This window comes from Ranitomeya imitator, chromosome 1 (assembly GCF_032444005.1).
Source record: "Ranitomeya imitator isolate aRanImi1 chromosome 1, aRanImi1.pri, whole genome shotgun sequence".
Taxonomy (NCBI): domain Eukaryota; kingdom Metazoa; phylum Chordata; class Amphibia; order Anura; family Dendrobatidae; genus Ranitomeya; species Ranitomeya imitator.
This window is the reverse complement of record NC_091282.1, coordinates 767,732,655-767,876,833: the sequence shown is the minus strand read 5'-3', so window position 1 is coordinate 767,876,833 and position 144,179 is coordinate 767,732,655. Positions and strand designations below refer to the sequence as shown.

Here is a 144,179-nt window from a genome sequence, read left to right as displayed (position 1 = left end):
ATTTGAGCAGTTGTAAAACCGCTGCCGAATCCGCACAAAGAAGTGACATGCTGCGGAATGTAAACCGCTGCGTTTCCGTGCAGTTTTTCCGCAGCATGTGTACAGCGATTTTTGTTTCCCATAGGTTTACATTGAACTGTAAACTCATGGGAAACTGCTGCGGATCCGCAGTGTGTGCACATACCTTTAGAATTAGGCTATGTGCACACGGTGCGGACTTGGCTGCGGATCCGCAGCGGATTGGCCGCTGCGGATTCGCAGCAGAGTTCCATCAGGTTTACAGTACCATGTAAACCTATGGAAAACCAAATTCGCTGTGCCCATGGTGCGGAAAATACCGCGCGGAAACGCTGCGTTGTATTTTCCGCAGCATGTCAATTCTTTGTGCGGATTCCGCAGCGTTTTACACCTGTTCCTCAATAGGAATCCGCAGGTGAAATCCGCAAAAAAAACACTGGAAATCCCCGGTAAATCCGCAGGTAAAACCCAGTGCCTTTTACCCGCGGATTTTTCAAAAATGATGCTGAAAAATCTCACACGAATCCGCAACGTGGGCACATAGCCTTAGGGTTAGGGTTGGAATTAGGGTTGTGGTTAGGGTTGTGATTAGGGTTATGGCTACAGTTGGGATTAGAGTTAGGGGTGTGTTAGGGTTAGTGTTGGAGGTAGAATTGAGGGGTTACCACTGTTTAGGCACATCAGGGGTCTCCAAACGCAACATGGCGCCACCATTGATTCCAGCCAATCTCGTATTCAAAAAGTCAAATGGTGCTCCCTCAATTCCGAGCCCCGACGTGTGCCCAAACAGTGGTTTACCCCAACATATAGGGTACCAGCATACTCAGGATAAACTGCGCAACAATTACTGGGGTCCAATTTCTCCTGTTACCCTTGTGAAAATAAAAAAATGCTTGCTAAAACATCATTTTTGAGGAAAGAAAAATTATTTTTTATTTTCACGGCTCTGCGTTGTAAACGTCTGTGAAGCACTTGGGGGTTCAAAGTGCTCACCACATATCTAGATAAGTTCCTTGGGGGGTCTAGTTTCTAAAATGGGGTCACTTGTGGGGGGGTTTCTACTGTTTAGGCACACCAGGGACTCTGCAAACGCAACGTGACGCCCGCAGACCATTCCATCAAAGTCTGCATTTCAAAAGTCACTACTTCAAAACTGAGCCACAACGTGTGCCCAAACAGTGGTTTACCTCCACACATGGGGTATCAGCATACTCAGGAGAAACTGGACAACAACTTTTGGGGTCCAACTTCTCCTGTAACCCTTGGGAAAAAAAAAATTCTGGGCTAAATAATTATTTTTGAGGAAAGAAAACGTATTTATTATTTTCACGGCTCTGCATTATAAACTTCTGTGAAGCACTTGGGGGTTCAAAGTGCTCACCAAACATCTAGATAAGTTCCTTTCGGGGTCTAGTTTCCAAAATGGGGTAACTTGTGGGGGTTTTCTACTGTTTAGCCACATCAGGGGCTCTGCAAACGCAACGTGACGCCCACAGAGCATTCCATCAAAGTCTGCATTTCAAAACGTCACTACTTCACTTCCGAGCCCTGGCATGTGCCCAAACAGTGGTTTACCCCCACATATAGGGTATCAGCATACTCAGGAGAAACTGGACAACAACTTTTGGGGTCAAATTTCTCCTGTTACCCTTGGGAAAATAAAAAATTGCAGGCTAAAAGATCATATTTGAGAAAATATTTTTTATTTTTTATTTTCATGGCTCTGCGTTATAAACTTCTGTGAAGCACTTGGGGGTTCAAAGTCCTCACCACACATCTAGATTAGTTCCTTTGGGGGTCTAGTTTCCAAAATGGGGTCATTTCTGGGGGATCTCCAATGTTTAGGCACACAGGGGCTCTCCAAACGTGACGTGCTAATTTTCCATTTAAAAAGCCAAATGGCGTGCCTTCCCTTCTGAGCCCTGCCGTGCGCCCAAACAGTGGTTTACCCCCACATATGGGGTATCAGCGTACTCAGGACAAACTGGACAACAACATTTGGGGTCCAATTTCTCCTATTACCCTTGGCAAAATAGGAAATTCCAGGCTAAAAAATAATTTTTGAGGAAAGAAAAATTATTTTTGATTTTCATGGCTCTGCGTTATAAACTTCTGTGAAGCACCTGGGGGTTTAAAGTGCTCAATATGCATCTAGATAAGTTCCTTTGGGGGTCTAGTTTCCAAAATGGGGGAGCTCCAATGTTTAGGCGCACAGGGGCTCTCCAAAAGCGACATGGTGTCCGCTAACAATTGGAGCTAATTTTCCATTCAAAAAGTCAAATGGCGCGCCTTCCCTTCCGAGCCCTGCCGTGTGCCCAAACAGTGGTTTACCCCCACATATGAGGTATCAGCGTACTCGGGAGAAATTGCCCAACAAATTTTATGATCCATTTTATCCTATTGCCCATGTGAAAATGAAAAAATTGAGGCGAAAAATTTTTTTTTGTGAAAAAAAAGTACTTTTTCATTTTTACAGATCAATTCGTGAAGCACCTGAGGGTTTAAAGTGCTCACTAGGCATCTAGATAAGTTCCTTGGGGCGCCTAGTTTCCAAAATGGGGTCACTTGTGGGGGAGCTTCAATTTTTAGGCACACGGGGGCTCTCCAAATGTGACATGGTGTCCGCTAAAGAGTGGAGCCAATTTTTCATTCAAAAAGTCAAATGGCGCTCCTTCCCTTCCAAGCCCTGCTGTGTGCACAAACAGTGGTTTACCCCCACATATGAGGTATCAGCGTACTCAGGACAAATTGGACAACAACTTTCGTGGTTCAGTTTCTCCTTTTACCATTGGGAAAATAAAAAAATTGTTGCTAAAATATAATTTTTGTGACTAAAAAGTTAAATATTAATTTTTTCCTTCCATGTTGCTTCTGCTGCTGTGAAGCACCTGAAGGGTTAATAAACTTCTTGAATGTGGTTTTGAGTACCTTGAGGGGTGCAGTTTTTAGAATGGTGTCACTTTTGGGTATTTTCAGCCATATAGACCCCTCAAACTGACTTCAAATGTGAGGTGGTCCCTAAAAAAAATGGTTTTGTAAATTTCGTTGTAAAAATGAGAAATCGCTGGTCAAATTTTAACCCTTATAACTTCCTAGCAAAAAAAAATTTTGTTTCCTAAATTGTGCTGCTGTAAAGTATACATGTGGGAAATGTTATTTAGAATAAAAATTCAAAATGTGAAAATTGCGAAATTTTCAAAATTTTCGCCAAATTTCCGTTTTTATCACAAATAAACGCAGAATTTATTGACCTAAATTTACCACTAACATGAAGCCCAATATGTCACGAAAAAAATCTCAGAACCGCTAGGATCCGTTGAAGCGTTCCTGAGTTATTACCTCATAAAGGGACACTGGTCAGAATTGCAAAAAACGGCAAGGTCTTTAAGGTCAAAATAGGCTGGGTCATGAAGGGGTTAATACGAGCAAACAAATCAAACAGCAACGGCAAAGGATACTGAAATTTGACTGTAATTTTATTAAGAAGGTGGTAATCAATACAAGGTCTCAAAGAACCATCCTTCTTGGCCACAAAAAAGAACCCTGCTCCTAACGGTGATGACGACGGGCGAATATGGCCTTTCTCCAAGGATTCCTTTATATAACTCCGCATAGCGGCGTGTTCTGGCACAGATAAATTGAACAATCGACCCTTAGGAAACTTACTACCAGGAATCAAATTAATTGCACAATCGCAATCCCTATGAGGAGGTAGGGCACTGGCTTTGGGCTCATCAAATACATCCCGATAATCCGACAAAAACTCTGGAACTTCAGAAGGAGTGGAAGACGAAATAGACAAAAATGGAACATCACCATGTACCCCCTGGCAACCCCAGCTGGACACAGACATAGATTTCCAGTCCAATACTGGATTATGAACCTGTAGCCATGGCAACCCCAAAATGACCACATCATGCAGATTATGCAACACCAGAAAGCGGATATCCTCCTGATGTGCAGGAGCCATGCACATGCTCAATTGGGTCCAATACTGAGGCTTATTCTTGGCCAAAGGCGTAGCATCAATTCCTCTCAATGGAATAGGATACTGCAAGGGCTCCAAGAAAAAACCACAGCGCCTAGCATACTCCAAGTCCATCAAATTCAGGGCAGCGCCTGAATCCACAAATGCCATAACAGAATAGGATGACAAAGAGCAAATCAGAGTAACAGACAATAGAAATTTGGACTGTACCGTACCAATGGTGGCAGACCTAGTGAACCGCTTAGTGCGCTTAGGACAATCGGAGATAGCATGAGTGGAATCACCACAGTAAAAACATAGCCCATTCCGACGTCTGTGTTCTTGCCGTTCAGCTCTGGTCAAAGTCCTATCACATTGCATAGGCTCAGGCCCATGCTCAGATAGTACCGCCAAATGGTGCACAGCTTTACGCTCACGCAAGCGTCGATCGATCTGAATGGCCAAGGACATAGACTCATTCAGACCAGCAGGCATGGGAAACCCCACCATGACATCCTTAAGGGCTTCAGAGACCCTTTCTGAAGATTGCTGCCAGGGCACATTCATTCCACTGAGTGAGCACAGACCACTTTCTAAACTTCTGACAATATATCTCCGCTTCATCCTGACCCTGACACAGAGCCAGCAAGATTTTCTCTGCCTGATCCACTGAATTAGGTTCGTCATAAAGCAATCCAAGCGCCAGGAAAAACGCATCAACATCACGCAATGCCGGATCTCCTGGCGCAAGGGAAAATGCCCAGTCTTGAGGGTCACAACGTAACAAAGAAATAATGATCTTTACTTGTTGAACAGGGTCACCTGAGGAGCGAGGTTTCAAGGCAAGAAACAATTTACAATTATTTTTGAAATTCAAGAACTTAGATCTATCACCAAAAAACAAATCAGGAATTGGAATCCTAGGCTCTGACATCGGACTCTGAACCACAAAATCTTGAATGTTTTGTATCCTTGTAGTGAGATTATCCATCCAAGAGGACAGACCTTGAATGTCGATGTTTACACCAGTGTCCTGAACCACCCAGAGGTAAAGGGGAAAATAGAGACAAAACACACTGCAAAGAAAAAAAAAATGGTCTTAGAACTTCTCTTATCCCTCTATTGAGATGCATTAGTACTTTGGGCCACCTGTACTGTTATGACCTGGTGGTCAGGACAATAATGGACCTGGTGGTTAAGAGCACACGGAATGACCTGATAGTTACTGATAATAAGGACGAGCTCTGGGACGTGGGAACTCTGCTGACCGCAATCCCTAAACCTATCAAACACACTAGAAATAGCCGTGGATTGCGCCTAACGCTCCCTATGCAACTCGGCACAGCCTAAGAAACTAGCTAGCCCTGAAGATAGAAAAATAAAGCCTACCTTGCCTCAGAGAAATTCCCCAAAGGAAAAGGCAGCCCCCCACATATAATGACTGTGAATAAAGATGAAAATACAAACACAGAGATGAAATAGATTTAGCAAAGTGAGGCCCGACTTACTGAACAGACCGAGGATAGGAAAGGTTACTTTGCGGTCAGCACAAAAACCTACAAAAAGACCATGCAGAGGGCGCAAAAAGACCCTCCGCACCGACTCACGGTGCGGAGGCGCTCCCTCTGCGTCCCAGAGCTTCCAGCAAGCAAGACAACAAATTAAATAGCAAGCTGGACAGAAAAATAGCAAACCAAAGAAATACAAGCTGGAACTTAGCTTCTGATGGGAAGGCAGGTCACAAGAACGATCCAGGAGTGAACAGACCAATACTGGAACATTGACAGGTGGCATGGAGCAAAGATCTAAGTGGAGTTAAATAGAGCAGCAGCTAACGAATTAACCTCGTCACCTGTGAAACTCAGAAACACCCACCAGAGGAAGTCCATGGACAGAACCAGCCGAAGAACCATTCATGACCACAGGAGGGAGCCCGACAACAGAATTCACAACACCGCCCCCAGCAGGTGTCCCAGCCCCCACACAGAGGTCCAATGATGATCAGGCCCCCCCCGGAGACCTACGTGCCCGCTGCAGTCCAAATGCCACCATCAGAACCCGCGTGTGCACAGTTGAGCCGGCGTTGGTGACCCGGACGTACTCTCTGGCTCTGCCACCCGACGTGACCCGCAACCTCAATGACGCAGAACACATCAGAGAGCTGCCCGGGAGCGAGCCCTATGCACGTCCAAGACCTCAGGACAGACACCACCGGACCCGGAAGGAGCCTCGCGACACACCCGCCGGAGCAGCAAGGAACCGGGGAGATACTTACCTAGGTGACAGCTTCTTCCTGAAGACGGACATCCTCCAGACTCCACTCCCTGCTGTTCGATCACCGTCGTGAAGTCTAATGAGGACCACATTGGCACTTCCAGGAGCTCCGTAACGGTCGAGGTAGGAGACTCCCCCGCTACCTGAGCCAACCGGCCAGGCCTGGGACCCGATTGTCTCCTGCAGGTAACTGTAGGACGAGTCCCATCAAGAACAGGAAACAAACTGATGCGTGGGAAAGGTGCTGCCCTTTTGGATCTGTAGGTTTCTTGTTCCTGAAGGGCGGATCCCCTTTCTCGTGCTGCTGTCATGGGAGTCTGAATAAACAAAGACTAGGTCATACAGTCCGAGGTCAGGCAGGCAGCACAGGTTCAGAATACGTAGAGGAGGTCAGGTAGGACGGGTATACTAGTCGAGTCAACAATGGGAGAAACAAAATACACAAAGCACTAACTGGACAATAGCAGAACACACTGACTAGGAACCAACATTTGAGGCCAAGAGCAGTGGGAGGAGCTGCCTAATTAAGAGCCTGCTTGCAAGGGATAGCCAGAGGAACCTAGTCTCTGCAGGACACAGCAGGGTTAAACTCCTGCGGAGACTGGCCATGCCCCCTGTTATAGAAAACATTAAAATCCACAACACAGCTCCAGTGAGCGGGCATGTCTCCCACTCTCCCCCCCCCCCCGCACTCCTGTTTCGCACAAAATTTCAAAGAGACAGAGCTGGCAATCTAAGAGTCTATTTGAAATAGAGTTGCAAAGTTGTCATATGGGAAGTGAGGAAATTATGTATATCTATCTGAGAAGGTACAAAGCTCATTAAAAATTATTTTGAAGCCTAGACTCCCTGCCGTGCGCAGGTGACTGAAAGAGAATATCTATTGTCGGAAATCGCCATAGAGTCTAAAGGCACCTTCACACTAAACAACTTCACAACGATATCGCTAGCGATCCATGACGTTGCAGCGTCCTGGCTAGCAATATCGTTGTGTTTGACACGCAGCAGCAATCAGGATCCTGCTGTGATGTCGTTGGTCGCTGCAGAAAGTCCAGAACTTTATTTCGTCGCTGGATTCCCTGCAGACATCGCTGAATCGGCGTGTGTGATGCCGATTCAGCGATGTCTTCACTGGTAACCAGGGTAAACATCGGGTTACTAAGCACAGGGCCACGCTTAGTAACCCGATGTTTACCCTGGTTACCATTGTAAAAGTAAAAAAAAAAACACTACATACTTACCTTCCGCTGTCTGTCCCCGGCGCTGTGCTTCTCTGCACTCCTCCTGCATCCTGTGTCAGCGTCGGCCAGCCAGAAAGCACAGCGGTGACGTCACCGCTCTGCTTTCCGGCCGCTGTGCTCACAGTCAGTGCTGGAAAGCAGAGCGCCGGGGACAGACAGCAGAAGGTAAGTATGTAGTGTTTGTTTTTTTTACTTTTACGATGGTAACCATGGTAAACATCGGGTTACTAAGCGCGGCCCTGCGCTTAGTAACCCGATGTTTACCCTGGTTACCGGCATCGTTGGTCGCTGGAGAGCTGTCTGTGTGACAGGTCTCCAGCGACCAAACAGCGACGCTGCAGCGATCGACATCGTTGTCGGTATCGCTGCAGCGTCGCTTAGTGTGAAGGTACCTTTAGATTTGAAAAGGAACGGAAGTGAATATCTGAGGCTAGATTCACATTTGCATTTGAGTCCGCAGCCTTTCGTACGCAACCGCATGGCAAAATGCATAACGCTGAGTTTTTATCCGCATCAACTTACACATGACGGATAAAAAAAACGCAACGTTTGCACGCATTCACGTTTTTTATGCGCATGCGTTTGATAGGAAAAATTTTTTCAAGGACAATTTGCTTGACACAATAGGCATGTTTCATGGGATTTTTGTATTTAGACCCTTGTACAAATGCAAGTGAATGCATGTCCTTGCGTTCCCATAGACTGTAATGCGTTAATTTGAAGCACTTTGAAGCAAGTGTCCGCATGCGTATGGCGGCGGAAATTTGCCGCCACAAAAATTCTAACATTCGTAAGCAAACACAGGCGAACGCATGCACCTGCATCTACAATGTTAAAGATATGAAATGAAGACGCATGCTGTGGACACAACCGCAAATGTGAAACCAGCCTAACCCCTTAAGGTAATTATTCTTACCTCAGAGAAACTGGATGTCTGCAATTAGTCGGTTTCGGTAGCAATGGGAAGTCATGAATATTGGGGTTTGTATAGATCAGATATTTGAGATATAGATTTTCAGAGTTGCAGCGAGGTCACGGATGTGACGCATTCACTCACTTTGCCGTGGGTTCATTAGAATCACTCCAATTAAATAATTGCCCGATAGATGGTGTGAACCGGGATCAAGTTTGGTCTCTGGGTAATGGTAAAATCATGATAAACAATAAAATGGTGATATAGCCCGCATGTGTTCCTCTGGGGTGGAAATATTCTGGAAAATGGAAATCTCAATTTTCTGCTAGGAGTCATCAAGGGGAAAAACACATGAAGGACTCCCAGACCATGAGAAATAAGATTATTTGGTCTGATGTGATGAAGATAGACTTCTTTGGTGATAATTCTAAGCGGTATGTGTGGAGAAAACCAGGCACTGCTCATCACCTGCCCAATAGAATCCCAACAGTGAAACATGGTGGTGGCAGCATCATGCTATGGGGGTGTTTTTCAGCTGCAGGGACAGGATGACTGGTTGCCATTGAAGAAAACATGAATGCGGCCAAGTACAGAGATATCCTGGATGAAAACCTCTTCTAGAGTTCTCTGGACCTCAGACTTGGCCGAAGGTTCACCTTCCAACAAGATAATGAACCTAAGTTCACAGCTAAAATAATAAAGGAGTGGCTTCAGAACAACTCTATGATCAGTCTTGACTGGCCAAGCTAGACTCCTGACCTACACCCAATTGAGCATCTCTGGAGAGACCTGAAAATGGCTGTCCACCAACATTCATCATCCAACGGAACTGGAGAGGATCTGCAAGGAAGAATAGCAGAGGATCCCAAATCCAGGTGTGAAAAATTTGTTGCATCATTCCCAAGACGACTCATGGCTGTACTAGCTCAAAAGGGTGCTTCTACTCAATACTGAGCAAAGGCTCTGAATACTTAGGACCATCTGATATTTCAATTTTTCATTTTTAATAAATTTGTAAAAATTACTACATTTGTTTTTTTTTTCAATCGAGAAGGGGTGCAGAGTGTACATTAATGAGAAAAAAAATATTTTTTTTGAATTTACCAAATGGCTGCAATGAAACAAAGAGTGAAAAATTTAAAGGGGTATGAATGCTTTCCGTACCCTCTGTACGATCTGCCTGTAACAAACGATTGGTGGTGGCAGCAAGTAGTTTTTGGGTTATCGTGGAGTTAGCAGTCACCGTAATGTGGTATATATACATTCCATGTGTTGGAATCGGATGTGTATATACCATACACTCACTGTTGGGCGAACTAACGACTGGCCTATTAGTGGTAACAGCCACAGCCTCATCTGTGAATCGTCGCCCAATCATGTAATTATCGTCATAATATGGGGCAGCAGGGCGCAGTTTGTGACAAAAAGGTAACAGCGGGGTGGTTCAATGTGAGTCCTCTGGCTGTGATCCTTGAAACCCCCCTAAACCTGGAAACAGATTTAGATGCAGCAGTGCTGCAACAGGCAAAACTCTGTCTTTTTTACAATCTAACTATAGGGACAGTAATGGATAGACGCCTTTTAGGCGCCTCTCCATTACTAACCTGTTGGCTTGACGTCATTTGCCATAAAACAGCTGACGTCAACCCCACAAAAATTTCCCCACTTGTCACCGTCACAGGGCAAATAGGAAGAGCCAAGGAACAGGGCAACAGAATTGGGGGTGGCTGAGAGCTACTAGTTTTATACTGAGGGAGGGCAATATCCATGACCCCTTACCAGAGAATACCAGCCCTCAGCTGTCTGCTTTAGCTTGATTGGTTGTCAAAAATGAAGGAGACCCGAAGCCATTTTTTTTTTTAATTATTTCAATAATTTATAACAAACAGTGTGGGGACCCTTCTGTTCTTGATAACCAGCCATGATAAAGCTGGCAGCTGAGGGTTGTAGCCCGCAGCTGTCAGTTTTGCCTGTGCTGGTTAACAAAAATAGAAGAGACCCCATGTCATTTTTATTGATTTTTTGCACAGGCGCCAGCTGATGAATATTCTCATCAGCTGCGCCTGCTTTCGCTGTTATTAGCGACAACAGGTATAGGCTGATGTGAGTAGCACTCTTTTTTACCACCAGTCACCGCTGCTAGCTCACGACGTCATCTGATAGCGTGGGAACCGCAGCTCTCTAACCCGTGGTAATAATCTTACTGTTGATCAAAGCCTGTGTTTTCTGTGCTGTCATGCAGATCACAACGTGGCAAACAATGGGTGTTCAGGCCTGCCACTCATCTGAACTGGGTCTGGGTACTGTTTGGATAGCAAAACCAAACATTTTTTTTTTAGATGTTCGACCAAACCCGAACATCTACGGGTTCGTCCATATCTATTCTTCAGTACGGAGCTTGACTATCTCAAGCTATAGCCTTTGAATGGAGCAATGCCATTACCATGTAGCTGCTGCTCTTTGCTAGCTGAACACTTGGTTTTGTTGTGATCTGAGGCTGCTCCATCGCTTACTATTACCAATGCCATGGATGGAGTTCGACTTCATTAAGTTTTTTGAAGGATTTAATGTGGTGGAACCAAAATATTTCCATATTGTGTTAAATAAATAAATCTTTATATAGCGCTAACATATTCCGCAGCGCTTTACAGTTTGCACACATTATCATCGCTGTCTCCGATGGGGCTCACAGTCTAGAATCCCTATCTGTATGTCTTTGAATTGTGGGAGGAAACCGGAGTACCCGGAGGAAACCCACGCAAACACGGAGAGAACATACAAACTCTTTGCAGATGTTGTCCTGGGTAGGATTAGAACCCATGACTCCAGCGCTGCAAGGCTACTGTGCTAACAACTGAGCCACCGTGCATTGTGTTAGTGAGAACACGTGTGGAAGCAGGCAGATATCCTTCAAGCCTCCTGTGAAGATTTTTTTTATATAAATATGTGCATGTAGTGCAGTTTATTAATATACTCACCTACCACAGTCGTATCCGTAATTCAGCACCACTCCGCTCCTCTTCTTGGTGAAGCTCTTCAGACTCTCCGATCACATTGCACTCTGCAGGAGCCAGAAGTCTCTTTTAGACCACGTTCACACGATCAGAATTTGGTCACTATTTTACATCAGCATTTGTGAGTCAAAACCAGGAGTGGGTGATAAATGCTGAAGTGGTGACGTGTTTCTATGATACTTTCCTCTGACTGTTCCTCTCTTGATTTTGTCTTACACATACTGATGTAAGTCTATGAAGCATCATTCTCATGCTTCATAAACATTGTAAAAGCCACTTCCGGATCACACAGAGTGTAGTGTGATTGGAGAGTATACAGAGCATCACTGAGAAGAGGAGCGGAGCGGCGCCGGATCCTGGAGGTGAGCATATTAACACATTGCCCTACATACACATATGCACAGATTTAGTTTTGAAAAAAAAACTGCATGGGAGGCTTCTTTAAAGGGACACTGTCACCTGAATTCGGAGGGAACAATCTTCAGCCATGGAGGCGGGGTTTTGGGGTTTTTGATTCACCCTTTCCTTACCCGCTGGCTGCATGCTGGCTGCAATATTGGATTGAAGTTCCTTCTCTGTCCTCCATAGTACAGGCCTGCGCAAGGCAAGATTTCCTTGTGCAGGCATGTACTATGGAGGACAGAGAATGAACTTCAATCCAATATTGCAGCCAGCATGCAGCCAGCGGGTAAGGAAAGGGTGAATCAAAAACCCCAAAACCCCGCCTCCATGGCTGAAGATTGTTCCCTCCGAATTCAGGTGACAGTGTCCCTTTAATGAAGGGTAGCAGTGCAGTCAGTCTAGAAATACCACCAGCAATGTTTTGGGCAGGATAAAAATTTTAAAGGATGTGGAAATTTTTTTCTTTTTAACCCCTTTACCCCCAAAGCCTTCCTGACCAGGCCAAATGTTATAATTCTGTCCAGTGCCACTTTGTGGCAATACAGGTATTTCTCACTAAATTAGAATATTAAAAAGTTAATTTATTTCAGTTCTTCAATACAAAAAGTGAAACTCATTATATTGAGTCATTAGAAACAGTGATCTATTTCAAGTGTTTATTTGTTTATGTTGATGATTATGGCTTTCAGCCAATGAAAACCTAAAAGTCATTATCTCAGTAAATTAGAATAATTAAATTGATTTTTGGGAGGAAGAATGAACAAAAAACAGCAATTCAGGATTTTTTTTTTAATGTGTGTGGTAAAATTGATAAGGCAGCTTTACAGCGATACCACATTTATGTTTTTATGCTTTGGTGCTTTTACACAATATATTTTTTTTAATAGAAAAAAATGTTTTTTTGCATTGCTTTACTCAGAGCTATAATTTTTCTGCTGACGGAGCTGTATGACGGCTTGTTTATCGCAGGACAAGATGACGTTTTCAGTGGTATCTTTTTTTATTTGTTTTTTAATCGCGTTTTATTCCACTTTTTGTTTGATAAAGCAATTTTTCTGCCTTTTTTTTTTACGGTGTTCACTGAAGAGGATAATAACTAGTGTGAGGGGGGCTCGTTCCCTCCCTCTGCCTTTTGCATGCTGCAATCGATATCAATCACAGCATTTGGGGGGATAATCGGCTGGGAGCGGTGACCACTCTGCTCCTGGCCGTGAGTCGGATGTGAAATCAGCCGATTAACTGGCGGCAATCGCACGCACACAGCTCCTGTGTGAGCAAAATCGCCATGACATATCCATACGTTCAAGGTCGGTACTTACCAACTTGGACATATGAATACGTCAAAAGTCGTGATGGGTTTAAGTGAAAAATAAAATTTTCGTGATTAGGCATTATGAAAAAAATTTCTCCGATTTGTCTTTAATTTTTTTGGATAAAATTTATGAAAATAAGCCAAAATGAATACATGCCCTAATAGGTGTCCACATCCTTTAAACCCTTCACTACTAGACGTGTCTCGAGGCTTTATCCTCTACAATGGTGCTGGTACAACAGAGACCGTAGATGGTGCACAATAGTCACACAGCATTAGAGAAACAGGACGAAAATAATCCCTGCCCCTTGTTCTACATCTTGTACGTAACTGCTGGTCTCAGCTGTCTGACATCGGCAGTCCGAGTATACACTGTGTGGTCCACCAAGGCTCTATGAGGCTGTTCAGTTTGGGTCAGAAGAAGCTCAACTGGTCTAGATGCATTCACAACACCTCATATACATCTCCAAAAACTGCAGCCCCCACTTGACTACAATGGCGGCAAAATGTTGAGCTGACACATATGTTGGTTTTTACATATTTTATTGATTCACTGTTTTTTGCTGTTTTAGTCGCCGTTTCTATGGTTACTGACAGACAATTATAAACTTTCCGTACATTGTTACATTTCATTGACAAATCCATGAAGTTTCTGCGACGCCTCAATATTCCCAGCGCTGCCCCTTATCCCCCGCACTCCTACCCCTTAACCCCGCACTCCTGTTTTTGGACACAGCTTGTCACTACTTTCAGCATTGTTTTCAGCAGTTTTCCCCCACTGACAGCAATTGGTAATGAAATACAGTAAGTACAGCAGTATATGAAAACCATTTATTTTTGTGATTTTTCCAGGTTTACCATCTTGTCTTGGTCACCTGAGATAGAAGTTGGGATTAGTACAGTATAATTAAATTAGAGATAGGTACAAAGTAAACATTAGCCAACCAAGGTGTGAGATTGAGCAACACCTTTGGCTGACCAAGGTGTGAGATTGCACAATGCCTGAGCATCTCAATGGCTGACCAAAGTCTGAAAGATAAACAGTGTCCTACACACTCAATCCTCTCCAGGGTCTTAAGTAAATTATTCCAGACGAATTCACCTCCCTCAGCTGTTACATTTGTATGTGTATTTTTTTCAGGAACATATGTCTTGCTTTGGTGTCCTGTGTTCATGCTTCTGTGGTGGAAGCAAAGCTAAACTTTGAGATCGTGAAAAACGAACCAAAAAACACAAACGCACCAAGAAAAAAGAGTTTTTGACGCTGCTTTTCTGCCAAGAGTGCAGGTTTTGCTAAAGAAAAAAAATGCAACAAAAACGCCTAGTGTGAACTTAGCCTAAAACTTACAAAATGCTGATAATTGCACTTCAGTAACCATAGAAACTTATTAAGAGATCTAACAACCATGAAGAAGCAAACTTTCTGAAAACCAATATTTGTATTATTTTTCTTTATTTTTGGAACACAATTGATTCCCGGCTGCTGTACATAAGGGGTTAGATACGAATTACAATAAACAAACTAACAGTGACAGGCTAGTACAGAAAGGAGAGCCTGACCAAAAGCTGGGTTACAGAGCCGCCATCAGGGCATTACTGCCCTTACTGGTGTATGGGACCCGTTGAGCAGAGGGACCGAGCCCCTTCTCTTCTGCTCACCGAGCCCCAGCAGGATTCTTCCTATTCAGTGACTGAACTAAAGTCAACGTCTATGTTGCCGCGTGGGAAGGCTTCCCTCACTGCAACAGTTAACAGCAGGGGTGTCAAACTGCATTCCTCGAGGGCTGCAAACAGGTCATGTTTTCAGGATTTCCTTGTACTGCACAGGTGATAATTTAATCACCTACACAAATAATGAGTTGGTGATTAAATTATCACCTGAGCAGTACAAGGAAATCCTGAAAACATGACCTGTTTGCAGCACTCGAGGAATGCAGTTTGACACCCCTGGTTAACAGCCACCAGCCAATCACAGGCTGGCAGTTGACGTCAGCACGCACGTTGCCGGCATATATCGTCACTGCCATACACCGGGACATCCACGTATCAGATGAATCAGGATGAGGACAGCGCTGGAACTAGGCCAGGTAAGGAAACTTTTTTTTTTCTATAAAGCCGCACCATGGGACAGTACCGAGACACTGGGGCAGTACGGAGAGACACAGGGGCAGGGTGGAGAGATATGGGGCCAGGAATGAGACGCGTCGGGTCCAGAATGGAGTAAATATGGGAGCAGGATGTGGTACATAATTATTGTAGGGGAATGATTAAGGGATATTATTACTGCTGTGATATTTTATTTTTGAGGATACTGTTTTCAGGGTGGGGGGGGGGGGGTGGGAGGTCCTGCTACTGTGCAGGGTGACACTGTCGCTTTTTTCTTCATCTGGTGTAGTGTAGAAGTTGGGGAAAAATTGGGGAATGTGCTCTAGATAACTGCCATTTTCTACAGAGACGAGTCGTGACTGGAAAAAGTGATGGCAGTGTGCGTTAGATGAAAATAAAGGACTTCAACTAGAGACGTCACCGGTGAGTCAGTGTGTTACCTGTAGACTGACACTATATACAGTATACTGTGTACAGAGCTCCTATTTATAATATCACTGGTGATCCCTGTATTACATGTACACTGAAACTATATACAGAGATCCTGTGTATAATGTCACTAGCGATCCCTGTATTATCTGTACACTGACACTATATACAGAGCTCCTGTGTATAATTTCACTGGTGATCACTGTATTATCTGTACACTGACACTATTCATTGTATACTATGTACAGAGCTCCTGTGTATAGTGACACTTATAGTAATATTAGTATTGTGTTTTTTTTTATTAATGATCGGTATTGCAGTATTCGGTCACTATGTGGTGGTGTGCAGCGATATTTGTCCCTTGTATGTGGTATTATTGGTCACTATATGGTAGTAATATGTGGTCTGGTCATGGTGTGGCGGTATTTGTCCCTTGTAATTGGTATTATTCGGTAACTATGTGGTGGCGATATGTAGTCTGGTCATGGTGTGATCTTATTTGTCCGTAGAATGTTGTATTATTCTGTCACTGTGATGGTAATATGTCGTCTGGTCACAGTATGATGGTATTTGTCCCTTGTATGTGGTATTATTCGGTCAGTATGGGGTGGTAATATGTGGATCGGCCATGATGTGACGGTATTTGTCTCTTGTATATGGTATTATTTAGTCATTATGTGGTGGTAATACAGTGGGGGAAATATGTATTTGATCCCTTGCTGATTTAGTAAGTTTCCCCACCTACAAAGACATGAACAGTCTATAATTTTAGCATTGAGAGATAGAATATGAAAAAAATCCATAAAAATCACATTATATAAATTATATACATTTATTTGCATTTTACAGTGATAAATAAGTATTTGATCCCTCTGGCAAATATGACTTAATACTTGGTGTCAAAACCCTTGTTGGCAAGCATAGCAATCAGATATTTTTTATAGTTGATGATGAGGTTTGTGCACATGTCAGGAGGAATTTTGGAACACTCCTCTTTGCAGATAATCTCTAAATCATTATGATTTTCAGGCTGTCGCTTGGCAACTCAGAGCTTCAACTCCCTCCATAAGTTTTCTATGGGATTAAGGTTTGGAGACTGGATAGGCCACTCCATGACCTTAAGGTGCTTCTTTTTGAGCCACTCCCTTGTTGCCTTGGCTGTATGTTTTGGGTCATTGTCTTGCTAGAAGATCTAGCAACGACCCATTTTTAATGTCCTGGCGGAGGGAAAGAGGTTGTCACTCAGAATTTTACTTTACATGGCTCCATCCATTCTCCCATTGATGCGGTGAAGTAGTCCTGTGCCCTTAGCAGAGAAACACCCCCAAAACAATGTTTCCACCTCCATGCTTGACAGTGGGGACGGTGTTCTTTGGGTCATAGGAAGCATTTCTCTTCCTCGAAACATGGCGAGTTGAGTTAATGCCAAAGACGTCAATTTTTGTCTCACCGGACCACTGCACCTTCTTCCAATCATTCACAGAATCATCCAGGTGTTCATTGGCAGACTTCAAACAGGCCTGTACATGTGCCTTCTTGAGCAGGGGGACCGTGCAGGCACTGCAGGAGTTTAACCCCTGAGTGACAGAGTCAATTTGCAGCTTAATGACCAGGACAATTTTTATAATTCTGACCATTGTCACTTTATGAGGTTCTAACTCTGGATCCCGTTGATTCTGAGATTATTTTTTCGTGACATATTGTACTTCATGTTAGTGGTAACATTTCTTCTATATTGTGTTTATGAAAAAAAATGGAAATATGGTGAAAAATGTTTACATTTTGCAATTTTCAAACTTTTAATATTTATGCCCTTGAATCAGAGAGATATGTCACACAAAATGGTTAATAAATAACATTGTCTACTTTCCATCAGCACAATTTTGGAAACATTTTTTTTGTTAGAAAGTTATGAGGGTTAAAAGTGGACCAGAGATTTGTCATTTTTACAACAAAATTTACAAAACCATTATTTTTAGGGACCATAGCACATTTAAAGTTACTTTGAGGGGTGTACAAGACAGAAAATACCCCAAAGTGACACCATTCTAAAAACTACAGCCCTCAAGGTGCTCAAAACCACATTCAAGAAGTTTATTAACCCTTTACGTGCTTCACAGAAACTGAAGCAATGTGGAAGGAAAAAATTAACATTTAACTTTTTTTATGAACATTTTAATTCAGAACCAATTTTTTTAGTTTCACAAGTGTAAAAAGAGAAAATGAACCAAAAAATGTGATGTGCAATGTCTCCTGAATACGCCGATACCCCATATGTGGGGGTAAACCACTGTTTGGGGGCACGGCAGAGCTTGAAAGAGAAGAGGTGCCGTTTGACTTTTTCAATGCAGAATTAGCTGGAATTGAGATCAGACGCCATGTCGCTTTTGGGAATCCCCTGATGTGCCTAAACAGTGGAAGCCCCCACAAGTGACACCATTTTGGAAAGAAAACCCCTTAAGGAACTTATCTAGATGTGTGGTGAGTACTTTGAACCCCCAAGTGCTTCACAGAAGTTTATAACGTTGAGCCGTGAAAATAAAACATCGTATTTTTTTTCCACAAAAATGATTTTTTGCCCCCAATTTTCATTTTCACAAGGGTAACAGGAGAAATTAGACCACCAAAGATGTTGTGCAATTTGTCCTGAGTACGCCGATACCCCATATGTGACGTAAACCACTATTTGGGCACACGGCAGGACTCGGAAGGGAAGGAGCGCCGTTTGATATTTTCAATGCAGAATTGGCTGGAATTGAGATTGGACGGCCATGTCGCTTTTGGGGAGCCTCAGATGTGCCTAAATAGTGGAAACCCCCCACAAGTGACCCCATTTTCGAAACTAGACCCCTTAAGGAACTTATCTAGATGTGTGGTGACCACTTTGAACCCCCAAGTGCTTCACAGAAGTTTATAACGTAAAGCCGTGAAAATAAAAAATCGTATTTTTTCCACAAAAATTATTTTTCGCCCACAATTTTTTATTTTCACAAGGGTAGCAGGAGAAATTGGACCCCAATAGTTGTTGTCTAGTTTGTCCTGAGTACACTGATACCCCATATGTGAAGGGGGGACCACTGTTTGGGCACACGTCGGGGCTTGGAAGGGAAGTAGTGACGTTTTTAAATGCAGACTTTGATGGAATGGTCTGCGGGCGTTATGCTACATTTGCAGAGCCCCTGATGTACCTAAACAGTAGAAACCCCCCACAAGTGACCCCATTTTGGAAACTAGACCTCCCAAAGAGCTTATCTAGATGTGTGGTGAGCACTTTGAATGCCCAAGTGCTTCACAGAAGTTTATAATGCAGAGCCGTGAAAATAAAAAATCATTTTTTTTTCCACAAAAATGATCTTTTCTAACATCCTTGTTAATGGTTTGCTGTCGGATTATTTTGCCCTGGGTAGTGGAACTAGACAGGGCTGCCCACTATCCCCAATGCTCTTTGCTCTTGCAATCAAGCCAATTGCGCTTGTAATTAGGCAGGACCCTATAGTGGAGGGAATCAATATCAACTCTAGAGTGGATAAAGTGGGATTATATGCTGATGATCTAGTACTCTTTCTAGATAAAGTAAAGCAGCAATCTCTTCCAAGGGCAACTGATTATTTTGGGGAACTATCTCGTTTTAGGATTAACTGAAGTCTGTGATTATGTCATTAATAGATAACATAACTGTACCTGTGCTATGTGGTTTACAGGTAGTACACACATTTAAATATTTAGGCATCGTTATTACTCAAAACCCGATTGGAGACCTTAATAATAATATATACCCTCTGGTGAGGAATAAGTTTGGGATATGGTCTAGACTTTCCTTATCTGCTGCGGGAAGAATTGGATTAATTAAAATGATAATTCTTCCTAAATGCTTATATATGCTGGAACATACATCATTAAGGGTTCCTAAAAGTTCCTTCAGGAAAATGCATGGCATGATGGCAGTGTTTATATGGGGTCAGTCAAGACCTCAATTAAAGGGACTCTGTCACCTGAATTTGGAGGGAACAATCTTCAGCCATAGGTGCGGGGTTTTCGATTCACCCTTTCCTTACCCGCTGGCTGCATGCTGGCTGCAATATTGGATTGAAGTTCATTCTCTGTCCTCCATAGTACACGCCTGCGCAAGGCAAGATTGCCTTGTCCAGGCATGTACTATGGAGGACAGAGAATGAACTTCAATCCAATATTGCAGCCAGCATGCAGCCAGCGGGTAAGGAAAGGGTGAATCAAACACCCGAAAACCCCGCCCCTATGGCTGAAGATTGTTCCCTCCAAATTCAGGTGACAGAGTCCCTTTAAGTATTGGATCGCTGCAGAGGCCCAAGAACCAAGGTGGATATGCGGTCCCTGACATATTTGTATTATCTGGCTGGTCAGCTGCGCTACTTAAAATATTGGGTAACTCAGGGTAAACTTATTAATGCAGAAGCCCATCTCGTGCATTTTTTGGGTGGGCATACACCATGGGCAATACTGGAGGGTTCATACAGACCACCCCAAGGTTTGTTATTTGCGCATAGTTTAGTAATACAGGTTTGGCAAGAAAGTAAAAGCCTTTTGAAATTTACTGATCAAATTGGGGAAGTTCAGATATGGGATAATCCAGAGTTCCCACACCTACAGGATTTACAGGATCTAGTTTTCTGGAAACAAAAAGGAATAACAACACTTGCTCAGTTTTTTGAAAATGAAATTGTATTATCGTTCAAACAAATCCATGTCAGGTTCGGAATTCCTGACAGATTTTATAGATATTTGCAATTAAGACACGCCATAACATATCAGTTCCCGTATCCTAGAATGAGAATATCTAAATATCCGCTGATAGGAATACTATCGACCCAAGGACCCACAGGAGTAATATCCTCCCTTTATACCTTTTTGTTAAATTCTAAAATCGCATCCACTCAGCTCGCTGTGGAGAGTAAATGGAGGGAGCTGATCCCATCTATTACTGATCATCAGTGGAGTGATATCCTAGAAGCACATACGATGGTGTCGCCTGCTGCAAATAATAAATTAATTCAGTTGTATATTCTTCACCAATCCTATCTGACCCCAAGTGATTGTCACAGATGTGGGGAATCCGGGACTGATTTCTGGCACCTTATTTGGAACTGTAGGATTATACAGAGATATTGGAGTGAGGTCATAGATACATTGGAGCGGATAATGGGGATACCGATCGAATGTGGACCGGAATTGTGCATTCTGGGGGTCATGGATGAGGAGATGTGGGTCCATCATGACAGAATATTTCTTAGGGAAGCTCTAGTTATGGCTAGGAAAGCAATAGTATTAAGGTGGATGGGGGGAAATCTCCCTCAATTAACAAGTGGAAGAAACTTGTGAATGACGTAATTCCTTATGAAAACATATTATACAGGAACAGAGGATGTGCCCAGAAAATTCAAAAGATTTGGGAAAGTTGGTGTGACTCGCCACTCACCTAGCTCCTGGTGCTATGGTCTCTTCAATCTTGCGATATAGTCCCTGATGTGTTTATCTATTCTGGATTATGAATGTGATGATCTATGTAGGATTAATAACGTGTCTATTATAACCTGATCTGATAGGAGCTTTAAAACATTCACAAAAACTCAGTTGATTAGGAAGTGCAATGCATGGTAGAATGCATTATACTGAAGGTTATGTTTTGTTTGTTTGTATATTTTATTATTGAAGGTACTTTGTCATATCTATGTCCATATTAATGTTGATATATGAATTATTTTGACGTTATGCTATGATATCATATGTTTGTTATCTTATTTTGTGGAATCCTTCAATAAAAATAATGATCTTTTCACCCCCAAATTTTTACTTTCACAAGGGTAACAGGAGAAATTGGACCATGAAAGTTTTTGTGCAATTTGTCCTGAGTACGCTGATACCTGATATGTGGGGGAACCATTGTTTGGGTGCACGGCAGAGCTCGGGAGGGAAGGAGCGCCCTTTTGGAATGGAGACTTTGATAGAATGGTCTGCCGGCGTCATGTTGCGTTTGCAGAGCCCCTGATGTGCCTGCAGTAGAAACCCCCCACAAGTGACCCCATTTTGGAAACTAGAACCCCCAAAGAACTTATCTAGATGCGTGGTGAGCACTTTGAACACCCAAGTGCTTCACAGAAGTTTATAATGCAGAGCCGTGAAAATAAAAAATTATTTTTTTCCCCACAAAAATGATTTTTTAGCCCCCATTTTTTTTTATTTTTTCAAGGGTAACAGGAGACACTGGATCCCAAAAGTTGTCCAATTTGTCCAAAGTACCCTGATGCCCCATATGTAAGGGTAAACCACTGGGTGCACGGCAGAGCTCAGAAGGGAGGGAGCACCATTTGACTTTTTGAACGCAAAATTGGCTGGAATCAATGGGGGCGCCATGTCGCGTTTGGAGACCCCCTGATGTACCTAAACAGTGGAAACCCCCAATTCTAACTCCAACCCTAACCCCGCCACACCCCTAACTCTAATCAAAACCCTAACCCACCCCTAACCCTAATCCCAACAATAACCCTTATCACAATCCTAACCCCAACACACCCCTAACCCTAATCACAACCCTAACCACAACCCTAACCCCAACACACCCCTAACCCTAATCACAACCCTAACACCAACACACCCCTAACCCCTACAATAACCCTAATCACAACCCTAACCCCAACACACCCCCAACCCTAATCACAACCCTATCCATAACCCTAACCACAACCCTAACCCCAACACACCCCTAACCCTAATCACAACCCTAACCCCAACACACCCCTAACCCCAACACACCCCTAACGCTAATCACAACCCTAACCACAACCCTAACCCCAACACACCCCTAACCCTAACCATAACCCTAACCCCAACAGACCCCTAACCCTAATTACAACCCTAACCATAACCCTAATCACAACCCTAACCCCAACACACCCCTAACCCTAATCACAACCCTAACCATAACCACAACCCTAACCCCAACAGACCCCTAACCCTAATTACAACCCTAACCATAACCCTAATCACAACCCTAACCCCAACACACCCCTAACCCTAATCCCAACCCTAACTATAACCCTAAGGCTAGGTTCACATTGCGTTAGTGCAATCCGTTTAGTGGATACGCTAACGGATTGCGCTAATGCAATGTCCAAAAAGGAATTGCGTTTGGCAATCCCGCTAGCGCAGATGCACGATCTACGCTAGCGAAGAACGGACCCTGAATGCTGCAAGCAGCGTTCGAGGTCCGTCCGAAACTAACGGCACATCGCTGACGCATGCCGAAAAAGGCATATGTTTAGCGATGCGTTACGATCCGTTAGCACATTGCGGTCAATGGGTGCGCTAACAGATCCGTTAAATTGCGCTAATTGTGACAATTGCGCCATGTAACGGTGTCCGTTAGCGGACACCCACTAACGCAATGTGAACCTAGCCTAACCCCAACACACCCCTAACCCTTATCCCAACCCACAACTATAACCCCAACACACCTCTAACCCTAATCCCAACCCTAACCCCAACACACCCCTAACCCCAACCCTAACCATAACCCTAATCCCAAACCTAACTCCAACCATAACCCTAACTTTAGCCCAACTCTAACCCTAATTGGAAAATGGAAATAAATACATTTTCTTTATTTTATTATTTTTCATAACTAAGGGGGTGATAAAGGGTGGGGGGGTTATTTACTATTTTTTCTAATTTGATCACTGTGATAGGGTCTATCACAGTGACCAAAATTAACCAATAGGAAAATTCTTCCTATTGTTGCCGGGTGCCAGCTGATCTCGACGGGCGCACTGCGCCCGCCAATTTCTTCCCGGAAGAGGATGGCGGCGCCCATTGATTGAAGCAGGAGGGCCGAGGAGAAAAGGGAGACACTGGTAAGTATCGGAGGGCGATCGGGGACCCTATTTCTCTGTCCTCTGATGTGCAATCACATCGGAGGACAGAGAAATTAAATGGCACAATGGCCTTTTTTTTTTTTTTTCGATCGCCAGTATACGGTTTACCGACCTGGACCATGTTCTTTGGGGTCTTGGCTACCCCCCGGCAGCCAAGACCCAGAGATCTGCTGGGTGCCGGCCGGCAGATCTCGGCGGGCGCACTGCGCATGCGCCCGCCATTTTCTAACCAGAAGATGGTGGTGCCCATGGGGGGGGGGGGAAGCACGAGGAGCACCGGGAGGTACCGGGTGGGATCGGGGACCCCATTTCTCTGTTCTCTGATGTGCAATCACATCGAAGGACAGAGATTGAATGGCACGGCGGACTTTTTTTTTTTGTGGTCGCCAGTATTAACCGGTTCATACTGGCGATCGCAACCCGGGGGTCGGTAAAAACCGACCCGAATCATGTTTTCTGGGGTCTCTGCTACCCCCGGCAGCAGAGACGCCGGAGAAAATCTGACTCTGGGGGGCGCTATATACTTTTTCCTCAGCGCCGTTAACGGCGCTGTGGATTAAGTACCCTTAACTACTGCCATTAAAAGGCGTATTGGCGGTCGTTAAGGGGTTAAACCTTTATGGCGTGATGTGTTACCAATGGCTTTCTTTGGTGACTGTGGTCCCAGCTGCCTTGAGATCATTAACAAGTTCCCCCCCCCCGTGTAATTTTAGGCTGATCTCTCACCTTCCTCATGATCACGGATACCCCACGAGGTGAGATTTTGCATGGTGCCCCAGATCGATGTTGATTGACAGTGATTTTGTATTTCTTCCATTTTCTTACTATTGCACCAACAGTTGTCTCCTTCTCACCCAGTGTCTTACTTATTGTTTTGTAGCCCATTTAAGCTTTGTGCAGGTTTATGATCTTGTCCCTGACATCCTTAGAAAGCTCTTTGGTCTTGCCCATGTTGTAGAAGTTAGAGTCTGACTGATTAATTGAGTCTCTGGACAGGAGTCTTTTATAAAGGGGACTATAAGACAGCTGTCTTGAATGCAGGTAACGAGTTGATTAGAAGCGTCTAACTGGTCTGTAGGAGCCAGAACTCTTAATGGTTGGTAGGGGATCAAATACTTATTTCTCACTGCAAAATGCAAATAAATTTATATAATTTATACAATGTGATTTTCTGAATTTTATTTCTGATATTCCATCGCTCAGTGTTAAAATTAACCTACCCTTAAAATTAGAGACTGTTCAGGTCTTTGTCAGTGGGAAAACTTACAAAATCAGCAAGGGATCAAATACTTATTTCTCCCACTGTATGTGGTCTGGTGGTATTTGTCCTTTGTATGTGGTATTATTCGATCGGGTGTTAGATGGGAACTAACAATGTGTGATTGGCGAGGGCGTGGTGCAAAAGTGGAGTTTTTCTATGAGATGGCAGTGGGACTGTGGATAGTTTGAGAGTTGGAGGGGGAGCTGGGATAGAGCCTGGGTGGAGTCTCAAGGGGGGCCCAAAAATGTTGACAGTATGGGGCCATGAAAGTCCTGCTGGTAGCCCTGTTACAGCCTATAGCATAATGGGGAAGTAGACCATAGATTAGAAGGTTACGGTAGCTCCAGTGGTGGTGAGGTGGCAGTGGGGTCATTTGCAGGCTGTACATTTTTTGAAGAGATGGTTTTCAAGTTCCTTCTGAAAGGTTTCCAAGTGTAGGGGTCAATCTGACATGTTGTGGCACAGAATTCCATATGATGGGGAACATTCGAGAAATTTTGGGGTCGATTTCGTGAGGAACGTAGGAGTGTGAAAGAGAGAAGGAGGTCTTGGGGGGACCTGACATTACATGTTTGAAGAGATCAGGAGATTAGTTTGGAGATGTACGGAGGAGACAGGTTATGGATGGCTTTGTTGGTGTTAGTAGGTTGAACTGGGTTTATTGGGTAATTAGTGAGTCAATGAAAGGGATTTGTAAAAAGGAGAAGCAGAAGAGAGGTGGGTTAATTGGATGTTAGTGCTTGATCACATGTTGTTTTTATCCCATTAAAACAAAAAAACAAACAAACCAGGCAGCATTTTACTATATCAGCACAGTGAATGACGTTTCTGCTGTCTCATGCACATGCTGATTATTTTTTCCTTGCAGACTAGCAGTGGTTTAAAAACTGCTACATGTCGTTCAGTGTTGTTGCAGCGTTTTCACCTATTCAAATGAATGGGAAAAACGCATCAGACGCATGTTGTACACAGTGTTTGTCCAGCCAACACTCAGATTTCCTGTCAACGCAAACTTTCCTCCTGCGAACAATGACAATGTGCATATGCCTTTAGCCTGAAAATTTTTGGCCATCACTGTAGATATGAACAGCCATAGATGAGTAAAAATCTGCAGACCCCGGGTCATCAATAGCCACATTGTGCGGCCTCCTTAAATATCTGTACCTCTTCTACCTCCAGATGCCAGGCGATTACCTCGGTGATAAAAATTGCTTTATTTTCTATTATTAGTTACATAAATCGGACTCCGAGGCTCGTGGAATGGTCATCTACTGGCAAACTCCATGATCTGTTCCTGGAAATGACAGTGAAAAGGATTCATTAGACGTGGACCACGAAGGACAAAAACGCTTTACATGTCTGATCATACAAATGTCAACGCTCTGCACTGATGGGAACTAGTGATGAGCGAGTATACTCATTGCTAGGGTGGTCTCTGAGTATTTGTGAGTGCTCGGAGATTTCGTTTTCCTTGCCCCAGCTGCATGATTTGTGGCTACTAGACAGCTTGATTACATGTGGGGATTCCCCAGCAACCAGGCAACCCCCACATGTACTCAGGCTGGCTAATAGCTGTAAATCATCCAGCTTCGTCAACAAAAATTTAATCTCTAAGCAGTCACAAATATTTTGAGATCATTAATGGGAACGCTTTGTGGCGCGCTGGACATGTTCACAACCACAGTCTGACAATAGGATCCACTCATCTACATGACGCTGCGTTGGTGGCGACAGTCACATTAGGAGTCATTTTTGCGGCCAAACACGGCAATAAGTGCAGCACAGGAGACCACAAGCCTTTAGTGTCAGCAGTCACATTAGGTGTTGCTTGTACAGCCAAACACGGCACTAAGTGCCACACAGGAGACCACAAACCTTTAGTGGCTGCAGTGCATTTGTAGCTTGAAGGCCAACGGTTCGGAGAAGGACGACCGGTGGTTGCTTTGTGTTGTACAACCTCTTCAGCAAGTCAATGGTGGCCATCAGCGGCAGGTTCTGTCTCTGACGCTCCGTCTCATACTTCAGAAGGTGCCTTATGGATCCTGGGAAATAAAAAAAAGCTGAAATGAGGACCCCAATGTCCTGGATGAAAACCTTCTAGTAACATAACACTGAGGGAAAGTAACAGGATCACGACAGCGTGCTACACTAATAACACTTAGAGGGGTTGTTCATTAATAGGAAGTGCGCCAACGTCCACTGTAAAGGAAAAAACCGGCAGAGTCATATCTGGATGCAGCAACAAACATTTCACATCAGCAAAATGTTGCAATTGAAGTAATGGCACAGCCAGCAGGGGAGACTGACGTTTTTTTTTATGGACACTTGAACTTGAAAAAAGAAGGAGTTAGATCCTGTAGATCCGTTGACAATTCATTTGCTTTCGCCATGACTTGCAATCCAGAAACATCAGTGGCTGGATGAAAGATGCAAGAGTCTGTCTGGATCCCAGAAACTCACTCAGCTTTTATGCACCCACACTGATTACAAGCAAACAGGTTACAGGTGACGATGTTTTCCTTAGTAGCTATTCAAACCCATTTGTGTCAACTTCTCTGCATGTTATCAGGCCAAAATCATCAGTGTATGTGAACTTTTGATCAGGGTCATTTGGATGTTCTGGGTTGTCATTATGATTTAAATAGAGAAAACACAGTGGTTTGACAATAAATGGCATCACCCAACCACTAACCATAAGTGGAGAAAAAGATTTGGTGTTATCATTCATATTCTCTGAAAAAAGGCCAAGAAAGCAAAAATTCTGCCGGGGTATGTAAACTTTTGAGCAAAGCTGTATTTAGTGTCAGAAAACCCCTTTAATAAAATGAATAAAAAAATGATCAGGCGTTTTTTCAGTATGTTTACAAATTATTATTTTTTTTAATCCTAGAATGCGTGACCAACACTAGTGACCATAGAAATCTACACTATTACGTACCTGGGGCCTTTGAGGCCTGTTTTCAAATAACATGGAATAACTAAAAAAAAATATTTTTTCAAAGTTATTTGAAAGTAAGCATGCATACCCACTAGCTCTGGGGTCCGCCTGGACGGGATTTCGTAATGGATCTGACCTCCTGGTGACCCCGACTAAGGCTGGTAGAACGCGTACCTGGGGCCTCGCAGGCCTGTCAGGTTACTTTTTTATTATTTTCTGTAAAACTACTTTAGTTACAATTTTGAAACTCTAGGTATTCCTCAGCTATATAGTTGTTAGTAATTTCCAGTTGTTCGTATATTTTTATGTTATAGGCATTTCGTATAGCAACGCTTTTTTTGTGACTACCCCATATTCACGTACCTGGGGCCTTTTAGGCCTGTGTGCAAATAACATGGAATAACTCAAATAAAAATACTTTTCAAAGTTTATTTTAAATTTGCAAAGTAAGGATGCATTCCCACTAGCGCTGGGGTCCACCAGGAGGGGATCCGTAATGGATCTGACCTCCTGGTGACCTCAGCTAAGGCTGGTGGAATCCCGGCATTCCATCAGCCTTAGCTGGAGTTACCAGGAGGTCAGATCCATTATGGATCCCATTCTGGTGAACCCCAGCGCTACTTGGAACATAGCCTAAGATGTGTATAATTCCCAAAAAAAATTATGTACATAAAACAACAAAAATTTAACTAAACGGGCACGCCCAATATATTCACTCAGTACAATTTTTTATGATGGATACATTTTTTCTTATAAAAAGTTTTTACATAAAGTCTGTAGCAAACTTGGTGCAGGAATATTTATTTTCCACTTTACATATTCCCCCGACAATTCTTGCATATTATTTTTTCTTCAGAATGTTCCCTGCATACATTTTGTCCGCAAGTAGAACAGAAACGCTCCGATTTTCTTTCTTTCTTTGCTGGACAAATATAAAAGTGCTTTCTTTTTTTTTCTCTTTGCTCTGGCTGTTCCTGAAAGCATATTCCACATCGGATCATTGCCTCTGTAATTTGCCTTGATAAGCATTTTGTGCTGCTTCTCTCTAGCATAGTAGGCATCAAAAGTTCATAACAAAGTTCTGTCAAAAATAGACGTCTCTTGTCATTCCTGTTGGCATGGAATTCTGGATTAGTTTGACAATAATATAGCTATTGAGGGATGACACATCAAGGATATTGGAAAAAAGGGCAACAGGCCAACGTTTAGTCTGCCTTTTACACGAATATTCAGTAATCATTTCGTCCATCTTGTCGACACCTCCTTTTGTCTTATTATAATGAAGTATAATTTCAGGTTTTTGTTTCCTGTCATTGGTGTCAATACTTTCATCGTGATGCATTGTGCTCAGTAATATCACAGATTTTTCTTTCTTGGCTTTATAGGACACCATTGTTGCCTCATTGCAGAAACCGAATACACTCTCGTAGATTGGTCGCTGTGCATTGTGCTTCATTATTGGTGGAATTTCGCGGCGGTTTGGTCTCATTGTACCAACAAGTGTTAGTTGTTTCTGAAGCAAAAAATTGGCCAGTTCTAAATTAGTAAAATAATTATCCATAGTGATATTTTTTCCAGAATGGAAAATTGGTAAAGCTAGTGTTTTCACTATGTTGGAACATAGATCTTTCTGGACTGGAGCGTCAGCTTCTTTTCCACAGTAAATCATGCCATTCATCCCATAATAAGTTGCTGAATCGCACATCCAGAAAATTTTTATGCCGTATTTAGCTGGCTTACTGGGCATATATTGGATAAATTTGCAACGTCCCCTAAAGGCAAGAAGTTGTTCGTCCACTGTCACATATTCGCTAGAATTGTAAAGTTTGTAACAGTTCTTGATAAAAAGATTCCATATATAGCTAATAGGCGCTAATTTATCGGTTGCCAACCTCACAGGCCGAGTTCTCTTTTCACCGAAACGAATGCATCTCCGAATAGCCTCAAATCTATCTACGGACATAGTGGCTTTGTAATGTGGATCTGCAAATGGGTTCAGAAATAACTCTCTGATTGGCACATCATATGATTTAGTCGACCCTGCCAGAAGAGTAAGGCCAATATAGGCATATTTTTCCAAGTTTTTTTTTTTTCCGAAGCAATACGTTTACCTTCCACATTCGTACACAATACTACCTCATCTGCAATATCATCTGAAACAAATTTACTGAAAACATCTTTTTTGGACATGAATTGGGAAATTCCGACAGCTCCTTGAGGAACTCTAATAATGTTATGTGATGGGGTGCGTGCATGAGCCACAGCAGTACTGTTCCAAAAAACATTTGTTTTAGATGTTCTACTTGCACATTCTGCTGGATCCATTACTACTTCATCATCTGAGGAATCGCTGGACGATGAAGTTGATACATTAGCTGGTGGAATATACTCTTCATCTGACAAAGAAATGTCATTGTCTTCATCACTATTGAAAATAATCGCCTCAATTTCTTGGACAGTCAATCCCCTTGATGTAGACTGTGCCATTGTAATCTTAGATGTGAGTAAACTAAAATGAAAAGTAAAAAATAAAGATTACAATCAGGCTTGTGCACTATACACTGTGTGTGCTAAGACTTTGTTAGTGTTTGTGTGCTTAGGGTAAAGTACAGCCCCCCTACTCTTACCTTCAACAGATCACTTTCTTGTAAGTGCAGTAGAAGCCTCTGGTTTTGGAGCTCAGAAAGGTTCTTTGTTACAGACCAAAGAAAGCTGACTTCTTCCTCCAAAGTCTCTCCAGCAACTAGGATTTAGGACTAAAGGACCTGTACTGACATCATAATCACGTTACTTTGTGAGGGGAAACTCCCTTCCAGGATCACATTACCATGTCAGGCAGAATCCACACTCTTCCCAGCAACAGCCATCGACCAATAGTCATAAAGACTGAGTCATAACTCATAAGTTCTTCCCCAACAACAGTACAGACAAAAAGACTGAGGAGTACATGTAAACCATAGCAGGCCTCAAAGGCCCCAGGTACGTGAATCTGGGGTAGTCACAAAAAAAGCGTTGCTATACGAGATGCCTAGAACATAAAAATATATGAACAACTGGATATTACTAACAACTATATACCTGAGGATTACCTTGAGTTTCAAAATTCTAACTAATGTAGTTTTACAGATAATAGAAAACAAGTAACCTAGCAGGCCTGCGAGGCCCCAGGTACGCATTCTAGAGTTAAAAGATATGATTGAAATATTAATGTACAATAGATATTGTCGAGTCTGTGAAGAGCAGAACAAAAATGATTACCTCAATGAACAAAAAAAAAAAAAAAAAAGAATTTGTGATAAACATTGACCTGTCCATTCAAGGACATTTTAGCTATAGTATGAAATCCTGTTTTTCTTGTCTGTGGAATTGCCTTTGTACTGTTTGTTGTGAAACTGCCGCCCACGAAACTGTTTTCTTTTCTTTCTTTCCTGTTTTGTCTCTTTGTTTAAACATGCAAAACTTGTATAACCACTAACAACTATATAAAGAAGGGATAGCACTTTGAAGGCAGGCGTGCTTCAGAGACTTCCCAGTGATACACTATACAAGACGTGTCTTGTGTATTATTTCTGGTGAATCCCCACTTCCAAAGGCTGCTCCGACTGAGTGTGATCCCGACATTTCCTGGCGCCTGAACAGGGACCCGAGGTCTGTGTATTCCTTCAAGAACACCGGCAGAATACGAACGAAAAGAGAATCTGGGATAATGGACGGCAGATGAACAAAAACCTGGCCAGGTAAGAGACACTGTTAGATCTCTTATATCTGCCCTGCACTGTCCGTAAGATTTTCTGTGTCGTGTTCTTTAGCGGGTAGTTCTAGTAGAGGAGGATACCTATAGCTCGGGTTCTTGAACTATTTAGGAATTGATCACCTCACGGAGTACGGCATTGAATGAGAGTGAATGTGAATAGAAGGTGTGTGGAAGTTGGGAATAGCCCTATAAGCCGCCCAGGGGGTTGAAACAGAAGAAGTGACTGTCCCACTGGGCAACGTGGTTGCGTCCTTTCGGGGAGACCTCCGCGCCTATGTTCAATCTCTGATCCTGTCTTTGACAAAAACCTGGTGACGGATAAGTGTATGATAGTATGAGCCCAGGACAGATAAATTAGCCTGGGACAAGAATACGTTGTATGTGATAGTATAAGCCCAGGACAGATAAATTAGCCTGGGACAAGATACGTTGTATGTTCTTTTTCTTTTTCTGTCTGGTTGCATTTGTGTTGTTTGCTATAGGTGTAGGAATCAGGATTTTCTTACATCAACACAGTTTAAACATCCTAGCTCCTTAGGAAGAAGGTAACGAGGTATTCTCATACCCAAACGCCACCTAGGGCAAGAAAAAAGACATCCTAGCTCCTTAGGAAGAAGGTAACGAGGTATTCTCATACCCAAACGCCACCTAGGGCAAGAAAGCTCAGGATAAGAAAATGGGGAATAAGCAAACAAAGTCGGAACCAGAAGAATTAGATATCTATACTATCATAAAGGAGAGAAGTGGTGAAGATGCCACTAAGGGGCTGAAAAAGATTTTTAGTAAGTTTGGAGTTACTAGGGCAGAAGCTTTTAGTAGAAAACTATGGGAAGGAATTCAGGAAAGGAAAAAAGGCATAATCAGAGACAAGAAATGGATAGATCAGATCCAAGCATTGATTGATGTCTCTAGGGTAGCAGAAAATGAGGGATGGACATATAATCAACAGAGTAAAAAGTGGTGTATTAGACCCACAGGCTGTGGAGAAAAACAAAATGTGGAATCTAAAAATACCCCACCCCCATACCTTAACCCACATGCCCCATCTTTTCTCCAAACACCACCTCAAAGTTTAGCCGGACCAGGAGGATGGGTATGTCCGCACTGTGGACAACAAAATCCAGACTGGAGAAATGATTGCCTAGCCTGTGGTACACCTAGACATGGCGCTGTACTTGCCCCTGTTAGGGTAGTACCAAGACCCTTTAGGGAACCTGGTGCTGACGGAGTAATGGGAACTAGATATCACCAAACTCGACAATATTTCCCTTGGTCCCCCGCTGAAGGCATGTCTCTCTTGCATAACGCACCAGATCCCACCCAGTGTCCAGTTAGATTTGCACAATATATACAGCAAATTATGCAGACTCACGCTGGAGTTTGGGCAGATGGAGAAGAATTATGTAGAATGAAAATGACTCCTGGACTCTTCCAGGAGCTATTAGCAAATCTACAGGTACATAGGCCCCAAGCAGGAGATGGTGCCTTACAAACGATAGAATCAGGTACACAATTTGTAGATCACTTAATGGTTTTCATGAGGGAGAGACAGAGGCAGAGAGGAACAACGGGAGTGGTGGCTCAGAAATCTGGACAATCAGTAGACGAATATTATCTAAGTGTAGAAAATAATTTCAGAGATGAAGGCATGGATCTAACCGCTCCAGGAATGATGAGGTTAGTTACAAAAACCTTTATAGATGGATTGTCTCCAAAAGTGAAGGAAAAGCTTAAGGCCGCAACCCCTGATTGGAGAACCGTGGAAGACCCACACCTGGCTAGACAGAAAGCTGTAGGGATAGAAATGGACTTAAGAGAAAATTCTAAGCCAGTAAGAATTGCACAGGCTAATACTGGCTCTGCTAATCAAAAGTTTACTAGTCATTACTGTAAGAAGCCAGGACATTTCCAAAGGGAATGTAGGAAGAGAAAAACAGATATAGATTCAGGAACCTTTGTACCCAAAAATAGGATAAATAACCTAGTGCCTGATCAAACAGACAGCTCAGAATGACTGAAAGTTATGCAGGTCTCTCTTCCTTCTAGAAGACCAATAATACAAGTTGAAGTTGAGGGTAAAAATGTACCTTTTCTGATAGATACGGTAGCAACATCCTCCATTTTAAATCAGGACTTTTTACCATATCCTGACAATATATCCTCAAAGGTTACATATGCAGAAGGGTATGATGGTAAAATTCAGGCGTTGCCCTTTACAAAACCTTTAAATGTGAGCTTTGGCCCTAAAACTTTTGTATCCAAATTTTTATTTGCTAAAGGTGCACCTACCTGCTTGTTGGGTACTGATGTCTTAAGTAAAATGCATGCAAACATCCATTTTAGAGAAGATGGCACAGTTATGCTGACCATCCCTGAAGATGCAGAAACTCTGGAACCATATGTTAGAATACAGGCAATGGAGGATTTTCCCGAAATTTACACTCAACAAGCAAAAATTGACTTGTCTCGGGTTCCTGACAGCCTATGGGCAAAAGGAGACACTGATGTAGGATTTTTATCAGTAGCTCCTATACTGTTAGAAACTGCCCCGGGAACCATATTACCTCAGCTTAGGCAATACCCCATCAGCGCCCAGCAAGAACAGGCGATTTCTCAACAAATTCAGGATTATGTGTTACAAGGTGTTTTGGTAGAAATCAGGTCACCCGCCAATACACCCTTATATCCTGTTAAAAAGAAAGTGTCCTCCAAAGAAACTATGGTGAAATATCGCATGGTGCACGACTTACGGGAAATCAATAAGGTTTTGGCACCGGTCACCCCTGTGGTACCGAATCCTCATACCTTACTGTCTCAAATTCCCAGCACTGCTGCATATTTTACGGTAATTGACTTATCAAACGCATTTTTTTCTGTGCCACTACATAAGAACTGTTGGCATTTGTTTGCCTTTACATTCAAGGGTAAACAATTAGCATGGACAAGATTGCCACAAGGTATGGTACACTCACCAACTTTGTACTCTGAAGCAATGCAGACCGTGCTAAAAAATTTCATCCCAGAACCAGGAGTAGTCATTCTACAGTATGTAGATGACTTACTTATTTGTTGCCCTGATGAGCAGACGGCAGTTACCTCAACTGTTAATTTCTTAATTTTCCTAGCGCAAGAAGGCTGTAAAGTAAATAGACAGAAACTCCAGGCTTGTCAACAAACAGTCGTGTTTTTAGGTCACTGCATATCACAGGGCATCAGACACCTCACACCTCAACGTACGGAAGCCATACGTAACATGCTTGAACCCAGGAATCACAAACAGCTGCGTGCTTTCCTAGGTATTGTTTCACACTGTAGACAGTGGATCATACATGCAAGTCAACTCATGCAGCCTTTATATGACTGTATTGCCAACACACCATATTCACTCAGTGAAGAGGCTAAACAGTCATTTTCCTCTTTGAAAACAGCACTGGTATCAGCTCCGGCTTTGGGACTCCCAGACTACACTAAACCTTTTCAATTGATGGCAGCTGAGATATCCTCACATGCTACAGGGGTGCTCACACAAAAACATGGAAACAAACAGAGACCTGTGGCATACATATCAGCTCATCTGGACCCTGTAGCTAGAGCCGCACCTTCTTGTGTAAGAGTAGTAGCCGCAATTTCACTGTTATTAGATAAAGCTTCTGAGATTGTTCTTGATCACCCACTTCTAGTTCAGACCACTCATGATGTACATGGCATTCTTAACCAGGTCCAACCTAAACATATTTCAATGGCCAGACACCTCCGTCTCCAATGTTCCCTACTACTGCCGCCCAACATTTCCTTTGCCAGGATTCAGACTCTTAATCTCGCGTCTTTGCTCCCTTTAGAGTCTGAGGGGGGTACCATACCTGAGGAAACTGCACTCTCCAACTCCTTTGAAACTGCACTCTCCAACTCCTTTGACCCATCAAAGTCAATGCATGATTGTGTACAATTAATGGAACAAGAGACTCAGGGCTTATGTAATGTACGTGACAAGCCACTCTGTAATGCTACATTTGAACTTTTCATAGATGGCAGTAGATATGCAGATATGAATGGACAATTTCATACAGGTTATGCGGTAGTAACTCAGCATGAAGTGCTGAAAGCAGAACCTCTCCCTGCTAATCAGTCTGCACAAGAAGCAGAACTTACGGCATTAGTTGAAGCTCTAAAAATAGCCAAAGATCAGACAGCAAACATATACACTGATTCTAGATATGCACATGGCATTATTTTCGATTTTGGCGTAATATGGAGAGCCAGAGGTTATATGACTGCTTCAGGCCAACCTGTTAAACATGCCTCCCTCATTAGACAGATTCTGGAGGCAGCACAAGAAACTAAAGAAATAGCGGTGATAAAGGTAGCTGCACATGTGAGACTCGACACCGAGGAAGCCAGGGGTAACGATAAAGCCGATAAGGCAGCAAAACAGGCAGCACGTAAACCCTTACATCATGCCCACACACTAGATAGCTCTGAAGATGATGAGGAAAGATTGAAGGAAGCTCAGAAACAGGTAGACGACGAAGAACGAGGGCAGTGGCAGAAAAAAGGGGCAGAAGATCAGCAAGGATTATGGAAAAAAGGAACTTTGTTGTGTTTACCCAGAGCCTGGTACCCCGCAGTGGCAAGTGACCTCCACCTACCCACGCATGTGTCGGCAAATGGTATGACGCTCAAGGTAAAAGAAAGGTGGTTGGCTCCAGGCTTTGGTAATTTTGCTCGGAACATGTGTGCTGCATGCGCTATATGCCTGGCACACAATCCAGGTCAGGCCATTAAAACCCCAACCAAGCATCATGTAAGACCACTGTATCCCTTTCAAAGACTCCAGATCGACTACATCCAACTTCCTAGGTACAATGGATACGAATATGTGCTTGTGTGTGTGGACATGTTCTCAGGGTGGCCAGAGGCTTATCCAGTTCGTAAAGCCTCAGCAAAAACTACTGCCATTAAAATAGCACATGAACTGATACCCCGTTACGGCATGCCTGAGGTGATCGAGTCAGATAGGGGTACCCATTTTACTGGGGAAATATTCCAGAATGTTATGAAAATGTTGGGAGTAGAAAAACAGTTTCACACTCCATATCATCCACAGAGTTCAGGTAAAGTGGAAAGATTAAATGGGACAATAAAATTAAAAATCCAGAAGGCCATGGCAGAAACAGGAAAGCCTTGGACCGAGTGTCTACCACTTGCCCTGTATTCCATCCGAAACACCCCAAGGGGGAAGGCTAAGCTGTCACCACATGAGATTCTTTTTGGTAGAGCAGCAAATTTGGGTTGTTATTTTCCACAACAACTGATGTTGAATACTGAGACTTTAACTGCTTATGTACAAGAATTACAAAAACGTTTAACTAAAGTGCATTCGCAAGTTTTTGCTTCCCTTCCAGATCCAGAAAATCTCGAAGGAGGCCACAAGTTGGAACCTGGTGATCAAGTCTACGTGAAAAGACACACCAGAAAGACTCTGGAACCGAGATTTGACGGACCTTTCCAAGTCCTGTTAACAACTCCAACAGCAGTCAAGCTTGAAGGAAAGGCATCATGGATACATGCAAGCCATTGCAAAAAAGACGTACAACGACTCAGGGATCAGTATGACAAAGACAATGACCAAAATAAGGATAGCTGGTGGTCAGATACCTTTTCTTTTCTTAACCCGGCCAATTGGTTCAGAGGGATCGGTGGGTGGGTTACCGGGATTATGCAAAGCCTAATACATACAGTTATGGTTATTGTAATTATATATGTATTATTCAAGGTTGTACTCAAGGGTATCTCGGTATGCACAAATAAATTTTGTGTAATGGATGCGAGAATATAAAGTTTTTTTTTGTAATATCACAAAAAGAATGACTAAAATGATCGACAAGGTTTTGAATGGAATATGTCAAAGGGGGGATTGTGAAGAGCAGAACAAAAATGATTACCTCAATGAACAAAAAAAAAAAAAAAATTTGTGATAAACATTGACCTGTCCATTCAAGGACATTTTAGCTATAGTATGAAATCCTGTTTTTCTTGTCTGTGGAATTGCCTTTGTACTGTTTGTTGTGAAACTGCCGCCCACGAAACTGTTTTCTTTTCTTTCTTTCCTGTTTTGTCTCTTTGTTTAAACATGCAAAACTTGTATAACCACTAACAACTATATAAAGAAGGGATAGCACTTTGAAGGCAGGCGTGCTTCAGAGACTTCCCAGTGATACACTATACAAGACGTGTCTTGTGTATTATTTCTGGTGAATCCCCACTTCCAAAGGCTGCTCCGACTGAGTGTGATCCCGACAAGTCCATTGAAGTCTGATCAAAATATAACATTTAACCGATAAGAAAAACACCATAAAGAAAAACAAAACAGCATAACTATCACTTTGTCATTCACCTTTCCCAAAAATGCAAGAAATATTGGTAAAAACATTGTATATACTGCAAAATGGTAGCAATAAAATCTGCAGCTCACCACGTAAATAACAGTCCCGTGTAAGGCCCATGGAGGAATTGCCTCCCCCAACCCATCCCTGCAAAATATCCAACAGCCAACAAAAGCAAATTCCTGAAACTGGTGGTGGCCCGCTGCAGTAGAACCAAGTGCTCCCTCCATGCTCCAGCAGCTATCTGGCCTTGTGAAAATTTACACAATCCATCTTCAACATAGAAATCAGAGCTCCTCTTCACAGCACTGGCAGCCACAGAAGCCATCCTACAAGCCACAAAGCCCACTGGAAGCGGATTGCACCTATGAACAGAACTGCCCAATAACTACAAGATCTGCCCTAAGACATAGCTTGTGAGATGAGTACTGGAAGTGATAAGATGGCCCCACAAAGCCCTGATCTCATAGAATCCTAGAATGTTGGAAGGGACCCCCAGGTTCATCGATCCAGCTCCACCCAAAGATCCTCAGACTCATTGTGACCCTTCACTCTTCACCAGCTTCAATTCCTGGTTTGGAGGACATGTGGGGCCATTATACTATATATAAGGCAATGCAGGGCCCATTATACTGTTTGCAAGGCAACAGCAGCCCAATTTCCTGTATGTAGGATTAGGTGGGGTCATTATACTATATAGAAGGCAATGCATGGTTCATTATACTCAATGAAGGACTATATGGGACCATTATATTGTATGGAAGGCAGTGCAGGGCCCATTATTCTGTATGTGGGACTATGTATAATAGCCTCACATACTCCTACAGTATAATGGGTCCACAGAGTCACCCATACTGTATAATGTGCCCACATAAAAAAGAAATACTCTACTTTCCCCGGGCCCCCACTGCTCCGGTCTCAGCATCAAGCGCTCTGAACCTCTGCACTGTTTGTCACTGCGGGGGCAGAATGATGGCGAAGGGAGCGCCAGCTGACGGCTCCCATTTACATCATTACTTTCAACTGTATAGGTATTCGGGATGACATGTGTGCTCGAGAAGCTCTGAGGATCCACCAATCGTAAGCAACTATGGCTCCGGGGCCAGAAGGGTGCGGATGAGACCTGACATATTCAGGAGAAAGACATGCACAAAAATGAGGGACTTGTATAATACTGCAGAACATGAAGACAATATTGCACTCGTTTTGGCCACTTCCAAAACCATCATGAGAAGCCAGCACTTTAAGAAGAATAGAACAAAACCCATCACTCTATACTTTTATATATTTGTACCACACTTTCTCCAAGTAGAGCAGCCAAAAAAAGAGCGGCTCAAACAAAGCAATAGAACAGGCCCAAATGTGGCGCAAAAATTTCCTGAAAACACTTCATGGCCACTTCTCTAAATTAGGACCCCAGTTACATGTTAGTTTGTCACTCAGCCACCCAAAAATCAAGCGCGTCTTTGATGACTACTTTGAAAACCTTTCTAAGGCAGAACCACCAAACTTGATGGATCCCGGGCTAAACTCATTTCAGCTCCCAGGTAAATGGGAAGAGTGGGAGATCCTGAGCTTTGGTATCAAAGAGGAGGGGGGAGAGGGAGGGTGGGGGGTCTGTAGGGCAAGTTTTATACCGCAGTTCATCGTGCGGCGGTAACCTCTATGACATCACAGATTGTCACTGAAGCTGCGCTAGCATTACCTCCTGGCTTTCAGCCTGGACTGTCGCATCAGATGTCACACAGATGGATTACGGCGTGGGACAGTATGAATTATCTTCACATTCGGCAAGTGAGGGATACGGTGGTTTCTTATTTTTGTTTTTTACAGAGGACATGGGCATCAGAGAATAATGTTCAAGTCGGCCAGGTGAGGGATATGATTGTTTATTACTTTTGCTTTTTTTTTTTTTTAAAAGGGGATATGGGCTTCGATGGATTAGGCATAAGGTGAGTATTATGGTTGTTACCGGTAATTATTTTCAGTCTTTTACAGGGGACAAGAGCTTCAATGTATTATTAAAGGGGAGTATAACTTTGGTTTTTATTTTTAAATAAATGTGTAAAACAGGGAGTTTTCTTTTACTTCAAATAAAGGATTTTATTCTTGCTGTGTGTTTATTTCAAAACTTACTATGGGGTTAGTAGTGGGGGCATCTTCTAGATTCCTCTCCATTACTAATACAAAGGTGACATCAACCCCACATACATTACCCCACTTGCCACCAACACAGGGCATGTTGGAAGAGCGAGGCTAAGTGCCATATTTGACGCATTTAATGGATGCGCCATTTCTGGGGCTGCTGATATGGGTAGCCTGGGAGGTGGGTGGAGCAATATCTCTGGCCTCTTCCCAGATTGTTAATATCAGTCCACAGCTGTCTGACTAGCTTTTTGTTGGTTTGAATTAATAAGGGGACCCTGCTTCATTTTTTTTCTGGGGTCCCCCATAAATTCACCAGCAAAGGCTAAGCAAACAGTTGTGACCTGTTATTAATAGCCTGGGAAACTTTTGGGATATTGTCCCTTTTCCTAGATTATTAACATCAGTCCTCAGCCATGGGGTTTTCCTCTGCTGGTTATGAAAATAACGTGGGAGACCACACCATTTTTTTTAAATGTCTTTTATATATACGTTTTGTATTTTATACAGAGTGTATACAGCAGGTGCTGATTACAACTCCCATCATTGTCACGTGGTCACGATGATGTCAGGGAGACCAGACGACAATGATGAGACCTGCCTTCAGCAGCCGGCGCCTGGGATCAGATCGAACTGTACCGCTTCTTCCCAGACGTCAATTTGTGTCACATGGATGTCACACACAGACATGAAACGGATACACGGATGTCACATACATACATACTGATGGGAAACAGAGTACTGTTTACCTGTACGTGAATCACCAGGATGTGTGAAGGAGGCCTTAGACAAAGCTTAGGAATGCATGAAAGTACAGAAATACTGACTGGACCTGTAAGCTGTAAGTAAAGGGTTAATATTCGGCGTGCAGCTAGTGGTGGCGCACTTGTACGCTTTTGCTATAAGGGTGCTGGATGAATCGTACATCTTGACATTTCACTACTGAGAGTTACTTTTAATAACTCACCGAGGTCCACACCATCAAATGCCGCTCTGCTCAGATGATGAACCAGACTGGCCACATCTCCAAAACCCATATTAACCCCCTGACCGGCAAGAGGGTGCACTCTGTGGGCTGCGTCTCTACAGAAACAGAAATCAGCACTTAGGTCAAAATGATGGCACGGCGATACCCAATGCCTTAATTTTAGCTCACCCAATTAGTGCCACGCGCTGGCGAATGTATTCTGTAGCATGGCAAAGACCTAGAGGGAAAGCTGCCCTGCTCTTGTCCCTGAGGTGGGAAACGCTGGGAGGAAGCTGCCGGCTAGAAGAACCAGATGGCCTTAGAAAGGACACAGCGGAGCGCAGCAGAGATCCAGCAGAAGAGATGAAGTCTGAATGGTGCTCACTGCTCCACTAAGAAAAGACAGAGGAGATAAAGCCGGCGTCATCGGTGCTAGACGCCAAATACAGGGGGGAAAGCCACGTACAAAAGCCGAATTCACTGCATCGACAAAACGTCCATCATCCATGCTGAGAAGCTCCGAGGCATGCTCTGGAGAGGTGGACCACACCAACGAACTCCACGTGTCTGACAGCTGCAAGAGGAACACAGAGCAGTGAGATGACAGGAGACCACCCAGATCGCCAGCCGTCCCACAACAAACATGTCATGTATTCAAAGGAAAGGTAATAGACAATTAATGCAAGAGACCCCAGCGACCATGAGAGCAAGAGCCTCCTGTGTGCAGAGGTAACGAACATTGGACCATTCACTATCTATAGGACTGGTGGTCTCACAGTCCCTAGTGCTCCATTCACCGTCTATAGGACTGGTTGTCACACAGTCCCTAGTGCTTCATTCACTGTCTATATGACTACTGGTCTCTCAGTTCCTAGTGCTCCATTCACCGTCTATAGGACTACTGGTCTCACAGTCCCTGTTCATGTAAAAAAGAAAAAAGAATAAAAATAAAAAATATGGGATATACTTACCCTCCGACGGCCCCGGGCTTCAGCGGTGCAAGCGGCGACCTCCATTCCTAAGGATGCATTGAGCAAAGGACCTTCGATGACGTCACGGTCACGTGACCGCATCGAAGGTCCTTCGCTCAATGCATCCTTAGGAACGGAGGCCACCGCCTGCACCGCTGAGGGCCGTGGGCCGTCGGAGAGTAAGTATATCTCATATTTTTTATTTTTATTCTTTTTTTTACATGAATATGGATCCCAGGTCCTGAAGGAGAGTCTCCTCTCCTCCAGACCCTGGAAACCATCTGGACCGCACACGCTGTATAAGACGACTGGGCGTATAAAATGACCCCTGTCTTATATGGCGAGTATATCCCAAACTCCAGATTTTATATGGAAAAAGGAGATTTTTGTATACTCACCGTAAAATCTTTTTCTCCGAGCCAATCATTGGGGGACACAGGGCCATGGATCTTATGCTGCTTGCCACTAGGAGGACACTAAGTAAAACACAAAGAGTTAACTACTCCTCTGCAGTATACACCCCTTGACTGGCCAGTAATGACCCAGTTCGGTAGTAAAGCAGTAGGAGTATAAGAAAAACCAAGACAAGTAAACTATGTCAAAACTGAGGAACAAACCACAACAACAACCAGCCAATAGGCCAACAGGGTGGGTGCTGTGTCCCCAAATGATTGGCTCAGAGAAAAAGATTTTACGGTGAGTACGCAAAAATCTCCTTTTCCCCTACGCCTCATTGGGGGACACAGGTCCTAAAGCAGCCCCTGGGTGGGGAGCAATTGCACTGATAAAACCCCATGTACCACTGGCTTACTGAGGTACCGCTGTCTGCAGAATGCGCCTGCCAAGGGCAGCGTCTGCCGAAGCCTGGGTATGAACGTGATAGTGCTTCATGAAGGTATGCAGACTGGACCAGGTCGCAGCTTTACAAAGCTGTTGTGCTGAAGCCTGGTGCCGTATGGCTAAAGAAGCACCGACCGACCGAGTCGAATGCGCCTTAATCCCTGCTGGGACAGGGGGTGTTCCTGACGCGGTATGATTCCTGAATAGTGGAGCGAATCCAGTTGGCTAGAGTGGCCTTTGAGGCGGGTACACCTTTCCTATGTCCTTCCGGAAGCACGAACAGGACATCCGACTTACGGAAGGGAGCCGTGCGAGATATGTACCGCCGAAGAGCTCTAACCACATCCAGAGTATGGAGAGCTTTCTCGATACAATGGGTTGGTGCCGGACAGAATGACGGCAAGCCAATGTCCTCATTTAGATTAAAGGAAGAGACGACTTTAGGTAGGAAAGAGGGAGATGTTCTCAAAACTACCTTGTCGTGGTGAAAAATCAGAAAAGGGGGACGGCAAGAGAGGGCCGCCAACTCAGAAACTCTCCTGATTGACGTAATCGCCACGAGAAAGACCACCTTCCATGAAAGGAGGGTGAGAGAGATGTCCTGCAATGGTTCGAAAGGGGCCTCCTGAAGAACTCCGAGAACCAAGTTAAGATCCCATGAAGCCAAAGGCATTCTATAGGGAGAGACCACCCGGGAGACTCCTTGGATGAACGTCTTAACCGGCAGTCTGGAAGCGATCTTTCGTTGGAATAGAACAGACAATGCAGACACTTGTCCCTTGAGCGAGCCTAGGGCAAGGCCTGACTCTAAACCTGATTGGAGAAACTCCAGAATGGACGGAATGGAAAACACCAGAGGAGAACGTCCATGGGCATTGCACCATGAAAAGAAGATGCGCCAGGTGCGATGATAAATGCGCATGGATACTGGTTTCCTAGCACGAACCATGGTAGAAGAAAACCCTGGAGAGAATTCGGCTCGAGCGAAAATCCAGGATTCAATGGCCACGTCATCAAAGACAGGGACCCGGAGTTCTGGTGGCAAATCGGGCCCTGTGAGAGAAGATCCATGCGATTTGGAAGCCACCAGGGGACGTCGGCGACCATTTGGACGAGTTCCGCGTACCATGCTCGGCGCGGCCAGTCTGGCGCGACGAGGATCACCGGTCTCCCCTCTGACCTGATCTTCTTGATGACTCTCGGGAGCAGAGGAAGAGGCAGAAATATGTATGGCAGCTGGAACCGATGGCATGGCGCAAGGATCGCGGGATCGAGCAATGAACTGGGGAACCATGTTGTTTAGCCTCGAGACCATGAGATTCACATCCGGCGTCCCCCAACGAAGACAAATCTGCTGGAAGACTTCCAGATGGAGGGACCACTCGCCCGAGGCAAGAGCTGGCGACTGAGGAAGTCCGCTTCCCAATTCTACACACCTGGTATGTGGATCGCCGAGATGAGCGAGTGATTGGTCTTGGCCCAGCGAAGGATGTGGGAGACTTCGAGCATGGCAGCCCTGCTGCGGGTTCCCCATTGCCGGTTCATATACGCCACGGCTGTAGCATTGTCGGATTGGATTCTGATGGGATGGTCTGCGAGAAGGTGGTGAAACTGCGTAAGGCAAGTGTGATCGCTCGAATCTCCAAGATATTGATTGGAAGACGCGATTCTCTTGTGGACCAACGACCCTGTGCCGTGTGGTGATTGAAAACTGCACCCCAGCCCCAAAGGCTGGCATCGGTGGTCACCACTAACCAGCGCACCGGGAGAAAGGACGTCCCTTGGTTCAGGGAGGACTGTAGTGTCCACCACCTGAGGGTCTGCCTGACCTGTGGGGACAGGCGAAAACGACGGTCGAGGGAGAACGAACTCCTGTCCCAGGCTAACAGCAGCGCCTGTTGCAGGGGACGGAGATGGAACTGCGCAAATGGAACAGCTTCCATCACCACAACCATTTTCCCGAGGATGCGCATCGTAAAGCGAATTGAATGAGGGACTGGGCGGGAGAGCTTGCGCGCTCCCTGTTGTAAGGACAAGACCTTCTCTGGAGGGAGAATGACTAACAAGCGGGAAGAGTCCAAAATCATGCCCAGGAAGCAGATTTGCTGAGCCGGCACTGGAGATGATTTCTCGAAATTGATTTTCCAACCCAGGCGAGAAAGAGAATCCACGGTGATACTTACAGACTCCTCGCAAGCAGAATGGGACGGACCCTTGATTAATAGGTCGTCCAGATACGGAAGAACTACCACTTCCCGAGCGTGAAGAATGGCCATGATGGCCGCCATGACCTTCGTGAAGACTCTTGGGGCAGTCGCGAGTCCGAAGGGCAAGGCCACAAACTGGAAGTGTTCTTCCTGGACTGCGAAGCGCAGGAACTGCTGATAAGAGGGAAAAATTGGAATATGTAGATAAGCATCCTTAAGGTCTATGGATGCAAGGAACTCTCCCTTTTCCAGGGACGCGACAACGGAACGGAGCGAGTTCATCCTAAAGTGTCGGACCTGTACGAACTTGTTTAGCAGTTTGAGGTCCAGTATGGGCCGTAGTGTCCCGTCCTTCTTTGGGACCACGAATAGGTTGGAGTAAAACCCTTTGAACCTTTGGTCTCGAGGGACCGGAACGATGACACCGTCCCTTTGAAGCGCCTGTATGGCCTGAAGATGTGACGCCCTTGATTTGGGGGGAGAAGACTGGAAGAAGCGCGGAGGGGGGATGGAAGAAAACTATTTTGTATCCGGAAGACATGAGCTCTCTGACCCACTCGTCGTGAACGACCAAGAGCCAATTTTGACGGAACGAAAGAAGACGTCCGCCTACTTTGTCGGTGACCTTAGGGCCAGAAGGTCTCGGTCTGGATTTCCAGGAACGGTTAGGTCTGTATGAGACCTGTGGATTTCTGTTTTCCCGCCGTGCTGAACCAGGGGAAGAGGAGGACCAACGGGAGTTGTTAGGAAAGGACTGGAATCTAAACTGTTGTTGACTCCGAAAAGGCCGGGCAGGTTTTTGCTGGGGAAGAAATTTACTCTTCCCTTCAGCAGCGTCAGAAATGATTTGGTCTAGTTTCTCCCCAAATAAACGGCCAGCTTGGTAAGGTAAAGAAGTCAGCGACTTTTTAGAAGCAGAATCTGCTCGCCAATCACGGAGCCACAAGGCACTCCTGATGGAGATTGCGTTTGCAGCCGCTTGCGCTGCGCAATTAGCCGCATCTATGGAAGCATTGACTACGAAATCTCCGGCCTGAGCTATCTGGTTAGCTAGTCTGGCCGCCTCTGGGGGAAGATTACTGCCATGGACGGAAGAGGTTAACACTTCTGCCCAGGCAACCATTGCCTTAGCCACCCAGGTAGCGGCAAAAGATGGAAGGAGAGCTGCCCCTGAGGCCTCAAAGACTGAGCGAGCCAGGTAGTCAATTTGACGGTCAGAAGGATTTTTGACTGATGAACCATCAGACAGAGATAAGACTGTTTTGAACGCGAGTCGCGATATGGCAGGATCCACAGAAGGTCCTTGGAGAAAGGATATTTAGCTTCCGTGGCTTTTTGAGCCGTAAATTGCTTCTCCGGGTGTTCCCTGTGTTTTTGGACAATATCCTGAAACTCAGGGTGATTAGCAAATATCTTTTGAACGTGTTTAGTCTTTTTAAAAGACACGACTTGTTCCTGAGTGGATACAGATTCCTCGTGCACCATTAGTGTTTTGTTGACTGCCTCAATAAGGGAGTCAAGTGTCTCCTGACTGATAGAGGAGTCTTGGGTTAAAGATTCCTCCGACTCGTATTCAGAGTCATGTACGCTGCGACCCTCGGGGGAGGAAGAGCGAGAAGATGAGCTCAGAGATGCTGAAGCTCGAGCATGTACGGGAGACGAGGGAAGGGTTGTTTTTCTGGCACCCCGAGATTCCCGCAGTATAGTCAGTATGCCCCCTGTGGTCGGACCGCCCCGCACCGGCGCCAGATTCCGTCACAGTCGACGGAGGTGAGTTCTGGCTTAGGGATGATCCCCGGAAAGAGCCCAATGCCTTGACCAAGGAATCCATTGAACGTGACAAGGACGTGGCCCACTCAGGAGGGTTAGGCTCGGCGGGGTCGGTGGAGACATTGGAGGTGGAGGCAGCTGCGCACAGGCCAGGTCACAGTTCTGGCACAAAGGGGTATTGTGGGCACGTGGCAACGCAGAATTGCAAGTGGTACATGAAGTAAAAAACAAAGTGTGCTTTTTATTGCCCCTTTTAGCCTCCTTAGATTGAAACATAGTGTATGTCTATTCTCCAATAAACTGCTAATAGCAGGGCTATGGGTGCAGAGAAGGGGTTAAGCTTTTCCCTATGGAGTGGAGCAGCTTACCCATGGTCCTGTGCTGGTGTCCCCAGGGAGGAAGAGAGGGAAGTAGCGTTTTCAGGTGAATTTCCCTGCAGAAATGGAGTCCCAAGATGGCGCCCGAGATTTGCAGGGCTCTTCTCGTTCAGAGCGAGAAGCGCCTGAGTAGTGGGCGGGGCTCTGGCAGTGGGTGGGATTTTTGAACTGCGGCCTAGTCCGGCTGAAGAAGCCGGGAACTAAATTAGTGGAGCCGGCCGGCGGAGCGCGCCGGCGGCCGTGCCTAATGATCGCCACTGGCATCTAGCCAGCGGTACCTCTCCCCAGGGACCCGGACCGCACCTTCCCACATCGGCAACGTGAGGAAGGGTAGTACTCACCGAGAAGGGAGCCACCTCCAGCTCAATCGATCCTCCCTATGCCGGGGGATGGAGACCGTCCTGATGTGTGCCTGCCGCAGGGGACTTACAGCTGTGCCTGCCGCAGGGGACTTATGGATGTGCCTGCCGCAGGGGGCTTACGGCTACTGTGGGGACTACATGACGCCATCAGGTGAGGGCTTAATTGCAGAAAAGCCTTTGAGATGCACATAAGAGGTATACTCTATGTGCTTGCCATCTTACAGGGGGGAGATCGGGACCATATAGGAACCGTCGCCCTTGCTCAGATTAGGAGTGCCCCAGTCGTCGCAGGAGAGGTACGGGGAGGTATACTTGCCGTACTCGCCTGTTGATGGTTTGGGGGAGAGCGGACCCTGAAAAGGAATCTGTCGCCCCTTCACTCCGTTAATTAAAAAATAAAAATTTAGAGAAAAAATAAAAATAAAATAAAAAACGTTGGGGTCTGAAAACAGACCCAAGTGCCTCCTACAGACACTAAGCAAGAACTGGGGCATTACTGGCCAGTCAAGGGGTGTATACTGCAGAGGAGGAGTTAATTCTTTGTGTTTACTTAGTGTCCTAGTGGCAAGCAGCATAACACCCATGGTCCTGTGTCCCCCAATGAGGCATAGGAGAAAGTTGGGGGTCGTCTTATACGCCCAGTCGTCTTATACACCAGAAAATACAGGTAGTTGCTGTTTTGGAGGTAGGATTAATAAAGTGTCACCTAGGTAATGGAGGAAGGAGGGGATTTCCTTATTAAATTGACAGTAATAGTGCTGTATTGTTGATAGGGTAAGGTTTAAGCATAAAGGACCAGCAGGTCACACTACAACCCTTACCCCAGCAACGACATAACACTATTACTGTCAATTTAATATGGAAATCTTAAATGATTAAAGGGAACCTGTCACCCCGAAAATCGCGGGTGAGGTAAGCCCACCGGCATCAGGGGCTTATCTGCAGCATTCTGTAATGCTGTAGATAAGCCCCCGATGTTACCTGAAAAATGAGAAAAAGACGTTATATTATACTCACCCAGGGGTGGTCCCGCTGCTGGTCAGGTCAGATGGGTGTCTCTGGTCCGCTGCGGCGCCTCTCATCTTCATTACAAGACGTCCTCTTCTGATCTTCAGCCACGGCTCCGGCGCAGGCGTACTTTGCTCTGCCCTCGAGGGCAGAGGATAGTACTGCAGTGCGCAGGCGCCGGAAAGGTCACAGGCTCGGCGCCTGCGCACTGCAGTACTTTGCCCTCAACAGGGCAGAGCAAAGTACGCCTGCGCCGGAGCCGTGGCTGAAGATCAGAAGAGCACGTCTTGTAATGAAGATGGGAGGCGCCTCAGCGGACCAGACACCCATCCGACCTGACCAGCAGCGGGACCGCCCCTGGGTGAGTATAATCTAACGTCTTTTTCTCCTTTTTCAGGTAACATCGGGGGCTTATCTACAGCATTACAGAATGCTGCAGATAAGCCCCTGATGCCGGTGGCCTTACCTCACCCGTGATTTTCGGGGTGACAGGTTCTCTTTAAAGGTACCGTCACACTGAACGATATCGCTGGCGAACTGTGACGTTGCAGCGTCCTGGCTAGGGATATCGTTCAGTTTGAAAGGCAGCAGTGATCAGGATCCTGCTGTGCCATCGTTGGTCGGAGCAGAAAGTCCAGCACTTTATTTCGTCGCTGGACGCCGATTCAGCGATGTCTTCACTGGTAACCAGGGTAAACATCGGGTTACTAAGCGCAGGGCCACGCTTAGTAACCCGATGTTTACCCTGGTTACCAGTGCTAATGTAAAAAAAAAAAAAAAACACTACATACTTACATTCCGGTGTCTGTCCCCCAGCGCTGTGCTTTCCTGCACTGGCTGTGAGCGCCGGCTAGCCGTAAAGCACAGCGGTGACGTCACAGCGCCGGGGTACAGACACCGGAATGTAAGTATGTAGTGTTTTTTTTTTTTTTTACGTTTACGCTGGTAACCAGGGTAAACATCGGGTTACTAAGCGCGGCCCTGCGCTTAGTAACCCGATGTTTACCCTGGTTACCAGGGGACCGGCATCGTTGGTCGAAGGAGAGCTGTCTGTGTGACAGCTCTCCAGCGACCACACAGCGACGCTGCAGCGATCGGGATCGTTGTCTAGATCGCTGCAGCGTCGCTTAATGTGACGGTACCTTTAGACCCGGGATGAGTCGGAACGTCGTATAATGCATAGTCGCTTTTTGCACCATTATTGACCTGCTCAATGTGTGCGGTGCATTTTGAACTTCCATTCACACAGTAGACTTTAGGGCCATACCTTCAAGATCAGTGGGGTCTTGGCAGCTGGACCCAGGGCTGAAGAACACCATTCTATCCTGTGTACATCCTGAGGTTGTGGTGATAATTGTAACACCAAGCCAGAATGTTACCAATGGAAGGAGAAGCGTACAATAGGGTAAACCCCTAATATAGCAATAGGTGTAAGGGTACCGTCACACAGTGCCATTTTGATCGCTACGACGGTACGATTCGTGACGTTCCAGCGATATCCATACGATATCGCTGTGTCTGACATGCAGCAGCGATCAGGGATCCTGCTGATAATCGTACGTCGTAGCAGATCGTTTGGAACATTCTTTCGTCGCTGGATCTCCCGCTGTCATCGCTAGATCGGTGTGTGTGACACCGATCTAGCGATGCGTTCGCTTGTAACCAGGGTAAACATCGGGTTACTAAGCGCAGGGCCGCGCTTAGTAACCCGATGTTTACCCTGGTTACCAGCGTAAATGTAAAAAAAAAAAAAAACAGTACATACTTACATTCCGGTGTCCGTCAGGTCCCTTGCCGTCTGCTTCCCGCACTCACTGACTGCCGGCCGTAAAGTGAAAGCAGAGCACAGCGGTGACGTCACCGCTGTGCTGTGCTTTCACTTTACGGCTGGCAGTCAGTGAGTGCGGGAAGTAGACGGCAAGGGACAGACACCGGAATGTAAGTATGTACTGTTTGTTTGTTTTTACGCTGGTAACCAGGGTAAACATCGGGTTACTAAGCGCGGTCCTGCGCTTAGTAACCCGATGTTTACCCTGGTTACCCGGGGACCTCGGCATCGTTGGTCGCTGGAGAGCTGTCTGTGTAACAGCTCTCCAGCGACCACACTACGACTTACCTACGATCACGGCCAGGTCGTATCGCTGGTCGTGATCGTTGGTAAATCGTATAGTGTGACGGTACCCTAACCCACCGGGGGAAGGAGTGTGTGTGTGTGTGGGGGGGGGGGGGGGTGCAGACCACCCCAGGCGATACACATTGGCTACAAAAGAACTTCCAAGGAATATCAGAGCAAGAGACGTCTTATCCAGCCGTGGGGCCAATTTTAATTGTACATTTTTATTGAAATATTTTTGCGTTTCACAGAACATACATTTTTAAGAAAAGAAATAAAAAAGGAGAATATATGAACATATAACAAGGCTGCAATGAAAACAAGTTACATCAGACCCATAGTAAATATGCATTGGATTATGTTACTCAGAAATCCTAATGTATTTATTTATTTTTAACCATCTGAAAGGGGGGAGACATAGAAGATTTACAATAGACAAAGGGGGAAAAAGACAGATGGAGGTATTGAGATGTATAGATGGGAAGAGCAATGAGTGAGCCAATAGAGAAGATTGATAAATTCAGGGGTCCCCAGAAAGTATCCCAAGGAGACCGGATGAAACTAAATTACGCAAACCCTAGTTTCATTCAGAGGCGATATTCATGATTTCTAATGCCTGTGATCCTAATATATAGGTCTGGTACAGACGGGGGCGTTTGCTTCCAATGAGATGTGATCAAACATCTTGCAGCCCAGTGCAGACAATAAACGTGATTTTTATCCTAGATAGAGGGTGATCACACTACTAGCCCAGGTGATTAAACTCCGATTTAAGGGTCAAAAGTCAGACTATAAGCTGAATTCTGATGAAAAGATCACGGATATAGTGGGCAATAATTACCGGTAACAGAGCGATGGGTCCAGTAGGAAGGAATCTCTGCCAGGACACGTTGTTCTCAGTAGGCTACAAGATAAAGTGATGAAAGTGAATGTCACTTTGTATGAGCATTGTAGTCTGGTCAAGGTTAAAGAGGGGGTGTGCAGAGTGCTCCTGCCAGGTCAAAGCATGGGTGCATGCCCAGGGTTCCTGTGAGGATAAAGGCAGCCTGAACTTGTGACAAATGTTTTATCTCCTGCGCAGAGGGGTTTCCCACCTGCTGCTGCCTGTGCGGTTCACACCTACACATCATCAGCGCCACACAAGGTCCTAGCAGCCTCAGCACTCACCAGTTCTGGAGTCAGCTTATTTTACAATTTGGACGTCAGAACAGGTTGAGTCCCCACCACCAGATGGCAGATTTTCCACTACTCACCTCAGATAACTGCAGGGTGGCGACAACAGCCACGTGATTGTAGTTCCACTGAATAGTCTTCATTCCTCCTGATCTACGGACCATGGAGTTTTGACCATCTGCACCAATCTGAAAGAGACAAGTTTTAGTGCGCTCAGATGCCATCAGGACTGGTATAAAGAGACCCCCAAAAAAGTCAACGTGAAACATGTGTTGGGGCTGGACCAGCGCACATAGCGACTGCACTTTATGAGTGACGATTATGCACTGATATTGTATTGCTACTACTTGTTTCCTCAGCAGCATCTGCCCTGGTGATGGTGTGGCCTCTTGGCCATACATACATCCCTCTTTACCACAGCGTGTCAACCACTTGGCATCCATCTCTGCACATATGTACAATTTTAGATCAGATTTTTTACCACCATTTCAGTGTACTTATATATTGGGATGCCTTTGAGTTCACAAGTGATGATTGGACAGCTCTCCCCAGGGATCAATCTTCTGCTATCCACTGTGATTTGTATCAGGCTGTGCAGCACATAAAGCCATATATATATATATCTATACTTCACAAGTGATGATTGACCAGCTCCTCCAGGGATCAGTCTTCTGCTATCCACTGTGATTTGTATCAGGCTGTGTAGCACAGAAAGCCATATATATATATATCTATACTTCACAAGTGATGATAGGCCAGCTCCTCCAGGGATCAGTCTTCTGCTATCCACTGTGATTTGTATCAGGCTGTGCAGCACATAAAGCCATATATATATGTATACTTCACAAGTGACGATTGGACAGCTCCTCCAGGGATCAGTCTTCTGCTATCCACTGTGATTTGTATCAGGCTGTGCAGCACATAAAGCCATATATATATATGTATACTTCACAAGTGACGATTGGACAGCTCCTCCAGGGATCAGTCTTCTGCTATCCACTGTGATTTGTATCAGGCTATGTAGCACATAAAGCCATATATACATATGTATACTTCACAAGTGACGATTGGACAGCTCCTCCAGGGATCAGTCTTCTGCTATCCACTGTGATTTGTATCAGGCTATGTAGCACATAAAGCCATATATACATATGTATACTTCACAAGTGACGATTGGCCAGCTCCTCCAGGGATCAGTCTTCTGCTATCCACTGTGATTTGTATCAGGCTGTGCAGCACATAAAGCCATATATATATATATATATGTATACTTCACAAGTGACGATTGGACAGCTCCTCCAGGGATCAGTCTTCTGCTATCCACTGATTTGTATCAGGCTGTGCAGCACATAAAGCGATATATATATATATATGTATACTTCACAAGTGACGATTGGACAGCTCCTCCAGTGATCAGTCTTCTGCTATCCACTGTGATTTGTATCAGACTGTGTAGCACAGAAAGCCATATATACATTTGTATTCTCCTTACCACCATTCGTTGTCATACATCTCGTGTCTTCACCATTCTCCTCATACTGGTTACTGTTATTATGACATTTACTATTTAACATGTTCAATAACAATTATATTTTTTATATGAATTAGGTCTTATACTTTTTGGTGTATAGGAGCTCCATTTTTTCTTCAGTATTGTCCCCCCTGCTAGAAAGAGCGCAGCACTGTAAAGAACACATGGAAGGGCAGTGTGGTCAGCCATACAACCCCCTGACATAAAAGAAAGAGGACGGGTCTGTGCCACAAGCAGACAACCTGCATAATAGGACATAGGAAAATGCTTCAGAAAGATAATAATGGGGCTGGAGGGTCCTCACCAGCAGCCTTGTGTGCAGACATCTGCCATCCGCGAGCTCTATCTCCACAAAAGGGCTGCCCTCTCCACTGCTGTCAGGTGCTGGCCAGGTGCAGCGTACGGCTCTGCTCCGATACTGAACCTCCACACCACCTGCAATACAAAGACCCCATTATTCTGCAGCGGCCATCACAGAGAACGGTGCGGAGCACACTCTGTTACAGGGAAACGAGACTGACTCAGAAGCTCTGAAGGGAAACCAGATCCCTGTAATGAGGGAAAGCGAGAGGAACATGCACACAGCAAGACGAGGGCGGCTGTACTGATCATGGGAGACGGTCTGGATCATCATTGGACAGCCAGCAACAAGCGGACAGGCAGGAAGAGCAAACCTTCTCTGTACAGGTGCTACAATATGCTGGGGAAGAAGGATGGCTCCTAAGGTATACGGCCCGTCTCCGGGAACGCATGGCACAATGGACAGGCCACGTTTCAGTGCCACATTGACAATGATCTGACACCAACATCATCCAGGCAAATATCTATGGTGGGGAAATAATTACTTCATTGGGATTGTAGGGACTGATCAGGACAAGCCCCTCTCAGGTGAACTATCTGCGGTACAGGAGCACTTTACTACAGACCTTCATTGTAGAAGTCCTTCTACATCCTGAGCTGCTCTTATACTCAATCTCCTTCTGAGAATCACACAGATTCCTTCTGTCAAAATCTCCCTGAGACAAGTGGGCGTGGACTGCTGCATAGGCAGAGCTATCCATCAAATCTATCCAATAACCTTTACTGTTTGGTCGGGTGTGCTGGTGCTTTGTGCACGACTTCCATCCCTGGTGCTGAAGTTGTGTATGGTGCTGGGGGAGGGATGTGGGCGGAGTTATAGGGGTGTGGTCAATGCTGGCATGCAGCCCCCCACAAGGAATGATGGGAAGTATAGTCAGAAGACAGCAGAGAACTCTGAAGAGGAGGTGATGGCTGTGACAGAAGAGCTGGAGCCCAGACACAGCAAGCACGGCAGAGAACAATATACACGGTCAGAAGCAGTGACCGATTCTGGGCCGTGGCCAGCCTCTAAGCACATGAATTATCATGGATATGTCCTAGTCGTGGGCTAGCGTGGTGAAAGGATGCTCAGACACAGTGTGGTGATATTGCGGATCATAAAAAGTGTCTTTCCCCTCTGACCAGAGGAAGGATGAGGGGTGGGAAGAGACCCTCTATAAAATCTCTCCCAGAGTCCCCATGATAACATCCAGAAGGTAAGATGTCTCCAGGCTTCTGTAGGATAATCTGTGCCCAAAGCGCTCACAGATGCAATCCAGAAGACTGCTCTGTATTTAACCCTTTCATAGCTCTGCTGTTTTTGCAGTGTGTCTTTTTATTTAGTCATTGTTGGAGGCAATACTCTTTTTGTATCTTCAATCTAAAATGTAATATTGTTCCTTGCTGCTCTAAACTTACCCATAACCTTAAGGAGGGAAATTATAGATGGCTGTGTTACCCTGTGTATGCCAGAGAGCAAGAATAGGACCCATCAGGAGCCTGAGAAAGCTGGATAGTGTGCATCCTAGTGTGCTGCTCAGGGCGGGCGTCTCACTGACTTAAAGAGTGGTTGCAGCAATAAATTTGGTATGTTGATGTGGGAACTGGCTATGGAGGAACGCTGAGCTCAATGTGACAGGCGTTAAAAGCAGAGTTGCCCTTTACAGTCACGGGTTCAGCGAGAGGGTGGTGTTAATTACACCCTCCAAGAGTGCTGACACCATGTCCCTGTAATGAGGAAAAGTGCACACAATGAGACGCGAGCGGCTATAGAGACCATCAGTGAGACGCGGGCATCTATAGAGACCATCAGTGAAACGCGGGCAGCTATAGAGACCATCAGTGAGACCCGGGCAGCTATAGAGTCCATCAGTGAGACGCGAGCAGCTATAGAGACCATTAGTGAGACGTGGGCAGTTATAGAGACCATCAGTGAGACCCGGGCAGCTATAGAGACCATCAGTGAGATGCGAGCGACTACAGAGACCCATCAGTGAGACGCGGGCAGCTATAGAGACCATCAGTGAGATGCGGGCAGCTATAGAGGCCATCACTGAGACACAGGCAGCTACAGAAACTGTCACGATGCACGGGGAGGATACCTTTATCATCCCCGCCGCTCTCATCAATTAGTCATGAACCGGGATTTGGTTGCCCCTGGTTCTTTCTGAAGGGGATTTATTTAAATCCCACTTCCCAGTTCCGGTTTGGAACTTGCAGCTCTCTGGCGCCCCCCTTACCCTCAGGTCAGTCCGGGTACTACACCTAGGATAATTAGTCGCCTGAAAGGCTGCCTTACTTTGTACTGGCTAATGGGCACACTGCAACGAGGGAGACATAACTACTCCCACTCAGGCGGGAACAATAATTATCAACGCCGCCAGTCGCTACAAAGCCTCCCAAATGCACAGGACAAATCCGCTGCCACCAGCTCCGATTTCTTACGTAGTAAAGGGTCCGGAGCCAACCCAAATTAGTAGAATAATTCACTTCAGAGGACGTGACAGTTCGTTATAGAGCAAAGAGAGACAAAGCTAGTAATTTTATATATTTTACTCCAAAAAAGGTAGGCAGTGTTTAAAAACATAGTAACATAGTAGCATAACATAGTAACATAGTTAGTAAGGCCGAAAAAAGACATTTGTCCATCCAGTTCAGCCTATATTCCATCATAATAAATCCCCAGATTTACGTCCTTCTACAGAACCTAATAATTGTATGATACAATATTGTTCTGCTCCAGGAAGACATCCAGGCCTCTCTTGAACCCCTCGACTGAGTTCGCCATAACCACCTCCTCAGGCAAGCAATTCCAGATTCTCACTGCCCTAACAGTAAAGAATCCTCTTCTATGTTGGTGGAAAAACCTTCTCTCCTCCAGACGCAAAGAATGCCCCCTTGTGCCCGTCACCTTCCTTGGTATAAACAAATCCTCAGCGAGATATTTGTATTGTCTCCTTATATACTTATACATGGTTATTAGATCGCCCCTCAGTCTTTTTTCTAGACTAAACAAACGGTAAAAGGATATTATAAAATTAGACAAGTTGTATGTACAATACAATTACAAATAAAATTGGATTTAAGTTGAAAAATAGGGATTTTTGTGTACTCACCGTAAAATCCTTTTCTCCGAGTCATTCATTGGGGGACACAAGACCGCGGGTGTATACTGCTGCCAATAGGATCCTGACACTAAGTGATACAAAAAAAGTAAGCTCCTCCCCTTCAGCATACACCTTCCTGCTGGCTCTCAGCTAACCAGTGCAAAAGCAGTAGGAGATCAATAACAACATAAAGTATAGCATGTCAAATTATATATGAGAGTATAGCATGTCAGTCTATAAAACAAGCAGAAGCTAATAGCAAGGTGGGAGCTGTGTCCCCCAAAGAATGGCTCGGAGAAAAGGATTTTACGGTGAGTACACAAAAATTCCTATTTCTCCTTTGCCTCATTGGGGGACACAGACCGTGGGACGTCCCAAAGCAGTCCCTGGCAGTTTGAGGTCCAGGATCAGTCTTATTTTTCGGTCCCCTTTTTTGGAACCAAGATCCCTTAGATCTAGACCATCCTGGACAATTCTTCAACGCTGGTTGGGTCTATAGGGAACATGCGATCCTAAAGAGTGATGTCAGAGGCTTTTTGAACGCAGAGTACGCTTCTATACACTGAGCTATAATGCCCTTCTGGGTGTAATGGCATTTGCTGCTGACAGCGACGCACAACTACCTGCATCTGAGAGGCGTGAACCAGCTAGTCTCCCGCTCAAGAAATTTTGATTGACCAGCTTTACTGTCTTCAGGAAAAGGTTACTGATGTGAATCAAAGTAGTTAAGGTCTCTGACCCGGAGACCACTGCTCGAGCAACCCATGCGCTGGCTAAGGAAGGGTAGGGCACTCAACCCGAGGCTGCAAGATGCACAGAACCAGATTTGCTATCTGACAGTCCGTTGTAATTTTAATTGATGACCCACCGTGCAGGAATACTGGTAGACAAACCACAGGAGGCTCTACCCAGTTAATCTGCCAAGTGGCAGAATGCGCGGCTGGATCCAGAAGGTCAGGAAAAGCTGTTTCTTGCTACCTCCGCTCTCTTTTGACAGTGCAGAGTTAAAATGATGAACCCTCGATCCACCACCCTCTTAAAAGGAAAGTTGAGAGGGATCGTCCGCCTTTTTGCATCATCTGCTAAATAGTGGAGATGCAGAGGGGGGTGCTTGAACGCCAAAAAAGGGTGCCACTGTACATCCACAGAGTTCAGGTCACCGGGTGGACAGGGCTGGTTCTGGTGTTATGCCTGGCTGCAGAAGAGTATACATGGAGGCGACACTCCATGTGCTCGTCTATTGATGGTGTGGGGAGATCGGTGCCCTTTAAAAGGACCCGTCGCCTCTAAGAGTCAGACCAGGCATGGCATCCCATGTCGTAGGGGGGTATACGTGGAGAGGACACCCCGCGTGTTTGCATATTGGCTGAAAAAGGATACCGCGCTTGCAGAGGCTTCTGGCCAGTGGATCGCTTATCCGGACGCTCCCTGTCCGGGTGAATGACAAATGCTCTGCGGGGGAGTTTAGTCTCCTTATGAGGGACACTGCGTGATCTAGAGTAGAACCGTAGCCCTCAATCAACAGAGATTGGTTGATGATATAAATAGGCAAATCCATCCTTTTCTGAAGCTCTGGTGAGTCGAGATCCAAGGCAATATCAGATCCATATCAGAGTCTTGTTCTCAGGAAATCATTGGTGAGGGAGATCAGGAAATGAAGCTTCCATTTTCTAGATGCCTGTACGTTTCTAAAATACTAGCATCCACTGCTAGCCAACGGCTCCCATATAGGAGAGGAACCATATATCGGTCCTGCGAGCACTCCGAGCCACAGAGTGTAAACGGAGGGCTTCAATCTCTTGATCAGAGAAGCCATGGGATGTGGCAGTGATGAAGCCCACTCAGGGGAACTATGGTACTCTGGTATAAGCTGGGATCGGCGGCGGAGGATTCCTGAGTTCATTTAGGGTGACAAGCTTCGGACTGGTCATGTCCCTTTAACCCTGCTGTTCTGTTCGGTCTGGGGAGACCTATTTTGAACTTTGGTATTTTTTGGGATGTTCAAGATGCGGTTCTGAAACTTGTGGTTGATTGACTTAAATGAGGATGGGTCGGTCGGCCACGGGTTTCAGAGCCGCATCTTGAATATTTTAAAGAATATTGAAGTTCAAAGTCGGTCATTTTTGACCAACAGAACAGCAGGGTTAAGAGAAGGGAATGCTAGTCAAATGCCATTAAGACCAGGAAATGCTGGTCATGTGCCTTTTAGACCAGGGAATCTTGATCATGTGCCTTTAAAACCAGGGAATACTGGTCATGTGCCTCTAAGACAAGGGAATATTGGTCATGTGCCTTTAAGACCAGGGAATACTGGTCATGTGCCTCCATTAAGACGGGGGAATAATACGGGTCATTCATGTAAGTACAGGAGGGAAGAGAGCAGTACTTCCTTACCCGGCTGCCCTTACTCTGGCTTCCTTACCCGGAGTCGTTGTGCCCCTTTAATGCAAAAATCCATCGCCCCTGCCGGCAGGGTGGACCAAGATGAACACCGCTAAATGCAGAGGTGAAAAAGTCTCGCAGAGAGAGAGAGAGGAGCCATTTCGGGGGTGGAGCCACAGACGTGATGTGGGCAGAGCCACGTGACTTCCATGAATAGGCCCAAGCCGGGGCCTATATTTCTGCAGCCGGTGGGAGCAATACCAGGGGTAGAATAGAGGGGCAGTGGGCCAAGAAAAGCGAACGCTCCCGTGTCAGACAGAACACTCCAGAAAAGATGGGCGGAGCCGCCTTAGCGTGCCATAGTGCGGGCGCGACTTCCGGAATGTGGCCTACACATCGGCCGAAGCAGGGGGCTAAATTGTTGCAGCCGGCTGGAGTGTTACTTTAGGGAGGTGGGCCACAGGGAAGCTGCGGCTGCCTGTCAACATGTTAATATCCCACTACAGGGGCCCATCGCTGACTGGATCCACTCACAATTGGTGCGCGTCCCGGCATGGAGCCGCCGTGGATGACTGTGCTGTTCTGCTGCAGGTCAGGTATTGCAGCGTGGACGGTGCAGGGATAAAGCGATAACCCTCAATCCATCATCCCTTTGTTAGGGAGGTGGAGAGGAACCGTCCGCCTCCTTGTGCCATCCGCTTTAACAGTGGTGGGACATTGGGGGCTGCTCGGACGCCGAAGAGAAGGAGCCTCTGTACATCCACGGAGTTCAGCCCCCGGATGGACAGGGCCAGTTGTCCGGCATTAGGGCTGGCTCCAGGAGAGGATACATAGAGGCGACACTCCATGTTCTCGCCCGTTGCTGGTGTGGGGAGATCGGGACCCAAAAGAACCGTCGCCCCTGAAGTGAGCTCAGGCATGGCTTCCCATGTCGCAGGAGAGGGTACGGGGAGGCGACACTCCGCGTTCTCGCCTGTTGATGGTTCGGGGGAGATCGGAACCTTGAAAGGATCCGTCGCCCCCTTCACTACGTTAATTAAAAAATAAAAAATGTACAGAAAAGTAAAAAATAAAATAAAAACGATGGGGTCTGAACCAGACCCATGTGCCTCCTACAGACACTAAGCAAGAACTGGTTAGCTGAGAGCAGGAAGGTATATGCTGCAGGGCAGGAGCTAACTTTTTTTGTATCACTTAGTGTCAGCCTCCTATTGGCAGCAGCATACACCCACGGTCTGTGTCCCCCAATGAGGCGAAGGAGAAAAAAAAATACATTTCGTTCATATCATTTCAGATCATGGCAACCCATGTGCTATGGGGGATGGGCGAACATCAGCGTGCATCAGAGCAGCTTGCAGAGCTGCTGTTGGCTCTCTTTCTGGCCAAAAGACTGACTCACAACTCAGCAGGGTTAAGATATGCCCTCTGGTCGTGACATCACTGAGTGGGCTGAGTTATGAAATGCACTCCTTTTCTTAGAGGGACTCAGAGTTATGGAACATTCATATCCACCGTAGCTCCAGGATGCAACCTCATATAGCGATGACGTGATTATGATTGATCTTATTTTGTGACTAGCATTCTATTAAGACCAAACATGATCTCTCTAGGCATAGCGAGTAAGCAGTAATTCGTTTCTTGGATACCAAAGGTACAGGAAATTGGGAAACGCACTGGGTGATGGCCCCGCCGATGCACATACCAAATATATACCTTCCATATTTCTGTCACTAATTGGGGTCAAGTTATGAAGTTATGACTTACTATTAGGCTATGTGAACACATTCATGATTTTTCGAGTTTTTTCGGCCGTTTTCTGTTGAAAAATTGCTAAAAAAACGCTTACATTAAGCATCCCATCATTTCAATGCATTCTGCAATTTTTGAGCACATGCTGCCTTTTTTTCTGGGAAAAAAAAAACGCAGCATGTTCACTAATTTTGCAGATTTTCGCGTTTTTGCTGCTATATTATTGCATTGGGAAGCTCCGAAAAAAAAGCTAGAAAAATCTGAAAAAAAAAAAAAGCGCAAAAATGCGAGTGGATTTCCTGCAGAAAAAGTCTGGTTTTGTTCACGAACGTGCGCACACAGCCTTAAGGTTGTACATGAGCACGAGAGCACATGGTTTTTTCAGACAAAGGATTTCTACACACTCCTGCATTTGAGAGGGGGGTGGGGAGGCACAGAGTCCCACACTGGAGTTTCAAGTTACAGCTGCATTCAAGGGGATGGAGTTGCCTGCAGGCCAAGAGAGAGAAGGAAAGCTTCCTATGCAGTGTGTTGGGAACCATGTTACCTTCTGAAAAAATCCCTCAGACCATGGTATTTTTTTACATTTTCGTGCCACCTCACACTTTTGGATGGCGCTACAGAGGCAGAACCTTTTGCTACTCCTCCATGCACACATCGGCACGTTCGCCCTGGCGAGACAACCCACCTGCATTGCCGTGCTCCCTGCCCGTTTTGTGTTGGACTGTAAAGTCGTACTGCTGGAGGGCAAGGCTCCAGGGTAGAAACTTTCCGTTGGTTCCACACATGACTTGTAGCCAGCGCAGAGGGTTGTGGTCTGTCACTACAGTGAAGGTGCGACCGGACAGGTAGGGCTGCAAAATGTTGCAGGGCCCAGACCATGGCCAGGCAGTCCTTCTCGATGGTGGAGTAGGCCAGGTACAACACGGGGTGCTCTTGGTTCCTCAAGTCAAACTGGCTGAGCACAGCACTGAGGTCAAACTCGCTGGAGTCTATCTGCACCAGGAACGGTCAACTGCTGTCAACTGCTTTTAACACGGGAGCGTTGCACAGGGCTGTTTTCAAAGCCTGGAAGGTCCCCTCACAGCCGTCGGTCCAGTCGACTATTTGGGGTAGCTTCTTCCTGGTGAGGCCTGTTAAGGGTTTTGCCAGGCTACTATAGTTCTGTACGAAGCGCCTATAGCACCCTGCAGTGCCCAGGAAGGACATCACCCGCTTCTTGGTCCTGGAGGTGGGCCAGGACGCAATCACGTCCACTTTCCCAGGCTCTGGCTTTATGACGTTCCCGCCTACAAGGTGCCCCAAGTAGTGGACATCTCTCATGCCCATCTGACACTTTCCCGGCTTGATAGCCAGACTGGCTTGGTGAAATCGCCTGAGCACCTGCTGAATATGCTGCAGGTGTTCGTCCCAGGAGGAACTGAAGATGGCAATGTCATCCAAGTATGCCACTGCATACTTTTCCAGTCCCTGAAGCAGGTGGTTGACCTTCCGCTGGAAAGTGGCAGGGGCATTCTTCATGCAGAAGGGCATGACCGTGGACTCGTACAGTCCGAAGGGTGTGATAAAGGCGGACTTCTCCTGCGCCTTGGGGCTCAGGGGAATCTGCCAGTATTCCCGACTCAGATCTGTTATGGTCAGATATTCTGCGCCAGCTAACTGCTCAATTAATTCCTCGATGCGCAGCATTGGGTGCGCGTCAGAGGCTGTGATGGCGTTGAGCCCCCTGTAGTCCACGCAGAACCGGGTGGTCCGATCCTTCTTTGGCACGAGAAATACAGGTAAGGCCCACGTGCACTTTGACCATTGAATCACCCCCAGCTGTAACATCTCATCGATCTCCTGGCGCATAACCTGCTGCAGCTCGTCGGAGATCAGATAGGGTGTTCGCCGTAGTGGGGCATGATTCCCGGTGTCCACCTCGAGGACTGCTAACTCAGTCCTTCCAGGTCGGTTGGAGAACACGACCCGGAAGGGTTCCAGAGTGGTCCGCAACTGCAACAGCTGGGGTTCGGTTAACAAGGCGCTTACCTCCACGTCCTCGATGGACCTTCCGGCCTTGGCTTGGGCCAGCATGTCCAAGAGGGGGGGTCTTCCTCCCGGTCCTCGGGCAGGCAGCAGACCAGTAGGATGCAGGGTTCACGTTCGTGAGGAGCCTTCGTCATATTGATGTGAAAGGCCATTCGCCTACCCCGAGCGTGGTCAAGCGTGACCATGTTGGTGACTGGGTTGAGCTGTTGGTGGACGACGTACAGGCCTTTGCATGCTGCCTGAAGCCTTTCCTTTGGTATGGGGACCAACACCCACACCTTTTGACCCACCTGATAGGTCAGCTCCCGGGCCTTCTGGTCAGCCTGAGCCTGAGACATGTTGTTATGCACCAACTGCATCAAGGTCTGCATTTTGTCACGGAAGCGCATGACATACTCCACTAGGGACACTTCAGAAGGGTTCGGCTCCTCTTCCCAGTTTTCCCTTACCAACCCAAGGGGTCCCCGGACTCGCCTACCGTGTAGGAGCTCGAAGGGGGAGAACCCCGTTGAGGCCTGCGGAACCTCTCGGTAAGCGAACAGCAGCTGTGGTAGGTACCACTCCCAGTCGCATCCTTGGGTCTCAACCAGCATGCGTAGCATCTGTTTCAGAGTACCGTTGAAGCGCTCACACAAACCATTGGTCTGTCGGTGATACGCACTCAATACCAGATACTTCACCTGCATTCTCTTATAGAGAGCCTCCATTAGGCGAGACATGAATTGGGTCCCTTGATCGGTAAGCATCTCCCCGGGAAATCCTACCCGTGAAAAGATGGCTAACAGTGCATCCGCCACCTTATCTGCTCTAGTTGAGGACAGAGCCACTGCCTCTGGATACCGGGTAGCGTAGTCTACCATGGTGAAAGCGTATTGCTTTCCAGAGCTGCTGGGGATGGCCAGCGTGCCCACAATGTCACCACGAACCTCTGGAAAGGCTCCTCTATCACTGGCAAAGGGATCAGGGGAGCCTTAAGAGCAGGTCTCGCCTTCCCCACTCTTTGGCAGGTGATACAAAAGCGGCAGTGGTTTGTCACATCTGTCCCCATCTTGGGCCAATAGAAATGTTGAGACAGCGGGGTCTTAGTTTTGCTGAGCCCCAAGTATCCAGCGAGTGGGATCTCATGGGCAATAAACAACAATGCACCCCTGAATTGGTACGGGACGATCAGCTGTCTTTCCCTCAGCCACTCCTTTTGGGATTTTCCAGGTACTGTCTCCCGGTAAAATCTCCCTCGTTCCAAGAACACCCTCTCCTTATCAGTCACGGAGGTGGGCATCTTTCGAGGTGTCTCAAATTCTCCAGGCTCGCATCTGAGTGCAGTGCAGCCTGGAACTCCAGGCTGGAGGCAGCCAGAAGTGACGTCAAGGTCCCTTCCCCACGGGAACCCTCTTGGACCTGCTCTGGGTCCATCTCTGGTTTAGTCACGCCTGTGACTGAGGAGGGTCCAGAGGCAGACAGTTATCTGTGTTCCGGACACTCTGACTACGGGTGACAGCAGCTACGTAGGCCATCTCCCCGGGAATTTCCACAGGCCCATCAGCCGGCGCTGCTATGGGTACTACCTCCCCATCCACCCCCATTACCTCAGGAGCAGTGCTACTTATGGGGCAGTTACCTTCCTCTGTGGCACTGATCAGTTGCACGCCATCAACTTCCTCGCGGTTGCCATGCATCTCCCCATTTCCCTTAGCACCATGTCTAGCTCCTGTTAGGCTATGTGCACACGTAGGTTCGGGTCCCTGCGGGTTCTCCCGCAGCGGATTTGATAAATCTGCAGGGCAAAACCGCTGCGGTTATCCCTGCAGATTTATCACGTTTTGTCTTGCGGTTTCCGCTGCGGGTTTTACTCCTGCACTGGTTTTACTATTGATGCTGCATATGCAGCATCAATAGTAATGTTAAAAAAAAAAAAAAAAAAAAAAAAAAAAAAAAAGGTTATACTCACCCTCTGACATCTCGATCTCCTCGGTGCTGCAGGCGGTGGTCCGGTTCCAAAGATGCTGTGCGAGAAGGACCTTCGTGACGTCACGGTCATGTGACCGCGACGTCACCGCAGGTCCTGCTCGCATAGCAAACCTGAGACCGTACGGCCGCGTACAGCGCTGGGAGGTGAGTATATCATTATTTTTTATTTTAATTCTTTTTTTTTTTTTTTACCACAAATATGATTCCCAGGGCCTGGATGAGAGTCTCCTCTCCTCCTCCCCGGGTAGCAACCGCACATTATACGCTTACTTCCCGCATGGTGGGCACAGCCCCATGCGGGAAGTAAGCGGATCAATGCATTTCTATGTGTGCAGAATCGCTGCGATTCTGCACAAAGAAGTGACATGCTGCGGGTTGTAAACCGCTGCTTTTCTGCGCGTTTTTTCCCGCAGCATGTGCACAGCGGTTTGCGGTTTCCCATTGGTTTACATGTTTACTGTAAATGCAATGGAAACTGCTGCGGACCCGCAGCATCAAAATCGCTGCGGTTCCGCGGTAAAAACCGCAACGTGTGCACATAGCCTTAGGGGTTCCTTAGCCATCCCTCCCCGCAGTGTGACGTGGCTGAGTACTCCTGCACCTGTGAACACATCATTCTTAGGAAATAAATGGTTAGCATGTAAGACAGGCATATTTTCATCATCAGTATCATAAGTATTACCCTCGGCATTTTCAGAAAAATGGTTATCAGGTACATCATTAACCGGTTAAGCATTGTCAGGTAACACATGCAATTTCCCATCGCTATCTTCAGCATTCGATCGGGGAGGGGAGTCAGGGACATATGCAACCATCCTCCCCAAATCAGTCCCCAATACAACATCAGTGGGCAACTTATCGGCCAGCTCCACTTCCTTCACCCGCTCCCGGCACCCCAATCTATATGCAGCGGGGCAATTGGCAGGGGACAGCCCCCAATCCAGGTGACAGTCAGGGTTTTCCCCGGAATAATCTCTTCAGGGGCCGCCAGTTCGGGTCGGATGAGGGTTCGTTCAGCCCCGGTGTCCTTGAGGTCTGTAGCGACATGGCCACCCATGGTGACGTGCTGCACGTTGTCATACACCCTCCCAACCGACCCACCCACCAAAAGAACTGCTGCTTTAGGCCCTGGAGCCTTGGCATGGGGGTTCCTCTGCTTCTCCGGACAGTTGACGCTGATATGACCAGTCCGTTTGCAGGAAAAACACTGACGAATTTCGGTGGTAGGTCTGATGCTGCTGGCAAAAGGGACAGGGCCTCTGGTGAGTTGGCTGGCAGGGGCACTGGGGTTGGTTGCAGGCTTACCTTCTCCAGCTGACTGTGACTGGCTTCTACACTTCCGATTTATGGTTAGCCTCATAGGCGTCGGCGATCTGCGCTGCTTTTTCCGCGCCTTTGGGCTCTCGGTCCATCACGAACTGTCGCACCTCAGCTGGGCACAGATGTAGAAATTGGTCTTTGATCATCAGGTCTCCCAGCTGTTCGAAGGTGGTCACTGACAGTCCTTGGATCCACTGGCTAAAGTGGGTCCTGAGTCCATGCACCACATCACTATGACTGCCGTGTAGGCCACGTTGGAGGTTCCGGAACTTTTTACTGTAAACCTCAGGAGTTAGCTGGTACTTTGTTATCAGGGCCTGCTTGATGGCCTCATAGTCCTCATCTTGGTCTGGCGGGAGAGCAGCAAACGCCTCCAGAGTTTTGCCTCTTAGCCCTGGGGTCAGGTATCGGGTCCATTCGCCATCCGGCAGCTTATACTGTCTGCGGGCCTTCTCAAAGGCCCTCAGAAAAGTGTCCAAGTCCCTGTCCTTTTCTATCACAGGAAAGTGCTCTGGCCGGGGTTTAGGGGTCTGAGCATTGCTTGACTCGCCGCTCGACTGGGACGCCCTTGGCCCCTGGAGTCCGGCTAACTCCAGCTGGTACTCCCGCTCCGCTTGCCACTCGGCTCCCTCCTGGTATTGCTGGATCAGCTGCAGACATCCATCACGGTCTTCAGCGGGAAGTTGTTTCAAGGCCGCCAGCAGGTTTGGGTCCAATCCACCCCACCCTGGTAGCAAGTAGGGCCAGCATTCAGTAGTTGAAACTCTGCGGCAGCACCATTTTCGCTTGTGCTGGCTTCTGCGGCCACTGGGCTCTGAGAGCGGTCGTGGGCGGCTTCCCATTGCACCAGATCCGCGACCAGTTGGCTTTCGTTTTTGCCCGCAGAGTCAATCTGCTTCGACATGCACAAGGCAATAAGAGTGTCCTTGGTCTGCTTCTTATAAAAGGTTTCTCCCAGCATAGCAATGGTTGCCAAATAAAAGACAGGATAGAAAAACAAAGAGAAAGGGAGGGGGTAATCGCTATACACACGATTGTCTCCGGACTAAAACACTGAGCTTGCTCTCCAAAACTTTTTTGCGCAAAGTCCTCTCAAGAACTGTGCAAGTTTTTAGTGAGGAATGATTGCTCAAACCCGATCGCTAATGCTCTATGATCCCACTTCTGACACCTCCCACTTCTGACACCAATATGTCACGATTCACGGGAAGGATACCTTTATTATCCCCGCCGCTCTCATCAATTTGTCATGAACCGGGGTTGTTTGGTTGCCCCTGGTTCTTTCTGAAGGGGATTTATCTAAATTTGGAACTTGCAGCTCTCTGGCACCCCCCTTACCCTCCGGTCAGTCTGGGTATTGCACCTAGGATAATTAGTTGCCAGAAAGGCTGCCTTACTTTGTACTGGCTAATGGGCACGGTACAACAAGGGCGATAGAACTACTCCCACTCAAGCAGGAACAATAAATATCAACGCTGCCAGTCGCTACAAAGCCTCCCAAACGCACAGGACAAATCCGCTGTCACCAGCTCCGATTTCTTACATAGTAACGGGTTCGGAGCCAACCCAAAATAGTAGCGTAGTTCACTTCAGAGGACGTGACAGTTCGTTATAGAGCAAGGAGAGACAAAGCTAGTAATTTTATATATTTTTTTTCCTCCGAAAAAGGTAGGCAGTGTTTACAAATGGTAAAAGAATATTATAAAAGTAGACAAGTCATATATACAGTACAATTAGAAATAAAATGGGATTAAAGTTGAAAAAAACCACTGAGGGTATGTGCACACGTCAGGATTTCTGGCAGAAATTTTCCTGACAAAAAACGGACATTTCTGCCAGAAATCCGATATTTTCCTGACAAAAACCGGACATTTCTGCCAGAAATCTGCATGCGTTTTTTTCCGCGTTTTTGATGCATTTTTTCCAAATGTATAGAATAGCGGGAAAAGCGCGAAAAAAAAACGCATCATGTGCACAAAAATTGCAGAATGTATTCCAAATGATAGGATGCATAATGTATGCGTTTTTAATGAGTTTTTATCGCGAAAAAACCTGAACGTGTGCACATACCCTTACATTTCGTTCATATCATTTCAGATCATGGCAACCCATGTGCTGTGGGGGATGGGCGAACATCAGCGTGCACCAGAGCAGCTTGCAGAACTGCTGTTGGCTCTCTTCCTGGCCAAAGACTGACTCACAACTCAGCAGGGTTAAGGTATGCTATCTGGTCGTGACATCACTGAGTGGGCTGAGTTATTAAATGCACTCCTGTTTTCTCAGAGTTATGGAACATTCATATCCTTCATAGCTCCAGGATGTAACCTCGTATAGCGATGACGGAATTATCATTGATCTTATTTTGTGACTAGCATTCTACTAAGACTAAACATGATCTCTCAAGGCACCGGGAGTAAGCTGTAATTTGTTTCTTGGATACCAAGGGTACAGGAAATTGGGAAACGCACTGGGTGATGGCCCGGCCGATGCACATACCAAATATATAACTTCCATATCTCTGTCACTAATTATGGTCAAGTTATGCCTTTCTATTGAGGTTGTACATGAGCACGAGAGCATATGGTTTTCTCAGACAAAGGATTTCTACACACTCCTGCATTCGAGGGGGGGGGGGGGGCAGAGTCCCACACTGGAGTTTCAAGTTACAGCTGTATTCAGGGGGGAAGGAGTTGCCTGCAGGCCAAGACAGAGAAGGAAAGCTTCCTAGGCAGTGTGTCGGGGACCCATGGAACTTTCTAAAAAAAATCCCTCAGACCATGGTATTTTTATACACTATCGTGACAGAGACCATCAGTGAGATGTGGGCAGCTATAGAGACCATCAGTAAGACGTGGGCAGCTATAGAGACCATGTGCGAGTCATGACCTCCATGAATGGATCAGATTCTGACCTTTTTGTAGTGCCCTGCTATACCAACATCTCCAGTGATTTCGGAGGGATTGGCTGCAGCAGGTCGTTCTGTGCTCACCTGACATAGTGTCCAGCTGGCGAGTTAATGCAGAGGTGATGACATCATTTTCTACTATGTAGCCCATATTCGCCATCCCTTCATTATCGAATGTGATAAGCGCATCCGAGCAGGCATCCCAGACCTGTGAGCACAACATCAAATGGAGGGAAGAACACATGGTCCGATAATCCTCGATAGCGTCGACAGTCTTACCTGCATTCTTTTCACTGGCTTCAGCCTCATGGCACATATGTGATCCCAAGCACCAATGCCTGTGGTTAAAAAACAGCGGGCAGGGGTCAGTGCTGCACAGGAGGAGCAGACCCTTGTGTTGCATGCTCTACACTCACTGCTAAGGAGAGTGGCTGATCCTGGGGTGATGGAGCTGACACGATTGCTGAATTGCTCTGGCAGCGGCTCCCACACCTTTCTCTGTCCAGCTTCCAGCAGAAGGATTCTCTTGTGACGCAGGTGAGGATGAGAACCTGGTGAGGTGGAAAAAGGACTTTAATATCAACCAGTAAAGAGTGCAAAGTCAGAGTGCACCAGGGACAACGCCGCTGGGGCCGCACCAGAGGCGGCGCTGGGGCCGCACCAGAGGCGGCGCTGGGGCCGCACCAGAGGCGGCGCTGGGGCCGCACCAGAGGCGGCGCTGGGGCCGCATCAGAGGCGGCGCTGGGGCCGCACCAGAGGCGGCGCTGGGGCCGCACAGAATGCACCATGCTCGGTGCTGTGCTGAATTAGGATACGATTTCCTGGTTTGTGCAAAGTTCATTCTTTTCTATAACCCTCTGGACAACATGTAAAGTATAGAGATGCACCCGCACCTATGGCGCAAGCCATCGCTGACCCGACCATGCCCCCACCAGATATGATGACATCATAGAGCACAGAGGATGTAGAAGATGCAGCAGACCGGCAAAGGTGGGGAACCAAGCACCGAGGAACCACTGGCAAACACAAAGGAAGCGGCATCTCAGATCCTGTCAGGAAAAAAAAAAAGAGCAGTCAGCGCAGGATTAATAATGGCGTGGTGCAGGGGCCACTACACAGCATAAAGCGCATTAATAACCCCACACAGTCACTACACAGCATAAAGATCTAGAATAATCCCACAATCACTACACAGCATAAAGATCCAGAATAACCCCACAGTCACTACACAGCATAAAGAGCCCGAATAACCCCACAGTCACTACACAGCCTAAAGATCCAGAATAAATCCCCACACAGTCACTACATAGCCGAAAGATCCAGAATAACAGTGTATTCAGTAAACAGCCTAAAGAGCCACAATAAACCCACAGTCACTACACAGTCTAAAGATCCAGAATAACCCTGCAGACACTACACAGCATAAAGATCCAGAATAACCCCAGTCACTACACAGCATAAAGATCTCGAATAACCCCAGTCACTACACAGCCTAGAGATGCAGAATAACCCTGCATTCAGTACACAGTATAAAGATCCAGAATAACCCCAGTCACTAGACAGCCTAAAGATCCAGAATAACCCCAGTCACTACACAGCATAAAGAGCCAGAATAACCCCGCAGTCACTACACAGCATAAAGAGCCAGAATAACCCCGCAGTCACTACACAGCATAAAGAGCCAGAATAACCCCGCAGTCACTACACAGCATAAAGAGCTAGAATAACCCCGCAGTCACTACACAGCATAAAGAGCTAGAATAACCCCGCAGTCACTACACAGCATAAAGAGCTAGAATAATCCTGCAGTCACTACACAGCATAAAGAGCCAGAATAACCCCGCAGTCACTACACAGCATAAAGAGACAGAATAACCCCGCAGTCACTACACAGCATAAAGAGCCAGAATAATCCTGCAGTCACTACACAGCACAAAGAGCCAGAATAAACCCAGTCATTACACAGCATAAAGAGCCAGAATAACCCCGCAGTCACTACACAGCATAAAGAGCCAGAATAATCCTGCAGTCACTACACAGCACAAAGAGCCAGAATAAATGCAGTCACTACACAGCACAAAGAGCCAGAATAAACCCAGTCATTACACAGCATAAAGAGCCAGAATAACCCTGCAGTCACTACACAGCACAAAGAGCCAGAATAACCCCGCAGTCACTACACAGCATAAAGAGCCAGAATAACCCTGCAGTCACTACACAGCATAAAGAGCCAGAATAACCCCGCAGTCACTACACAGCATAAAGAGCCAGAATAACCCTGCAGTCACTACACAGCATAAAGAGCTAGAATAATCCTGCAGTCACTACACAGCACAAAGAGCCAGAATAACCCCGCAGTCACTACACAGCATAAAGAGCCATAATAACCCTGCACTCACTACACAGCATAAAGAGCTAGAATTAACCCAGTCACTACACAGAATTAAGATCCAGAATAACCTCTCAGTCACTTCACAGCCTAGAGAGCCAAAATAACCCCGCAGTCACTACACAGCCTAAAGAGCCAAAATAACTCTGCTGCAGTCACTACACAGCATAAAGAGCCATCCACCGGATACCTTCCGTCAGTCCCTCAATATTCTAATGTCCCCCTTTCCCCTCCAGGTGATGATGGCTCATTGACTGCTCTCTGCACACAGGACTTTGTAGATCCTAGAAGGAGCTATGACGCCAGGTTACATGGGGTCAGACCCTTGTGCTTCTAAACGCTGTGACTGCATTCAGCCAGTAGATCTGTGTGATGCAAAGGAGCGCCACCTGTGGTAAAAGGACATCAAGCAGCAAAGATGGTGGTGGCAGAAAACACTTTTTAGGTGGCTGTGGGAGTCTCCGATATAGTGTGACAGTGGGGGATGGGTTTCACCAGGGTACTTATGTGTGATAGTAAGGGGTGGGTTTGGGATCTTCAGAGTACATGGGTTTGAGGTCTCCAGGATACATGTGTGATGGGTTTGGGGTCTCAAGGGTACTTGTACGTATGATGGGTTTGGAGTTCCCAGGGTACATGCATGTGTGATGGATTTATGGTCTCCAGGATACATGTGAGTGTGTCATGGGTTTGGGGTCTCCAGGGCACGTGTGACTGTTTGATGGGTTTTGGGTCTCCAGCGTACATGTGTGTGATGGGTTTGGGGTCTCCAAGGTTCATTAAGTGATGGGTTTGGGGTCTCGAGGGTACGTATGTGTTTGATGGGTTTGGGGTCTCCAGGGTACACGTGAATGTTTAATGGGTTTGGGGGTCTCTAGGGTACGTGTGAGTGTTTGATGGGTTCGGGGTCTCCAAGGTTCATTAAGTGATGGGTTTGGGGTCTCCAGAATACGTGTGCGTGTTTGGGGTCTCCAGGGTACATGCGTGTATGTGTTAGGTTTGGAGTCTCCAGGGTACGTGTGAGTGTTTGATGGGTTTGGGGTTTCCACGGTACGTGTGAGTGTTTGATGGGTTTGGGGTCTCCAGGGTATGTGTGTGCAATGGGTTTGGGGTCTCCAGGGTTCATGTAAGTGATGGGTTTGGGGTCTCCAGGATATGTGTGTGATTGGGGTCTCCAGGGTACATGCGTGTGTGATGGATTTATGGTCTCCAGGGTACATGTGAGTGTGTGTTGGGTTTGGAGTCTCCAGGGTACATGTGAGTGTGTGTTGGGGTCTCCAGGGTACGTGTGTTTGATGGGTTTCCAGGGTATGTATGTTTGATAGGTTTGGGGTCACCAGGGCACGTGTGTTTCATGGGTTTTGGGTCTCCAAGGTACGTGTTTGTGTGATGGGTTTGGGGTCTCTAGGGTATGTGTGTGTGTGATGGGTTTGTGTTCTCGAAGGTACATGTGTGTTTGATGGGGTTGGGGTCTCCTAGGGTACCTGTGGGTGTTTGATGGGTTTACGGTCTCCAGGGTACGTGTGTGATGGGTTTAGGGTCTGCAGGTAAGTGTGTTTGTGTTCTCCAAGGTATATGTGTGTTTGATGGGTTTGGGGTCTCCAGGGAACATGCGTGTGATGGATTTATGGTCTCCAGGGTACATGTAAGTGTGTGTTGGGTTTGGGGTCTCCAGGGTACGTGTGTTTGATGGGTTTGGGGTCTCCAGGGTACGTGTGTGCAATGAGTTTGGGGTCTCCAAGGTTCATGCAAGTGATGGGTTTGGGGTCTCCGGGGTACGTGTGTGTGGTGGGTTTAGGGTCTGCAGGTAAGTGTGGTTGTGTTCTCCAAGTTACGTGTTTGATGGGTTTGGGGTCATCGGAGTACTGTGAGTGTTTGATGGGTTTGGGGTCTCCAGGGTACATGTGTGTGTTATCGGTTTGGGATCTTCAGGGTACATGCGTGTGTGATGGATTTATGGTCTCCATGGTACATGTGCCAAAATATAAAAACCAACTAGGGGCGCTGCACAAAGGGTTATTTCTTAATTTTTTTCCCCCTGCTGCAAATAAACGGACACAACTACCAAAATGTCCGGTGTAAAAGTGTAAAAAACACAAACAACTAGGACTTAATCCTTTGGATTAAGCCTTTTGGTCCTAGGTGCATTCCGTCAGCCGATCACGTGTATCATCACGTGCATGTGACGTCACGCGAGGTCCTGCAGCTTCACTGCACCTCGCCGGCAACTTGCTTGTAGGAGCGCGGTCTTACCGCTGAAGATCCTGGATCATCGCCGGGAACCTGCTTGAGGAAGCGCGGTCTCACCGCTGAAGATCCGGGAGCATCGCCTGTGAGGTAAGGGGTGACTGTCACCGGCCGGGACAGGTCTAACACCCTTTCCTCACACATCTTCACAAAAGTCACTGCTGCGCATACATTTGGGAGACTGCAGCACGTGTATATACATTTGAATACCTGCTAAATCGTGTAGACCGCATAATTGAAGGTAAATAATATGCCAATTGGGTAACTGTTTGGTCACGGTACAAGTAATATCACCCTATGTAGACAGCCCTGTCAATATTCGTTTTTTAAATCAATTGGGACCTCCAGCGCAAATATATACACATATCCATGGTACATGTGTTTGAGGAGTTTGGGTTCTCCAGGGTACGTGTGCGCGATGGGTGTGGGGTCTCCAAGGTTCATGTAAGTGATGGGTTTGGGGTCTCCCGGGTACATGTGTGTGTTTGGGGTCTCCAGGGTACATGCGTATGTGATGGATTTATGGTCTCCAGGGTACGTGTGAGTGTTTGATTGGTTTGGGGTCTCCAGGGTACGTGTGTGTTTGATGGGTTTGGGGTCTCCAGGGTATGTGTTTGATGGGTTTGGGGTCTCCAGGGCACGTGTGTGTTTCATGGTTTTGGAATCTCCAAGGTACGTGTTTGTGTGTTTGGGGTCTCCAGGGTACGTGTATGTGATGGGTTTAGGGTCTACAAGTAAGTGTGTTTGTGTTCTCCAAGGTACATGTGGGTTTGGGGTCTCCGGGGTACATGCGTATGTGATGGATTTATGGTCTCCAGGGTACGTGTGAGTGTTTGATTGGTTTGGGGTCTCCAGGGTACGTGTGTGTTTGATGGGTTTGGGGTCTACAGGGTACGTGTGTGTTTGATGGGTTTGGGGTCTACAGGGTACGTGTGTGTTTGATGGGTTTGGGGTCTCCAGGGTATGTGTTTGATGGGTTTGGGGTCACCAGGGCACGTGTGTGTTTCATGGGTTTGGAATCTCCAAGGTACGTGTTTGTGTGTTTGGGGTCTCCAGGGTACATATATGTGATGGGTTTAGGGTCTGCAAGTAAGTGTGTTTGTGTTCTCCAAGGTACATGTGGGTTTGGGGTCTCTAGGGTACATGCGTGTGTGTGTGTGATGGATTTATGGTCTCCAAAGTACATGTGAGTGTTTGATGGGTTTGGGGACTCCAGGGTACACGTGAGTGTTTGATGGGTTTGGGGTCTGTGTGATGGGTTTGGGGTTTCCAGGGCACGTGTCTGTGTGATGGGTTTGAGATCCCAAGGGTACTTGTGTGTGTGATGGGTTTGGGATATCCAGAGTACTTGTGTGTGTGATGGGTTTGGGATCTCCAGAGTACATGTGTATAATGGGTTTGGGGTCTCCAGGGTACATGCATGTGTGTGATGGATTTATGGTCTCCAAAGTACATGTGAGTGTTTGATGGGTTTGGGGACTCCAGGGAACACGTGAGTGTTTGATGGGTTTAGGGTCTCCAGGGTATGTGTAAGTGTTTGATGGGAATGGGGTCTCCAGGGTACATGTGTGATAGGTTTAGGGTCTCTAGGGTACGTGTGAGCGTGTGATGGGTTTCGGGTCTCCAGGGTATGTGTGTTTGATGGATTTGGGGTCTCCAGGGTATGTGTGATGGGTTTGGGGGTCTCCAGAGTATGTGTGATGGGTTTGTGGCCTCCAGAGTACATGGAAATGCGTGAAGGTGGGGGATAGGTTTGGGGTCTCCAGGGTATGTGTGCGCACATGTGTTTGGGGTCTCCAGGGAACGGGTGTGTGTGTGTGATAGGTTTGGTGTCTCCAGGGTACGTGTGTGATGGGTTTGGGATCTCCAGGGTACATGTGTCTGTGATGGGTTTTTGATCTCCAGAGTATGTGGAAATGTGTGATGGTTGGGGATATGTTGGGGTCTCTAGAGTTAGTGTGTATGCTGACTACTTATAGGTAGAATGATCACAAGGACCCTCTCGTGGCCTGAGGCTTATGAAGCCCTGTAGCGGCTCTTACCAAGCACATATACACCTGGCAGCACACACCTTCAGTCAGTGACATTGCCTTTCTTTGTAAAGTCTCCTATTGAGGCAGCACTTAGGGTTTCCTGCAGTAATCCCACTTGCTACCTATATCAGAATCATCTGATACGCCCCCCTCCCCGGTACAGTGATTGCATTACCATTGCTGTGCTGATGATTGTCACCATCCTACTAAGCATCACCACTGCAACCAAATGCTGGGCTCAGCAGCCATGCTAAAATCCATAGCATGAGCATCTGAGCCTAGTTTGGCTGCAGCGGTGATGTGAGCTGAGATTGTGACATCACGTTTGCAACCTATAAACAATCAATGGAGATGCAGTGCTGGGCCTGTGGAGAGTTAGTAACACATGGGATTAATAACATTAGCACAGAGACAATGATGAAGAGAAAAGTTATAGCAACAAAACATTTCTTCTAAAGGTTCAGTAAAATAGATGGAAAATATTAAGATTTTAAGTCACTTCACAAACAAAAGGGCATTGATTTAAACAGTGAATAACTGACCCCAAGAGCCGGCTCTATGCTCCATACTCCAGTCCTATCAGTACACAGCCGGCTCTATGCTCCATACTCCAGTCCCATCAGTACACAGCCGTCTATATGCTCCATACTCCAGTCCCATCAGTACACAGCCGTCTATATGCTCCATAATCCAGTCCTATCAGTACACAGCCGGCTCTATGCTCCATACTCCAGTCCTATCAGTACACAGCCGTCTATATGCTCCATACTCCAGTCCCATCAGTACACAGCCGTCTATATGCTCCATAATCCAGTCCTATCAGTACACAGCCGGCTCTATGCTCCATACTCCAGTCCTATCAGTACACAGCCGTCTATATGCTCCATACTCCAGTCCCATCAGTACACAGCCGTCTATATGCTCCATAATCCAGTCCTATCAGTACACAGCCGGCTCTATGCTCCATACTCCAGTCCTATCAGTACACAGCCGTCTATATGCTCCATACTCCAGTCCTATCAGTACACAGCCGTCTATATGCTCCATACTCCAGTCCTATCAGTACACAGCCGTCTATATGCTCCATACTCCAGTCCTATCAGTACACAGCCGGCTCTATGCTCCATACTCCAGTCCCATCAGTACACAGCCGTCTATATGCTCCATACTCCAGTCCTATCAGTACACAGCCGGCTCTATGCTCCATACTCCAGTCCCATCAGTACACAGCCAGCTCTATGCTCCATACTCCAGTCCCATCAGTACACAGCCGTCTATATGCTCCATAATCCAGTCCTATCAGTACACAGCCGGCTCTATGCTCCATACTCCAGTCCTATCAGTACACAGCCGGCTCTATGCTCCATACTCCAGTCCCATCAGTACACAGCAAGCTCTATGCTCCATACTCCAGTCCCATCAGTACACAGCTGTCTCTATGCTCCATACTCCAGTCCCATCAGTACACGCCCGACTCTATGCTCCATACGCCAGTCCTATCAGTACACAGCCGGCTCTATGCTCCATACTCAAGTCTCATCAGTACACAGCCAGCTCTATGCTCCGTACACCAGTCCTATCAGTGCGCAGCCCGCTCTATGCTCCGTACACGTCCTATCAGTGCGCAGCCTGCTCTATGCTCCGTACACCAGTCCTATCAGTGCGCAGCCCGCTCTATGCTCCGTACACCAGTCCTATCAGTGCGCAGCCCGCTCTATGCTCCGTACACCAGTCCTATCAGTGCGCAGCCCGCTCTATGCTCCGTACTCCTCCTGAGAGTCGCCGACCTCCTCTGACATCACACTGACAGAGTAGACCAGTAGTTGCAGAAACGTCGGCAGATCGTCCCAGGACACAAAAGGCCAGTATTTGGCCCATAACGCAAGTCTTCAGCATTTGTAATTAGGGAAAGATTCAGAACCTTAATTTTGTTCTCAAACGCTTGGTTGTGACCGGTCACCACATTTGTGGGCACTGAAGGGCGGCTCTGTTATACAATCATACTGCACTAGTTTATTTTACTCTCATTTGTCAAGATTTTTGCCACAATGGTGTGAACGGAGAATCTCGGCAGCAGGCGGTCCTGCTTCAACTGAAATGTTGGGACGACTCGCAGCGAATCTACATGGTAAAAGTTTTCCCTCACTAAGGCCGGTTTCACACTTGCGTTTCAAAACGCATGCGTTTTAAAAAAAACGGCATGGTGAAAAAACGCATGTAAACGCTGTGTTTTTTTGACGCATGCGTTTTTGCATGTGGTAAAAAAAATGCGGCGTTTTGACGCGTTTACATGCGTTTTTTCATGCGTTTGCGTTTTTTAAACGCATGCTGAGAAATGTGTGACAGCTGCCAATCATCAAAATAAAGTAAAAAACCCACTATAAACAGAAATAGTTAGTTATAGGGATCATAACCCTAACCCTAAAGGGATCCTAACCCTAAAGGGATTAGGGTTAGGGGTAGGGTTAGGATCCCTTTAGAGTTAGGGGTAGGGATAGGATCCCTTTAGGGTTAGTGTTAGGATCCCTTTATCACCTTTATGGTGGGGGGTGGCATATCAGTGTGTTTTCTGTTTTTTTTTTAAATAAAAACGCATGCGTTTTTAACGCAAACAAACGCATGTGTTTACATAGACATCAATAGGTTTTTGTGCGGCAAAAAAACGCCGCAAAAATTACTACATGTTGTATTTCTGCAACACATCGCATGCAGAGAAAAAACGCATGCGTTGCAAAAACGCATCAAAACGCATGCGTTTTTAATGTTAAATATAGGGGGGGAAAACGCATGCTTTTTTTGCGTTTTTTACCGCAAAAAAAAAAAAACGCAAATGTGAAACCAGCCTAAGATGGTCCATGCGATAATCCGCCTAGAACACTACAGCTCCTCTCCCCACTCTGTGCTGCGGCAGAGAGGAGACGTCTAACCTTCCCATAGGGAATACCCAGCTACTTCATCATGGCGACCCCCACATAAGACTCTCCAATCACAAACAGATTAATGTAACAAATCTGCTCATGGAGCCGCTCTGCCTCATCTATCCTCTCTGCCTCATCCTTGCAACATAACCACAGCCTTGCCGCCCCATTCTGCCTCATCCCCGCAGTGTGACCTCAGCCTCACCGCCCCGCTCTGCCTCATCCCCGCAGTGTGACCTCAGGCTCACCACCCCGCTCTGCCTCATCCCCACAGTGTGACCTCAGGCTCACCGCCCCACTCTGCCTCATCCGCGCAGTGTGACCTCAGGCTCACCGCCCCGCTCTGCCTTATCCCCGCAGTGTGACCTCAGCCTCACCGCCCCGCTCTGCCTCATCCCCGCAGTGTGACCACAGGCTCACCGCCCCGCTCTGCCTCATCCCCGCAGTGTGACCTCAGGCTCACCGCCCCGCTCTGCCTCATCCTCGCAGTGTGACCTCAGGCTCACCGCCCCACTCTGCATCATCCTCGCAGTGTGACCTCAGGCTCACCGCCCCGCTCTGCCTCATCCTCGCAGTGTGACCTCAGGCTCACCGCCCCGCTCCGCCTCATCCTCGCAGTGTGACCTCAGGCTCACCGCCCCGCTCCGCCTCATCCTCGCAGTGTGACCTCAGGCTCACCGCCCCGCTCTGCCTCATCCTCGCAGTGTGACCTCAGGCTCACCGCCCCGCTCCGCCTCATCCTCGCAGTGTGACCTCAGGCTCACTGCCCCGCTCCGCCTCATCCTCGCAGTGTGACCTCAGGCTCACCGCCCCGCTCCGCCTCATCCTCGCAGTGTGACCTCAGGCTCACCGCCCCGCTCCGCCTCATCCTCGCAGTGTGACCTCAGGCTCACCGCCCCGCTCTGCCTCACCGCCCCGCTCTGCCTCATCCTCGCAGTGTGACCTCAGGCTCACCGCCCCGCTCCGCCTCATCCTCGCAGTGTGACCTCAGGCTCACCGCCCCGCTCCGCCTCATCCTCGCAGTGTGACCTCAGGCTCACCGCCCCGCTCCGCCTCATCCTCGCAGTGTGACCTCAGGCTCACCGCCCCGCTCCGCCTCATCCTCGCAGTGTGACCTCAGGCTCACCGCCCCGCTCCGCCTCATCCTCGCAGTGTGACCTCAGGCTCACCGCCCCACTCTGCCTCATCCTCGCAGTGTGACCTCAGGCTCACCGCCCCGCTCTGCCTCATCCTCGCAGTGTGACCTCAGGCTCACCGCCCCGCTCTGCCTCATCCTCGCAGTGTGACCTCAGGCTCACCGCCCCGCTCTGCCTCATCCTCGCAGTGTGACCTCAGGCTCACCGCCCCCCTCTGCCTCATCCTCGCAGTGTGACCTCAGGCTCACCGCCCCACTCTGCCTCATCCTCGCAGTGTGACCTCAGGCTCACCGCCCCGCTCTGCCTCATCCTCGCAGTGTGACCTCAGGCTCACCGCCCCGCTCTGCCTCATCCTCGCAGTGTGACCTCAGGCTCACCGCCCCGCTCTGCCTCATCCTCGCAGTGTGACCTCAGGCTCACCGCCCCGCTCTGCCTCATCCTCGCAGTGTGACCTCAGGCTCACCGCCCCGCTCTGCCTCATCCTCGCAGTGTGACCTCAGGCTCACCGCCCCACTCTGCCTCATCCTCGCAGTGTGACCTCAGGCTCACCGCCCCACTCTGCCTCATCCTCGCAGTGTGACCTCAGGCTCACCGCCCCACTCTGCCTCATCCTCGCAGTGTGACCTCAGGCTCACCGCCCCACTCTGCCTCATCCTCGCAGTGTGACCTCAGGCTCACCGCCCCGCTCTGCCTCATCCTCGCAGTGTGACCTCAGGCTCACCGCCCCGCTCTGCCTCATCCTCGCAGTGTGACCTCAGGCTCACCGCCCCGCTCTGCCTCATCCTCGCAGTGTGACCTCAGCCTCACCGCCCCACTCTGCCTCATCCTCGCAGTGTGACCTCAGGCTCACCGCCCCACTCTGCCTCATCCTCGCAGTGTGACCTCAGGCTCACCGCCCCGCTCTGCCTCATCCTCGCAGTGTGACCTCAGGCTCACCGCCCCGCTCTGCCTCATCCTCGCAGTGTGACCTCAGGCTCACCGCCCCGCTCTGCCTCATCCTCGCAGTGTGACCTCAGGCTCACCGCCCCGCTCTGCCTCATCCTCGCAGTGTGACCTCAGGCTCACCGCCCCGCTCTGCCTCATCCTCGCAGTGTGACCTCAGGCTCACCGCCCCACTCTGCCTCATCCTCGCAGTGTGACCTCAGGCTCACCGCCCCACTCTGCCTCATCCTCGCAGTGTGACCTCAGGCTCACCGCCCCACTCTGCCTCATCCTCGCAGTGTGACCTCAGGCTCACCGCCCCACTCTGCCTCATCCTCGCAGTGTGACCTCAGGCTCACCGCCCCGCTCTGCCTCATCCTCGCAGTGTGACCTCAGGCTCACCGCCCCGCTCTGCCTCATCCTCGCAGTGTGACCTCAGGCTCACCGCCCCGCTCTGCCTCATCCTCGCAGTGTGACCTCAGGCTCACCGCCCCGCTCTGCCTCATCCTCGCAGTGTGACCTCAGGCTCACCGCCCCGCTCTGCCTCATCCTCGCAGTGTGACCTCAGGCTCACCGCCCCACTCTGCCTCATCCTCGCAGTGTGACCTCAGGCTCACCGCCCCACTCTGCCTCATCCTCGCAGTGTGACCTCAGGCTCACCGCCCCACTCTGCCTCATCCTCGCAGTGTGACCTCAGGCTCACCGCCCCACTCTGCCTCATCCTCGCAGTGTGACCTCAGGCTCACCGCCCCGCTCTGCCTCATCCTCGCAGTGTGACCTCAGGCTCACCGCCCCACTCTGCCTCATCCTCGCAGTGTGACCTCAGGCTCACCGCCCCGCTCTGCCTCATCCTCGCAGTGTGACCTCAGCCTCACCGCCCCACTCTGCCTCATCCTCGCAGTGTGACCTCAGGCTCACCGCCCCACTCTGCCTCATCCTCGCAGTGTGACCTCAGGCTCACCGCCCCACTCTGCCTCATCCTCGCAGTGTGACCTCAGGCTCACCGCCCCGCTCTGCCTCATCCTCGCAGTGTGACCTCAGGCTCACCGCCCCACTCTGCCTCATCCTCGCAGTGTGACCTCAGGCTCACCGCCCCGCTCTGCCTCATCCTCGCAGTGTGACCTCAGGCTCACCGCCCCGCTCTGCCTCATCCTCGCAGTGTGACCTCAGGCTCACCGCCCCACTCTGCCTCATCTTCGCAGTGTGACCTCAGGCTCACCGCCCCGCTCTGCCTCATCCTCGCAGTGTGACCTCAGGCTCACCGCCCCGCTCTGCCTCATCCTCGCAGTGTGACCTCAGCCTCACCGCCCCGCTCTGCCTCATCCTCGCAGTGTGACCTCAGCCTCACCGCCCCGCTCTGCCTCATCCTCGCAGTGTGACCTCAGGCTCACCGCCCCGCTCTGCCTCATCCTCGCAGTGTGACCTCAGCCTCACCGCCCCGCTCTGCCTCATCCTCGCAGTGTGACCTCAGCCTCACCGCCCCGCTCTGCCTCATCCTCGCAGTGTGACCTCAGCCTCACCGCCCCGCTCTGCCTCATCCTCGCAGTGTGACCTCAGGCTCACCGCCCCGCTCTGCCTCATCCTCGCAGTGTGACCTCAGCCTCACCGCCCCGCTCTGCCTCATCCTCGCAGTGTGACCTCAGGCTCACCGCCCCACTCTGCCTCATCCTCGCAGTGTGACCTCAGGCTCACCGCCCCGCTCTGCCTCATCCTCGCAGTGTGACCTCAGCCTCACCGCCCCACTCTGCCTCATCCTCGCAGTGTGACCTCAGCCTCACCGCCCCGCTCTGCCTCATCCTCGCAGTGTGACCTCAGGCTCACCGCCCCGCTCTGCCTCATCCTCGCAGTGTGACCTCAGCCTCACCGCCCCGCTCTGCCTCATCCTCGCAGTGTGACCTCAGCCTCACCGCCCCGCTCTGCCTCATCCTCGCAGTGTGACCTCAGGCTCACCGCCCCGCTCTGCCTCATCCTCGCAGTGTGACCTCAGCCTCACCGCCCCGCTCTGCCTCATCCTCGCAGTGTGACCTCAGCCTCACCGCCCCACTCTGCCTCATCCTCGCAGTGTGACCTCAGCCTCACCGCCCCGCTCTGCCTCATCCTCGCAGTGTGACCTCAGGCTCACCGCCCCGCTCTGCCTCATCCTCGCAGTGTGACCTCAGCCTCACCGCCCCGCTCTGCCTCATCCTCGCAGTGTGACCTCAGCCTCACCGCCCCGCTCTGCCTCATCCTCGCAGTGTGACCTCAGGCTCACCGCCCTGCTCTGCCTCATCCTCGCAGTGTGACCTCAGCCTCACCGCCCCGCTCTGCCTCATCCTCGCAGTGTGACCTCAGCCTCACCGCCCCGCTCTGCCTCATCCTCGCAGTGTGACCTCAGGCTCACCGCCCCGCTCTGCCTCATCCTCGCAGTGTGACCTCAGCCTCACCGCCCCGCTCTGCCTCATCCTCGCAGTGTGACCTCAGCCTCACCGCCCCGCTCTGCCTCATCCTCGCAGTGTGACCTCAGCCTCACCGCCCCGCTCTGCCTCATCCTCGCAGTGTGACCTCAGGCTCACCGCCCCGCTCTGCCTCATCCTCGCAGTGTGACCTCAGCCTCACCGCCCCGCTCTGCCTCATCCTCGCAGTGTGACCTCAGCCTCACCGCCCCGCTCTGCCTCATCCTCGCAGTGTGACCTCAGGCTCACCGCCCCGCTCTGCCTCATCCTCGCAGTGTGACCTCAGCCTCACCGCCCCGCTCTGCCTCATCCTCGCAGTGTGACCTCAGGCTCACCGCCCCGCTCTGCCTCATCCTCGCAGTGTGACCTCAGGCTCACCGCCCCCCTCTGCCTCATCCTCGCAGTGTGACCTCAGGCTCACCGCCCCCCTCTGCCTCATCCTCGCAGTGTGACCTCAGGCTCACCGCCCCCCTCTGCCTCATCCTCGCAGTGTGACCTCAGCCTCACCGCCCCGCTCTGCCTCATCCTCGCAGTGTGACCTCAGGCTCACCGCCCCGCTCTGCCTCATCCTCGCAGTGTGACCTCAGGCTCACCGCCCCACTCTGCCTCATCCTCGCAGTGTGACCTCAGGCTCACCGCCCCGCTCTGCCTCACTCTCTGCTTCTCCTCATTGTTCAGCTCCCTGTCACTGCCCAGCTCTCCTTTACTCTCTGCTTCCTCACTGCCCCGCTCCTCCACTCTCACCGCCCCGCTCTGCCTCATCCTCGCAGTGTGACCTCAGGCTCACCGCCCCGCTCTGCCTCATCCTCGCAGTGTGACCTCAGCCTCACCGCCCCGCTCTGCCTCATCCTCGCAGTGTGACCTCAGGCTCACCGCCCCACTCTGCCTCATCCTCGCAGTGTGACCTCAGCCTCACCGCCCCGCTCTGCCTCATCCTCGCAGTGTGACCTCAGGCTCACCGCCCCGCTCTGCCTCATCCTCGCAGTGTGACCTCAGCCTCACCGCCCCGCTCTGCCTCATCCTCGCAGTGTGACCTCAGCCTCACCGCCCCGCTCTGCCTCATCCTCGCAGTGTGACCTCAGGCTCACCGCCCCGCTCTGCCTCATCCTCGCAGTGTGACCTCAGCCTCACCGCCCCGCTCTGCCTCATCCTCGCAGTGTGACCTCAGCCTCACCGCCCCGCTCTGCCTCATCCTCGCAGTGTGACCTCAGCCTCACCGCCCCGCTCTGCCTCATCCTCGCAGTGTGACCTCAGGCTCACCGCCCCGCTCTGCCTCATCCTCGCAGTGTGACCTCAGCCTCACCGCCCCGCTCTGCCTCATCCTCGCAGTGTGACCTCAGCCTCACCGCCCCGCTCTGCCTCATCCTCGCAGTGTGACCTCAGGCTCACCGCCCCGCTCTGCCTCATCCTCGCAGTGTGACCTCAGCCTCACCGCCCCACTCTGCCTCATCCTCGCAGTGTGACCTCAGCCTCACCGCCCCGCTCTGCCTCATCCTCGCAGTGTGACCTCAGGCTCACCGCCCCGCTCTGCCTCATCCTCGCAGTGTGACCTCAGCCTCACCGCCCCGCTCTGCCTCATCCTCGCAGTGTGACCTCAGCCTCACCGCCCCGCTCTGCCTCATCCTCGCAGTGTGACCTCAGGCTCACCGCCCCGCTCTGCCTCATCCTCGCAGTGTGACCTCAGCCTCACCGCCCCGCTCTGCCTCATCCTCGCAGTGTGACCTCAGCCTCACCGCCCCGCTCTGCCTCATCCTCGCAGTGTGACCTCAGGCTCACCGCCCCGCTCTGCCTCATCCTCGCAGTGTGACCTCAGCCTCACCGCCCCGCTCTGCCTCATCCTCGCAGTGTGACCTCAGGCTCACCGCCCCGCTCTGCCTCATCCTCGCAGTGTGACCTCAGGCTCACCGCCCCCCTCTGCCTCATCCTCGCAGTGTGACCTCAGGCTCACCGCCCCGCTCTGCCTCATCCTCGCAGTGTGACCTCAGCCTCACCGCCCCGCTCTGCCTCATCCTCGCAGTGTGACCTCAGGCTCACCGCCCCGCTCTGCCTCATCCTCGCAGTGTGACCTCAGGCTCACCGCCCCGCTCTGCCTCATCCTCGCAGTGTGACCTCAGGCTCACCGCCCCCCTCTGCCTCATCCTCGCAGTGTGACCTCAGGCTCACCGCCCCGCTCTGCCTCATCCTCGCAGTGTGACCTCAGCCTCACCGCCCCGCTCTGCCTCATCCTCGCAGTGTGACCTCAGGCTCACCGCCCCGCTCTGCCTCATCCTCGCAGTGTGACCTCAGGCTCACCGCCCCCCTCTGCCTCATCCTCGCAGTGTGACCTCAGGCTCACCGCCCCGCTCTGCCTCATCCTCGCAGTGTGACCTCAGCCTCACCGCCCCGCTCTGCCTCATCCTCGCAGTGTGACCTCAGGCTCACCGCCCCGCTCTGCCTCATCCTCGCAGTGTGACCTCAGGCTCACCGCCCCACTCTGCCTCATCCTCGCAGTGTGACCTCAGGCTCACCGCCCCGCTCTGCCTCACTCTCTGCTTCTCCTCATTGTTCAGCTCCCTGTCACTGCCCAGCTCTCCTTTACTCTCTGCTTCCTCACTGCCCCGCTCCTCCACTCTCACTGCCCCGCTCTGCTACCCTTCACTACTCTACTGCCCCGCTCCTCTGAACAATTCCAGCTGGAACACCCAAGCCACCGTACCAACCTACACAAGACTCCACTATTCGCCCTACGCGGTCGCAGACTCAATGACGTCACTGTCTAGCGGTCGCTGTGATGATCATAGGGAGGAGCTCGGATCACGTGACTGATGCCAGCCTTTCCCGCAGCCCATCATTTTTCGCGTAACAATGTAGTGGGCGGGGTTACTTGTAGGCGGGGCCGGACCTCATGTACAATCTTTGTGCAAGGATGTGAATTTCCATAGTAACGCGTTCCCAACCAAGCGTTCGGGGGGCGTGGCTTGACAGTATGTAGTTACACACACAACTTATTAGTGCAGCTCTCGGACCGGACGGGTGAGGACGGGTGAGGACGGGTGAGGGTCCGGCTCTGAGGAGGGCTGCCAGTGTTGCGGGTGACGGATCTCTGCCAGTGCGGTGCCCTGTGCTGTGTGCTCCTCTGTAGGCTCCGCCATGGCCTGGAGTCCGGAGCCAGATGAGCAGCTAGCGGAGGAGGAGGTGATGGCGATGATGCAAGGGCTGAAGATAAGGGGCAGCCTCGTCCTGCGGGAGCCCGCTTGTCTGCACGAAGCCTGGAGCGGGCCGGTTCTGACCCGGAGGTGAGTAACCTCAGTGTCCGGTGACTGCAGCACATCCCTGCGGAGCTGATGGGGGAGATGGCGTCACATGACTGGAGGCCCAGAGGACGATGGGGACATCCTGGCACAGCTGGAACCTGGAATGTGACAGCAATGACCCCCCAGAGACGAGCGGCCCCAGATGCTGCCAGAAGCCGCTGGTTCTGATTCCACCTATGGAGGAAAGAAGTACAGGTCCTTCTCAAAAAATTAGCATATAGTGTTAAATTTCATTATTTACCATAATGTAATGATTACAATTAAACTTTCATATATTATAGATTCATTATCCACCAACTGAAATTTGTCAGGTCTTTTATTGTTTTAATACTGATGATTTTGGCATACAACTCCTGATAACCCAAAAAACCTGTCTCAATAAATTAGCATATTTCACCCATCCAATCAAATAAAAGTGTTTTTTAATAACAAACAAAAAAACCATCAAATAATAATGTTCAGTTATGCACTCAATACTTGGTCGGGAATCCTTTGGCAGAAATGACTGCTTCAATGCGGCGTGGCATGGAGGCAATCAGCCTGTGACACTGCTGAGATGTTATGGAGGCCCAGGATGCTTCAATAGCGGCCTTAAGCTCATCCAGAGTGTTGGGTCTTGCGTCTCTCAACTTTCTCTTCACAATATCCCACAGATTCTCTATGGGGTTCAGGTCAGGAGAGTTGGCAGGCCAATTGAGCACAGTAATACCATGGTCAGTAAACCATTTACCAGTGGTTTTGGCACTGTGAGCAGGTGCCAGGTCGTGCTGAAAAATGAAATCTTCATCTCCATAAAGCATTTCAGCCGATGGAAGCATGAAGTGCTCCAAAATCTCCTGATAGCTAGCTGCATTGACCCTGCCCTTGATGAAACACAGTGGACCAACACCAGCAGCTGACATGGCACCTCACACCATCACTGACTGTGGGTACTTGACACTGGACTTCAGGCATTTTGGCATTTCCTTCTCCCCAGTCTTCCTCCAGACTCTGGCACCTTGATTTCCGAATGACATGCAAAATTTGCTTTCATCAGAAAAAAGTACTTGGGACCACTTAGCAACAGTCCAGTGCTGCTTCTCTGTAGCCCAGGTCAGGCGCCTCTGCCGCTGTTTATGGTTCAAAAGTGGCTTTACCTGGGGAATGCGGCACCTGTAGCTCATTTCCTGCACACGCCTGTGCACGGTGGCTCTGGATGTTTCCACACCAGACTCAGTCCACTGCTTCCTCAGGTTCCCCAAGGTCTGGAATCGGTTCTTCTCCACAATCTTCATCAGGGTCCGGTCTCCTCTTCTCGTTGTACAGCGTTTTCTGCCACATTGTTTCCTTCCAACAGACTTACCATTGAGGTGCCTTGATACAGCACTCTGGGAACAGCCTATTTGTTGAGAAATTTCTTTCTGGGTCTTACCCTCTTGCTTGAGGGTGTCAATGATGGCCTTCTTGACATCTGTCAGGTCGCTAGTCTTACCCATGATGGGGGTTTTGAGTAATGAACCAGGCAGGGAGTTTATAAAAGCCTCAGGTATCTTTTGCATGTGTTTAGAGTTAATTAGTTGATTCAGAAGATTAGGGTAATAGGTCGTTTAGAGAACCTTTTCTTGATATGCTAATTTATTGAGACAGGTTTTTTGGGTTATCAGGAGTTGTATGCCAAAATCATCAGTATTAAAACAATAAAAGACCTGACAAATTTCAGTTGGTGGATAATGAATCTATAATATATGAAAGTTTAATTGTAATGATTACATTATGGTAAATAATGAAATTTAACACTATATGCTAATTTTTTGAGAAGGACCTGTATTTGGCCAATAACCCCGACCATGTTACACCTGAGGGTCGTCACTGTGCCCCCCTCTGATGGCAGCTCTCCCCAGCCGTCCTCTGCAGCTTCTTCAGGTCATCACCTGGAATGGCTCCAGCAGTCCTGGGGGATTCGCAGAGGTGCTGAGCACTTGGTGGCTACTTTGCCTTCACTCCAGCTCAAACTGATTCACTTGGGATGAGGTCAGATAATATTGGAAGCCATGTTACCTGAGGAGAAGGCTGGCGGGAGGAGGGGGCCCAGAGGAGAAGGCTGACGGGAGGAGGGGGCCCAGAGGAGAAGGCTGACGGGAGGAGGGGGCCCAGAGGAGAAGGCTGACGGGAGGAGGGGGCCCAGAGGAGAAGGCTGACGGGAGGAGGGGGCCCAGAGGAGAAGGCTGACGGGAGGAGGGGGCCCAGAGGAGAAGGCTGATGGGAGGAGGGGGCCCAGAGGAGAAGGCTGGCGGGAGGAGGGGGCCCAGAGGAGAAGGCTGACGGGAGGAGGGGGCCCAGAGGAGAAGGCTGACGGGAGGAGGGGGCCCAGAGGAGAAGGCTGACGGGAGGAGGGTGCCCAGAGGAGAAGGCTGACGGGAGGAGGGGGCCCAGAGGAGATGGCTGACGGGAGGAGGTGGCCCAGAGGAGAAGGCTGACGGGAGGAGGGGGCCCAGAGGAGAAGGATGACGGGAGGAGGGGGCCCAGAGGAGAAGGCTGACGGGAGGAGGGGGCCCAGAGGAGAAGGATGACTGGAGGAGGGGGCCAAGAGGAGAAGGCTGACGGGAGGAGGGGGCCCAGAGGAGAAGGCTGACGGGAGGAGGGGGCCCAGAGGAGATGGCTGACGGGAGGAGGTGGCCCAGAGGAGAAGGCTGACGGGAGGAGGGGGCCCAGAGGAGATGGCTGACGGGAGGAGGGGGCCCAGAGGAGAAGGCTGACGGGAGGAGGGGGCCCAGAGGAGATGGCTGACGGGAGGAGGGGGCCCAGAGGAGAAGGCTGACGGGAGGAGGGGGCCCAGAGGAGAAGGATGACGGGAGGAGGGGGCCCAGAGGAGATGGCTGACGGGAGGAGGGGGCCCAGAGGAGAAGGCTGACGGGAGGAGGGGGCCCAGAGGAGAAGGATGACGGGAGGAGGGGGCCCAGAGGAGAAGGCTGACGGGAGGAGGGGGCCCAGAGGAGATGGCTGACGGGAGGAGGGGGCCCAGAGGAGAAGGCTGACGGGAGGAGGGGGCCCAGAGGAGAAGGCTGACGGGAGGAGGGGGCCCAGAGGAGATGGCTGACGGGAGGAGGGGGCCCAGAGGAGAAGGCTGACGGGAGGAGGGGGCCCAGAGGAGAAGGATGACGGGAGGAGGGGGCCCAGAGGAGAAGGCTGACGGGAGGAGGGGGCCCAGAGGAGAAGGCTGGCGGGAGGAGGGGGCCCAGAGGAGAAGGCTGACGGGAGGAGGGGGCCCAGAGGAGAAGGCTGACGGGAGGAGGGGGCCCAGAGGAGAAGGCTGACGGGAGGAGGGGGCCCAGAGGAGAAGGCTGACGGGAGGAGGGGGCCCAGAGGAGAAGGCTGACGGGAGGAGGGGGCCCAGAGGAGAAGGCTGACGGGAGGAGGGGGCCCAGAGGAGATGGCTGACGGGAGGAGGGGGCCCAGAGGAGAAGGCTGACGGGAGGAGGGGGCCCAGAGGAGATGGCTGACGGGAGGAGGGGGCCCAGAGGAGATGGCTGACGGGAGGAGGGGGCCCAGAGGAGAAGGCTGACGGGAGGAGGGGGCCCAGAGGAGAAGGCTGACGGGAGGAGGGGGCCCAGAGGAGATGGCTGACGGGAGGAGGGGGCCCAGAGGAGAAGGCTGACGGGAGGAGGGGGCCCAGAGGAGAAGGCTGACGGGAGGAGGGGGCCCAGAGGAGATGGCTGACGGGAGGAGGGTGCCCAGAGGAGAAGGCTGACGGGAGGAGGGGGCCCAGAGGAGATGGCTGACGGGAGGAGGGGGCCCAGAGGAGAAGGCTGACGGGAGGAGGGGGCCCAGAGGAGAAGGCTGACGGGAGGAGGGGGCCCAGAGGAGATGGCTGACGGGAGGAGGGGGCCCAGAGGAGAAGGCTGACGGGAGGAGGGGGCCCAGAGGAGAAGGCTGACGGGAGGAGGGGGCCCAGAGGAGATGGCTGACGGGAGGAGGGGGCCCAGAGGAGAAGGCTGACGGGAGGAGGGGGCCCAGAGGAGAAGGCTGACGGGAGGAGGGGGCCCAGAGGAGAAGGCTGACGGGAGGAGGGGGCCCAGAGGAGAAGGCTGACGGGGGACCCCTGGAGGAGAAGGCTGACGGGAGGAGGGGGCCCGGAGGAGAAGGCTGACGGGAGGAGGGTGCCCAGAGGAGAAGGCTGACGGGAGGAGGGGGCCCAGAGGAGAAGGCTGACGGGAGGAGGGTGCCCAGAGGAGAAGGCTGACGGGGGACCCTGGAGGAGAAGGCTGACGGGAGGAGGGGGCCCGGAGGAGAAGGCTGACGGGAGGAGGGGGCCCAGAGGAGAAGGCTGACGGGAGGAGGGGGCCCAGAGGAGAAGGCTGACGGGAGGAGGGGGCCCAGAGGAGAAGGCTGACGGGAGGAGGGGGCCCAGAGGAGAAGGCTGACGGGAGGAGGGGGCCCAGAGGAGAAGGCTGACGGGAGGAGGGTGCCCAGAGGAGAAGGCTGACGGGGGACCCTGGAGGAGAAGGCTGACGGGAGGAGGGGGCCCAGAGGAGAAGGCTGACGGGAGGAGGGGGCCCAGAGGAGAAGGCTGACGGGAGGAGGGGGCCCAGAGGAGAAGGCTGACGGGAGGAGGGGGCCCAGAGGAGAAGGCTGACGGGAGGAGGGGGCCCAGAGGAGAAGGCTGACGGGAGGAGGGGTCCCAGAGGAGATGGCTGACGGGAGGAGGGGGCCCAGAGGAGATGGCTGACGCGGGACCCCTGGAGGAGATGGCTGACGGGAGGAGGGGGCCCAGAGGAGAAGGCTGACGGGGGACCCCTGGAGGAGAAGGCTGACGGGAGGAGGGGGCCCAGAGGAGAAGGCTGACGGGAGGAGGGTGCCCAGAGGAGAAGGCTGACGGGGGACCCTGGAGGAGAAGGCTGACGGGAGGAGGGGGCCTGGAGGAGAAGGCTGACGGGAGGAGGGGGCCCAGAGGAGAAGGCTGACGGGAGGAGGGGGCCCAGAGGAGAAGGCTGACGGGAGGAGGGGGCCCAGAGGAGAAGGCTGACGGGAGGAGGGGGCCCAGAGGAGAAGGCTGACGGGAGGAGGGGGCCCAGAGGAGAAGGCTGACGGGAGGAGGGGGCCCAGAGGAGATGGCTGACGGGAGGAGGGGGCCCAGAGGAGATGGCTGACGCGGGACCCCTGGAGGAGATGGCTGACAGGAGGAGGGGGCCCAGAGGAGAAGGCTGACGGGGGACCCCTGGAGGAGAAGGCTGACGGGAGGAGGGGGCCCAGAGGAGAAGGCTGACGGGAGGAGGGTGCCCAGAGGAGAAGGCTGACGGGGGACCCTGGAGGAGAAGGCTGACGGGAGGAGGGGGCCTGGAGGAGAAGGCTGACGGGAGGAGGGGGCCCGGAGGAGATGGCTGACGGGGGACCCCTGGAGGAGAAGGCTGACGGGAGGAGGGGGCCCAGAGGAGAAGGCTGACGGGAGGAGGGGGCCCAGAGGAGAAGGATGACGGGAGGAGGGGGCCCAGAGGAGAAGGCTGACGGGAGGAGGGGGCCCAGAGGAGAAGGCTGACGGGAGGAGGGGGCCCAGAGGAGAAGGCTGACGGGAGGAGGGGGCCCAGAGGAGATGGCTGACGGGAGGAGGGGGCCCAGAGGAGAAGGCTGACGGGAGGAGGGGGCCCAGAGGAGAAGGATGACGGGAGGAGGGGGCCCAGAGGAGATGGCTGACGGGAGGAGGGGGCCCAGAGGAGAAGGCTGACGGGAGGAGGGGGCCCAGAGAAGAAGGCTGACGGGAGGAGGGGGCCCAGAGGAGAAGGATGACTGGAGGAGGGGGCCAAGAGGAGAAGGCTGACGGGAGGAGGGGGCCCAGAGGAGAAGGCTGACGGGAGGAGGGGGCCCAGAGGAGATGGCTGACGGGAGGAGGTGGCCCAGAGGAGAAGGCTGACGGGAGGAGGGGGCCCAGAGGAGAAGGATGACGGGAGGAGGGGGCCCAGAGGAGATGGCTGACGGGAGGAGGGGGCCCAGAGGAGAAGGCTGACGGGAGGAGGGGGCCCAGAGGAGAAGGATGACGGGAGGAGGGGGCCCAGAGGAGAAGGCTGACGGGAGGAGGGGGCCCAGAGGAGAAGGCTGACGGGAGGAGGGGGCCCAGAGGAGAAGGCTGACGGGAGGAGGGGGCCCAGAGGAGAAGGCTGACGGGAGGAGGGGGCCCAGAGGAGATGGCTGACGGGAGGAGGGGGCCCAGAGGAGAAGGCTGACGGGAGGAGGGGGCCCAGAGGAGATGGCTGACGGGAGGAGGGGGCCCAGAGGAGATGGCTGACGCGGGACCCCTGGAGGAGATGGCTGACGGGAGGAGGGGGCCCAGAGGAGAAGGCTGACGGGAGGAGGGGGCCCAGAGGAGAAGGCTGACGGGAGGAGGGGGCCCAGAGGAGAAGGCTGACGGGAGGAGGGGGCCCAGAGGAGAAGGCTGACGGGAGGAGGGGGCCCAGAGGAGATGGCTGACGGGAGGAGGGGGCCCAGAGGAGATGGCTGACGCGGGACCCCTGGAGGAGATGGCTGACGGGAGGAGGGGGCCCAGAGGAGAAGGCTGACGGGGGACCCCTGGAGGAGAAGGCTGACGGGAGGAGGGGGCCCAGAGGAGAAGGCTGACAGGGGACCCCTGGAGGAGGTGGCTGACGGGAGGAGGGGGCCCAGAGGAGAAGGCTGACGGGGGGGGGGACCCCTGAAGGAGATGGCTGATGGGGGAACCCCTGGAGGAGAAGGCTGACGGGGAACCCCTGGAGGAGAAGTTTGACAGGGGGTGACCCCTGGAGGAGATGGCTGACGGGAGAACCCCTGGAGAAGGCTGGGGGGACCCCTGGAGGAGATGGCTGACGAGGGAACCCCTGGAGAAGGTTGACAGGGGACCCCTGGAGGAGAAGGCTGACGGGGGAGCTTGAAGGAGAAAAAGGTGGAGGACAGGGGAGCCTGGAGGAGAAGGGTGATGGGTGAACCTGAAGGAGAAAGAGGTGGAGGACAGGGGAGCCTGGAGGAGGGGTAACAAAAAAGAACAAAAGTGCTCCATGTGTGAATCGATTTCAGTTGACACACCACATCCTCAGGATTTCACCACTGGTTACCTGGTGAGTTTGAGCTAGCTTACAGGAACTCAACCTGGGCTGCTGCACCGATCGCCCGTTCACTAGGTTGGAAGGTAGGATTGCAGTGTAATATGTGCACCGCTGTGAAGGAGGAGAGTCTGATTCCAGGTTAAAAAAAAAGGAATTATTGAACTACGCATTTCAGGGACAGTCCGTTCTCGTTATCAAATATAGCTGAAACGTGTAGTTCCATAAATGTTTTTTTTTCCACCTGGAACTGGACTCTCCTTCTTCAGTGCAGTGCTTACACAATATCACAATTCTCCCTCGTATGAGAGGGAGGATAGGAGAGCAACCTGGAGGAGAAATAGGGGGAGGACAGGGGATCAATCTGTAGGAGGACAGGGGAGCAACCTGGAGGAGAAAGGGGGAGGAACCTGGAGGAGAAAGGGGGAGGACAGGGGAGGAACCTGGACGAGAAAGAGGGGGAGGACAGGGGAGCAACCTGGAGGAGAAAGGGGGTGGACAGGGGAGGAACCTGGAGGAGAAAGAGGGAGGGCAGGGGAGGAACCTGGACAAGAAAGAGGGGGAGGGCAGGGGAGGAACCTGGACAAGAAAGAGGGGGAGGACAGGGGAGGAACCTAGAGGAGAAGGGGGGAGGACAGGGGAGGAACCTGGAGGAGAAAGGGGGAGGACAGGGGAGGAACCTGGAGGAGAAATAAGGGGAGGACAGGGAAGCAAGCAGGGGAGAAATAAGGGGAGGACAGGGAAGCAAGCAGGGGGAGGACAGGGGTGCAACCTGGAGGAGAAAGAGGGGGAGGACATGGGAGGAACCTGGAGGAGAAAGAGGGGAGGACATGGCAGGAACCTGGAGGAGAAAGAGGGGAGGACATGGCAGCAACCTGGAGGAGAAAGGAGAGGACAGGGGGGCAACCTGGAGGAGAAGTAGGGGGAGGACAGGGGAGCAACCTGGAGGAGAAAGGGGGAGGACAGGGGAGGAACCTGGAGGAGAAAGGGGGAGGGCAGAGGAGGAACCTGGACGAGAAAGAGGGGGAGGACAGGGGAGCAACCTGGAGGAGAAAGGGGGAGGACAGGGGAGGAACCTGGAGGAGAAAGGGGGAGGACAGGGGAGGAACCTGGAGGAGAAAGGGGGAGGACAGGGGAGGAACCTGGAGGAGAAAGGGGGAGGACAGGGGAGCAATCTGGAGGAGAAAGAGGGGGAGGACAGGGGAGCAACCTGGAGGAGAAAGAGGGGGAGGACAGGGGAGCAACCTGGAGGAGAAATAAGGGGAGGACAGGGAAGCAAGCAGGGGAGAAATAAGGGGAGGACAGGGAAGCAAGCAGGGGGAGGACAGGGGTGCAACCTGGAGGAGAAAGAGGGGGAGGACATGGGAGGAACCTGGAGGAGAAAGAGGGGAGGACATGGCAGCAACCTGGAGGAGAAAGGAGAGGACAGGGGGGCAACCTGGAGGAGAAGTAGGGGGAGGACAGGGGAGCAACCTGGAGGAGAAAGAGGGGGAGGACATTGGAGGAACCTGGAGGAGAAAGAGAGGAGGAGGAACATGGAGGAGAAAGGGGGAGATGACAGGGAAAATCTGGAGGAGAAAGAGAGGAGAGGAGCCTGGAGAAAAAACGGGGTGGAGAAAGATGATGAGGGAGTAACCCAGAGTAGAAAGAGGAGGGAGGGAACCTGAAGGAGAAAAGGGAGGGGGGTATAGGGGAGGAACCTGGAGGAGAAAGGGGGAGGACAGTGGGGGAACCTGGGAGAGAAAGAGGGTGAGGACAGGGGAGCAACCTGGAGGAGAAAGAGGGAAAGGACAAGGGAGGAACCTGGAGGAGAAAGGCGGAGGACATGGGCAGAACCTGGAGGAGCGTTGAGGTCACCGTTCCTTTCTGCTGTCGATTTGAGGAGGAAGTCAGGGAGGGATCAGCTGCAGCCTGGACATACTGCTCATGTTCGATTTGTCTCAAGGTGAGGATAGTGACGTCTGGACGCCAGGGTCACATGTCACAACAATCGTACGGCGGACCTGGAACCGCAAGTGCCAACAATGCTGAAACGATGTTGGCACGGGAGGCGAATATAGGCTCTATTCTAGGCTTCATTATTTTATCGAGGCTGAACAGTTAGATGAAGTAGGGGTGGTCCTCGTAGTGGACAGCCCCTTTAAGTAAGAAGCCATATTGTGATGACCGGTAACATAAGGAAAAGGAGCTATAGGATGAGTAGAGTCCTCTGCACCTTGTACAAGGTATGGCAGCTGATTAAAGGGCTATTTATTTTTGTAGCAGCATTGATTCCATGGATTCTATATTCTCCTGAGACCCCCTCCCCCACAGTTCTGAGTATGTACTCTTTCATCCTTAGTATACTAGAGCTTACTGACTTGTCTTCTTCTAGTGCAGAGTCAGCTTCCAAACAAAAGGCCAACATCTTCAGTAAAGTGCCTGAGTTCACTGTTCCTCAACCTTTCCAAATGATGCTGCGTGAAGCGGAGAAAAGGAAGATGCTACAGCCACAGGCCTGGGAAGATCTGCAGGACGGGCAGAGTGCCGATGACGCTGAATGTTTGAAGCAGTTCCGCGCCCGGCCAGCACCTGCTCACGTCTTCCTACCTATGTACAAGGAGATAATGGAGCAGAATGAAAAGAGACGGAAAACTGGCATCCAGAGAAGGAGCCATCATCTTCTGTCCATGCAGAAGCCATTCCAACTCCTGGTACAAAACAAGAGACGACAGGTGGCAAGTGCCTTCACCACCGATGTGCCAAGCAGAAAGAGGCCCATCCCCAAATCTGTTTTAGACCCCACTGTCAGTGATGGGCTCAGAGGTGACTAGTGCAGTAGGGATAGGAGAAAGCTTAGGTCTCTAGGATCAACATAGTCCTGATTGATTTGTTTTTCTCTTCATAGAGGCAAAAATCTTACAAAAGATTAACGGTCATATACGAGCAAAGAAGCTGCTGGAGAGTTCGTCAGCCCCAGTCCCACTCAGCCGAGACACCCGGGACCCACAATCCAGAGCTTCATGGAAAACCAAGCAGCAGCACCTGGATTTCTTACAGCAGAACCTGACATTCAAGCCCCAGATAAACTCTTGTGCCCCTGACTTCCAGCGGCTGCATCGCAATTTCCAAAACAGCTGTTTGAAAAATCAGAGACTGCAAGAACAGACCGAGACAAAGCCTTTCAATCTGCGCACAGCCAGTCTCCGCTCCAAGAGACGCAGCAGATTGCATGATGTCCAGGTAAGAACCGCCGGTGGGTCTGCAACATGGCCTCCATACATAATGTGAAGCATAGGAAACCTCTAATGACCGGGGAGGAGAAGACAAGCGCTGCGGGATACTGATTCACATGAGATACATGGGAGATGAGGACAGGCGCTGCAGGATACTGATCCACATGAGATACATGGGAGGTGAGGACGAGCGCTGCAGGATACTGATCCACATCATATACATGGGAGGTGAGGACGAGCGCTGCAGGATACTGATCCACATGAGATACATGGGAGATAAGGACAGGCGCTGCAGGATACTGATCCACATGAGATACATGGGATGTGAGGACAGGCGCTGCAGGATACTGATCCACATGAGATACATGGGAGATGAGGACAGGCGCTGCAGGATACTGATCCACATGAGATAGATGGGAGGTGAGGACAGGCGCTGCAGGATACTGATCCACATGAGATACATGGGAGGTGAGGACGAGCGCTGCAGGATACTGATCCACATGATATACATGGGAGGTGAGGACGAGCGCTGCAGGATACTGATCCACATGAGATACATGGGAGGTGAGGACAAGCTCTGCAGGATACTGATCCACATGTGATAAATGGGAGGTGAGGACGAGCGCTGCAGGATACTGATTCACATGAGATAGATGGGAGGTGAGGACGAGCGCTGCAGGATACTGATCCACATGAGATACATGGGAGATGAGGACAGGCGCTGCAGGATACTGATCCACATGAGATACATGGGAGATGAGGACAGGCGCTGCAGGATACTGATCCACATGAGATAGATGGGAGGTGAGGACAGGCGCTGCAGGATACTGATCCACATGAGATACATGGGAGGTGAGGACGAGCGCTGCAGGATACTGATCCACATCATATACATGGGAGGTGAGGACGAGCGCTGCAGGATACTGATCCACATGAGATACATGGGAGGTGAGGACAAGCTCTGCAGGATACTGATCCACATGTGATAAATGGGAGGTGAGGACGAGCGCTGCAGGATACTGATCCACATGTGATAAATGGGAGGTGAGGACGAGCGCTGCAGGATACTGATTCACATGAGATACATGGGAGGTGAGGACGAGCGCTGCAGGATACTGATCCACATGATATACATGGGAGGTGAGGACGAGCTCTGCAGGATACTGATCCACATGATATACATGGGAGGTGAGGACGAGCGCTGCAGGATACTGATCCACATGTGATACATGGGAGGTGAGGACGAGCGCTGCAGGATACTGATCCACATGTGATACATGGGAGGTGAGGACAAGCGCTGCAGGATACTGATCCACATGAGATACATGGGAGGTGAGGACGAGCGCTGCAGGATAGTGATTCACATGAGATACATGGGAGGTGAAGACAAGCGCTGCAGGATACTGATCCACATGAGATACATGGGAGGTGAGGAGGAGCGCTTCAGGATACTGATTCACATGAGATACATGGGAGGTGAGGACAAGCGCTGCAGGATACTGATCCACATGAGATACATGGGAGGTGAGGACGAGCGCTGCAGGATACTGATCCACATGTGATACATGGGAGGTGAGGACAAGCGCTGCAGGATACTGATCCACATGAGATACATGGGAGGTGAGGACGAGCGCTGCAGGATACTGATTCACATGATATACATGGGATGTGAGGACGAGCGCTGCAGGATACTGATCCACATGAGATACATGGAAGGTGAGGACAGGCGCTGCAGGATACTGATCCACATGAGATACATGGAAGGTGAGGACAGGCGCTGCAGGATACTAATCCACATGAGATACATGGGAGGTGAGGATGAGTGCTGCAGGATACTGATTCACATGAGATACATGGGAGGTGAGGACGAGCGCTGCAGGATACTGATCCACATGTGATACATGGGAGGTGAGGACAAGCGCTGCAGGATACTGATCCACATGAGATACATGGGAGGTGAGGACGAGCGCTGCAGGATACTGATTCACATGATATACATGGGATGTGAGGACGAGCGCTGCAGGATACTGATCCACATGAGATACATGGAAGGTGAGGACAGGCGCTGCAGGATACTGATCCACATGAGATACATGGAAGGTGAGGACAGGCGCTGCAGGATACTAATCCACATGAGATACATGGGAGGTGAGGATGAGTGCTGCAGGATACTGATCCAAATAACCCTCTCCTCATCTCCGGACCCAGCTGCTCCACTCCTCCCCATGCCAGGGACTTTTGCAATGAGTGATGACTTATGCAGAGGAAAGAGACTTAATGTTTGTACATTGAATTTAGAAGGATTCTGTTAATCACTTCTTAATCACATGATGTCATAGACCTAATGAAAAAAAGAGAATTAACTACGTAAAGGCAAAATGAGCAATTTTAAAGGGAACCTGTCACCCCCAAAATTGATGGTGAGGTAAGCTCACCGTCATCAGGGGCTTATCTACAGCATTCTGTAATGCTGTAGATAAGCCCCCGATGTTACCTGAAAGAGAAAAAGAGGTTAGATTATACTCACCCAGGAGCGGTCCCGCTGCGGTGCGGTCCGATGTGTGTCTCAGGTCCAGTCCGAAGCCTCCCATCTTCATTCCATGACATCCTCTTATGGTCTTCACGCCGCGTCTGCGGCGCAGGCGTACTTTGTCTGCACTGTTGAGGGCAGAGCAAAGTACTGCAGTGCGCAGGCGCCGGGACAGGTCAAAGAGGCCTGGCACCTGCGCACTGCAGTACTTTGCTCTGAACACAACAGGGCAGACAAAGTACGCCTGCGCCGCAGCCGCGGCGTGAAGACCAGAAGAGGACGTCATGGAATGAAGATGGGAGGCTCCGGACCGGACCTGAGACACCCATCGGACCCAGACCGCAGCGGGACCGCCCCTGGGTGAGTATAATCTAACCTCTTTTTCTCTTTTAGGTAACATAGGGGGCTTATCTACAGCATTACAGAATGCAGTAGATAAGCCCCTGATGACGGTGAGCTTACCTCACCATCGATTTTGGGGGTGACAGGTTCCCTTTAAGTGCTCATTGCCCTATATTATCATGACTGCAGTATATTAAGAGGATACAAATTTTGATGTGAATGCTTCTTTAAGATTCAGTGGATTGATCATCTGAGGACCTGAGTTTGTGTGGGATGTGTTACTGTTCCTACAGAAAACCTCCACGGAGGCGCCTCCTCGCAGATTGTTGGCGAGTCTTTCCAGCTTATCAGCCAACACTCTTCCAGTTTACATTACGGATTGCACCAAGAGGCGGGAAATGGCCATCAGGTAATGAAAAGTTCTATGGGAAACCAACCCTTGTCTCACCAGTTCAGATCGTGAGAACACCACAAAATCCTGTCCCACCTGGTAGCTGGACTCCATTGTATGTTTATTTCCTGGATATGCTGGTTCTCAGTGCTGATGTTCCCTGTGAGGTCTGGAGTCTGGTGGCATAGTTCCGATGGATTCCTTTCTTTAGATACAACGTTCTCACACGGTCTTCCAGAGATCAGCATTTCTGACTCCGCGGCTGAGACTCCGTTGTGTTGCTCAGTGACGTGCAAACAGCGGTGCAGGATAACAATCTGTGACACGTCATATTGTTTTATTCTACCATATAACAAGTTCTCGCGGGGTAATGCTCCAGAATGGCCTACGGTAGTCTCCTGTCCATGCACGCTTTCTCAAGAACAGGCTTTCATTTTTCATAGGAAAGTTTTAGGTGTTTTACACTATAGATGGGATTAAAACTTCGAAATTCATGTAAGTCACCAGGACAAAGAATAAGGACATCCATTTCCTTTAGGATTTTTACAGGTTAAATAGCGCTGTAAACAAGGCACATGTCTGTGAAGTGGACAGGTCCAGCACTATGTGGATTCAGTTTACAAAGCTATCTATAAAGCAGATGTGACTAGAGCCTAAGCATCCACCTACGGATCTTTGGGGACCCGGGAAGTAACATACACCCAATGATCCTAGCAAAATGCCACCACTATGATGGTTAACTCTTGGAACAGGGGGGCTTGCTACCATATATTTCATAATGCACGCAGTCCACAGACTCACTTTCTTGCAGATCTTCTGTACAGGATAGGGACAAACAGGCCATCGAGAGAGAAAAGTGGCTTCTTGAGCATCAGCAGAAATCTCTGGCAATGCAGAACAAGGTGTCCAGAAGGGCTAGAGCACTGGATTCACACAAGCCTTTAGCGGAATGTAAAGACGAGAAGCTGAAACAGAAGAGGTAAGTAATGTGGGTGATGTGTTATCTAGGGTGCTGGAGCTACACAACTCCAGCCTAGCTTCCGTGTACGTCCACAGAGAATGGCAGCTTTCACCAGAATTTGGGAGGTTCCTTCAGCGGTCTGATGTAGGAGAGCAGGATTTACAATAGATCGGGCCTCTCCTTAGCTCACAGGTACCACAACCTTTCTTTCTCCACTCGGCCTGGTCCTGCTGACCACCCACTTACCTGACACATTAGTTCCTTAGGACACACTGCACTAAACTAGGTGTAGTCTTGTTGCCCTAAATTATGTAAGCAATAAAAATCTTATATACAGCCCAAAAGTAATATAATATGGGCAGCTCAAAAATACAAGAAAAAGGGAAGCCAATGTCCAATAGAATAAAATAAACACTTTATTAATTTAAACAACAACAAAAATAGACACACATAAATATCAAAAGGAGAACCAAAAGCAGAGTATGCCTGGTCACTCAGAAAGCGGTATAGATCTTTCCTAGATGTAGTGCAAGCATAGTGTTATGTATAAATGAAATAATAGGAAAAAAAACTCCATGTCGATATATAAAAAAAAATCCTGTTAAAAAATAAATAACATAGGTCACAAGAGTCAAACTCTTGCAAACCTGGCCCGCAAGCTGATAACATTTGGCCCGCGAGGAAGGCAGCCCTCCCACCCCTGTCCTGCAGCCTTAAGGAGCTGCGTCAGAGACAAGCAAGTGCCCTGTGCACAGTGAATGTAATGTTACTTGCCGGCACTTCTCCAGACCGCCTACTGAAATGTCCAATCAGAAAAGAGAAGTCCTAACAGGTGACCAGACAAGAGATGCTTCTGTGTAAGAATAGAGAAGACCTTTCTTCTGTACATGATAAAGCCCCATTTGTGGCAGCTTGCTTCTGCTGTGAAGAAGAGGTGGGAGAATTGTACTTGCTCCTGTGCCATTCAGAAACACAGCAGGGATTCACCGCACGTACTGCTCTCCTGGGCTGAACATTATAGTACTGTAGCTTTGCTTACATTTTCATTCCATACAATTTGTTTTTTCCTTTGCTACATTATTCAAGCTTTTGATGTCAGTCTTGTCGAATTGCTAGTGTGCTTAAATTTTACTTGTTTTCTTCAAGATCCAAAATTTGCCATCTTAAAAGGCACCAGACAAATACCCCATTCTCCCCCATATACACATTTTGTAGCAAAACATACTACAGTAGGAAAGTACAGAGAGGATGTGGAAACCACAAGAAAAAACGACCAACAAGGGTAGCTATAATAAAGATAAAAGCAAGTACTTTATTAAATACATATCTTATAAAACAAAATAGGACATAAATAGAACAAAGGTGGGGAAACGGAAAATGTCACAATACAGGTACTCCCCTATAAGGAAACAGAACATGCAGGCCAGGCCCTGACTCCCTAGTTAAAAAAGATGTTTGTAGTGGGAGAAGACACCAAAGGGACGGAATGGCTATAAGTAATGTGGAACACTCAATATGTATTTATACACAGCGCCCTAAGGTAGTGGAATATACCAAGATCACTATAATGCCCGTATGTTAGCAGTTCATAACTATATAGAATAGGGCCCAGAGGACTAAAAATCACTGAGACGTGCCTCAGTGTCCACTAAAATCGGGCATGTTATGTGTAGATGAAACCAGGTGAGTTACCAACAAATACCATATCCGAACCCATGAAACCCAACCCCAGGAATATTACCAGGGAGGTGCCAATGCACCCATATAAAGCGTAAACCAAGGCATAAACCAAACACTATTACCTGGTCCTGGGCGGTGAGCAGATGTACACAGGGGGCGTAGCCGGCACGTCTACCCGACGCGCGTTTCGGAGCCGAGGCTCCTTCGTCAGGGGTGCGGTGCCTGACGAAGGAGCCTCGGCTCCGAAACGCGCGTCGGGTAGACGTGCCGGCTACGCCCCCTGTGTACATCTGCTCACCGCCCAGGACCAGGTAATAGTGTTTGGTTTATGCCTTGGTTTACGCTTTATATGGGTGCATTGGCACCTCCCTGGTAATATTCCTGGGGTTGGGTTTCATGGGTTCGGATATGGTATTTGTTGGTAACTCACCTGGTTTCATCTACACATAACATGCCCGATTTTAGTGGACACTGAGGCACGTCTCAGTGATTTTTAGTCCTCTGGGCCCTATTCTATATAGTTATGAACTGCTAACATACGGGCATTATAGTGATCTTGGTATATTCCACTACCTTAGGGCGCTGTGTATAAATACATATTGAGTGTTCCACATTACTTATAGCCATTCCGTCCCTTTGGTGTCTTCTCCCACTACAAACATCTTTTTTAACTAGGGAGTCAGGGCCTGGCCTGCATGTTCTGTTTCCTTATAGGGGAGTACCTGTATTGTGACATTTTCCGTTTCCCCACCTTTGTTCTATTTATGTCCTATTTTGTTTTATAAGATATGTATTTAATAAAGTACTTGCTTTTATCTTTATTATAGCTACCCTTGTTGGTCGTTTTTTCTTGTGGTTTCCACATCCTCTCTGTAGTATACAGTTACGACTGGTATGGTTTAATAGTCCGACAAGTGAGCAACAGTGAGTGGTTTCTTTGAGTATACTCACGCGATGTTGCTTTCTAGGACCACCATTTTGATACAGTAGGAAAGTGCATGAATCTGGTACTCTTCCCTGCGAGGTCACCCACCCCTGCAGCAAGTAGTGAGTGTGGAGTTGTGACTTGAAGAGGTAATGGCATTTCCCTGGTGTTGTACCTGGGAGGCACCATTTCATCTTGACTCACTCCATGTGACTGCAGACTTGTGAATCCTCCCAGCGCACACTGCTTGCTGTGAGGATCCTCCGATGTCAGTGCCGGGAACAGTGGTCACGTGACTGCAAGTATGCGATATGCAAACACCTGGACAGAACCTGACTACACTGTTTCCAGCCTCATGTAATATACTAATATTGAGCATGGTAAAACCAGACTAGTCAGGTTCTGGCCAGGAGTTTGCATATCTCATGTTACAGAACCCCCCAGCACCAAGAATTTATGCAGTATATGTATGTATAATAGTTTCCATGTGAAATGCATCAGTCCACAGGCTGCGCCCCTGGACAAGATATTCTCTTTCTGACCTCCCCCCACCTTTGTAATTCCCACAGTAAATATCGGCAGGCTCCGGCCCCCTGCGGCTATTGTAATGTATGTCTGGCCTGCTGTTTTCCTATTGGCCTGCCCTGTGTATCTGTGTTATATATTCTGTGTGCTGTAAATAAAGGGTGTTCTTAGACTGGAAATACGTGGAGAAGCAGTCAGCTTTTATATGCTCTCATGTAATCAAGAAATTCCTGCAAGCGTCCTTCAGTCAGAATCTAGCAAAAGCAGAGTGGACCTCCTGAAACACGTGGGGTGCTGAAAGAGGTACTCCAGCACAGTAGACCCCTTTACACTGGTGGCAGACAGCGGGATGTGATACCCCTTCTATAGGAGGAAATGAATGAATGGAAGACTACTACCAGAAGTTAAAGAGAACTACATTAAAAGATCTGGTGGACGCCCGAGGTTTAATCGCCAGCAACAAAACAAAAGCGGATTTGATGGCAGCCATCATGGAACACGACAGTGCAGCGCCCCCCAATGTGAACGTGGAGGAGACTGAATTCCAGAGGGAGGTAAAGAACAGACTGGCGTTCTATGGCCCAAACCCTGCAGTAGGGATCATACGAGAGGTGATGGCTGATGTGCGTACTGATCTGAAGAAAGAGATGGCCGAGCGGACCAGGATAGAGCTAACCAAGATGGAGATGGCAGAGCGGACCAAAGTGGAGCTGGCCAAGATGGAGATGGCAGAGCGGAGAGAGGAGAGTCAGCGAGCAAGGGGAGCTCTGGCCTCCGCCCAGGTACCTTCAACAGTAAGCCACAAAAAGATCCAGTATAATGCCTTCCGACAGTTGGGGGAGGCAGAGGAAGACATTGATGGCTTTCCGCAGGACTTTGAGCGGCAGTGTGCCCTTCATCAAGTGAAGCCGGAGGAAAGGGTTCAGATTTTGGCCAGCAAGCTGACAGGCCGGGCAGCGGACGCCTATCGCACGGTACCCGATGAGGACCGTATGGACTATGAGCAGATCAAAGAAGTGATCTTTGCCCGGTATGCGCTGACACCAGAGGCATACCGCCAAAAGTTCCGCGGACTTATAAAACGAGTAACCGATACCCACGCTGAATGGGCCTGTAAATTACGGCGGTCACTGCTACAGTGGGTACAAGGGAGCCAAGCAACCACTGAGGAGGACGTCCTCCAGCTCTTCTTCTTAGAACGATTCTTTAATGGACTAAACCCCGAGACACAGGAATGGCTTCGGGACAGGCGGCCAGTGACTCTTGAGGAAGCCGCTCGTCTGGCCGATGAACATCATGATGCCAGGAGGCCTCAGTTGTCCGGATCAAAGATGGTCACTAGGGGTCCGCCCATGTACCTGGAGGGCCCCAAACCACCGAAGATTGTAGGGGGACCAGCTAGAAACCCGGCCTACCACAGTTCCCCTGGGGCGCGATGCCACACCTGCCGTCAGCTGGGCCACCTGCAAAGACAATGTCCCAACCGGACTCAGCATACCCAGTGGCCAAAGGCGGGAACAGCTACCTTCCGTAGCCACTGTACCCTGCTACCAAGGCGAAGCTGACCCTGCATTGGGGGCTACAACTAACCAAGGGGTGGAAGACATGGAGGAAGTGCTGCATGAAGTAGACACTGTGCAGGCAGCCCGGGCAGATAATCGACAACAGCATCGACAGGTCGTGTGGGTTAATGGGAAACGCATGCAGGGACTAAGAGATTCCGGAGCAACTTTGACCCTTGTGAAGCCTCATCTCGTCCGGGACCAAGAGAAGACAGACCGGACAGTGGCAGTCCGTGTAGCAGGGGGAGCCATACATCGACTGCTCACTGCCAGGATTCACCTGAACTGGAGAGTTGGGGATGGCCTTGTTGAGGTCGGCTTGATGGAGGATTTGCCTGCAGACGTTTTGCTGGGAAATGACTTGGGGCCCATGTTGTCTGACTTCTCGGTTGCCCCTCTGGCTGAGACATATCCTGTGACCATCCGGAGACAAGCTCGAGCTGCGGAGGCGGAATCACACTCAGAGGAGGCCCAGGTAAGACATCCCAGCCCTACACGTATTCCCATAACCAGACACATTTCTTGGGCCACCCCAGATGAATTTAAGAGGGAGTTACTTGAGGATCCTTCATTGGAGGGATATCGTGGGAAGGCACAGGAGGGGTACTGGAAGGGTAACAGTTTATATGGAAGCAGGGACTCCTCCACCGGATCACAGAGCAGCACCACACAGGGACGAGCCCCACTATAAAACGACAGCTGGTAGTTCCCAAGAAGTATAGGCAGGAGTTACTGCGAATCTCTCATGACATACCCTTGGCCGGGCACTTCGGCGTCAGTCGCACCAGGCATCATCTGACACAAAACTTCTTTTGGCCGGGGGTAACCTATGATGTTCGTCAATACTGCCAGACCTGTGACAGTTGCCAGCGCAATGGCAAGAGGGGAGATCGATGCACGGCCAAATTACGCCCCTTCCCCATTGTAGAGGAACCATTTGGCCGAGTAGCGGTTGATCTGATAGGGCCGTTAGCCAAACCCAGTCCGTCAGGGAAAAGGTATATATTGACAGTGGTAGATTATGCCACACGGTATCCAGAGGCGGTTGCGTTACCTAACATACTGGCAGAGACGGTGGCGGCTGCCCTGCTCCAGGTTTTCTCACGGGTTGGATTTCCCTGGGAGATTATCTCAGACCAGGGTACCCAGTTTACAGCAGAGGTGACAAACCAACTGTGGAAGCTGTGCGGCGTAAAGTCCGTTAGAAGCGCCCCGTACCACCCGCAAACCAATGGGTTGTGTGAACGCTTTAACGGGACGTTAAAACAACTCATTGGGACTTTTACCAGGACCTACAGGGACTGGGAGAAATTCTTGCCTCACCTCCTGTTTGCCTATCGAGAGGTGCCCCAAGAATCCACGGGGTATTCCCCATTCGAACTGGTATACGGGAGACGGGTAAGGGGACCCCTAGACTTAGTGCTAGAACACTGGGAAGGGGAGGGCACCATAGAAGGGGTACCTATTGTACCCTATGTGCTGGAATTCCGGGACCGCCTACAGGAGCTGACCCAGGCTGTACGTGGGAACATGCCGGTGGCCCAGCGGCGCCAGCGCGTATGGTACGATCGGAGGGCCAAAGAGCGCACCTTGGAAATAGGGCAGAAGGTCCTGGTGTTAGAGCCCACTAGGCAGAACAAGTTCCAAGCTGCATGGCAGGGGCCCTACCAGGTAGTGGGGAAAATAGCCGACACCACCTATAATGTCGCAGATTGTGAGGACCCCAGGGTTATCCGCATGTTCCACGTGAATATGCTGAAGCCCTATCGGGAGTGCCCAGAAGAGGTAGTGGCCATCTGTGCACCTGAAGCAGAGGATTTAGCCGGACTTCCCTTGCCTGATGTCTTAGGGGAGAGGACTCAGTCTAAAACATGGGACCAGGTACACTGGGGTGAAGACTTAGGTCCCCGGGAGAGACAGCAGGCGGAGGAGTTGTTGAGGCAGCGACAGAGGATGTTTTCGGGGAAACCCGGGTACACTCACCTGGCACAACACAAGGATGAGACCCAGGATCAGACCCCCCTGCGACAACCCCCCTTCCGCGTCCCTGAGTCTGTACGAGAAGGGATGCGACAAGAGATGTTGCATTTAGGGGTCATTGAAGAGTCAGATAGTCTCTGGGCATCCCCCGTAGTGTTAGTGCCCAAGAAGGATGGGACTACACGGTTTTGTGTAGACTATCGTAAGCTCAATGAGAAAACAGTGACAGATGCGTATCCCATGCAGCGTGTGGATGACTTGTTAGACCGGCTGGCAGGGGCAAAGTATTTGACCACCATCGATCTATGCAAAGGCTACTGGCAGATTCCCCTTAGTCCTGATGCTATTCCCAAGTCGGCATTTGTCACCCCGTTTGGCTTATTCCAGTTTCGAGTTATGCCATTCGGGATGAAGACTGCCCCGGCGACCTTCCAGAGGCTGGCTGACCGGCTTCTGGATGGTCTCCGGGACTATGCGTGTGCCTACCTGGATGACATCGCTATCTACAGCGCGACATGGGAAGAGCATCTAAATCACCTAGAGACAGTATTCGACAGGATCCACAAGGCCGGAATCACCCTGAACCCAAACAAGTGTCACGTGGGCAAAGCAGAGGTTCAGTATTTAGGGCATTGGGTGGGAAGTGGGAAACAGAGACCAGAACCAGCCAAGATTGAGGCCATAGCCAAATGGCCCACCCCACGCACTAAAACCCAGGTCATGGCGTTTCTAGGGACAGCGAGGTATTACAGGAAATTCGTTAAATTACAGCAGCGTAGCCAAGCCCCTCACTGATCTGACCCGTAAGAACCAACCCCGCCAGGTAACCTGGACTCCAGAGTGTGAGGAAGCCTTCCGCCAGCTAAAGGACGCCCTCACCAATACCCCTGTATTGGCCGCACCCGATCCAACTAAACGTTTCCTTGTCCACACAGATGCTTCTATGTTTGGATTGGGGGCAGTACTAAGCCAAGTCGGGCCGGACGGCCAAGAACACCCGGTAGCTTACCTGAGTCGGAAACTACTGCCCCGTGAAGTGAGCTATGCGGCCATCGAGAAGGAGTGCCTGGCAATAGTATGTGCACTCAAAAAGTTACAACCATATTTGTATGGATGACAGTTTTCCCTCCTAACGGACCATAATCCCCTAGTCTGGCTTAATCGGGTCTCCGGAGACAACGCCAGATTACTGTGGCGGAGTTTAGCCCTACAACCTCTGGACTTCACCATCCACTACAGACCCGGCAAACAAAACGGTAACGCCGATGGACTAAGTCGACAAACGGAACTCGTACCAACCCCATAAACTTCAGTCATCCCCAAACCGATCCGTTAAGGATCAGACTGTGTATGCCGATCGCGTCGCTGAAAAGGGGAGCCGTGTCACAGAACCCCCCAGCACCAAGAATGTTATGCAGTATATGTACAGTACAGACCAAAAGTTTGGACACACCTTCTCATTTAAAGATTTTTCTGTATTTTTATGACTATGAAAATTGTACATTCACACTGAAGGCATCAAAACTATGAATTAACACATGTTGAATTATATACTTAACAAAAAAGTGTGAAACAACTGAAATTATGTCTTATATTGTACGTTCTTCAAAGTAGCCACCTTTTGCTTTGATGACTGCTTTGCACACTCTCGGCATTCTCTTGATGAGCTTCAAGAGGTAGTCACCGGGAATGGTCTTCCAACAATCTTGAAGGAGTTCCCAGAGATGCTTAGCACTTGTTGGCCCTTTTGCCTTCACTCTGCGGTCCAGCTCACCCCAAACCATCTCGATTGGGTTCAGGTCTGGCGTAGCACCCCATCACTCTTTGTCTTGGTCAAATAGCCCTTAAACATCCTGGAGGTGTGTTTGGGGTCTCTGTCCTGTTGAAAAATAAATGATGGTCCAAGTAAACGCCAACCAGATGGAATAGCATGCCGCTGCATGATCCTGTGGTAGCCATGCTGGTTCAGTATGCCTTCAATTTTGAATAAATCCCCAACAGTGTCACCAGCAAAGCACCCCCACACCATCACACCTCCTCCATGCTTCACGGTGGGAACCAGGCATGTAGCGTCCATCTGTTCACCTTTTCTGCGTCGCACAAAGACACGGTGGTTGGAACCAAAGATCTCAAATTTGGACTCATCAGACCAAAGGCCAGATTTCCACTGGTCTAATGTCTAGTCCTTGGGTTCCTTAGCCCAAACAAGTCTCTTGCTTGTTGCCTGTCCTTAGCACTGGTTTTCTAGCAGCTATTTTACCAGGAAGGCCTGCTGCACAAAGTCTCCCCTTAAAGGGAACCTGTCACCCCGTTTTTTGAGATATAAATACTGTTAAATAGGGCCTGCGCTGTGCGTTACTATAGTGTATGTAGTGTACCCTGATTCCCCATGTATGCTGAGAAATACATTACCAAAGTCGCCGTTTTCGCCTGTCAATCAGGCTGGTCTGGTCACTCGGCTTTGGGAAAATGGCCGCCGCGATCTCTTGTGCGCACGCGCGGCATCCCGCGGCCATTTTCCTGAAGCCCCGTGCAGCAGAGCACTCCATCTGCGCACGCGCGGCCCCAGGAAGATGGCCGCCCGCACCGATGAAAGGGATGACAGCGCAGATCGCGCGCTGTGTCTTCACATGGGCGCAGGGAATTCGGACCTTGGACATGCGCACACCACTACGCCACCAACGGAAAGCTGGGGAAGAAAAGAGCGCTGTGAACACTCCCACCTGACCAGACCAGCCTGATTGACAGGCGAAAACGGCGACTTTGGTAATGTATTTCTCAGCATACATGGGGAATCAGGGTACACTACATACACTATAGTAACGCACAGCGCAGGCCCTATTTAACAGTATTTATAGCTCAATCTGAAAAAACGCGGTGACCGGTTCCCTTTAGAGTTGTTGTAGAGATGTGTCTGCTGCTAGAACTCTTTATGGCATTGACCTGGTCTCTAATCTGAGCTGCTGTTAACCTGCGATTTCTGAGGCTGGTGACGGATAAACGTATCCTCAGAAGCAGAGGTGACTCTTGGTCTTCCTTTCCTGGGGCTGTCCTCATGTGAGCCAGTTTCTTTGTAGCGCTTGATGGTTTTTGCCACTGCACTTGGAGACACTTTCAAAGTTTTCCCAATTTTTCGGACTGACTGACCTTCATTTCTTAAAGTAATGATGGCCACTCGATTTTCTTTACTTAGCTGCTTTTTTCTTGCCATAATACAAATTCTAACAGTCTATTCAGTAGGACTATCAGCTGTGTATCCACCAGACTTCTGCGCAACACAACTGATGGTCCCAACTCAATTTGTAAGGCAAGAAATCCCACTTATTAAACTTGACAGGGCACACGTGTGATGTGAAAACCATTCCCGGTGACCACCTCTTGAAGCTCATCAAGAGAATGCCAAGAGTGTGCAAAGCAGTCATCAAAGCAAAAGGTGGCTACTTTGAAGGACCTAGAATATATAACATTATTTCAGTTGTTTCACATTTTTTTGCTAAGTATATAATTCCACATGTGTTAATTCATAGTTTTGATGCATTCAGTGTGAATGTACAATTTTCATAGTCATGAAAATACAGAAAAATCTTTAAATGAGAAGGTGTGTCCAAACTTTTGGTCCGTACTGTATGTATAATAGTTTCCATGTGAAATGCATCAGTCCACAGGCTGCGCCCCTGGACAAGATATTCTCTTTCTGACCTCCCCCCACCTTTGTAATTCCCACAGTAAATATCGGCAGGCTCCGGCCCCCTGCGGCTATTGTAATGTATGTCTGGCCTGCTGTTTTCCTATTGGCCTGCCCTGTGTATCTGTGTTATATATTCTGTGTGCTGTAAATAAAGGGTGTTCTTAGACTGGAAATACGTGGAGAAGCAGTCAGCTTTTATATGCTCTCATGTAATCAAGAAATTCCTGCAAGCGTCCTTCATTCAGAATCTAGCAAAAGCAGAGTGGACCTCCTGAAACACGGGGGGTGCTGAAAGAGGTACTCCAGCACAGTAGACCCCTTTACATCGCATACTTGCAGTCATGTGACCGCTGTTCCCGGTCCTGACTTTGGAGAATCCTCACAGCGAACAGTTTGCGCTGGGAGGATTAACAAGTATGCAGTCACACAGAGTGACTGCAGACTTGTCATTTTACACCAGACAACTCATTTAACCCCATCACAACATATGACATACTTATATTTGTTGATAAGGAAAAACATACTCAGTTGTAGACATTGTTTTAATAAATATCAAGGTCGGCCAGCGACTTTGTCCAAGTTTTTAATTTTGTCTCTCTCTGTGTATTTGAGTTTGACATCCCTGCTGTAGGTAGAATGCAGAGCAAAAAAGTATTCAAGAAAGCAATGAATTCATGACACAAACTGAACAATAAATAATACTGATAATCAATAACAGAAATTAGTCTGAAGAATAAGATCAAGTGCTCTGTAAGGGATAGAAAAGGCACAGAGTTCTCAAGTGAATCAGCGTTATGTAGTGAAAGAAAGTAAAGTGTCGGGATTAGTAACTGTACGTGATCCGATGTATTTATCTAATATAACACTCATGTAGAATAAGCCTCATAACTAAAGTGCAGTGCCGGGATTAGTAATTGTAGGTGACCCGATATATATTTATATAACACTGATGTAATAAAATAAGCCTCATAACTAAAGTGCAATGCCGGGATTAGTAACTGTAGGTGACCCGATATATACACTGTTCAAAAAAAGAAAAGAAAAAGGGAACACTAAAATCCCACATCCTAGATATCACTGAATGAAATATTCCAGTTGTAAATCTTTATTCATTACATAGTGGAATGTGTTGAGAACAATAAAACCTAAAAATGATCAATGTAAATCACAACTAATATCCCAGGGAGGTCTGGAGTTGGAATGATGCTCAAAATCAAAGTGGAAAATTAAGTTACAGGCTGATCCAACTTTAGTGGAAATGCCTTAAGACAAGGAAATGATACTCATTAGTGTGTGTGGCCTCCACGTGCGTGTATGACCTCCCTACAATGCCTGGGCATGCTCCTGATGAGGATGAGGCGGCGGATGGTCTCCTGAGGGATCTCCTCCTAGACCTGGACTAAAGCATCCGACAACTCCTTGGTGCAACGTGATGTTGGTGGGTGGTGCGAGACATGATGTCCTAAATGTGTTCAATCGGATTCAGGTCAAACTCCAGCCACATGAGGTCTGGCATTGTCCTGCATTAGGAAGAACCCAGGGCCAGCTGCACCAGCATATGGTCTCACAAGGGGTCTGAGGATCTCATCTCGGTACCTAATGGCAGTCAGGCTACCTCTGGTGAGCACATGGAGGGCTGTGCGGCCCTCCAAAGAAATGCCACCTCACACCATTACTGACCCACTACCAAACCGGTCATGCTGAAGGATGTTGCAGGCAGCAGATGACTCTCCACGGCGTCTCCAGACTCTGTCACATGTGTTCAGTGTGAAGCTGCTTTCATCTGTGAAGAGCACAGGGCGCCAGTGGCGAATTTGCCAATCCTGGTGTTCTGTGGCAAATGGCAAGCGTCCTGCACGGTGTTGGGCTATGAGTACAACCCCCATCTGTGGACGTCAGGCACTCAGACTATCCTCATGGAGTCGGTTTCTAACTGTTTGTGCAGACACATGCACATTTGTGGCCTGCTGGAGGTCATTTTGCAGGGCTTTGGCACTGCTCATCTTGTTCCTCCTTGCACAAAGGCTGAGCTAGTGGTCCTGCTGCTGGGTTGTTGTCATTCTACGGCCCGCTCCACTTCTCCTGTGTACTGACCTGTCTCCTGGTAGCGCCTCTAGCCTCTTGACACTACGCTGACAGATACAGCAAACCTTCTTGCCACAGCTCGCATTGATGTGCCATCCTGGATGAGCTGCACTACCCGAGCCACTTGTGTAGGTAGTAGAGTCCGTCTCATGCTACTATGAGTGTGAAAGCACAACCAACATTCAAAAGTGACCAAAACATCAGCCAGAAAGTATTGGTACTGAGATGTGGTCTGTGGTCCCCACCTGCAGAACCACTCCTTGATGTGTCTGCAGAACCACCTATTGAGTGTGTCTTGATAATTGCCAATAATTTCCATCTGTTGTCTATTCCATTTGCACAACAGCATGTGAAACTGATTGTCAAACAGTGTTGCTTCCTAAGTGGACAGTTGGATTTCACAGAAGTTTGATTTAGTTGGAGTTATGTTCTGTTGTTTAAGTGTTCCCTTTATATTTTTGAGCAGTGTATTTTTTTTTGTTTCAATAAGTTTTATTCGGTTTTTTAACATTTAACAGATCAAGAAAAACTTTCTCCCACGCAGGGGAGAAATACTTATTTTAACCCCATGATGACCCAGCCTATTTTGACCTTAAAGACCTTGCCGTTTTTTGCAATTCTGACCAGTGTCCCTTTATGAGGTAATAACTCAAGAACGCTTCAATGGATCCTAGCGGTTCTGAGATTGTTTTTTCGTGACATATTGTGCTTCATGTTAGCGGTAAATTTAGGTCTATAAATTCTGTGTTTATTTGTGATAAAAACGGAAATTTGGCGAAAATTTTGAAAATTTCGCAATTTTCACATTTTGAATTTTTATTCTGTTAAACCAGAGAGTTATGTGACACAAAATAGTTAATAAATAACATTTCCCAGACGTCTACTTTACATCAGCACAATTTTGGAAACAAAATTTTTTTTTGCTAGGAAGTTATAAGGGTTAAAATTTGACCAGCAATTTCTCATTTTTACAACGAAATTTACAAAACCATTTTTTTTAGGGACCACCTCACATTTGAAGTCAGTTTGAGGGGTCTATATGGCTGAAAATACCCAAAAGTGACACCATTCTAAAAACTGCACCCCTCAAGGTGCACAAAACCACATTCAAAAAGTTTATTAACCCTTCAGGTGCTTCACAGCAGCAGAAGCAGCATGGAAGGAAAAAATGAACATTTAACTTTTTAGTCACAAAAATGATTTTCCAGCAACAATTTTTTTATTTTCCCAATGGTAAAAGGAGAAACTGAACAACGAAAGTTGTTGTCCAATTTGTCCTGAGTACGCTGATACCTCATATGTGGGGGTAAACCACTGTTTGAGCGCACGGCAGGGCTTGGAAGGGAAGCAGCGCCATTTGACTTTTTGAATGAAAAATTGGCTGCACTATTTAGCGGACACCATGTCACGTTTGGAGAGCCCCCGTGTGCCTAAAAATTGGAGCTCCCCCACAAGTGACCCCATTTTGGAAACTAGACGCCCCAAGGAACTTATCTAGATGCATAGTGAGCCCTTTAAACCCCCAGGAGCTTCACAAATTGATCCGTAAAAATGAAAAAGTACTTTTTTTCACAAAAAATTTCTTTTCGCCTCAATTTTTTCATTTTCACATGGTCAATAGGATAAAATGGATCCTAAAATTTGTTGGGCAATTTCTCCCGAGTACGCCGATACCTCATATGTGGGGGTAAACCACTGTTTGGGCACATGGCAGGGCTCGGAAGGGAAGGCGCGCCTTTTGACTTTTTGAATGGAGAATTAGCTCCAATTGTTAGCGGACACCATGTCGCGTTTGGAGAGCCCCTGTGTGCCTATGCATTGGAGCTCCCCCACAAGTGACCCCATTTTGGAAACTAGACCCCCCAAGGAACTTATCTAGATGCATACTGAGCACTTTAAACCCCCAGGTGCTTCACAGAAGTTTATAATGCAGAGCCATGAAAATAAAAAATAATTTTTCTTTTCTCAAAAATGATTTTGTAGCCTGGAATTTCCTATTTTGCCAATGGTAATAGGAGAAATTGGACCACAAATGTTGTTGTCCAGTTTGTCCTGAGTATGCAGATTCCCCATATGTGGGGGTAAACCACTGTTTGGGCGCACGGCAGGACTCAGAAGGGAAGGCACGCCATTTGGCTTTTTAAATGGAAAATTAGCTCCAATCATTAGCGGACACCATGTCGCGTTTGCAGAGCCCCTGTGTGCCTAAACATTGGAGATCCCCCACAAATGACCCCATTTTGGAAACTAGACCCCCAAAGGAACTAATCTAGATGTGTGGTGAGCACTTTGAACCCTCAAGTGCTTCACAGAAGTTTATAACGCAGAGCCATGAAAATAAAATAAAAAATTTCTTTTCTCAAAAATGATTTTTTAGCCCGCAATTTTTTATTTTCCCAAGGGTAACCGGAGAAATTTGACCCCAAAAGTTGTTGTCCAGTTTCTCCTGAGTACGCTGATACCCCATATGTGGGGGTAAACCACTGTTTAGGCACATGCTGGGGCTCGGAAGTGAAGTAGTGACGTTTTGAAATGCAGACTTTGATGGAATGCTCTGCGGGCGTCACGTTGCGTTTGCAGAGCACCTGATGTGGCTAAACAGTAGAAACCCCCCACAGGTGACCCCATTTTGGAAACTAGACCCCCCAAGGAACTTATCTAGATGTGAGGTGAGCACTTTGAACCCCCAAGTGCTTCACAGAAGTTCATAACACAGAGCAGTGAAAATAATATGTTTTCTTTCCTCAAAAATAATTTTTTAGCCCAGAATTTTTTATTTTCCCAAGGGTTACAGGAGAAATTTGACCCCAAAAGTTGTTGTCCAGTTTCTCCTGAGTACGCTGATACCCCATATGTGGGGGTAAACCACTGTTTGGGCACACGTCGGGGCTCAGAAGGGAAGTAGTGACTTTTGAAATGCAGACTTTGATGGAATGGTCTGCGGACGTCACGTTGCGTTTGCAGAGCCCCTGGTGTGCCTAAACAGTAGAAACCCCCACAAGTGACCCCATTTGGAAACTAGACCCCCCAAGGAACTTATCTAGATATGTGGTGAGCACTTTGAACCCCCAAGTGCTTCACAGACGTTTACAACGCAGAGCCGTGAAAATAAAAAATCATTTTTCTTTCCTCAAAAATGATGTTTTAGCAAGCAATTTTTTATTTTCTCAAGGGTAACAGGAGAAATTGGACCCCAGTAATTGTTGCGCAGTTTGTCCTGAGTACACTGATACCCCATATGTGGGGGTAAACCACTGTTTGGGCACACGTCGGGGCTCGGAAGTGAGGGAGCACCATTTGACTTTTTGAATACAAGATTGGCTGGAATCAATGGTGGCGCCATGTTGCGTTTGGAGACCCCCTGATGTGCCTAAACAGTGGAAACCCCTCAATTCTGACGCCAACACTAACCCCAACACACCCCTAACCCTTATCCCAACTGTAGCCGTAACCCTAATCACAACCCTAACCGCAACACACCCCTAACCACAACCCTAACCCCAACACACCCCTAACCCTAATCCCAACTGTAGCCATAACCCTAATCACAACCCTAACCCCAACACACCCCTAACCACAACCCTAACCCCAACACACCCCTAACCCTTATCCCAACTGTAGCCATAACCCTAATCACAACCCTAACCCCAACACACCCCTAACCACAACCCTAACCCCAACACACCCCTAACCCTTATCCCAACTGTAGCCGTAACCCTAATCACAACCCTAACCCCAACACACCCCTAACCACAACCCTAACCCCAACACACCCCTAACCCTAACCACAACCCTAATTCCAACCCAACCCTAACCCTAAGGCTATGTGCCAACGTTGCGGATTCGTGTGAGATATTTCCGCACCATTTTTGAAAAATCCGCGGGTAAAAGGCACTGCGTTTTACCTGCGGATTTACCGCGGATTGCCAGTGTTTTTTGTGCGGATTTCACCTGTGGATTCCTATTGAGGAACAGGTGTAAAACGCTGCGGAATCCGCACAAAGAATTGACATGCTGAGGAAAATACAACGCAGCGTATCCACGTGGTATTTTCCGCACCATGGGCAGCGGATTTGGTTTTCCATATGTTTACATGGTGCTGTAAACCTGATGGAACACTTCTGCGAATCCTCAGCCAAATCCGCACCATGTGCACATAGCCTAATTCTAAAGGTATGTGCACACGCTGCGGAAAACGCTGCGGATCCGCAGCAGTTTCCCATGAGTTTACAGTTCAATGTAAACCTATGGGAAACAAAAATCGCTGTACACATGCTGCAGAAAAACTGCACGGAAACGCAGCGGTTTACATTCCGCAGCATGTCACTTCTTTCTGCGGATTCCACAGCGGTTTTACAACTGCTCCAGTAGAAAATCGCAGTTGTAAAACCACAGTGAAATGCGCAGAAAAACTGCGGTAAATCCACAGCGGTTTAGCACTGCGGATTTATCAAATCCTCTGCGGAAAAATCCGCAGAGGACCAGAATACGTGTGCACATCCCGAACCCTAACCCTACCCCTAACCCTAACCCTACCCCTACTCCTAACCCTAACCCTTCCCCTAACCCTTACCCCAACCTTAGTGGAAAAAAAAAATTCTAATTTTTTTAATTGTCCCTACCTATGGGGGTGACAAAGAGGGGGGGGGGGGGGTCATTTACTATTTTTTTTTATTTTGATCACTGAGGTTATATCTCAGTGATCAAAATTCACTGCGCATGCGCCCGCCATTTTGGAAGATGGCGGCGCCCAGGAAAGAAGACGGACGGACCCCGGGAGGCTCGGTAAGTATAAGGGGGGGGAAGATCAGGGCACGGGGGGGCGTCGGAGCACGGGGGGGGGGGGATCGGAGCATGGGGGGGTGGATCGAAACACGGGGGGTGGATTGGAGCACGGGGTGGGGGATCGCTGTGCGGGGGGGTGGATCGGAGCACGGGGGGGATCGCTATGCGGGGGGGGGATCGGAGTGCGGGGGGGTTTGATTGGAGCACGGGGGGAGCGGACAGGAGGACGGGGGAGCGGAGCACAGGACGAAGGGGAGCGGAGCACAGATCGGAGGGCTGGGGGGGCGATCGGTGGGGTGGGGTGGGTGCACATAAGTGTTTCCAGCCATGGCCGATGATATTGCAGCATCGGCCATGGCTGGATTGTAATATTTCACCAGTTTTTTAGGTGAAATATTACAAATCGCTCTGATTGGCAGTTTCACTTTCAACAGCCAATCAGAGCGATCGTGGCCACGGGGGGGTGAAGCCACCCCCCCTGGGCTAAACTACCACTCCCCCTGTCCCTGCAGATCGGGTGAAATGGGAGTTAACCCTTTCACCCGATCTGCAGGGACGCGATCATTCTGTGACACAGCATATGCGTCACAGGTCGGATTGGCACTGACTTTCATGACGCATACGCTGTGTCACAGGTCGGGAAGGGGTTAAACATTCAATGAAGGATTCGTAAAGCGATCTAAATTTTACATACAAAGACAATAAAAAGACGGAAAAAACACTGGGGGGTGGGGGGGTGTTGCCATCCCACAGCATGGCAATATATTGAATTTAAAGATTCCCTAATCGTTTATCTACTCCGGAACATATCACCTCCAGAGTTTTGCAAGCGAGAAAACAGGCAAAGATCTCAGTAAATTGCATGCAAGAGGGGAGATTGGTTACAGAAGCTGAAGATCAAACTGATAAATGGGGAAGTCCGTCCAGGTCCCCCTCTTATATGAGAAATAGTTCATGGTGATAGCGCGAGAGCTTGAGTCAATCAAACGTTAGGATCCAAGTCGAGCCAGGGAGTCCATATCTGGAAAAATGCGTTCCAATTATCAGTCCTAGTAGCTTGAATACGCTCATATAGCATAATTGCATTCATTCTATCCCTGACTAAGGATATAGAGAGTGACGTGGTTTTCCATTTAGGTGCTATATGTATCTTAGTTGCCATACACAGTAGACTCATCAGTCTATGCAAAGTCTTAGAAAATCCGGGGTGCTTAAATCCCTGCAAGAAAACAATCGGGTCAAGATGAATGACTTTATTGAACATTTTTTCAGCTATAGTTTTTATTTCTTGCCAAAGAGCGGAGACCACCAGAGCAGCTCCACCAGGTATGCTTCATGTTGCCTGGGATGTTACAACCTCTAAAACACATATTGGATAAATGGGGGTAAATGACATGGAGTTTCGTAGAGACCAGGTATGTTCTATGAAGTACTTTAATAGACGACTCCACCAGAGAGACCTGATGGCTACCCCTAGATAAATTATCAAACATCTATGCCACTCTTCTAACATCTGTTGTGAATTCTGTGGCTGAGTTCACTTCTGTGGTCACAAGTGGTATTGCAGTCTCTGGGCTTCCTCCCTCAGGTGTTTTGGTGAGCTCGTTGGCTGCCTTGCTATTTAGCTCCACCTGAGTCTGTCTTCCTTGCTCCTTGTCAATGTTCCAGTGTTGGATCTGAGCTACTGCATCTTTCCTTGGGCCTGCTGCTCTGCTAGATAAGTGCTTCTAGTTTGTTTTCTGTTTTTTCTGTCCAGCTTGTTATTATCTTTTGCTGGAAGCTCTGAGAAGCAAAGGGGTGCTCCGCCGTGCTGTTAGTTCGGCACGGTGGGTCTTTTTGCCCCTTTGCGTGGTTTTCGTTTTAGGGTTTTTTGTAGACTGCATAGTTCTCTTTGCTATCCTCGCTCTGTCTAGAATATCGGGCCTCACTTTGCTGAATCTATTTCATTCCTACGTTTGTCTTTTCATCTTGCTAACAGTCATTATATGTGGGGGCTGCCTATTCCTTTGGGGTATTTCTCTGAGGTAAGTCAGGCTTGTATTTCTATCTTCAGGCTAGTCAGCTCCTCAGGCAGTGTCGAGTTGCATAGGTAGTTGATAGGCGCAATCCACTGCTGCTTCCAGTTGTGTGAGGATAGATCAGGTACTGCAGTCTACAGAGATTCCACGTCTCAGAGCTCGTCCTATTGTTTTGGGTTATTGCCAGATCTCTGTATGTGCGCTGATTACTGCACGCTGTGTTGCCTGATTGCCAGCCATAACAGTACAAGGAGCCATTCAATGATTTCCAATAGAGGGAAAAAAGAAATCCTGACATCATTTTTTTTTCTTAGCTCTGTCTTCAGTCTTTTTTTTCCCCTAGACATTAGAGTGCTTCAGGACACAGCTGTGGACATGGATATTCAGGCTCTGTGCTCCTCAATGGATAATCTCGTTGTAAATGTACAAAAGATTCAAGATACTATTGATCAGAAATCGATGCTTGAACCAAGAATTCCGATTCCTGATTTGTTTTTTGGTGACAGAACTAAGTTCCTGAGCTTCAGAAATAATTGTAAGCTATTTTTGGCCTTGAAACCTCATTCTTCTGGTAATCCTATTCAACAGGTTTTGATTATTATTTCTTTTTTGCGCGGCGACCCACAGGACTGGGCGTTTTCTCTTGCACCAGGAGATTCTGCATTGAGTAATGTTGATGCATTTTTCCAGGCGCTGGGATTGCTTTACGATGAGCCTAATTCAGTGGATCAAGCTGAGAAAAATCTGCTGGCTTTATGCCAGGGTCAGGATGATGTAGAAGTATATTGTCAGAAATTTAGAAAATGGTCAGTACTCACTCTGTGGAATGAATCTGCACTAGCGGCTTTGTTCAGAAAGGGTCTCTCTGAAGCTCTTAAGGATGTAATGGTGGGATTTCCTATGCCTGCTGGTTTGAATGAGTCTATGTCCTTGGCCATTCAGATCGGTCGTCGCTTGCGCGAGCGTAAATCTGTGCACCATCTGGCGGTATTGTCTGAGAGTAAGCCTGAGCCTATGCAGTGCGACAGGACTATGACTAAAGTAGAACGGCACGAACACAGACGTCTGAACAGACTGTGTTTCTATTGTGGTGATTCTACTCATGCTATTTCTAATTGTCCTAAACGCACTAGGCGGTTCGATAGCTCTGCCGTTATTGGTACTGTACAGTCCAAATTCCTTTTGTCCATTACCTTAATGTGCTCTTTGTCATCATATTCTGTCATGGCGTTTGTGGATTCAGGCGCTGCCCTGAATCTGATGGATTTGGATTATGCTAAACGTTGTGGATTTTTCTTGGAGCCTTTGCGGTGTCCTATTCCGTTGAGAGGAATTGATGCTACACCTCTGGCCAAGAATAAGCCTCAGTACTGGGCCCAGCTGACCATGTGCATGGCTCCTGCACATCAGGAAGTTATTCGCTTTTTGGTACTGCATAATTTGCATGATGTGGTCGTGTTGGGGTTGCCATGGCTACAAACCCATAATCCAGTATTGGATTGGAACTCTATGTCGGTAACCAGCTGGGGTTGTCAGGGAGTACATGGTGATGTTCCATTTTTTTCTATTTCGTCATCCATTCCTTCTGACATCCCAGAGTTCTTGTCGGACTTTCAGGATGTATTTGAAGAGTCCAAGTCTGATGCCCTTCCTCCGCATAGGAATTGTGATTGTGCTATCGATTTGATTCCTGGTAGTAAATTCCCTAAGGGTCGTTTATTTAATTTGTCCGTACCTGAACACACCGCTATGCGCAGTTATGTGAAGGAGTCCCTGGAGAAGGGACATATTCGCCCATCGTCGTCACCATTGGGAGCAGGGTTCTTTTTTGTAGCCAAGAAGGATGGTTCGCTAAGACCGTGTATTGATTACCGCCTTCTTAATAAGATCACTGTTAAGTTTCAGTATCCCTTGCCATTGATTTCTGACTTGTTTGCTCGGATTAAGGGGGCTAGTTGGTTTACTAAGATTGATCTTCGTGGTGCGTATAATCTGGTGAGAATCAGGCAGGGAGATGAATGGAAAACGGCATTTAATACGCCCGAGGGTCATTTTGAGTATCTGGTGATGCCGTTCGGACTTGCCAATGCTCCATCTGTTTTTCAGTCTTTTATGCATGACATTTTCCGTGAGTATCTGGATAAATTCTTGATTGTTTACTTGGATGACATTTTGATCTTCTCAGATGATTGGGAGTCTCATGTGAAGCAAGTCAGAATGGTTTTCCAGGTACTGCGTGCTAATTCCTTGTTCGTGAAGGGATCAAAGTGTCTCTTCGGTGTGCAGAAAGTTTCATTTTTGGGGTTCATCTTTTCCCCTTCTACTATCGAGATGGATCCGGTTAAGGTTCAGGCCATCCAGGATTGGACTCAGCCGACATCTCTAAAAAGTTTGCAGAAATTCCTGGGCTTTGCTAATTTTTATCGTCGCTTCATCTGTAATTTTTCTAGCATTGCCAGACCATTGACCGATTTGACCAAGAAGGGTGCTGATTTGGTTAATTGGTCTTCTGCTGCCGTGGAAGCTTTTCAGGAGTTGAAGCGTCGTTTTTGCTGTGCCCCTGTGTTGTGTCAACCTGATGTTTCTCTTCCGTTCCAGGTCGAGGTTGATGCTTCTGAGATTGGTGCAGGGGCGGTTTTGTCACAGAGAGGTTCTGGTTGCTCAGTGTTCAAACCATGTGCTTTCTTTTCCAGGAAATTTTCTGCTGCTGAGCGTAATTATGATGTGGGCAACCGAGAGTTGCTGGCCATGAAGTGGGCATTCGAGGAGTGGCGTCATTGGCTTGAGGGTGCTAAGCATCGCGTGGTGGTTTTGACTGATCATAAGAACCTTACTTATCTTGAGTCTGCCAAGCGCTTGAATCCTAGACAGGCCCGTTGGTCGTTATTTTTTGCTCGTTTTGATTTTGTGATTTCATACCTTCCGGGCTCTAAAAATGTGAAGGCGGATGCTCTGTCTAGGAGTTTTGTGCCCGACTCTCCGGGGTTATCTGAGCCGGCGAGTATCCTCAAGGAAGGAGTCATTGTGTCTGCCATCTCCCCTGATTTGCGGAGAGTGTTGCAGAAATTTCAGGCTAATAAACCTGATCGTTGTCCGGCCGAGAAACTGTTCGTCCCTGATAGGTGGACTAGTAAAGTTATCTCTGAACTTCATTGTTCGGTGCTGGCCGGTCATCCAGGAATCTTTGGTACCAGGGAGTTGGTTGCTAGATCCTTCTGGTGGCCATCTCTGTCACGGGATGTGCGTGCTTTTGTGCAGTCCTGTGGAATTTGTGCTAGGGCTAAGCCCTGCTGTTCACGTGCCAGTGGGTTGCTTTTGCCCTTGCCGGTCCCGAAGAGGCCTTGGACACATATTTCGATGGATTTCATTTCTGACCTTCCCGTTTCTCAAAAGATGTCTGTCATTTGGGTGGTCTGTGATCGCTTTTCTAAAATGGTCCATCTGGTGCCCTTGGTTAAATTGCCTTCCTCCTCTGATTTGGTGCCTTTGTTCTTCCAGCATGTGGTTCGTTTACATGGCATTCCTGAGAATATTGTTTCTGACAGAGGTTCCCAGTTTGTCTCGAGGTTCTGGCGAGCCTTTTGTGGTAGGATGGGCATTGACCTATCTTTTTCCTCGGCCTTCCATCCTCAGACTAATGGCCAGACCGAACGAACCAATCAGACCTTGGAAACATATCTGAGATGTTTTGTTTCCGCTGACCAGGATGATTGGGTGTCATTTTTGCCGTTGGCTGAGTTCGCCCTTAATAATCGGGCCAGCTCGGCTACCTTGGTCTCTCCATTTTTCTGCAATTCTGGGTTCCATCCTCGTTTCTCTTCAGGACAGGTTGAGTCTTCGGACTGTCCTGGTGTGGATTATGTGGTGGACAGGTTGCAGCAGATCTGGACTCAGGTAGTGGACAATTTGACCTTGTCCCAGGAGAAGGCTCAGCTTTTCGCTAATCGCAGACGCCGTGTGGGACCCCGACTTCGTGTTGGGGATCTGGTTTGGTTATCTTCTCGTCATATACCTATGAAGGTTTCCTCTCCTAAATTTAAACCTCGTTTTATTGGTCCGTATAGGATTTCTGAGATTCTCAATCCGGTGTCTTTTCGTCTGACCCTCCCAGACTCCTTTTCCATACATAATGTATTCCATAGGTCGTTGTTGAGGAGATACGTGGCACCTATGGTTCCATCTGTGGAGCCTCCTGCCCCTGTTTTGGTGGAGGGGGAATTGGAGTATATTGTGGAGAAGATTTTGGATTCTCGTGTCTCTAGACGGAAACTCCAGTATCTGGTCAAATGGAAGGGTTATGCTCAGGAAGATAATTCCTGGGTTTTTGCCTCTGATGTCCATGCCCCAGATCTTGTTCGTGCCTTTCATGTGGCTCATCCTGGTCGGCCTGGGGGTTCTGGTGAGGGTTCGGTGACCCCTCCTCAAGGGGGGGGTACTGTTGTGAATTCTGTGGCTGAGTTCACTTCTGTGGTCACAAGTGGTATTGCAGTCTCTGGGCTTCCTCCCTCAGGTGTTTTGGTGAGCTCGTTGGCTGCCTTGCTATTTAGCTCCACCTGAGTCTGTCTTCCTTGCTCCTTGTCAATGTTCCAGTGTTGGATCTGAGCTACTGCATCTTTCCTTATGCCTGCTGCTCTGCTAGATAAGTGCTTCTAGTTTGTTTTCTGTTTTTTCTGTCCAGCTTGTTATTATCTTTTGCTGGAAGCTCTGAGAAGCAAAGGGGTGCTCCGCCGTGCTGTTAGTTCGGCACGGTGGGTCTTTTTGCCCCTTTGCGTGGTTTTCGTTTTAGGGTTTTTTGTAGACTGCATAGTTCTCTTTGCTATCCTCGCTCTGTCTAGAATATCGGGCCTCACTTTGCTGAATCTATTTCATTCCTACATTTGTCTTTTCATCTTGCTAACAGTCATTATATGTGGGGGCTGCCTATTCCTTTGGGGTATTTCTCTGAGGTAAGTCAGGCTTGTATTTCTATCTTCAGGCTAGTCAGCTCCTCAGGCAGTGTCGAGTTGCATAGGTAGTTGATAGGCGCAATCCACTGCTGCTTCCAGTTGTGTGAGGATAGATCAGGTACTGCAGTCTACAGAGATTCCACGTCTCAGAGCTCGTCCTATTGTTTTGGGTTATTGCCAGATCTCTGTATGTGCGCTGATTACTGCACGCTGTGTTGCCTGATTGCCAGCCATAACAAACATCATATCAAGTCCCAAGTCCTCTTCCCACTGCTTCATACACTTTAACCCCTTTACCCCCAAGGGTGGTTTGCACGTTATGGATCGGGCCAATTTTTACAATTCTGACCACTGTCCATTTATGAGGTTATAACTCTGGAACGCTTCAACCGATCCCGGTGATTCTGACATTGTTTTCTCGTGACATACTGTACTTCATGATAGTGGTAAAATTTCTTTGATATTACCTGCGTTTATTTGTGAAAAAAACGCAGCACGGAGGGCGGCACGGTGGCGCAGTGGTTAGCACAGCAGCCTTGCAGCGCTGGGGTCCTGGGTTCTAATCCCACCCAGGACAACATCTGCAAAGAGTTTGTATGTTCTCTCCGTGTTTGCGTGGGTTTCCTCCGGGCACTCCGGTTTCCTCCCACATTCTAAAGACATACTGATAGGGATTCTAGATTGTGAGCCCCATCAGGGGACAGTGATGATAATGTGTGAAAAACTGTAAAGCGCTGCGTAATATGTTAGCGCTATATAAAAATAAAGATTATTTAAAGATTATTTATTTAAAACGGAAATTTGGCGAAAATTTAGAAAATTTCGCAATTTTCCAACTTTGAATTTTTATGTAATTAAATTACAGAGATATGTCACACAAAATACATTTCCCACATGTCTACTTTACATCAGCACAATTTTGGAACCAAAATTTTTTTTTGTTAGGGAGTTATAAGGGTTAAAAGTTGACCAGCAATTTCTCATTTTTACAACACCATTTTATTTTAGGGACCACATCTCATTTGAAGTCATTTTGAGGGGTCTATATGATAGAAAATACCCAAGTGTGACACCATTCTAAATACTGCACCCCTCAAGGTTCTCAAAACCACATTCAAGAAGTTTATTAACCCTTCAGGTGCTTCACAGGAATTTTTGGAATGTTTAAATAAAAATTAACATTTAACTTTTTTTCACAAAAAATTTACTTCAGCTCCAATTTGTTTTATTTTACCAAGGGTTACAGGAGAAAATGGACCGCAAACGTTGTTGTACAATTTGTCCTGAGTACGCTGATACCCCATATGTGGGGGTTAACCACAGTTTGGGCGCATGGCAGAGCTCAGAAGGGAAGGAGCGCCATTTGACTTTTCAATGCAAAATTGACTGGAATTGAGATGGGACACCATGTTGCGTTTGGAGAGCCACTGATGTGCCTAAACATTGAAACCCCCCACAAGTGACACCATTTTGGAAAGTAGACCCCCTAAGGAACTTATCTGGAGGTGTGGTGAGCACTTTGACCCACCAAGTGCTTCACAGAAGTTTATAATGCAGAACCGTAAAAATAATCTTTTTTTTTCACAAAAATTATCTTTTCGCCCCCAATTTTTTATTTTCCCAATGGTAAGAGAAGAAATTGGACCACAAAAGTTGTTGCACAATTTGTCCTGAGTACTCTGATACCCCATATGTGGGGGTAAACCACTGTTTGGGCGCATGGGAGAGCACGGAAGGGAAGGAGCGCCGTTTGACCTTTCAATGCAAAATTGACAGGAATTGAGATGGGACGCCATGTTGCGTTTGGAGAGCCACTGATGTGCCTAAACATTGAAACCCCCCACAAGTGACACCATTTTGGAAAGTAGACCCCCTAAGGAACTTATCTGGAGGTGTGGTGAGCACTTTGACCCAGCAAGTGCTTCACAGAAGTTTTGTAATGCAGAACTGTAAAAATAAAACAAAAATTTTTTCCCACAAAAATAATTTTTTAGCCCCCAGTTTTGTATTTTCCAGAGGGTAAAAGGAGAAATTGGACCCCAAAAGTTGTTGTCCAATTTGTCCTGAGTGCATTGATACCCCATATGTGGGGGGGGGACCAGCGTTTGGGCGCATGGGAGAGCTCGGAAGGGAAGGAGCGCCATTTGGAATGCAGACTTAGATGGAATGGTCTGCAGGCGTCACATTGCGTTTGCAGAGCCCCTAATATACCTAAACAGTAGAAACCCCCCACAAGTGACCCCATATTGGAAACTAGACCCCCCCACGAACTTATCTAGATGTGTTGTGAGAACTTTGAGCCCCCAAGTGTTTCACTACAGTTTATAACGCAGAGCCGTGAAAATAAAAAATCTCTTTTTTTCCCACAAAAATTATTTTTTAGCCCCCAGTTTTGTATTTTCCCAAGGGTAACAGGAGAAATTGGACCCCAAAAGTTGTTGTCCAATTTGTCCTGAGTACGCTGATACCCCATATGTTGGGGTAAACTCCTGTTTGGGCACACGGGAGAGCTCGGAAGGGAAGGAGCACTGTTTTACTTTTTCAATGCAGAATTGGATGGAATTGAGATCGGTCGCCATGTCGCGTTTGGAGAGCCACTGATGTGTCTAAACAGTGGAAACCCCCAATTATAACTGAAATCCTAATCCAAACACACCACTAACCCTAATCCCAACGGTAACCCTAACCACACCTCTAACTCAGACACACCCCTAATCCCAACCGCAAATGTAATCCAAACCCTAACCCTAACTTTAGCCCCAACCCTAACTTTAGCCCTAACCCTAACCCTAGCCCTAACCCTAATGGGAAAATGGAAATAAATACATTTTTTTAATTTTTAAATTTTTCCCTAACTAAGGGGGTGATGAAGGGGGGTTTGATTTACTTTTAGAGCGGGTTTTTTAGCGGATTTTTATGATTGGCAGCCGTCACACACTGAAAGATGCTTTTTATTGCAAAAAATATTTTTTGCGTTACCACATTTTGAGAGCTATAATTTTTCCATGTTTTGGTCCACAGAGTCATGTGAGGTCTTGTTTTTTGCGGGACGAGTTGACGTTTTTATTGGTAACATTTTTGATCGTGACATTTTTTGATCGCTTTTTATTCCGATTTTTGTGAGGCAGAATGACCTAAAACCAGCTATTCATGAATTTCTTTTGGGGGAGGCGTTTATACCGTTCCGCGTTTGGTAAAATTGATAAAGCAATTTTATTCTTCGGATCAGTACGATTAAAGCGACACCTCATTTATATCATTTTTTTAATGTTTTGGCGCTTTTATACGATAAAAACTATTTTATAGAAAAAATAATTATTTTTGCATCGCTTTATTCTGAGGACTATAACTTTTTTATTTTTTTGCTGATGTTGCTGTATGGCGGCTCGTTTTTTGCGGGACAAGATGACACTTTCATCGGTACCATGGTTATTTATATCTGTCTTTTTGATCGCGTATTATTCCACTTTTTGTTCGGCGGTACGATAATAAAGCGTTGTTTTTTGCCTCGTTTTTTTTTTTTTTCTTACGGTGTTTACTGAAGGGGTTAACTAGTGGGACAGCTTTATAGGTCGGGTTGTTACGGATGCGACGATACTAAATATGTGTACTTTTATTGTTTTTTTTTTTATTTAGATAAAGAAATGTATTTATGGGAATAATATATATATATATTTTTTTCATTATTTAGGATTTTTTTTTTTTTTTTTTTACACACTTGTAAATTTTTTTTTAAACTTTTTTACTTTGTCCCGGGGGGGACAATACAGATCGGTGATCTGCCAGTTTGCACAGCACTCTGACAGATCACCGATCTGTCAAACAGCGCTGCAGCGTTACCAAGTGCCTGCTCTGAGCAGGCACTTGGTAAGCCACCTCCCTCCCTGCAGGACCCAGATCCGCGGCCATCTTGGATCCGGGACTTGCTGCAGGGAGGAGGTAAGAGACCCCCGGAGCAACGCGATCACATCGCGTTGCTGCGGGGGTCTCAGGGAAGCCCGCATGGAGCCCCCTCCCTGCGCGATGCCTCCCTGCACCGCCGGCACATCGCGATCATCTTTGATCGCGGTGTGCCGGGGGTTAATGTGAGGGGGGCTGTCCGTGACCGCTCCTGGCACATAGTGCCGGATGTCAGCTGCGATAGGCAGCTGACACCCGGCCGCGCTCCCCCCGTGAGCGCGGCCGATCGCGCTGGACGTAACATTCCGTCCTTGGGAATTAAGGCCCACCCCACATGGACGGAATATTACGTCCAATGGCAGAAAGGGGTTAATTTGTCCTCGCCTTGCAAAGCATTAATTATAGAATATAATACAGAAATTGTCCCCCTACCCAAGGGATCGGCCACACATTTTTGTTCAAAGCCTGATATAGAGAAGGGGGTTCTGTTCGATAGAATCTGTTTAGCAAAATTGAAAATTTGATTCGTACGGAAGGCTTCTCCAAATGGTGGGTTATGTTTCCGGATGAAATCTTGCATAGTTAACAATGTGTTAAACGGGGTACATAGATTTTTTAATGTAGTTTTACCATTTAATATCCACCATGAGTAAGGGCGGGGGTCTAAACCTGGCAAGAACATCGGATTGTTAAATAGATATTGTAATAGGGTATATTTAGACTGGAGCTCATGTTTGAATCTTTCTTTTCTCCAGAGAATTAACGAGTGAGCGGCAAAAGGCGCTCTGATAGAAACGTCACGTGGGAGTTTCTCCATGGTCCATAATAGGCCTGGTAATGAATAGGGTTTTAAAAGATGTGATTCTAGATAGACCCATCTAGGTTTATTATTAGCTGAACAAACTTTGGTTAATTGAGCAATTTGGGCTGATTTAAAGTAGGCTTTAAAATTAGGTAGGGATAATCTTCCCCTTTTTCTATGTATAAACATTGTTTTCTGTTTGATTCTCGGTTTCTTTCCCTGCCATATGAACTTTGAAATTATGGTATGTATATCCCGAAAGACCTTGGAGGGTATTGAGATAGGAAGGAAGCGAAATAAGTATAAGAATCGTGGAAAAGATACCATTTTTATGGCATTTAATCTTCCCAGCCAAGACAGCGCCATTGAAGACCATCTGGTCACGTCTTTCCGAAGGTTCTGAATTAATGGAATATAGTTCCATTTGTATAGTGGTGATTTATTGGTCGTAAGATTTATCCCTAAATAAGTCAAAAAGTGCTCTTTTTTTGTGAACCCAAACTGGGAGGTTAGGCCTGATTGTATTTCTTCAGGGGTATTTATAAATAAAGCTTCAGACTTTGACATTGATCTTAAGACCTGAAATTAATTCAAACTCGCGAAGTAATGAAAATAGGTTGGGGACAGTAGTGTGCGGGCTAGTAATGGACAGGAGGAGGTCATCAGTGAAGAGACGAACTTTACACTGGTTTCCTAAGTCGATGGAGCCTAATATGTTGGGATTATGTCTTGTAGCTTCAGCTAAAGGTTCCATAGGTAAAGCAAATAATGCTGATGATAAGGGGCATCCCTGTCTAGTTCCTCTCTTAATGTTAATTGGAAGGTGGCGTACTGAGGGTAGTTTGAGATATGCTGTCTAGGTTTCTTCTTATGTTGTCTGGCCCTTGTCTCATAGGTATAAAACCTACATGGTCTCTATGTATTAGTGAGGGGAGTATCTTGTTAATTCTGTCAGTGATAATTGACGTGAATATTTTAAGATCAACGTTTAGAAGTGAAATAGGCCTATAATTTATGGTTAATAGGTGGTCTCTTTTCGGCTTGGGGATCACAGTCACCTGCGCAGTGTAGAATTCGGGGGGGCATCTGGGATCCAGTTAGAAAGGTATTGCAGACATTTTTTATATGGGGCGTGAGTGATTCATAAAATTTTTTGTAATAAAGAGCTGTGAGGCCGTCAGGTCCGGGCGCCTTGCCTGCCTTCAAGGTTTTGATTATTAATTGTATTTCTTCATCAGTTATATCTGCTTGAAGTTGTTGGGATGTGGGTTCGCTGATTTTGGGAAGTGATAAGTTTTGTAAAAAGGAATGTAAAAGGTTTGGAGGAGGGGGTTGTGGAGAAGAGTAAAGTTTTTGGTAGTAGTCGTGGAATTCCTTATAAATAATTTCAGGGTGTGCTGAGACGCGACCTTTAGGCTATGTGTCAGAATCTGCACCTTTTTTTGGTATGTGTATACGTTGCAGATTTTTGTGCGGATTTCTTCCTTTTTTTACCCCTGCAGGTTTCTATTATGGAATGGGTGCAGAAACGCAGCAGTTCTGCACAAAGAATTGACATGGTCCTTTTTTGAATCTGCTGCGTTTTCTGTGCAGAATTTTCTGCACCATTGACACAGAATTTTTATTTTGCCATTGATTTACATTGTACTGTAAATCACTTGCAGATCTGCAGCGTTTCTGCGCAGAAAAAAAAGCTGCAGTTCTGCAGGAAATCTGCAACGTGTGCACATACCCTTAGAACCTTTAATTGATGGTATAGTGTTTAATAGCTCCTTTATCCTTAATTGTCACGCTAGCATTCTACTTGGCTTGTTTGCCTGCCTATAGAAGGTGGCCCTGGTCCAGGTCAAAGCTCTCTCAGTTCTGTTGGTAAGAGTGGCGTTTAATTGCAATTTGGTATCCTGTATCTGTTTAATTAGATAGCGGGAGGTAGATATTTGGTTTGCTTGTTCAAGTTTCGCTAACTTGTTTTCTAATTTATTTTGAAGCTCTGATCTATTCTTTTTGTTTGCGGATAGTTTGATGAAAGTACCAGTAAGGCTACGTTCACATTAGCGTTGTGCGGGGCAGCGTCGGGCGCAGCCGCGGCGACGCATGTGTCATGCGCCCCTATATTTAACATTGGGGGCGCATGGACATGCGTTGTCTTGCGTTTTGTGACGCATGTGTCATTTTGGCGCAACTGTCAGGGCGCAGAGGACGCTGCATGATGCGGTGTTTTCTGCGCCAAAAATCATGCAGAAATGAACGCATGCATCACAAAAAGCTGCGTTGTGCATGCGTTTTTGCATGCGTAGTGCGTTGCCTCGCCGACACTGCCCCGCACAACGCTAACGTGAACGTAGCCTAATGTATTTTTTATGGGCTAACCACACGTTTTCAGGAGAAGAATCTTTGTTCACATTAGATTGGAAATAGAATTATAACTCCTCTTTGAGTGGTGATTATAGGGTCCATAATGAGGGTATTGTTTAGTCGCCATCGAAACAGGCGCGATGTCGTAATGTTGAATTTAAACACAGGCGTGAGAATAAGATAGTTGGCAGTGTTTGTGCTGTGGTTAGATGTAGGTCAATTCTTGAATATGACTTTTGTACCGAGGAAAAGCATGTGTATCCTCTCGCCGATTCATTAGTCTCCCTCCATACGTTCACCAGCCTACTTTCGCTCATTAAGCTTAGGATGTTTTTTCTATCTATTTTGGTTATGTCTGACCGTTTTAGAGCGCTGCTGTCTAGATGTGGATTTAGAGTAAAGTTAAAATCCCCACACCATATCATATGATGGTGTGGAATTGTAGATATTTTAGACAAAATTAATTTAAAAACCAAAGTTTGAGTATTAGTGGGTAAGTAGCTATTCACTATGCAAATATTATGGCCTTGTAAGGTACCCTGGATAATTATAAACCTGCCCTCAGGGTCTGAGTATGTGTTGTCTATCTGAAGTGGAAGACTATTTTTCAGAAATATGGCCACTCCTAGTTTTTCGTTCCCAAGATGCTAAAAAGAAACGCGTGAAGTGAGAATCAAAATATTTGGGGCTTGAAGACTTGGAGAAGTGGGTTTCTTGTAGACCTATAATATCGGGTTTTTGTTTATGATAGTCTAGAAAAGCTTTTCTACGTTTCATGGGAGAGTTAAACCCTCGCACATTGTGGGAAAGGACTCTACACATAGTAATATAACCAGTTATTGCTGAATGACGAAGGGTCTTGGAATTCCAACTCAATCTTCCCCGTAATAGACCACGACCGGTATGGATGACATCGACAGATATAACCATTTCTGTGGAGGCACAATAGGGAAGAGACATAAAGGGGGACAACATCATAAAACAAACAAAGAATCAATTGGGTTAAAAACCCAGGTTGTATGGTGATTTGGGGCTCCATAACGGGAGATCCAGGTATCACCAAAGTTGGGCAGCATGTGAAATGCCCGATTGCCAAACCTCTATCTGAAGATGCTCTTATAAGGGAAGAATAAATATATTAAAAAAAAGGGGGGGGGGGGAGGATAGGCCGGAGGTTGAGCAGTGTATTTATCTAACACTCAAGTAATAAAATAAGCCCCATAACTAAAGTGCAGTGCCGCGATTAGTAACTGTAGGTGACCCGATTTATTCATCTAATATAACACTTATAGAACCAAGGGTGCTGGTAGCAAGGACACCACGGCATGTGTAGCGTCTTTTCATACAATCCCCCTGGAAGACGCTGACACGAGGTATGGAAATATCTAATTTCTACATGGCACCTCACTTGCACTACATCTAGGAAAGATCTGTAGCATTTCCTGATGCCTAGCATACTCTGCATTTGGTTATCTTTTTAATATTGGTGGGCGTCAATATTTTTTTGTTGAAATGAATAATATGTGTATTTTATTCTCTTGGGCATTGTTTTCCCTTTTTTGTGTAGGTTTTATGTAAGCAATAATCAGGCAAAAAGTCTCTGCCCCCTGCACTCCATACACGATTATACTGGGAGATATTCAGCTGCCACTTGTGTTTTATCATCTAGACATTCGGACCACAGAAGAAGTCAGGAATACAAATTGGAGCTGGAGGCAATGAAGGAGCGTGTCCACACGAGAGCCTATCTCTTTGAGCAAGTCACCAAGGTCAGCAGTACGGGAAGGCTTTTGATTAGACTTCTTTTGTCTTGAGCCCATTTTACCTCCTTGGTCTTTGTTAGGGGTGTGCCACCAAAGACATGGAGCGCGGGTCTACACAGACCTTGATAAACGCCAGGTGGAATGACGACAGTCTGAGTGAAGGCCACGGCGGCAGGCTTCAAGACGTAGAATCCTGATAAGGCAAGTAAGGAAAGCAGAGAGCAGTCCTGATATCTCCGAGTCCTGGGGAAGTCACAGTGAGGTCTGAGTCTTGGGACACAGCTAATATCGGCATAAGGACAGTAGAAATTTTCCAAGTAATGAATAAACTGAGTGAAGAGGTGTCATGCTGGATAGTATAGCGCTGATGGATGGTACACTGCATGGCCGACATTGGCTGAATATCTTTGGAGTGTGAAAGAAGGAAAGCCATGAGAACACGGGGAACAGAAAAACTCCTTGCAGATGTAGTGGGCTTTGAACCCAGGACCCCATAGCTTAGCACTAAGCTACCGTACTGCCCAAAACAAATTTCCCTAATGTCAGATGGTGCAATAGTCAGTGCTGCCAGTTAGCAACTACCTGACTGTTAGTTCTTCCACCCATAGTAAAAGATGACGTAGACCCGGATCTCCCCTTTAACAATAAAGCTTTAACAGTGGTGTCACAGGAGCGTTAATAATTACAATGGCCCATATTTCCTCCTCTCTCCCATCACGGAAAATGACAGTGATTGCAGTGGATCTCCCCCTCCTGGTGCACGGCAGGCTGTTTTTATGCAGCCTCTGTATGGGCAGTCGTCAGCCATTCCTACTGATTGACACCAGGTGCAGGAAAAATACGTTTTTTGGGAATGTTTTTCAATAAAATAAGGTAGAAAAAAATCCAATTAAAATATATAATCTAATTCATAACTGCTGTTAAAGAGGAAAAAAAAAATCAAAACTCCAGAATTGTGTTTTTTTTGGTCGCTGCAGCACGATATAAAAAAAGCAATAAGAAGGAAAATGTCACGTCGACCTAAGAATGGTATTAACAGAAACACCAGCTCGCCGTGCAAAAATCAGTCATGTTGCTCCATTCATGGAGAACTGAAAGTGATGGGGCTCACAAAGTGGCGGCTCAAATCAAGCTAACAATTTATTCCCTACAACTTTGGCATCAATAATTCTGGACCTGGAGACTTGGGTGGTCATTTTACTGTACAGCGAGTGCTGTGAAAACCACACAAAAATCAACGGGAGAATTAATTTTTTTTTACCAATTTCCTGCACTTGAAATTTTTTGGCCATTTTCCCTTATTACATATAGCAAAATAAATGGTAGTGCGGTAAAGACTACATCTTGTCTCCCAAAAAGCAAGCCTTCATACAGACTACGTAGAGGAAAAAAATAAAGAAAAGTTAGGGTTGTTTTAAAATAGGAGAGGAAAAAATTAAAATGCAAAAAAACAAATTAGGAGAGTTCTTAAAGGGAATCTGTCAGCAGGTTTTTTGTAATCTGATAGCAGCACGAGGCAGGGCTAAACCAGACATTTCAACCGTGCCGCTTATCAAACTCTGTCGGGATGGTTACTAGTAATGATTGTTTTATCAGCAGGAGCTCATCACTGCTGGGACAGGACATGAGTGACTTCACCCCCTTGTATGATGAGCAGCTCACTGTCTATAGCTATGTACACTGAGAACCTGATGGGTGTGAGGTCAGGTGTGGGTAAAGCAGATGTGCTGTGGGCGGGGTTAGCTGTGGTGTGGGAGGGACAGCTGTGATGTGGGTGGGCGGGGTTAGCTGTGGTGTGGGATGGGTTAACTGGTGTGGGCAGGGCAGCTTTTTCAGCTTTGAGGAAAAAAAAACTGATTGCATCACAGCTACCGCACCCAGTAACCTAAGTGACACATCGCTGGAACTGGGCTCTCTGCCCCTACATAATGCTTCTCTCAGATTACATAGCAAACACCTGTTGACAGTCCCTTTAAGAAAAGCTTAAAGGCAGTGCCCAACTGGAAAGCAGAGAGGTGGATTTACTACAGCCGTAAGGATTAACGTTTTTGCATACAAAGCGCTGAGCCAGACTGGCAAAGTTGAAAAAGAAGCAGCGTGATCCTGTGGTTAGTAGGTGTAAAAGGAGCGTGGTGGGCTGCCGGATCAGACGGTGGCGCGGTGGGCTGCTGGATCAGAAGGTGGCACGGTGGGCTGCTGGATCAGACGGTGGCGCGGTGGGCTTGCCATCTCAGACTCTCTTTTTTCTGTAGGGTTTCCATGTCCACATTCTGGAGATAAAGATCTACCTGACCAGCAGAAGAATAATAATAAATAATAATAATTTTATTTATATAGCGCCAACATATTCCGCAGCGCTTTACAAATTATAGAGGGGACTTGTACAGACAATAGACATTACAGCATAACAGAAATACAGTTCAAAACAGATACCAGGAGGAGTGAGGGCCCTGCTCGCAAGCTTACAGACTATGAGGAAAAGGGGAGACACGAGAGGTGGATGGTAACAATTGCTTTAGTTATTCGGACCAGCTATAGTGTAAGGCTCGGGTGTTCATGTAAAGCTGCATGAACCAGTTACCTGCCTAAGTATGTAGCAGTACAGACACAGAGGGCTAATACTGCATAAAGTGTATGAGAACATAATGCGAGGAACCTTTTTTTTTTTTTTTTTTTTTTTTTTATTATAAATAGGCCACACAGGGATCGTTAGGTTAAGAAGAATGGACGATTCAGACACTGGACATCACTGAGGAATCGCTTGTCTCCAGTCATTTCCCATTAGTTGTGCATCTTTTTATCATTTCATGCTTGTGCTCAGGGTCAGCCATTTGGGATGTTCAACATTGATACAGATTCCCAGTGGAAACCACTCCATTACAATGACTGCCTATTTAGGCAATGTAGATAAGCAGCAAATAACCCTAATGTGATGCACTACAGATACAAGCAATCCTTGGTGTTTGCATTTTTTGTAATGTTTATGAGTGGAAAATTATCTAGTAAAAACAAGAAATGCAACAATTGTTTAACTGGAAATGGTCTCCGCCATCATGAGCAGAAATTGTACTGGGCTGCCAGTAAAAGCTTCACGTGTCCTTCCTGGTATGAGACTACTAATGAGATGAGATGTGTAAAGGGGGCAAAGGGCAGCAAAGTTGGGGAATCCATTAATGTTTGTGAGACTGACTAACCAAAGTACAGATGCTTCTCACAAAATTAGAATATCATCAAAAAGTTCATTTTATTTCAGTTCTTCAATACAAAAAGTGGATCTCATATATTAGATAGTTATTACACAGAGTAATCTATTTCAAGTGTTTATTGATTATAAGGTCAATAGTGTCCTCTTATGGAGGAGACTGATTACATAGCATTAGCATATTTACACAATTACTCAGCATTAATATTTTTTACTATATTTAGTCTAGAAAAAAAGGCAACTGAGGGGCGATCTAATAACCATGTATAAGTATATAAGGGGACAATATAAATATCTTGCTGAGGATCTGTTTATACCAAGGAAGGTGACGGTCACATGGGGCATTCTCTGCGTCTGGAGGAGAGAAGGTTTTTCCACCAACTTAGGATTCTCTACTGTTAGGGCAGTGAGAATCTGGAATTGCTTGCCTGAGGAGGTGGTGATGGCGAACTCAGCCATGGGGGTTCAAGAGAAGCCTGGATGTCTTCCTGGAGCGTAACAATATTGTATCTTACAGTTATTAGGTTCTTTAGAAGGACGTAGATCTGGGGATTTATTCTGACGGAATATATCCTGAACTGGATGGACAAAAGTCTTTTTTCAGCCTTCCTAATTATGTTACTATATTTAGCATATAAGAAACATCGGGTGATGAAAGCATCTTTGCATCCCGAACAATTTTCCTGGCAGTTGTGGACGACATTTTTGTTGGTCTACCTGACCGTGGTTTTGTTTTTATAGAGCCCCTGGTTTTCCATTTGTTAATCACAGTTTGAACACTGCTGACACCGCTGCATTATCAATTCCTTGGATATGCTTCTGTATCCCTTTCCTGTTTTATACAGTTCAACTACCTTTTCCCATAGATCCGTTGACAATTCTTTTATCAGGCCAAAATCACCAGGGTATGTGAGCTTTTGATCAGGGTCATTTGGACCACCGATACGCCTTTTAATAGCGGCAGTTAAGGGTACTTAAACCACAGCGCCGTTAATTAATGGCGCTATGGAAAAAGTATATAGCTCCCCCCAGAGTCGGATTTTCTCTGGGGTCTCGGTTGCCGGGGGTAGCCAAGACACCAAAGAACATGATTCGGGTCGGTTTTTACCGACCACCGAGTTGCGATCGCCGGTAATTAACCGTTTACTGGCGGTCGCAAAAAAAAAAGCAATTTGCCACTTAATTTCTCTGTCCTCCGATGTGATCGCACATCAGAGGACAGAGAAATGGAGTCCCCGATCGCCCCCCGATACTCACCAGTCTCCCCCGGTGCTCCACGTGGTTCCCCATGGGGGCCGCCATCTTCTTCCGGAAAAAAAATGGCGCATGCACAGTGCGCGCACCGGCTGGCACCTGGAAGATCTTTGGGGTCTCGGCTGCCGGGGGTAGCCGAGACCCCAAAGAACATGATCGGGGTCAGTTTTTACCGACCCCTGTTTTGTGATCGCCGGTAAATAAGCATGTACCGGCGACCACAAAAAAAAAAATGCGGTGTGTTATTCTTTGTCCTCTGATGTGATCGCACATCAGAGGACAGAGAAATAGGGGGATCGGGGACCCTGTTATACTTACCGGTGTCCCTGGGTCCTCCTCCTGGCCGCCGACATTTTCCTCCGGGAAGAAAATAGGCGCATGCGCAGTGCGCCCGCCGTGATCTGCCAGCCGGCAGAGGAAGATTCTTCCTCTGGTTTTATTTTGGTCACTGTGAGATGCCATCACCTTGATCAAAATAAAAAAATAGTAAATAACCCCCCCTTTATTAGGAAATAACCCCCCTTAGTTAGGAAAAAATAATACAATTAAAAAAAAGTATGTATTTCAATTTTCCAATTAGGGCTAGAGTTGGGGCTAGGGTTAGGGTTGGGGCTAAAGTTAGGGTTAGAGTTGGGATTAGGATTTGTATTAGGGATGGCATTAGGGTTACGTTTGGGATTAGGGTTAGGTTTGGGATTAGGGTTAAGGTTAGGGTTGGAATTAGGGGTGTATTGGGATTAGGGTTAGGTTTGAGGTTAGGGTTGAGATTAGGATTAGGGGTGTGTTGGGTTTAGGGTTATGGTTAGGGTTGGGATTAGGGTTGTTTTGGGGTTAGGGTTGTGATTAGGATTCTGGATCGGATTAGGGTTAGGGATGTGTTGGGGTTAGGGTTGGAGTTAGAATTAGGGGGTTTCAACTGTTTAGGTACATCAGGGGGTCTCCAAAAGAGACAGCCAATTTTGCACTCAAAAGGTCAAATGGTGCTCTCTCCCTTCTGAGCTCTGCCGTGCACCCAAACAGTGGTTTACCCCCACATATGGGGCATCAGCGTACTAAGTACCAGTTGGACAACAACTTTTGGGGTCCAGTTTCTCCTGTTACCCTTGCGAAAATAAAAAAAATTGGGGGCTAAAAAATATTTTTTTGTGGGAAAAAAATGATTTTTTATTTTCACGGCTCTGCATCAAACTTCTGTGAAGCACTTGGGCGGCAGCATATGGATGAGTACATCCTTTATTTTTTGACCATTGCTTTATTATTTGAGAGGTGCTAGTGTTTGGCATATTGACATTTGATTGTCTCTGTAGTATATTAATTTGCTAACATAAGGTATTCTCTTGTGAATACACTGTGCCTAGAATTAGGGTATACCACAAGGTGTTGACAAAAGGCTCATTATTATTGTATACCGCAACTGATTATTTTGCCTCTATATATTAGACACCTTGTGCACCTTTTTTATATCAAGATCAATAGAAGGGTAACAGTCTATATGACCCTCTTCTTGTGGAAACTATCCCACATTAGATCTTTAAAACTATTTCTTTACACCTTATAAGTATTTGTACACTTTATATTAAGTTATGGTGTGGTGGTGGTTTCATTTTTGATAAGATCCTGTAGGGTCACAAGGGAGAGCCGTCGACGAGTGGGGGCGCCACATCGATTTTTGGGTGCCAACCTCCACTGTTAGGTAGGGTTAGTGAGGGAAAGATCACGCCCCCCCCACCGTCTAGTCTCTATCCTTTCATATATTGTTTATGTTAAGATAGATTAAGGTGTTACTGTCTCCTGACCTGTTTTTATGGGTATTTTTACTCAGTATTTATTAAAAGTTATATTTTAAAGGGCTTTTTCAGTCCTTTGGTTATACGTTCAAAATGCTCACCACACATCTAAATAAGTTCCTTGGGGTGTAGTTTACAAAATAGGGTCACTTGTAGGGGGGTTCTACTGTTTAGGTACATCAGGAGCTCTGCAAATGCAACTTAACGCCCGCAGACCATTCCATCAAAGTCTGCATTTTAAAAAGTCACTACTTCCCTTCCGAGGCCCGATGTGTGCCTAAACAGTGGTCCCCCCCACACATGGGTATCAGCGTACTCAGGACAAATTGGACAACAACTTTTGGGGTCCAATTTCTCCTGTTACCCTTAGAAAAATAAAAAATTAGGGGCTAAAAAAAAATCATTTTTGTGGAAAAATGTTTTTTTATTTTCACGACTCTGCATTATAAACTTCTGTGAAGCACTTGGGCATTCAAAGTGCTCAACACACATCTAGATAAGTTCCTTGGGGGGTCTAGTTTCCAAAATGGGGTCACTTGTGGGGGGTTTCTACGGTTTAGGTATATCAGGGGCTCTGCAAACGCAACAGAACATTCTATCAAAGTCTGCATGCCAAAATGGCGCTCCTTCCCTTACGAGCTCTGCCATGCGCCCAAACAGGTCCCCCCCACATATGGGGTATCAGCGTACTCAGGATAAATTGCCCAATAAATTTTGTGGTCCAATTTCTCATGTTACCCTTGAGAAAATAAAAAAATTGCAAGCTAAAAAATCATTTTTGAGGGAAAAAAAGAGGGTTGTTTATTTTCACGGCTCTACGTTGTAAATTTCTGTGAAGCATTTGGTGGTTCAAAGTGCTCACCACACATCTAGATAAGTTCCATAATGGGTCTAGTTTCCAAAATGGGGTCACTTGTGGGAGGTTTCCACTGTTTAGGCACATCAGGGGCTCTCCAAACGCGACATGGCGTCCGATCTCAATTCCAGCCGATTCTGCATTGAAAAAGTCAAACGGAAATCCTTCTCTTCCAGGCTTTGCCATGCGCTCAAACTGTGGTTTACCCCCATATATGGGGTATTGGCGTACTCAGGACAAATTGCTCAACGACTTTCGTGGTCTAATTTCTTCTGTTACTCTTGTGAAAATAAAAATTTGGGGGTGAAAAGATCATTTTTGTAGAAAAAAGTGATTTTTTTATTTTCACGGCTCTATGTTATAAACTTCTGTGAAGCACCTGGGGGTTTAAAGTGCTCACCACACATCTAGAAAGGTTCCTTAAAGGGTCTAGTTTCCAAAATGGTGTAACTTGTGGTTTTCTTTTACTGTTTAGGCACACAGGGGCTCTCCAAATGCGACATGGCATCCGATCTCAATTCCAGCCAATTCTGCATTGAAAAAGTCAAACGGTGCTCCTTCTATTCCAAGCCATGCCGTGCGCCCAAACAGTGGTTTACCCACACATATGGGGTATCGGCGTATTCAGGAGAAATCGCACAACAAATTTTGTGGTTCATTTTCTCTTTTTACACTTGTGAAAATAAAAAAAATTGCTTCTGAAGTAAAATGTTTGCAAAAAAAAGCTAAATGTTCATTTTTTCCTTCCACGTTGTTTCAGTTCATGTGAAGCATGTAAAGGGTAATAAACTTCTTGAATGTGGTTTTGAGTTCTTAGAATGGTGTCAAGTTTGGGTATTTTCTGTCATGTACACCCCTCAAAGTGACTTTAAATGTGAGATGGTCCCTAAAAAAAAATGTTTTTGTAAATTTTGTTGTAAAAATGAGAAATCGCTGGTCAACTTTTAACCCTTATAACTTCCTAACAAAAAAAAAAATGTTGCTCCAAAGTTGTGCTGATGTAAAGCAGACATGTGGGAAATGTTATTTCTTAACTATTTTGTGTGACATATCTCTCTGATTTAAGGGAATAAAAATTGCAAAATTTTAAAAATGTTCGCCATATTTCCATTTTTTTCATAAATAATTTCAAGTAATATTGAAGAAATGTTACCACTAACATGAAGTACAATATGTCATGAAAAAACGATCTCAGAATCAGTGAGATCTGTTAAAGCGTTCCAGAGTTATAACCTCATAAAGGGACAGTGGTCAGAATTGTAAAAATTGGCTCGCTCATTAGTAAGTACCAAATTGGCTCTGTCACTAAGAGGTTAAAAAAGAGAAAACACAGTAGTTTGACAATAAATGTCTTCACCCAGCCACTAACCAATAGTGGAGAAAAAATGTTGGCGTTATTCATATTCTCCGAAAAAAGGCCAAGAAAGCAAAAATTCTGCTGGGGTATGTAAACTTTTGAGTACAACTGTAACTGTTGATTTAAGGCAGACCTGGGCAAGATGCGGCCCGCGGGCCGCATCTGGCCCGCCTAACGATTGTAAACGGCCCGCCGCCCCCGGCACCGCTCGGCCAGCCACCAGAGACAGTGCAGCTGCTGCGCGTCGCTGGTTCCCCTTCCCTTCAGCCATGCTGTGCCTGTGCGCCCTGCATTCAAACCCCTGTCCGCTGAGAGGCGCTGACCGCCGCTGGCACTTCCACATCAGGGAAGCGCCAGCAGCGGGTGATGTCACTCAGCGTGACACAGGCTGCTGCGCTGCTCTGGTCCGTTGCGCCGGTGTTCTGTGCGTGCGGCTGTACTGAGGTCACTTGTGGAGTCGGACGGTGCCGGTGGTCGGTGGTAAGTGATCCATGCCGCGGGGACCGGGTGATGAGCTGCCTGGCGCCTGCATGCATGATAGGGGGGGGGGAGGGAGCAGCGGCCAGCCCTGGGGGGAATGCAGATGGGGGCAGCACAAACAGGACATTATGGGGCTGTGGGGCACAATTATCAGGAGTCAGGACAGTATGATGGGGGCACAAGTGACAAATCAGGACAGTATGGGGGCACAAATGAAATCTGGACATTATGGGGGCACTAATGAAATCTGGACATTATGGGGGCACAAATGAATGAAATCTGGACATTATGGGGGCACTAATGAAATTGGACATTATGGGGGCACAAATGAATGAAATCTGGACATTATGGGGGCACAAATGAATGAAATCTAGACATTATGGGGGCACTAATGAAATCTGGACATTATGGGGGCACTAATGAAATCTGGACATTATGGGGGCATAAATGAATAAAATCAGGCCATTATGGGGGCATACATGAAATCGGGACATTATGGGGGCACAAATGAATGAAATCTGGACATTATGGGGGCACAAATGAATGAAATCTGGACATTATGGGGGCACTAATGAAATCTGGACATTATGGGGGCACTAATGAAATCCAGACATTATGGGGGCACAAATGAGATCTGGACATTATGTATTGTAAATCTCTGCATTGTTTAACATACTGTTTGTTTATGAAAATATAGCATATGTATACTACAGTATTGGGTAAAAATGAGTTAATTATATTATTATTCCCATAGTCCTAAATCAGGCAGGCTGAAGTCACTTCAAAAGATCAACAAATCACATATTCAATTGTGAAAATACCACAAAGGAAAAAAGGAAGTGAAGAGAGTGGGATAGTATTAAAAAATAATATATTTATTAACAACAATTAAAACAGTACACTAGGTACACCAAAGAATGGGGGGGGGAGGGAGGGGTTAACCACCAGACTATGTCAAGGGAAGACGGATCTGCATAGTACCACCAGGGTTAACACAATGGGATTAACCCAATTTATATCACGTATGATGGAATTGGTAGTGATATGAAGGTAAAGGAACAGCGAAAAAGGCACATAATGCTCATATATGAATGTCCACTGAAAATCAACCAATATTATGTCAATTTAAAGAGTATCCCATGTATATGGTATTTACTAAGGTAGTGAGTACATGTATATCCAGCAGTGCAACGGTGT

The 144,179-nt window shown here is 47.9% G+C and overlaps 2 protein-coding genes across 7 annotated transcripts; one reads left to right on the top strand and one right to left on the bottom strand.

Moving 5' to 3' along the window:
- Positions 1-26,036: 26,036 nt before the first annotated feature.
- COQ6 (coenzyme Q6, monooxygenase) lies at positions 26,037-86,018 on the bottom strand. 2 transcript variants are annotated; one of them, XM_069735719.1, is made up of 13 exons: positions 85,961-86,018; positions 70,075-70,230; positions 69,598-69,732; positions 69,461-69,519; positions 69,266-69,389; positions 53,685-53,815; positions 51,930-52,037; positions 51,518-51,580; positions 41,495-41,602; positions 41,218-41,420; positions 41,029-41,144; positions 26,717-26,883; positions 26,037-26,135 (listed from the first exon to the last, which is right to left on the bottom strand). In XM_069735719.1, the coding sequence occupies exons 2-13, from the start codon at positions 70,220-70,222 to the stop codon at positions 26,106-26,108; spliced, it is 1,392 nt and encodes a 463-aa protein (XP_069591820.1). In that variant the 5' UTR covers positions 70,223-70,230; positions 85,961-86,018; the 3' UTR covers positions 26,037-26,105. The 2 variants fall into 2 exon arrangements, with proteins under 2 accessions (XP_069591820.1, XP_069591817.1); XM_069735716.1 differs by having other exon boundaries at positions 85,957-86,017.
- A 90-nt stretch (positions 86,019-86,108) lies between these two features.
- On the top strand, positions 86,109-142,233 carry FAM161B (FAM161 centrosomal protein B). 5 transcript variants are annotated; one of them, XM_069735676.1, is made up of 9 exons: positions 86,113-86,532; positions 95,968-96,398; positions 96,481-96,815; positions 99,974-100,089; positions 100,883-101,050; positions 133,953-134,052; positions 134,127-134,247; positions 136,299-136,351; positions 136,772-142,224. In XM_069735676.1, the coding sequence occupies exons 1-7, from the start codon at positions 86,387-86,389 to the stop codon at positions 134,241-134,243; spliced, it is 1,413 nt and encodes a 470-aa protein (XP_069591777.1). In that variant the 5' UTR covers positions 86,113-86,386; the 3' UTR covers positions 134,244-134,247; positions 136,299-136,351; positions 136,772-142,224. The 5 variants fall into 5 exon arrangements, with proteins under 5 accessions (XP_069591792.1, XP_069591777.1, XP_069591784.1 ...); XM_069735683.1 differs by having other exon boundaries at positions 134,127-134,251; XM_069735698.1 differs by lacking the exon at positions 86,113-86,532 and adding an exon at positions 95,401-95,538 and having other exon boundaries at positions 95,973-96,398.
- Positions 142,234-144,179: the final 1,946 nt, after the last annotated feature.

Excerpts from the sequence above, each read along its gene's own strand:
- COQ6 (XM_069735719.1), bottom strand. The coding sequence starts at position 70,222 with ATGCCGCTTCCTTTGTGTTTGCCAGTGGTTCCTCGGTGCTTGGTTCCC. Across the intron at positions 69,390-69,460 it reads AGCCAGTGAAAAGAATGCAG|GTCTGGGATGCCTGCTCGGA; the intron begins GTAAGACTGTCG and ends TTGTGCTCACAG. Across the intron at positions 26,136-26,716 it reads ATGCACTGCAGCCACTAAAG|GAACAGATCATGGAGTTTGC; the intron begins GTTTGTGGTCTC and ends TGTCATTTCCAG.
- FAM161B (XM_069735691.1), top strand. The coding sequence starts at position 86,387 with ATGGCCTGGAGTCCGGAGCCAGATGAGCAGCTAGCGGAGGAGGAGGTG. Across the intron at positions 86,533-95,967 it reads GGGCCGGTTCTGACCCGGAG|TGCAGAGTCAGCTTCCAAAC; the intron begins GTGAGTAACCTC and ends GTCTTCTTCTAG. Across the intron at positions 100,090-100,882 it reads AGGCGGGAAATGGCCATCAG|ATCTTCTGTACAGGATAGGG; the intron begins GTAATGAAAAGT and ends ACTTTCTTGCAG.